Raw genomic sequence first — 140,793 nt, 5'->3', positions numbered from 1 at the left:
CCTACTGAATTAAATCAGCCTATATTCTTTAATGATGTGTTGACCTCAGAATGGAAACCAGGATATGTGTTACATTGGGGGAGAGGTTTTGCTTTTATTTCCATGGGCGAAAAAAAGCTAAGGATATCATCTTGAATAAGGAGAAGTGATAGTTCATTAAACGGTTTTGTCGTTCATTTTAAACTAATTTATAAGGCTAACAAATGCCTTTCATTTGATCAGGTATGAAAAAAAATAATACTTTTTCTGTTGCCAAGAAAACATTTTGTTTTTAACAAAGATATAACCTGACAAAAAAGGAACTCTCCAAAGTTAGAGTTGGGTTAGGGTTTTGGTTTTGTCTTTTCAGGGGAATAAAATCATCTAACTAAGGAATCTAAAGACCACTGGAAAATGTGACATCTGAAGAAGAGCAAGTCATTTAGAGAAAATGTCCCAAGAAAAGGAGCAAATTGGCCTAATGGTATAGTATACCTCCAATAAGGTATAAAAATTTTCATAAATCTTCCCAAATGTTTGTTTCTTCTGCTCTCTACAGACATCTAAGGTAAATGGTCTTTTGTGGTCTAAGTTCAATTAAAAATTTAAATGCAACACAATTAGTAAAAACCCAGAGACAGAAATTGGGGTTCAACCTGAAGGTCAGAAAAGCAAAACAGCCAGCCATTGGCTCTTACCTCTACCTCAGTCCAAAATGACTCTCCTGCCTCCAGGAATCTCAGAACAAGACTATGTCTGAGAGCTGTCTCCTCCTGTCTTATATTCCTTTCTAGGGCTGGGATTAAAGGCAAGCACCACTATCACCCAGTTTCTATGGCAAACTAGTGTAGCTATTGGGGTTAAAGATGTGTGTCACCACTGTCTTGTCTGGAAAGTAAGGCTATTTTACTCTCTGATCTTCAGGCAAGCTTTATTTATTAAAATACAAATGAAATATCACTACATTTCCCCTTTTGTCTAAAATAAAGGATTGTCATTTAAAATTGTAATTAAAAGTTCTAATAAGCTACTACAAACTGTTTAGGGTAATTAAGGTAACAAACTCCTATTATGGGTTTAGCTGTAGACAAAAGAAAGCTCTATTTAGCCTCCTATATTTTAAATAGATAAGTGATCTTAAAATACTTAAGAGATCTGCAGAATATGTCATTTAAGGTGTTTTAATAACATAAGGCTTTTCATGACAGTGAGACACATCTGCTCCTGGTAGCACCAATCTCCTTAAGAGAAGATGATGAGCATTGAAGAACCTTCATATGGAGTTTGCTTTCAATGTAGCAAAGTTGGTCATTGGGCAAGAAACTGCCATTGCCTCGACTGCTGACAGTATGGTATCCAAATGTACAAGCAGGATACAAAGGAAAGTGTCTGCCAAACTTTACCAGGACAGGGTAGAACAATCCTTCAAAAGTAGTGCTTCACAAGAAAGTCTGTCTGATATTCTAGGCTGGTAGGCCAAATATGGATGCTCTGACATTACAGAGGAACCTTGGGTGACTGTCCAGGCAGCTAGATATTTCTGTGTTAGAATTAAAACCTTCTCTCTTTTTTTTGGATAGGAAAGGGGGAAATGCTTCAGGATATTTGATCACACTATGACACCCTGAGACTGTGTTAATAAAATTAACCTGGAATCAGGGCAGAGCCAGTGACCAGTGGACAAGAATTGGTCATAGAGGATATAGAGGACCCAGGATATGGATAGAGAAACACAGAAAGGAGGAGGGAGAGACTGAAGATTCTTGGATTTTCGGTCCTTCCCGTTTGGTCTGGGAAGCGTGGAGAGAAGGTCAGCTGGTCACTCTTTCACATGTTCTTTGATCTATCTAGGTTTTTACCCCAAAATCTGACTCCCAAGTCTTTATTGGTACTAAAGCTTAGGTAAGCACAAGCTACAAGTGCTCTTAACTGCTAAGCCATCTTTCCAGGCCCTAGTTATAATTTCTTCAGCACTGGGATTGAACTCATGGCCTGTGTAGGCCAGACAAGCACTGTATCACTGAGCTCATGTCCTCTCTTGTTAAGTTCCTTTATTTAGACCTTGTTTCCACCCCCTCCCCCCACCCCGGGATCCATTCTAGATATTCACCAATTTTACCATCTCTCTCCTAAAATTTTGATGTAAAAAACAAACAAACAAAAACCCCAAACCTTTTCCCCACTAATTTCCATTTGACAACTGTCCGTCTCTTCTCTGGGTTCATCCTGCGGTTTTCCTGTCCTCCCAAACTCGGAACCCATTCCTTCCCTCTGGCCCTCAGGTCAGCATCCTTCTGTTCTCAGGACCGTTTCGCTGAGTGCAGGGTTCCCTGTGGTCTCCTCTCCATTGCTCAGGCCATAATTTCCATCCTCCTGTCTTCTTTGAAGAGAGGGTTATTTCAAAGGCTGCTTTTGACATTTCCGGGTGGATGGGGTTTCTTGCCATCCCGCAGAGCTCCAGGCTATTTGCATTGGAGGATGTGGTCAGGATGACATGATTTATTTCAGTTTTGTTGAAACTTGCTTCCACTTTCAAGACTGTCCCATGCCCTGCTCATGGCTGGCGCGGAGTCCCTCTGACGTTGACTGGGTCAGACTTTGCTAACTTTCTGTGTTCATCCAACCTTCTAGTGATAATTTCACTGTTTTGTTTTGTTTGTACATCCTGACTGTAGTTTCTCCTCCCACTTGCTGTGCTCCCCCATCCACTCCTCCTCCTTTCTCTTCAGGAAAGGGCAGGCCTCTTGTGGATTTCGACCAGCCATTGTATATCAAGTTGCAGTGGGACTAGGCACCTCCTCTCCTATTCATGCTGGACAAGGCAACCAGGTAGGAGGAAAGGGTCCGAAAAGCAGAAAACAGAGTCAGACACAGTCCCTGTGTCCACAGTTAAGAGTCCCACAAGAAGACCAAGTTATACAACTGTAACACATCAGTCCCATGCAGGCTCCCTGGTTCAGTCTCTGTGATCCCCTATGAGCCCAGGTTAGTTTATTCTTGGTGTTTTCTTGTGGTGTCCTTGACCCCTCTGACTCCTACCATCCTTCTTCACACACACACACACACACACACACACACACACACACAAACACACACCCCGTTTCATAGGATTCCCCGAACTTGGCCTAATGTTTGGCTGTGGGTCTCTACCTCTGTTTCCATTCATTGCTGGGTGAAGCCTCTCTGATGACAATTGGGCTAGACACCAATCTGTGAGTATAGAAGATCATTGAGAATCATTTCATGGACTTTTTTTGCCAATTGTATTTGGTTCTCTCCTGGGTCTCTGGGCTATCCAGCCTCTGGGTCCTGGCTCTGCAGTCAGTGTCAGGGGCGGACTCCCTTCTGTGGCATGGGTCTCAAGCTAGACCAGTCATTGGTTGACTATTCCCACAATTCCTACACCACCTTTAACCTAGCACATCTTGTAGGCAGAACAAATGGCAGGTGGAAAGTTGTGTGGCAGGACTGGTGTCCCAATCCCTCCACTGGAAGTCTTGCCTGGCTCAGGTTCTGTATCCCCCATTGCTAGGAGTCTTAGCTAAGGCCTACGCTCAGAGATTCCTGGGAGTTTGCATTGCACTGGGTTTCTAGCTCATCCCAGAGATGCCCCCCCATTCCGTTCTAGCTGTCTTTCCCAGTACTTTATCCCTCCCTTTCCCATACCTGATCCCCCCTGTTCCCCACCACCACCCAGAGAGCCCCTCCCCTGCCCACAAGCAATGTCTATTCTATTTTCCCTTTGCCCTTGAGCCCTCCTTGTTACTTAGCTTCTCTGGGCTTACGGAGTGTACTGCTCTGTTTTTGGAACCCTCTGTTTTTTATCTACTGAGACATGTGAACTACTATTTCCCCTGTTATTCTCACAAGAACTGGAATGATCAGTTTTAGTTTCATTTATTTATCTTTTTATTACATTTTTATTGTGTGTGTGTGTGCGTGCGCACACACCCTTGTCTCTTTGGAGAAATTAGCCCAATTCATTGAACTTGCCAAGTGTATGTTTGTGAGTTTTTTTGTGGAACTGAGAAGGACAGAAAGATTGGGGAAGCCAAGAGGATACAGGAAAGGATTCCTTTAATAAACCACTGGCTTGGGGGTGGAGGGATGCCTCAGTGACTAAGAGCACTGACTGCTCTTTCAGAGGTCCTGAGCTCACATTCCAGCACCTGCATGGTGGCTCACAGCCATCCATAACTGTAGTCCCAGGCTATCTAATGGACTTTTCAGGAATGCAGATGTACATACAGAAAAAAACACACACACACACATAAATAAATAAATAAATAAATAAATAAATAAATAAATAAATAAATAAATCTTTTTAAAAAGTCAATAAATAAACTATTGGCTTCTGGCTTCAAGACCACCAAGAACTGGGGATCTGAGTCTGGGCTCCCTGGGAGCTGGTTCTAGGTAGAACTCACTTTCCAGTAGACACCTTTTTTGGTTCCAGCCCTGGGAATGGTGTGGCCCACATTGATGATGTGTCTCCCTCCCTCTTTTAAACATCCCTCAAGCTTGTCTATTCCCATAGATGCCCCCTCCTAACCCCTCCCACACGGACCGTGGAAATTCTCACATCAGGGAGAAATGATGGTAAGAAAGGATCCTTACCATCGATTTGACAGGATTTGCAGTCACCTGGGAGACACACGTCTAGTCATTTCCAGAAAGGCTGTACTGAGGAGGGAAGACCTGCCCTGGCTTGGCGGCACCATCCCATAGGCTGGGGTCCCCAACTACGTAAAGGGAGAACGCGAGCTGAGCACCAGCATACGTGTCTCTCCGCTCCCTGACTACAGATTTGATGTGACGGGCCACATCAGGCTCTTGACACCATGACCTCCTCACTGTGATGGACTGTGGCCCTTAAACTGTGAGCCACAATAAATCCTCCCTTAAGTTGCTTCTGCCATAGCAACAAGGAAAGTAATTCACGCCAGAGAGGTCTCGCTCAGATCCCTCTTTCTCAGGTCCGAGCCATCCTCCCGTCTCAGGTGTAACTCCTGAAAGTGAAGCGCCACCATCTTGAGAGAAGGGACTCAGGGTGGCATGTCCACTTTAGAAACCAGTCTGACAGTTTCTTCTTAAGTTAAACAAAGGCTTCCCAGGCAACTCAGCAATCTCCCAAACTAGCTATTAACCTGAGCTCACCTGAGTGTGAACATTGGTACCGGTCTCACTCATCATAAAAGAACAGAGAGCATCTCCCCACATCCTTCAACAAGCACATAGATCACCCCACCATCCATCCACCCATTACCAATGCACACAAACACACACACAGCATGGAGGGGTGGCTGGTGCACTGAGGAGAACCAGGTTCCAAAGAGGGGAAGTTGTCTGGGTTCATCTGCATAAAACCCTAGAAAAGACAAACCAGGAAGGTAGAGTGGGTATCTGCCAAGGCTGGGGCTGAGAAGGGCAGGGGCTACAAACATATAGGAAACAGATTGGAGGGGATCTACCTTAGCTTCGGCAATGGGTAGTTCCGGTCAAAACTCAGAGGGAGGCTGAGGATGTAGCTCAGTTGCTAGAGTTCTTCCCTAGCACATACGAAGTCCTAGGTCCCATCCCCAGTATTACATAAACTGTTCATGGTGGTGCACACCTGTAATCCCAGAACTAGGGAGGTGGAGGCAGGAGAGTCCAGTACTAAAGGTCAGCCTGGGCTATGTAGGGAAGTTTAAACCAACCAGGACCATGAAGCCCTATCTCAAACAAATAATAAATAATAACAATAATAGATACAAATCTACTCTATGTAAACTGGCCATGTTTCTGTAAACAGCAAAGTTCTGGTTCACTGGAAGGAGGGGGAAGCTCTCTTGATTTGGACATGCATTCCTGTGTGTGCATGCAGGTACATGTGTGTGCACACATGCATATTGTGAACAGGCCTCTGCTCTCCTGCCTGCCTAGTCATACATTTTGAGACACTTTGTGCACTTTGTTTGAGATAGGTTCCAAGTCAACTAGGTAAATGCCATTCAGGAACCTCAAAGAGAAGACAGTGTGTAGAAAGGAGACCCCCCGTTTAGGCCTCCACACAGCTACTCCCCACTTCCTGATATGATCCTGAAGATCATATCCCTTTTCTCGGGCGACACTAATGGCCATAATTAGCTGGTATAAAAATGTGAGGCACAGAAGGCAGAGAGGTGGTAGGTACCCTGTGACTCACACATTTCTGGGGAGCAGCAGCTCTGGCCCAGGGGGCCTGTGGTTGGTCAGGCTCCTGAGAGAGCCCAGCAGATCTGAAGATGTTCCAGCAGCTTTAAGGCCAGAGCTTTGAGAAAGGACTTGACTCAGCCCTACTCAGCATCCACAGAGATTCAGCCCTACTCAGCATCCATGGGATTCAGGTCTACTCAGCATCCATGGGATTCAGGCCTATTCAGCATCCACAGAAACTCAGGCTTAGTCAGTATCCGCAAGGACTCAGGCTTATGCCAGAGAGCCAAATCCACAATGCCAGTTTCATCGGCAGCTGACGAGTTGGGGCACTCTTGAAGAACAGGATGGAACCAAACCCCTCAACCCCAGGACTGACCACAGAGACAGCTCCTGAGCCTCACCTGTCTCCTGGGGCAGTGGGAAGGTCCAATTAGCCACTGTAAAAGGCACTTAGCACCTGCCTGCCATTATCATTAGCCCACCCCCACCCATGTAACAGGTGAGGTAACCCGGTACTAATAAGGGACCTGTCCGGGGTCACACTGCTACTGGGTTGCAAAATGGGTATGCCGTGGTCTAAAACCTCACAGGACAGCCTGCCGGAAGCAAAACCTTGCTCTGGTAGAAGTTTCTAGACCTAGGTAGGAATAAAAGTATTAAAAGGATGTGGCTGTGACTTCCCTGGGCCCCTCCCACAGGTAAATTTGGCCGTGATTTTTAAACAGCAAGGTTCCAGTTCACAGGAAGGACAAAATTGCTGCCTGACCAGGGCTCTGAGCACCACTACCCCCTCCTCACTGCTACCCGCCCCCTCCTCACTGCTACCCCTCCCCTCCTCCTTGAGCCCTCCCCCACCTTCCTCATTTCAAGGCCTGAAGGCCTTGGTCGAGTAGCAGGGACAGGACCGGATCAGCCCTGTCCTCCTGCGGCTGATGTTCTAGTAGAGAGTGGGAGTGGTAAAATTTAAGACAGGAAACACAATTTCAAATTGCAATGCGGTCTATGAAAGAAATAAATAGAAAAGCGTGGAGAAAGCCTCCTGCGTAAACACGCATGGAAGCTGAAGGCTTGTGGGTAAGAAGCCCAGAACGGTGTCAGGAGCCGTGACCATGTGAGGAGAAGAGAGTGTACACAGAGGTCTTAGGGTGGAAACCCATCTTGAGGGCTTAGGGGATGCATGACACCCCAGGCAATGCCAGGTCACAAGTCTTCCCCTCCCTGCCCTCCCCCAGCTGAGCCCTGAAACACGTTCTCCAGGGAGTGGATACTGGGGGAGAGGGCAGAAAAGAGGGAGATGCAAGGTCCTGGTGACCTGACAGAAGCTGCCCCCAAGACCAAAGAACGAGGCACAGATCTGCCCCCAGGGTTCCCCTCTGGAAAGAGCTGGGTGAACGGGTGATGGTGGAAAGGGAGGGGTAGTGGTGGAGCTGGGATTGGTGAGGAGGGAGAGTGGGGATGTTGACAGCAATGAGAGGATCAGCCTTTGTGAGTGCTCACCACCATCCTAACAAGGTACTAATCCCTTGACACCAATCCCCATGCCAGCTGTATGAGGTAAGAGTAATTGCTTTAATAATGGGTAATATTTACTACTTAGTGCATAGCCGGCATTCTTGGAAGAGCTTACAAGTGTCAAGCCTTTCAAGGCAGGAACCATTATGCCCCTGGTTTAGAGATGAGGAAACAGGGACATTTAACAGCTCAGCTGAGCTCTTCCAGCCAGTTATTTGAGCTCATACGTCCTGGCTCTAGGAAGGAGTTGCCAGGACCCCTGCATAGACTGGGGAAGTCATCGTGGTGGAGGCTATGCCAGCCCAGCCGTAGGGATTCACAATTTTCCAGGTGGGGCATGAGGCAGCTTGGTGTTTAGGTGCTTTGAGTGGGTTCCGGGAAAACTTGGGGCATCGGGCAGAATGCTTGGCTTAAAAAGAGTGGGAAAGAGCCTGGTACCAAAGAGGCCCAGCCAGGTTGGAGGGCTTGAGCTGCATTCTGAGGTCTGTGTGGGGCTGGAAGCCCTGGCCTCTCCCCAACCTGTCGAGATCTAGCCTAGCCTAAGCAGGCGTGGGAACACTAAGGCTTCCTAAAATCAAGCCCTCAGCAGCCTCCCCAACCCCAAGAAAGGGTGGGCCTTGCCTCTCACCCAACTCCTGTCACACCCCAGGCCTCTCTCCCACCACCCCTCATGCTGTTCCCAGGCTTCCATACGGCTTCTTCCACCACCATGACGCCCGTTCCTCTCCCTACAGGCTCTGTTTTCTGTCAGCCTGTCCCCAGTTCACTCCTCTCCAGGAACCCCTCAGAACAGACACTGCCTAACACATCAGGCCCACCCAGGTGAGTTGCTGGCATAACCACTCCCTGCCTCCCTCTTTTGGGACCTGTATGGTAATGGGAGTGACAGACCCTGCTTCCCTTCCTGCTGGTCCAGCTCTCAGGTGTCCTGTGAGTTCCTTCAGGGCCAAAACCAAACCTAATAATTACATGTAGGGCTGGGCACTGTTGGACACTCCACAGGTGGGTCGGTGTCATGAACATGGGGTGATGTGACCCACTCTGGGGATGTTCTCTCACTCTATCTTCATGGACACCATGCTACTTGGGGAGAATAAGGCTCTAAGGTTAAAGATATTTCTCCATGGGCACCAAGCCTGGGGGTGATAGCAAGTATGGCAGGACTCTGGTCTATAAAGACAATCACCTCTCTCAGCCAACCTGAACCCCCTTCCAGGCAGCACTCAGCAGCCACTTAGTAGAAACTCAGACAGTGCCAGACACTGGGTCAGGCCCCAGAATTCACCCTGAGGGACAGTCCTGCGTAGCTCTGTCCCTTGGGGGTGGGGTCTTCTAGAAGGGGACACTCTCCATGACTGTGGTGGACACCGAATGACAGGTCTGGGGTCTGAGAGGCCCACAAGTCCTCAGGGAACTGGCAAGTCTGGACAAATGCTGGTCTGTACTCATTCCCAAGGCCAGATCTGAATCCAGGCCCACAGAGTCCAGTCAGACAAAAGCACGAGTTCCTGCCACTCTGCCCTGCCAGACGACAGTCAGTTCGGACAACAGCAGACAGGCAGAACTTGGTTCTGACCCACTGGTACATTTCCCCTCTCCTCCTCATGGTCCTCTGGATACATGAAGGTGCCCAAGGCATTACTTCCATCACGCAGGCACCTACAGGCCATCGATATTTACTGAAGACCTAGAACACGCCATGGTCTGGAACCCAGGACTAAAACCTGTGAGAGATACAATGCCAGATCCTTAGCACAGGGTCCCAGTGGCACCTAGCTGTGGGTCCTGTAGGTAGAGACATTCAAAGGCCTCACTCATGATGGAGTGTGGTCCAGACCTAAACAAGACAACCCACCACATCTGAGGGAATGCTCCGTCCCATATCCGGAGTGAGCTGAGGGGCGAAGCCCATGAGTGGCTGGAAGAGACAGCCGAGTTCAACCGAGTGTCCCCAGCCCTGTACCCTGCCATCATAAAGAGGCTGACTGGGCATAAGGATTGACTCTGGGAACCTAGAGCACCCACCACTAACCCAGGGAGGACACAGATCATGAGGTCAAAGCCTCTGTAAGGTCACAGAGGGTCTATGGCTTTGACAGCAAGGACATCCTCCAGAGGACTGAGGAGGAGTGGGCCTGGGACACCCAGCAAGAGGCATGGGGGTGGGGGGCCAGCTCCAGCAGCTGGTGACCCGACCCCCCACCCCCAGGCACAGTCCTGCTGGTAGTACTGAGTCACAAGTCACTCCCCCCAGGGGCCCCATGTGGCTTCCTTATGAGGCCCCATCACATCCTCGTGACCAGCCACTGAGCCACTAAGCAAGTTACTCACTGTCTAGAGACCAGAGCAGTGGAGGAGGGTGGGAGGACCTGACCTTGCCCCCTCTCCACTCACCCTCCCACCCACTCACCTCTCCCCCCCCACCCGTTGTTATTTCTTCTTTCCTCGCTAGAACAGGGTCCACTATCCAGGTTAGAGTGTCCACTCCCAGGCAGGGTTAGTTCCTTCCTCTATACCGGCACCCCAGAACTCTGCCCAGGCAGAAGTGAGATGACTCTCAGAGACGACCTGCCCCCAATAGCACCAGGAACCTTCTAGGCTCCTGCCCTGAGACACTAGATAAGCTTCTCCAGCTTGGAGTCACCACAGGGACCCGAGTATAGGTGTGGGGCACAAGCCACAGGCAAATTCTGACTCTCAGTTGTGGGACCCCAAGCAATCTGCTACTGCTGCCCCGCCCACACCCAGAGCCTGCAACCCCCACCTGCCTTGAGGGGCTGGCGAGGAATGCATGACACAATGTTTGCATAGTGTTTAATAGGGCTGCCCCCGGTGAGGAGCCTTCAAATGGGCGCTGTTATCTTCATTAAAGAGGAATCACGAGAGAGGACCACGCCTTGGTGCCCAGCACTCCAGTTTACAAAGTCTATGGTAGAGCATGGGAGCCTGGAGGAGGACTCTGAAGTGACAGGGATGGAGGCACTCTGCAGACTCCAGACACACATACACCTGGCCTGGCATAGCATCCTGCTCCTAATCCAGCAGGTGACCGCTCTTTGCTACACCAGATTCTTACAGGCCGGGTGCCTGGAAAACATTACCCCACCTCATCTGTGAAATGGGAGAACAGCAGCTCCCACACAGCAGGTGATGCATGGAGCCAGACCCATCCGCCTTCCATGTAGGTGCTCACAAGATCATTGTTTGTTGAGTGACTGGTCTGTGCTGCGTGTTTGGCTGAAAATGTCATGTTTCTGCCTGTGACGATATTGTCAGGTGGAGGGAGCTATGTGCCAACCTGGGACCCTGGGAAGGTGGTGAGAAGGGGATTAATTGGTAGGTGTATTCAGAATCATCACCGGGGGAGACAAGGGGAACAGCTTGGGTGGGTGGAGGAGGAAGCCAGCACTGGAGACTCCAGCAGAGGCCTCAGTCACACCTCAGAAGTCTCCACGGCTACCCTTCCCCTAGAGGCGATCTACACATGACTGTTCCATTGAGAATCCTTTTTTCCACATCTATGGCAATTGGCATAACCAGTGTATGTCCAAGTTGTTTGAGAGGAAGTGACAAGTACAGTTTCTCTGTTGTGTCCAAGAAAGGAAGAGAATAAAAAGAAAGAAGAGAGGAAAGAAGAAAGGAAGGAAGGAGAGAAGGAGGGAGGGCACTCACCTTTTCCCTTTTCTCCCTCATCATTAGCTAGAATACAGATGTGATCAAGGAACCTAGGCAGACACTTTAGATGGTGAGGTACCAGCCAAGTATAAGGTGGGTGGAGCAACAATAGAGAAGGAGCCTGGGACCCAAGCAATCAATCATCTCCCTCATAGACAACACACATCCTACTCTGTCAGCCCCTCTCTTATTAAAATCACTGCCTTTCTGATATTTGTGACAGCAATTACTGACAGCCAATTGAAAACCCATTTGGAAGGATTATTTGCTGTCTCTCCTTTTTTTAAAAAAAAATTAAGCTGGGCGGTGGTGGCGCACGCCTTTAATCCCAGCACTCGGGAGGCAGAGGAAGGCAGATCTTTGTGAGTTCGAGGCCAGCCTGATCTACAAGAACTAGTTCCATGACAGGCACCAAAGCTACAGAGAAACCCTGTCTCAAAATACCAGAAAAAAAATTATCTGTGCTGGACAAGTACAAGTTTGTGGGTTTTTTTTTCCCCTAAACAGTGCAGGGTAACTGCTCTTTGTACCCCTGTGCTTTGGTAGCCAAGAGATGAGTGCTAGCTAATGTCAACTTGACATAAACTATAGTCGTTGGAAAGGAGGACACCTCGATTGAGAAGATGCTCCCGTAAGATCAGGCTGTAGGCAAGCCTGAAGAGAATTGTCTTAATTCGTGATAGATGGGAGAGCCCAGCCCATTATGGGTGTGCCACCCCTGGGCTGGTGGTCCTATAAGAAAGCAGATTCTGGAGCAAGCCAGTAAGCAGCTCCCCTCCATGGCCTCTACATCAGCTCCTGCCTCCAGGTTCCTGCCCCGTTTGAGTGTCTGTCCTGACTTCCTTCCGTGATGGACTGTAGATGTGAAATCATAAGTCAAATAACCCTTTCCTCCCCCAACTAGTTTTTGGGTCATGGTGTTTCGTCCCAGCAGTAAAAACCCTAACTAGGACAAGATGTTTTATGGTCTTCAGTCTTGGAAGGGATGTTTGGGAATTAAACCCAAACACTACAGTGTTTCACAGAAAGAAAACAGGCCTGTTTGTGTTTTGGAGGAGAGGAGGCATGACTTCATCCGGGCACCCACATCAGTGCCCACCTATTTACTGAGGTACATGTTCTACATCACTTCCTGACAGACTTGTGTATGAAAAAATGCAGTGTTAGGCTGTTGTGTCCATGTGCAAACACATTAGAAGCAACAACACCATCAGGCAGTCTAGTCTGGGGGCATCGCCATCCTACATAGAGTCTCTCATTGACCAAAAATATCATTAGCACAGGCATATGACTGTGTTTAATGTGTGGTGGACTTGGGTCTCCCAGGACACAAGCTCCAGTTTGGGAGACCTGACAAGGGTATGGTGTGGCTAAGCCCTTGTTCCCTCATTGGTGCAACCCTCCACAGCCCATGACCTGCTCCATTTCAGATCTGCTTCAGCCAAGCAGGATGTGTTTGCCTTTGAGCAAATCAATGGGGTGGGAGGGAGTTTTCTCCTGCCCTAACTCTTTCTTTCTCTCATTGAAGCTTCTAGGTTAGTGATTTAGCACACCATCACTAAATCTCATGTGTAGGGTAAAAAGGGTCGTGAAAAAACACCCTCTCTGTGAGAACAGAACCAAGGAAACACACCCTGTCCCTAACCAAATCAGGAATTGAAATCCAACCAATCCCTGAGCATGAAAACCAACCAATCCCAGAGCCACAAAAGAACAACCAATCCCTGAGCACAAAATTTAACCAAACTCTGAGCTTGTCCTAAACTCAGGAATTAAAATCCTACCAATCCCCAAGCTGAAAATCTCTACGCTGGAAAGCTCTGCCCCTAAGAAAGCCTATATAAACCCTGAACCTGTTCAGTTTGGGGCTGCCCTTTTTCCACCCAGGCAGAGGCAGCCACTCTGCTGGATTCTTCCTTCTGAATAAATCTGTTGAGTGAGGTTTGTTGTGAAGACTTTCTTTCACCAGAGTAGAGCGGAGATGTAACAACCTTCAATGGAGCTGGGCAGGAGCAGAGCAGAACTAACTCTGGCTAGTGCAGAATTGTTACACTCCAGGGAAGTGGAGTAGGGCAGGGACAACCTCACTGGGGAAACCCTCTCATGCTGGAGCAGGCTGTTACACACTTGCTTTAGGGAAACCTTTCCCAGAGCAAGGACTGTAACACTTTACTGGGGAAACCATCCCCAACTGGACCAGAGCTATAACACTCTGTTGGGTATATGATACCTTTCCCTTCAGAGCTCTAGGTAATCCTTGGCTTCCGACTGCCAAGATAGTGTTCCCTTTAGAGCTGTAACACTTATATTATGTAGCCCAAGCTGGCCCAAATTTACTACATAGCCAAGGATGACCTCGAACAGCTGATCTTCCTGCTTCCACCCCTGAGTGTTGGAATCATAAGCATGGACCACCACCTGGAATTAAACTCCAGTTTTGGTGCACACTAGATAATCTAACACCTGAGCTGCAGCCCCAGCTGGCTTCGTGTAGTACTTAAAACAGTGTGGTGTCTGTGGACTGGTGGGTCTTAGACTTGATGGAATACTGCCTTTTCCGTCCTCACATTTTGCAAATGAGGAAACTAAGGGCGAGAGAGGCGAAATCCAAGCCATTGAAAGGTCTTGGGTGCAGATTGAAGAGGACACTGACGGCTGAGCATTGGTAGTGCATGCCTTTAGTAGGCAGATCTCTGCAAGTTCGAGACCAGCCTGGTCTACAGAGTGAGTTCTAGGATAGGCAAGACTATACAGAGAAACTTTGTCTCGAAAAACCAAATTGGGGGGGGGCACTGATGCAGGTTGTTGGGGTTACGGGGAGTTGTTAATGCCATGATAAAACAGCACAGCAGGGCTCTGAGAAGAGGAAATCAGGGTCCACACAGCAGAAGCAGGTGTGGGGTGGGAGGGTTTCTTCTGAGAATAGGGAAGGTTACACAGTACACACATGCACCCAGGCTCTCTGGTGCCCAGGTAGGAAGCAGGGAAGAGGTAGGAAGCCCAGTGTATGTCCCCCAATACCTACTTTGATGTAAACTCACCTCCAAGAAGCGAGACCCTGGCCTCTGGGAATCTGTTATATGGGGACCCACAGATGGAGTCTCAGTAGGTGCCTGCCAGTGTCTGAGAGAAGGGCTGCAGATGTGATCTGAGCCACAGCTGGATTCTCACACTTTTCTTAGAGTCATATGCCTTCAACTAGGGATAGGCAGCTGGAACCCAAACCTTGTGACCCTCTGCCCCCAGGGGCATCCCTTCCTTTCTTCAGTATTAGCAGACATCTTCCTCATAAGGAAGTCAAGGGATGGATGGAGCAAACAGCCCCCCATGCATAGGAAGGGAAACCAAGGCTCAGAAAGGAGGCTTAGACAGGTTGGGTTGGGGCACAGTGGAGTGAGGTCACAGACCCTCTCACACACACCTGCCCACATGGCATATCACAGAAGGAAAGAGCCACAGCCAAGCTGCCTTTGTCTTTCTTTGTGGCTTCATCCCAGAACGCAAAAATCATTACTTGGCCCTCATCCTCTGCCTGCTTCTCTGGAAGGCGCTCGGGGCAGCTGGCAGGGAAAGTAGAACCACAGAGCCCTGACTCACTCTCCGCCCCAATTACCAGGCGCAATTTGGGAAGGGCTTGTTTCTCCTGGAGCCAGGAAGAGCGACTTCAAACGAAAACAACAGGGAAGTTCAGCCCTTTAACCAGGAGGCAGCTACTGCACTACTGTGTGCGAAGGGAGAGGCTGTGGGATCCACCCAAGGGCCCTTGGGGCTTCTGGGCTCTTCAAGTTCCAGGCCCTCCACCTTTAAGCGTCTTTGGGAAAAGCCATCATCCATCTGTGGCGGTTGCAGATGCTCCTAGGACACAGGTATCTTTCAGTCACTGTGATAATCCCTTTAGGTCCCCAGATACAAGCACCTGAATCTTCCCGGCCCATCACTGGGTCTTCAGGATGGGGCCTGGCACACAGTAGGCACCTCAGGACCTGGCACACAGTAGGCAACTTAAGGAATGGTGTTGACTGATGCGCTGTTTGCTTCTGTTTTCTTTTACAAACCTCTCCTCTTGGTTTTACGCTCCAGAGATTTGAATTCTCGTTTTATAGATGAGGAAATCGGCTCAGTCAAGGCACGGCGCATGCGCTAGTTAACCACGAGCTGGCTCTCCCCAGTTTTATCCTCCTTACCTCCGCTGTCCCCTCCCCGATTTCCTTACTGTCTGAACTCATGTTCTGTTAGTCAAATCTCCTTGGAACCAAGAAGCTAAGAAAACCACTCATTTTCTTGAGGAAAATAAGGAAAGGAAAAGAAGTCTACCTAAGAAACCTAAGCGGCTTCAACACAGGGGTCTTACAGGGGTCTCAAGACTCCTCTTACTATCTGAGTAAAAGATAAAAGGACAGGCGGGGACCCCCCTTTCCCGCCAGCTCCATTTACACTGTTACCTCGCTCCACAGCTCAGAGCAACAACCTCACGGTCACACCTCAGATGCCAGTGTCCAAAGCCCTGGACAGTCAGGTAAGCCTGAGCAGACTGGCTGTGGGGGTGAGGTGTGAGGGTGGAGGTGAGCACCCCTCTGCCACCTGCGAAGGACCGCTTCTCTCTCACACAAAGGACCTCCTGCCTTTAGCTAACATGGTTAGGGTTAGGGTTAAGTAGAGACAGACTTTCCGTGGCTCTTCGGCAGCTGGGCTTCTCTCTGTCTTCAGCATGTCTGTCCTCTGATCTCCTATCTCCAGGACACCTTTGACGATGTCTAAGTTTAGTTGTCAAGTTAGAAGACTCCTCTGACTGCTTTCCTGTGAGCCCTGACCCAGTCTGTGGCTATCAGAACCAGAATGGAGGAACGTGGGGGAAGGGGCCGCTGGCTGCAGCTCTTCCACTCTGCGGTGGGCGGTGGGGTGGGACAGATTGCCTAACCTCTGTTCTAGGCAGAATAATGGTCCAAGAGGTTCACCCAAAGCTAAGTTGGTAGGCTCTACCTAGCATAAATGAAGCCCTGGGATGGATCCCTGGCAGCATGTCTACTGGACCTGGTAGCTCCTGCCACAAATGTCAGAGCTTGGGAAATGCCAGTGGGAGGATCAGAAGTTCAAAGCCAACCTGGGCTACTCAGGGTCCTGCTCTCCACCTCTCCTTATCCCACACACACAAAAGGGCTACCTCCTAATTCCTAGAATCTTTGAAACCTACAAAGGGGATTTTCTGATTGGGACTAAGACTCTAGTACGGTAGCCAGATGGTGGCAGTGCACGTTTTTAATACCAGCACTCAGGAGGCAGAGGCAGGTGGATCTCTGAGTTTACAGCCTGCCTTGTCTACAGAGTGAGTTTCAGGACAGCCAGAGCTACATAGAGAAGCCTTGTCTTGCCAAGAGGGCACAAACCTGACCACAGCAGGGACCTTTCCGGGTGTGGCAGAGCAGGGACTGCATGGCAGGAACCAGACTCAACTGTGTTCACTCTGAGGCTGGAGGGGGGGGGCTCCATACCAGGGGAGGTGAGGTCTCCAAGAGCAGAGGCCCCACTCAGAGGGAGATCGTCGAAGCCTAGAGACACCCCAGTTAGAATTCTGACCCCCAGAACTCCCACAGAGCTAGCAAATCTATAGCCATTTATTACAATAGTCATAGAAATGAACGCGGGTACCGGGACTCGCCTTCTCCCTTGGGAAAGAGGAGACCTTTACCAGTCACCATAGAATCCTTACAGAGTCCATGTGCGCTCAGCTCCAACTTCACCAAGCCTGAAGTTCAAACCCAGGCTTCCCAAAGGTGTTTGCTGCCGGCAGCCTAAGGGCGTGGCCTCCGCCTGCTCCCTGACCAGCCGTGGAGCCCAGCACCACCTCATTCCTCCTTTAGACCTTGATCTCAAGCCAGGCAGGTGCGGTGAGGATTAAGAGAGAGCTCTGACAGGGACTGGAAGAATGAGGGAAGGTGAGATGCCAGCTGCAGCCAGGCTTCTGGGATAACTGGAACTGTCGGGACCAGAGCCCAGCAGCCCTTACAAGGCAGGCTCAGCCATTTGTCCCCAGCATGCTAATTAAACATAGAAGCAGCAGAGCAGGGAAAGAGAGTTTATTCCATGCGCCACTTCGGGGAGAGGAAATAAGAAGTCTAGTGACCCCCACCCCCACCCCAACATCCAGTTCCAGTTCCTGACCATGAAGTGTACATAGGGATGGGGAGCCAGAGACGGCTCAGTAGGTACAGGGCTTTGCCACCAAGCTGAACAGCCTGAATCTGATCTCTGATAGAAGAGACCTGACCCCCACAACCTGTCCTCTGGCCCTCACATATGTTTTTGGGAGGTCTGAGTGTGTGTCATTTAAACAGAGGGACAGAGATACACACACTTAAGTCCTGGTCCAAGTGTGGCCTTACACTACTGACCATCCGTGCCTCAGTTTGTCTTTCCTGTAAGGTGGTCTGCCAGATTGTCAGAGAGTGTTGAATCTCTTCCTCGGAGGTGGATGCCTCCTCCTGCGTGCACCAGCCTTCGGCCTTTTTCTTCTCCCAGCGTAAACTGTCAGGGGACAGATAGGAGCTCTTTAAGGGGCAGTGCAGGGGGCAGGCCTGCTGTGGCACCCACGGAGGAGATGAAGTTCAGCCTCGGTCACCTGCAGTTGGGGAGAAGCCTCGCAGAGCCGTCTGCCATTAGAGATTGTTATGGCAGTATACTGCAGTATATATTCTCTCTCCCCCTCCTCCCCCTCCCCCTGCTTCCTCGCAGCTGAACGGGGGAGTAAGGAGAGAGCCTCATGCCTCCCAGGTGAACAGTCCCATAAAATAGTTATCGAGGGATGGGTGTGGGAGTGCGTGCCTTTAGTCCCAGCACTTGGGAGGCAGAGACAGGTAGCTATCTGAGAGTTTGAGGCCAGCCTGGTCTACAAGGCAAGTTCCAGCACAACTAAACTGCACAGAGAAACCACATCTCAAGAAAAGAAAAAGGAAAAAGAAGAAAAATAGTTATCGAGTGTTAGAAAGCTAAGAGTGTGCTAAGGACTCCAGGAAGGTTGTCATCAGCTCCTACAGCCCCACCCGCACGTTGTCATCACTGTGGTCACTTGGTACCCTGTAGAAGCCCTAGCACTCACCAGTCCTTTCTCTGTCACAGCTTGGCCATCAGGGAGAGGGGAGGGGAGGGAAGCCGAGGCACAGAGGGACAGGGGCCTACTTCCCAGGAAAGAAGGTTGAACAGGGTGACCAGGGACCTTTGGTCCCTTCTTTGAACCCAACACTGTTTATAGGTTTTCCATTTTTAGGTTGTATTAGCCCATCAGCTCACTGCTCTATGTGTGTGTGTGTGTGTGTGTGTGTGTGTGTACACTATTATTGGTCTCTACTTTCCAAAGGAGGAAACCACACCCAGGATAACCCAGACTGACCCAGCAGGAGTCAGAAGGCAGAGCCTGGGACTTGGGACTTCAGCACGCATGCTGTGCTCTCAGCCTTGGGAATCTGGTTAAGATGCGGTCTGGCTTTACAGGTCTTGCAGGACTCCTGAGGCTACACCTCCAGCCAGGTGACTCTGTGGGGATGCAGGATGCTGGTCCTCGGAGGACCACACTTGTTGGTGTGCCCAGGTTCTCCACTGAGCCTGTTCACAGCTCAGCATCCCTTCCTGGTGGGGCTGGGGAATCAACCCCAGGGCCTGGTGAATGAATGCCGGCAGGTGCTCAAACCCAGGGCCTGTGAATGCCTTAGCAGGTGCTCTGATACTCTACCCTGGCCCCATGACTGTTAGGCTGAAAGAGGAGATTTACTGGGATCTCAAGGAAGCTGAGGCTTGGAGAGCTCAATTTGTTGAGGCCAGGGGAGGGAAGTGATTGAAGCAGAGTCTGTGTGGGATGGCTGCACCACCTACCAGGGGTGTGTTTTGGGGCTGGGAAGCATGACCTTCCCTGGAGGACCACTGTCATGCAAGCCTTCGCTCCTACGGGTTCCCTCCCTGGACTAGAATGATGGCATTAGTCACTGCCAACCTCACAGCCAGCCTTGATCCACTTAATCCCCGCTAAGTACTACTGCCAGCTCATGCCACTAGCAACTGTCACGGTCACCAGAGGGGCAGGTGCACACGACTTGCCCCACGCACACCACATGAATCCCCCTCCCAAGTCCTACTACTTCAGAAGGGAGGTCCCACCCACACCCACACTATGCCACAGCAAGAATGACGTTATTCCCAGGTCACATGGGGAGAACTAAGGCCCAGTACAAAAAAGAACTTCCTCCATGGTTGGCAGAGCTGGTCTCCATACAGAAAGTCTGGAGAGCTGGCTGTCTCTTCTCCTTCTTCTGCTAAAAACTAAAATGGCATTCTAGGGACCAGACTCAAGCCTTATAATTTAGGCTTGTGCCTAGATTACAGCATTCACTGAGTGTCAAATAAATGAAGCTGGCCCTTTGAAAGATAGTACAAAAACCTGCTGTGAACTGGTAAAATAGGAAAGACTGTGGTCTAGACTTAAAAGAGAGGAGTAGAATATTCTGGAATTTGTTGAAGGCTCTATAGCCCTCGGTGTATATGGAACTCATTCTTCACTTTTAAAAAGATTTTATTTTTTTCCGTTTTTAATTGTGTCTGGGTATGTATCTGTGGGTATGCACACTTTGTGAGTGCAGTAACTGTGGTGACCAGAAGAGAGCGTTAGATAACCTGGAGCTGGAGTTACAGGGGGTTGTGAGCCTGCCTACCTGGGTGCTGGGAATTGAACTCAAGTCTTATGTAAGAGTAATTTGAATTCTTAACTGCTGAGCCATCTCTCCAGCCCCTTCATTCATCCCTTTGCTCTTACTTTGGGAAATGAAATCTCTGTGAGCCCTGGGCTGGCAATTTGTTTGTGTTTACTCCTATGAGATGCAGACATTGTCCTTGTTTCCTAGGTAAAGAGACTAGGTGGTACGACATCTACCCGAGACTGGACACAGGTAGTGCTGGGATTTGAACTAAGTCTGTGCTATGCTTCAGCCTAATTGAACTACATTTCTGGGGAGGGCTTTTGGTGCCACTGTCCTGATGCTACATGTAATATCACTGAATTGATCCTTCCCGTGTCTGGTCTGCTCCAAGCATATAGGTCGGGGTCCATACCAGAGCTGTCAGTGGAACTCACACTGCTGAGAGTTCCCTCTGAGCTAGCCATGCTGACGGCAGCGTCTCTCCTCCTCAGGAGTACCAGTCACTCTCTGTCTCTGTCTCTGTCTGTCTGTCTGTCTGTCTGTCTCTCTCTCTCTCTTTCTCTCTCTTCTCTCTCCCTTCGCTCTCTTTTTCTCTTCTGTCAGTCAAAAGAATGACTCACGGTGAGCAATGCCCTGGGGAACTGTGAGCATCTAAGAAAGAAGGCAGAGGGCCTTTTACCCCAGGTGCATTTTGTTCCTGAATTGTTCTGGGATGTGATTTTGTGCCTCCTGTGACAAACATTTACATTCGATTTACAAGGCATGTTTATTCTTGCTGGGTGTCAGAACATAGCTATAGAGCCCATCTGGTCAGTGTGCTCTGCTCTGGATATGACCTTCTGCCTTGCTCTCATGCCCTCCCCACATATAACCTATAGTCCGTGCCAGGCAATTCTGTTTAAATTGTTCTGTCCTGAGAATGTTCTGGGACAGGACTGCTCTGTTAATATTTGGTGTGTGCTTACTGGCATTTATTGACCTGTTCTTCTTCTGATCATATTTTTCTAAACTCAGACAACTTACCTTGGATCACGGCTTTCTTTGTTACATTCTTGTATAAAAGTAGGGTTGTCTACACTGGGCTGTAGGGCGCCCCATTCTTTAAGTTCCTCAGATCCCAGGTCTCCCAGACAGACCCGCATAGAGAGGCAAAAGTCAACACCTCCCTCCCACCTCTCCCTCCTCCTCCTCTTTGTTCTTTCTTTTAAGACAGAATCCTACTATGAGCTCAGATTAGCTTTGAACTCGTGATCCTCCTGCCTCAGCGTAAGCACTGGGATTGCCAGTGTGCACCATCACACACAGCTTAGAGTCCAGTAGGGTGCTCAGAGGGTGGGGAGACCATTTCTATGGATCGTAGGGTACTAGCACTATCCCTGGTCTCTTTACCTGCCAGATGCCAGTAGCACACACATGTGTACATACATGTGTACACACACACACAAATACACATGTACACACACTCCACAAGCAGTCAACCCAGTCTCTCTGGACCCTGCTATGTGGCCCCTGGGGAGGAACCTTCCAGATCTAGACCACTGCTGTATAAGAATTCTCTCAAAGGGGGCTAGAGAGATGGCTCAGTGGTTAAGAGCATTGCCTGCTCTTCCAAAGGTCCTGAGTTCAATTCCCAGCAACCACATGGTGGCTCACAACCATCTGTAATAAGGTCTGGTACCCTCTTCTGGCCTGTAGGCATACATGTAGACAGAATATTGTATACATAATAAATAAATAAATATTAAAAAAAGAATTCTCTCACAGAACGCTCGCAGCCGCTGAAAGGGGGTCCCTTTGATTGCCTCCATTGAATGCTCACAGCCACTGAAAGGGGGGTCCCTTTGATTGTCCCCATTGACCAGATGAGGAAGCTGAGACCTGTGCATAGCTATCCAAAGCTGTGAGGTCTAGTTGGGAGCAGGGGACAGTGGCCACTGGCAGGGTGATAGGGGACAGGCAGGCATATGAATGTGACAGGAGCTACTGTGGTGGGGTGCCTGGTGCTTAGACAGATTGTCACCATAGGACTGGCTGGGATTACCTAAGGAGAATATGACACTGCTCTCTTTTTTTACTATTGATTTTATTGAGCTATACATTTTTCTCCCCCCCCACCATTCCTCTCCCCTCCCCTCCCCCAAGGTCCCCATGCTTCCAATTTACTCAGAAGATCTTGTCTTTTTCTACTCCCCATGTAGATTAGATCCATGTATGTCTCTCTTAGGGTCTTCATTGTCTGGGATCTCTGGGATTTGTGAAATTGTAGAGTGGTTTTCTTTGTTTTATATTTAAAAGCCATTTATGAGTGAGTACATATGATATTTGTCTTTCTGGGTCTGGGTTACCTCACTCAGTATGATGTTTTCTAGCTCCATCCATTTGCCTGCAAATTTCAAGATGTCATTTTTTCCTGCTGTATAGTACTCCATTGTGTAAATGTACCATATTTTCCTTATCCATTCTTTGGTCAAGAGGTATTTAGGTTGTTTCTAGGTTCTGGCTATGACAAACAAAGCTGCTATGAACACAGTTGAGCACTTGTCCTTGTGGCACAATTGAGCATCCTTTGGATATATACCCAAAAGTGGTATTGCTGGGTCTTGAGGAAGGTTGTTTCCTAATTTTCTGAGAAATCGCCACACTGACATCCAAAGGGGCTGTACCAGCTTGCACTCCCACCAGCAATGCAGGAGTGTTCCCTTTACCCCACAACCTCTCTGCATAAGTTGTCATCAGTGTTTTTGATCTTGGCCATTCTGACAGGTAGGTGTAAGATGGAATCTCAGAGTTTTTTGATTTGCATTTCCTTGATGGCTAATGACAATGAGCATTTCCTTAAGTGTCTCTCAGTCATTTTAGATTCATCTGTTGAGAGTTTTCTGTTTAGGTCTGTATTCCATTTTTTTTATTGGATTATTTGTTCTTTTGATGACCAATTTCTTCAGTTCTTTGTATACTTTGGAGGTCAGACCTCTGTCCGATGTGGGGTTGGTGAAGATCTTTTCCCTTTCTGTAGGCTGTCGTTTTGTCTTGTTGACCATGTCTTTTGCCTTACAGAAGCTTTTCAGTTTCAGGAGGTCCATTTATTAATTGTTTCTCTCATTGTTTGTGCTACTGGGGTTATATTTAGGAAGTGGTCTCCTCTGCCAATGTGTTCAAGTGTACTGCCTACTTTCTCTTCTATGAGGTTCAGTGTGATTGGCTTTATGTTTTTTTTCTTTTTTTTCTTCTTTTGGTTTTTCGAGACAGGGTTTCTCTGCAGCTTTTTTAGAGCCTGTCCTGGAACTAGCTCTTGTAGACCAGGCTGGCCTCGAACTCACAGAGATCCGCCTGCCTCTGCCTCCCGAGTGCTGGGATTAAAGGCGTGAGCCACCACCGCCCGGCTGATTGGCTTTATGTTGAGGTCTTTGATCTGTTTGGACTTGGACGCTCCCTTTCTTGTCCCTACTCTCTCAGGCATCACCAGTTTTTCTTCTGAATCATCCCCACATTCAGACACACACAGATAAACAGACAGAGATACACACAGACACAGATACACAGATACACACAGACAGACATACACAGACACAGATACACACAGACACATAGATACATAGAGACACACACAGACATAAAAACACACAAATAACACACAGAGAGAGATATTCATAGATACACACAAAGATACACACAGACACACAGACACAAACACACAAAACACAGATACACCTAGGCAGACAGATAGACACATAGACACACAGAGATACATAGAGACACATAGGACACACAGACAGTCGATTGCTTCCCTGCTTGTCTGCAAATTTTCCAACTGAGTGGGAAGGTCTATGTCGTCCCAACATTCTCTCCCTTCATCGGTTCCACCTGCTTCTAGGGGCTCCAATGCCAGCATCTGCTAAAGCTGTGACCTGCCTGCTCCAGATCTCATCATCTGTCCTCACAATCCCTGTTGGAAGCTCTGGAAGGTGGGCCTCTCTTCTCCTTGAAGCCCTCTCTTTCATCAGCTACCCCAGCGAGGCACAGCAGGGATTCCCTCCCTGGAGAGCAGCTAAGAACAGTAGATTCCAGCACATCTGGCCCTGACCAACTTCACATCCCTGCTTACACAAAGGGAGAAATGCAGACCCAGTCTAGACCCTGGAGAAATGGCTCAGTGGCAGTGTTTGGGGGACTAGCTTAGTGGGATAGACCCTGGGGGAATGGCTCAATGGAACAGAATTGGGGATGGGGCACAGCACTTGGGGGCGTGGTTCAGTGGCATGCTGCCTGGGGGTGTGGTTCCATGGTCCAGCTCTTTCCTGGCTTGCTAAAGGTTCTTGGTTTGATCCCTAGCACCCACCACAAAATAGTAATGAGGTGGATGATGAAGTCATACTTTGTCATAAAGATTTTCCTGATGCAGTTTCAGATGTACCCCCAAAGTGCAAGAATTATACAGCAACTTCCCAGTTACCCCAACTCACATCTCCAGAATCCCCAGATTTTAACCTTAGAATTCTTCATCTCCTTTTCTCCCTATCCCTCTTTTTTCCTCTCTTTTTTTCTTCCTCCCTCTGCCTCTCTCCTTCTACTCTGTGTCTATGTTTATACTTACATTTTATATATTGTATGTTTTTAATAAATCATATATCTTTATTGTGATGGTTTGATAGAGAATGGTCCCATAGGCTCATGTGTTTAACTAGTTGATCTCCATTTGGTGAAACTATTTGGGAAGGATAAGGAGGTGTGGCTTTGTTAGCCATTCCTAGCCCCACCCCACCCCCTCTGTCTACTGACTGTGTCTCAAAAAGTGATCTCTGAACTACAGCCTGCCTGCCACCATGCTCCCTGTCACGGTGGTCATGGACTTACTCTCTGAAACCCTAAATAATCTCTTCTAGAAGTTTCCTTGGTCATGGCGTTTTATCACAGCAGTGGAAAGACGACTAAGACATTTACGTTTGGTGTCTTCTGTGTCTCAACCCAGACCACCTGCTAGTACAGCAGCCATGACAACCTTCACCAGGAAGGATTCTGTACTGGGCTTTTGCTTTTAGGCCACCAACCAGCTCCCAAGTCACAACACAGAGACTTCTCCTTTTTTTGTTTTTTGTTTTTTGTTTTGTTTTTCGAGACAGGGTTTCCCTGTAGTTTCTAGAGCCTGTCCTGGAACTAGCTCTTGTAGACCAGGCTGGCCTCGAACTCAGAGATCCTCATGCCTCTGCCTCCCGAGTGCTGGGATTAAAGGCATGCACCACCACCACCCGGCTACACAGAGACTTCTTATTCGTATCAGTGCTCAGCCTTATTTTATGCTTGATCCCACTAGCTCTTATAACTCAACCTGTTTCCCTTCGTCTACATTTTGCCTCCAGGCTTTTTATTTTCCTTTCTTTCTGTATATCTTATTTTCACTGCTTCTGTGTCTGGCTGGATGGCAGCCGCCTGGCTTTTGGCCCCAGGCATGTCCCTCTCTTTCTCCCTCATTCTCTCCTCTTTCCCTGGATTTCACCCCCTACTCATTCTCTCTAACCACCAGCCCTGCCTCTCCCTCTTCTGCCTAGCTATTGGCTGTTCAGCTTTTTATTAGACCAATCAGGTGCCGTAGGCAGGCAAGGTGAAACAAATGCAACACATCTTTACATAGTTAAACAAATGCGGTATGAACAAACGTAACACACCTTCACAGAGTTAAAGTAACATTCCGCAGCATAAGCACATGTAAGGCAGCTTTGCCCATTAATGTAATATTCCACAATGGGATTCCTTTGTGACTCCAGAGGAAGCTAAAGTGGGCACACTGTTCTATCCACCGACCTGCTTGGACAGTTCTCAGCATGATCTCACTGTAGCCAGACAGACCCAGGTCACCTGCAACATTCAGTAATGGCTTTTCTGCTGTACGTAACTTTGTAGCTGGACAGTTTCTCCACTTTGTATTTCAAGGCCTGGATGACAAGGTGAGTCCTGGTGAGTTGTATTATGGGATCCGCTTGGAGCCCACAAAATCTCATACACCAAGTCAATGCAGATGAGAAAATTTTATTGTAATCAAGCTGCTACTGATAAATCAGGGCCGAAGAACAGACTCGGGAGCTGAACTGTGAATCCCAAATGTCAGTAGAAGCAAGCATTTAAGCACAAAAGTCACAGCATCCGTGCCAAGCTACAGTTACAATTTTCCACCCATCAGAATTCAAAGATTAGGGGCTTTCTGCCAGTGCTCCGGCACTGTCAACTGCTGGTGGCCATGTCAGAGGAGCAGCAATTGAAGTTCGGGGGGGGGGGGGTGTCAGTCTGCCAGAGAGCAAAGCTCTGGTGGGTGAATCTCAGACAGGTAAGAAGGTCTCTTTGCTACTGCTGTACCTTTCTATGTCGGCCTCTGCCATTTGTATCTGGCATCTGACATGGTGTGAATGGGTGCCTGTAATGTAGTGTGATTATCTCATGGAAACATCCCATTCTACTGGGAGTTTTTACCTGTGGATTATTACAAAGATGATTTCCTCCTAAGCTGTACTGTTTATCTGAAGGGATGATTTTATACAATAATATTGTGAGTTTAAATAAGATTTTGATGATTGAGGGTCTTTAATGAATATAGTAAGGGATTATGATAGAGGTTAGCTTAGTGGGAAACTAATATAAGTAAAAGCAAGATACGGTGTTGCCCCTGTTTTATCAGGGGCCGCAGAGAGGATAGAAAATAAAAACAAGGAGCTGGGCAGTGGTGGAGCATGCCTTTAATCCCAGCACTTGGGTGGCAGAGGCGGGCAGATCTGGTGAGTTCAAGGCCAGCCTGGTCTACAAAGCAAGTTCCAGGACAGGCTCCAAAGCTCCAGAGAAACCCTGTCTCGGGGCGGGGTGGGGGCAGAGGGAGAGAAACAAGAAGAAAATAAGAACAAGGAAATGTCACACAGCTAGTTTCTTTTGAGGAGCCTTATAAATTGTGGTTTAGGTTAATGATTAAGAGAAACAATTGTGTCCCAGAAGCTAAGTCAGCTCAGGTTCTTTTAATCTTACTGTTGAGAGATGTGTTCGCGGGTTTCAGCATGCGTCATAGCTAGAACAAAGCTTTAAATATGACTTAAGGTTAGATTAAGATGTTTTCGTTAATAGCTTTGAGGTGAAAAAACACGAGGAAACAACCTAAAGTTTAGAAGGCGCATAGCTGAGCAAGGGACTCATTGAGATCAAGGGAAAGGAACAAAGAAGCTTGGTTATTATCAGCTGATGTCCCCTTCTTGTTAGACTTGGTCAGCAAAGATGATGATTAATTCCTTGTACCCATTTCTGCCCTCAGCTTCCGGATAGAAAAAACTGTTGATGAATGGGTATACACCCTGAGGACTTAAAGTAGAGATGGCTGATTGTTCCTCATGTATAAAAGTTTAGATTTGCCATTCTTCTAAGATTTCTTATAAGGTTACCTTTTGATATAAATAATAAAATGATCGGTCCTTTCTTTGTAACTGCAAAATGCAGCCTGCCAGCAAAAGACTGGTAGAGAAAAATACCTTGCTTGCTTACATTCTGTTCATCTAGAACAAGTTGCTTGAGCATGAACGTATGTGGGTTTTGGGGACTACTTGGTTTTCACCTGTGATATGTAATAGGTTTAGTCATGTAAGGGAGACGGAAACTTGCTTCTTTCTTGTATTGGTTGTCATGATCCACTTAAGAAAATAGAATGTAACCACGGTGTGATTTTCATATTGCTGAAAGGTTTTTCTGGGATAGGTAAGATGTAAGGGGAAAATAAAGTTAGTCAGAGGAAGACATCAGAGAGACAGAAGGGGTACATCTGGATACAAGAAAGTAAAGAAACAGAGATGAGAGAGGAGATGATGGAGAGATCCCTAAAAGTGTATGTGTTTGTTTTCCCTTTTTTGACAGCCCCACAGCAAACGTCCACAACACTGAATATAAGCTTCTTAGTTCAACCAATCAGACTCATTTGTTCTTTCTTTCTTTCTTTCTTGGTTTTTTGTTTGTTTGAGACAGGGTCTCTCTATGTAGCCTTGGCTATTCTGGAACTCACTCTGTAGATAGGGAGGGAAATGTGCCAGACACACCTGAACATAAATGTTTTAAATAACAACACACTTCAACTGTTTCAGGAGAAGCCTCTAGAATCTGCCCGAGACTCTCTGAAACTGACTTTTCAAGATCAGACATGTGGGACTGGGAAGCATCTCAATGCCAGCGCGCTTTTCCTAACATGCACAGGACCCTGCATGGATTCCCAGGATCATGAGGCGAGGGAAACTTCTGGGAGGTGTGGTGGCAGAGATCTGCAAGCCCAGCACACGGAGACAGGTCACAATCAGGCCTGGGTCACAAAGTGAAACTGTCTCCAAAGCAGAAAGAAAGAAGGAAAGGAAGGGAGGGAGAAGAAAGGAAGGAAGGAAGGAAGGAAGGAAGGAAGGAAGGAAGGAAGGAAGGAAGGAAGGAAGGAAAAGAAAAAGAAGGAGGAAGGAGTGAGGGAGAGAAAGAAGAGAAAGAAACACCATGGAGACTGGAAAGACAGTGCTCTGGTTAAGAGGACTTCAGTTCAGTTCCCAACACCGAAGTCAGGCAGAGACCCTGCCTTAAAACCATGGGTGACAGTAGCACAGACACTGAGAGAAACAGTAAATGGGACCTCCTGAAACTGAGAACCTTCTGTAAAGCAAAGGACACGGTCAACAAGACAAAATGGCAGCCTACAGAATGGGAAAAGATCTTCACTAACCCCACATCAGACAGAGGTCTGATCTCCAAAATATACAAAGAACTCAAGAAATTGGTCATCAAAAGAACAAATAATCCAATTTTAAAAATGGAGTACAGACCTAAACAGAGAACACTCATCAGATGAATCTAAAACGACTGAAAGACACTTAAGGAAATGCTCATTGTCATTAGCCATCAAGGAAATGCAAATCAAAACAACTCTGAGATTCCATCTTACACCTACCTGTCAGAATGGCCAAGATCAAAAACACTAATGACAACTTATGCTGAAGAGGATGTGGGGTAAAGGGAACTCTCCTCCACTGCTGGTGGGAGCGCAAGCTGGTACAGCCACTTTGGAGATCAGTATGGCGATTTCTCAGAAAATTATGAAACAACCTACCTCAAGATCCAGCAATATCACTTTTAGGTATATACCCAAAGGATGCTCAGTCATACCACAAAGACATGTGCTCAACTATGTTCATAGCAGCATTATTTGTCATAGTCAAAACCTGGAAACAACCTAAATGTCCCTCGACCGAAAAATGGATAAGGAAAATGTAGTACATTTACACACTGGAGTATAAATAGCAGAAAAACATATAAAACAGCAGAAAAAATGACATCTTGAAATTTGCAGGTAAATGGATATATCTAGAAAATATCATACTGAGTGAGGTAACCCAGACCCATACAAATGTAGTATGTATTTATAAGTGGCTTTTAGACATAAGAAAAAAAACCAGCCTATAATTTACAATCTCAGAGAATGTAGACATCAAAGAGGACCCTAAGAGAAACATACATGAATCTAATCTACATGGGAAGTAGAAGAAGACAAGATCTCCTAGGTAAATTGGGGATCATGGGAGAGAAGAGAAGGGGACTGGGAGGAAGGGAGTAGAGCAAAGAAAAATATATAGCTCAATAAAAACAATTGAAAAAATAAGTAACACACTGATGAACAAAGATGGAAAAAATTTAAAACATTATTATCCCCCCCTCAAAAAAACTCAAGGGTGAGGCCAACAAGGTGGGTAAAAGCCATTGCCACCAACCCAAAAGCCAGGCACATGAAAAATCGTATACCCTCAATGACAGAGAGGCAGAGACAGGAGGATCCCTGGGGCTTGCTGACCAGACAGACTGGCTAAATCAGTGAGCTCCAATTCATTTAAAAAAAAAAAACAAATTAATTAATTAAGGTGGCCGGGAGGTGGTGATGGTGCACGCCTTTAATCCCAGCACTTGGGAGGCAGAGGCAGGTGGATCTCTGAGCTCATGGCCAGCCTTGTCTACAGAGTGAGTTCCAGGAAAGCCAGGGCTACACAGAGAAACCCTGTCTTGAAAAACCAAAAAAAAAAAAAAAAAATGAGGAGGAGGAAGAGGCAGCAGCGAACTCTATCTTCACAGAGCACTGACTTCTTTACCCCTGACATTGTTATTCCTACATGCTCTCCATGAATCTGTTGTTTCTGTTTGATGTTTGAGGCAGGATTTCCTGTACCCAGACTTATTATGAACTTCTGAACCTCCTGCCTACACCTCCAGCATGCTGAGGTTACAGGCATACACCCAATTTTATGTAGTGGTACAGCTTAAACCCAGGGCATCATGCATGGCAGGCAAGCCCTGTAGCTACATTGCCAGCTCATGGTCTATGAATCTGGCAACTCTCAGTTCTGCGGAAAAACTGACATTTCCCTCTTTCTTTCAGACTTACTTCTCTAGCATAAAGTCAAGTTTCGCCTATACTGTAGCACGTGTCAAAATTACCTTTTATCTGTTAAGACAGAGTCTCAGTCTATAGCTCAGGCTAGCCTAGAACTCACTATGTAGCCCAGGCTGGCCTGAAACTTACAGTGTAGCCCAAGCTGGCCTCATACTCAATATCAATCTTCCTGCCTCAGCTCTTGAGAAGTTATAAGCTACTAAGTCCAGCTCCCTTTGTAAGGTTGAGGTAGACGGAAGTTTCTGTTCTGCCTGGTCCTGAAGCCATTCAGTCCCAAAGAAACACACAGAGGCTTATATTAATTATAAGCTGTTTGGCCTATTAGCTCAGGCTTAATACTAACTAGCTCTTACAACTTAAATTAACCCATAATTCTTGATTATGTTTAGTCACGTGGTTTGGTACCTTTTCTCAGTAAGGCATTCTCATTCTCATTTTACTTCTTCTGTGTCTGGCTGGTGACTGTGTCTCTGCCTTTCCTCTTCCCAGAATTCTCCTACTCTGGTTGCCCCACTTATACTTTCTGCCTGGCTACTGGCCAATTAGCTTTTCATTAAACCAATGCAAGTGACAAATCTTTACGGGGTACAAGAGCATTCTCCCACAGCAGGTCGAAGCATCTTCCATTCAGCAACCCACCTCCCACCTAGTTGCTGCGTCTGCAGGTTCATGTGGGCACCTGACCATGGCCTCTTCCCTTTGCCAACCCTGCCCTGGCCCAGAACACTCAGACCCCACCCCAGCCGAAACCACCCTGTCCTTTGTCTCCTGGGACAGCCTGACAGTTAATCATTTATGACTGGAGCCCTGGGAAATGATGCCTGAGTAGGGAGGCCCCAGGCTGTGCCCAGAGACCTGGTCCTGACTCACCCACCCAGGTGCTGGCTACCTCCCTGAATGTAATCACAGAATCTCCACATTCTAGCGCCTGAGACGGGACTCGGCCAGCACCTGTGAACTACAGAACTATGGAGAACCTTAGAGTAGAAGAAATGCTGGAACTGGGACCAGGGTGATGTCGAGAGGAGGGACCTCAGCATGACAAAGGGTCCAACAAAGCCACGAAAACATTTAAATGCTGTAAATGTTTAATCTGGGTCCTGAGGGACAATAGAATGTTGAAGGGCTGGGTGAGAGGTAACACCTGAACACCAGGGACACTCATTTTTTTAAGGTTTATTTTTATTAGTGTGAGCGTGTGTTGCATGCACGTGTGAGTAGGTATTCACAGGCCAGACAGGGAGTCAGGTCCCCTGAAACTGGAGCTAGAGGCAGTTGGGAGCCATCTGACGTGGTTGCTGGGAACTGAACTCATGTCCTTCTCAAGGGCAATAACTACTGGGCCTCTCCCCACACTCCATACCTGGGTCAGAAGTCCTTCCTGACCCCACTGCCTTCTCTCCCTGCCTAATCTTTAGGCGCACTAGCCGGCCCCACACACTGCCCGCTTCTTGGCAGCTGAACATGGTCCCCAGCTCTGGCTGAAGTCCAGGTGCCCCACAGGTTCCCATCATGCCCTTTGCCCATCTCAACTTGGAACCTGTCCCGCCTTCCAGAAGCACCACCATCAAGCGCTCCTTTATGCACCTGGAGCCTTCTCCCCTCACCATATTAAAGCCATTCAACAACCCCCCCATTCCTCCACACAACCAGGCTATGTCCTTCACCTCAGTAACACAAGGCCATCTCAAGCCTGCATGTCAGTTAATGTCTCAGAGCCTGTTTTAGCATCCAATAAATGGGGAGAATAAGCATCCCTTCAAGGGCAATCGTAGAATGGGGTAAGGCAGGACATACTTGGCCCAGAGCCAAGGGTACACAAGGGATGGGCAAGATGACACCTCAAGAGCCCCAGAACTGAGCCCTGGCTGGTCACAGCAGGTGTATGGTCTCCTATCAGCCAGTGGAAGGAGGGGCTTACCCTGAGCCCAGGAAAAAAGGATGAAGTGTAGCTGGCAGGGGTGCTCAGCAGGGGTGAGTCCCAGAAAGAGGACTGAGTGCTTCTGCTGTCAGGCAGCCCCTTTGTGTCATGAGGTCAGCCCCATGATTCCCACCCCTAAGTACTGGCATTACTGGGTGGGAATGTCCGTCACCCAGCCTGCTAGTGCTTAAGGCCTTTTCATGAAAAGAAACATCAGGGAAGCCTCTAAGGAGAGGCTTGTTGTGTTTAGTGAGCTCACTGCTAGCTTGGCACTGCGCTAAGCCCTTGATATTCCTTAGTCTGGTCCATACCAAGGTCCAGTATAAGCCTGAAAGTGAACTTGGGTCTGAGTCCAAACCCTCCTACTTGTTGGCTGTGTGCCCTTGGGCAGGTTACAACTCCTCTCTGAGCCTGCTTCCTCCTCAGTAACTCGGTGAAAATGATCGAAAAAAACAGGCATGGTGGTGTACATCTTTAGAGGCAGGAGGAGCTCTGTGAGTTCCAGGCCAGCCTGGCCTACGTAGCAAGTTCCGGTATAGCCAGGGCTACACAGAAAAACCCTATCTCAAAGAAACTTTTTTTTCCTTTAACTTTTTAGGTTCTCAATCTAAGGGGTCCCCTGCCTCAAAATACAAATTAACAAAAGAAAAGCATGGAAGTTGTAACACTAGAGTCTTCGTGAGTCCCAGAAAACCCAAAGAAACAACAACGCCTGGGCGTTTCCATGCAAAGTTTTGGGGAGACGAGATAGAAGAATAAGACTAACTGAGAGAGAGCTGGGAGTGCCAGAGTTGTTAAGGCCAGAGCCTGGTGTGCTCCCCCATGCCGGCACTGAGAAGAGAGACAGACGTCCAGGGACACACACACACAGACATAGACGCGCGTGTGCACTTCCCTGAAGTCCATCCTCTGGGTCCTGACCTCTGACTCGAGGTTCTGGTTTAAATGGAGGGTAAGAGGTGTGTATGACCAGGCAGTCCCTGTCAAGGTGTGGTCCTGCCCGGCACTGGCAGATCATTATCTCTGTTCCTGTCTCTCCCCAAAGGTGCTGCCAGAGCTGTGTGAATTAAGTTCCTCCTGTAGCTGGGACCAGGTTTCCAGCTTTTCCTTCTCCCAGCTTCCCAGGGACTTTGCAGTTCCTCCAGGGCGCCACTTCAGACTCCCATAGCCAAAGGGGGCCACTGGGCATCTCATCAGGAATCTCATCCCTGCCACCATCCCCCCGCCCCCCGCCCCGTCATGAATCTTACTCCTCTGGGTGCCTAATATACCTGGGAGAAGACTGTGGTTATAAAAGATGTTTAACCTGAACTCACAACTTAAAGCCGTGGTCCTCAACCTTCTTAAGCCTGCAACCCCTTAACACTGTTCCTCATGCTGTGGTGACCTCCCCCCACCCCAGCGTAAAACCATTCCGTTGCTGCTCATAACTGTAATTTTGCTAGTGTTCTGAATTGTAATGTAAATATTTGATACGCAGGATGTCTGATGTGCGACCCCTAGAGGGGTCGTGACCCACACAGTTGATAACCACTGACATGAAGGGTTTTGGTGGCTGTGTGGCTTTGATAGGCTAACTGTTCATTTTGAAAGACAAGGAAACTGACCATCGATTCTCAGCACGAAAGTCACAAGGGAACCAAAACTGCACCCCGATGTCCAGGAAACAACAGCTGTGGAAATTAAAGCAGAGTCACCCACTCCCACCCTCGTGCTGACTCAGGAAGGCGGTACCATATGATCCGGAGGGACCAGGCTGCATTGGGCCTGCGTGGGTTGCACTCAGCCTGTATATGCTCCTAGAACCCTGTAGACCAGGCTGGCCTCAAACTCAGAGATCCGCCTGCCTCTGCCTCCTGAGTGCTGGGACTAAAAGCATGCCCGCTCACTTCATTCTTGTAACAATTGTGTAAAGACCTTCCACCACCCTCCTTTATAAGTGGGGAAACTGAGGCACAGAAAGGCACATTCGGCCCAAGGATTCAAATCCAGGTTCTTGTGATTTTGAGATCCTAGGCAGTGTCATGCTGGATCTTAAGCTCTGCCCCCTGTCTCTGAGGAAGGAATCTGTGATTATCCTGCTCCTAGGAGCCCCCTCAATGTCCTCTTAAGGTTCCTTGGGTTCCTGGCGCCTCCTGCTGGCAGCAAGGTCCATAGCACTGGGCTCCAAAGTCTCCACAAACTGTTCCAGAAAGTTCTTTCATCTCCACGCTGCCTCTGTAAGCTCATCCGACTGGTCCACGCGGCCGCTGTCACCTGAAGCACTGCCCCCCACCTGTACATCGGGAGGTTGACCGTCACCTGTGATTCCAGCTCCAGAGGAACTGGACCCCTCTGGCCTCCATGGGCACCCAGAAACACGTGTATATCCACACGCAAACACAACATTTTAAAAAATTCAACTTTAAAAATGGATCAATACCCCAGGCTCACGGAACGAACAGATTAAAAGTAATAAGCTAGGTCTAGAGGATCTGCCTCTATTGCCCAAAGTGGGGTGCAATATCAGCTAGGTCACTGGAACCCTTATTTGGGTTCTCAGTTGTTCCTCTGACCAGACAGCCTGTCTCACGGCAGGGGGTGGGGGGGAAGGGGCACAGCTTTGACCTGGCCTGATGCAAATGGAGTTCCTAAATCCCAGTCCAAGTCTAAGGAGCAAGAGAGTCTTAGGTGCTAAAGGAAGGCGCTAGACAAGCTTGGACAGCATCAGGAGGCTTCTGGATAACCCAACCTCACTAAGAAACGCTGGTTCCCCGAGCCTAGAAAATGGGGACCTGGTGCCACCTTGTGGCCATTGTTTCTTCCAGCCTTCACCAGAATCCTCGGGTGTCTTGAGGCCATGGACACCTGGAGAACTGCAGAAGTTGGCTCACTTTACCACAAGTGTTGTGTCATTCTTCTTCCCCACCATCACCACCATCCCCCCAGCTGCTCCACCATCCCCAGCTGCTCCACCATCCCCCCAGCTGCTCCACCATCCCCAGCTACTCCACCATCCCCGACTGCTCCACCATCCCCCAGTTGCTTCACCATCCCCCAGCTGCTCCACCACCCTCTGCTGCTCCACCATCCCCAGCTGCTCCACCATCCCCAGCTGCTCCTCTTTCACCAGTCAGCCAGTTATCCCACCCCTAAGGAGGAGAAGCAGCAGGTCTCTTCTAGAGGAAGGGAGAATGTGAGGAGGTGAGGTAAGGCCAGGCCTGCAGGTCCTGTGGCACAGTCACAGAGAGGAGGACACCTGCCTCCATCTCAAGTCCACTCTGGTCTCCCGCCAAGATTCCTGTCTCCACAGGGAGTCTCCTCAAGGGAGGTCATGCCATCATCATATTCCAGAGCTTTCTGTGGTTTCCCATGACCTTAATATAGAGCCCAAGTCCCTTTCAGACGACTCACAAGGTGGAACCAGGTTGTCCCTTACACTGTGGACATTTCCAAGTGTCTGATAAAGTAGCACACAGATGCCCCTCTTGCAAAGCCTTCAGACAAGGGTCGTCTGCAGAGAGAATAACTATGAACTAGTGGGACTTGGCTCTTGCAGGCCACCATAGGCTGAACGATTTGCCACTCATCATTTTTACTGTCTGCACTCATGCAGGCTGGGTACTAGGAGTGTTTTCTTCACAGAGAAAGACACAGAAGTCCAGAGAGCGCCGCAGCAGACCCAAATCTGCCAAATCCAAAGGACTACATCTTTTCTACTGGAAGGATTGGGACTCTGTTCAAATGGGGGTAGGGGTGACAATACTGCCCACTGCACTGGATTGTTGTGGGCAGGGGTGGGGGCCGTGAAGTGAGCTCAAAGGTGGGAAAATGTTGAGCAGTTCCTGGCACAGCCTCAGGGCTCTGTGTGATGGCTGTTGCCTCTGGGCAGGACCTGCAGGATGAGACTCAAAACACAGCAAAGGACTTGCTTTACTCAAATGCATGGAGTGGGTGCCCTCGCTGCTCCCCTACTCTTGTTAAAATGCTGACCTCCAGGTTCAGAGAGAGACCCTGCCTCAAAAACAAAGGTGGGAGGGCTGGAGCAGAGAGACGATGATTCAGCTCCGTGGTTAAGAGAGTTACTGGTTAACTTAAGGGAGTTAAGAGTACTGGCTGTTCTTCCAGAGGACCAGCACCCACACCATAGCTCACAGCTGTCTGTGACTCCAGTTCCAGGGGATCCGATGCCTGGCCTCGGATATCTGGCGTCCCAGGGCACCAGGCACACACACAGGGCCTAGACTCACATGCAAACAAAACACCCATACACACAACATGTAAAATTTAAAAATTAAGGTGGAAGGTGTTACAGGGAGATACCTGACATTGACTTCTGACCTCTACACCCACACATACGTGTGAACACACCTAAAAGTGTGTATGTGTATGTGGGGGGGGTCCTACCAAAAAAATGTCCACATTGGTCTTTGCTGCTAGGCAGTGGGTAGTCATGATGTTTTTTATTTTTCCCCAATAACCAGCTTTTTTTCTTTTTTTTTTTAATTCTGCCCTTGGTGAACTGCTCATCTCAAAGCAGGCTCATGGATGTTTTAAGTCACCTTCCAGACAGGCTCCCCAAAGCCAGGCACAGAGCATTCCCACAACAGAGCAGGGCACCTGGCAGAGGAGACCCCTCCAGGCTCAGGTTCTCTGGCCTCGTGTTTGGCAGGGATTGTGTTGGAGGAGGGGTCCAGGACCGTCAGTGCTGGGAACTAGTCAGCTCTGAGCCTACCCTTGGCTGGCACTCTCCAAAAGGCCCCCAGAGATGCCATGTGGATTTTCTGGGCTCCATGGGGGCAGCAGGAGCAGCCGTAATGTGTGAGACCTCCGGCCCTCAATCCACCAACAGCTGTGACCACTTCAGCTATTTTAAACCCTTGGGCTCCAAAAGCTCCTACCCCATCAAACCAGGCACTGGGCCCAATGGGGTGAGCCAGAACCAGGTCAGAGGCTTGACTGTGGGTAACCAGACAGGGGTGGATTACATGCGGGGAGGGGGCTTTGTATCCTGAGCCTTGGACGAGACTCTGCCAGCATTTTCTAACTATTGTTTCATTTAATGTCATTTTGTATCCTCCATTGTACTGAGGGATTGCCTGTGAACTTACTAGAGGTAGGACGAGCCACTCGAGCCTGCTAAGCCCCTGCCTACACACCCTGTGTCTCCACCCAGGTTCCTTCTCCGCCGCTGCCAGGAGCTGTGCACCTCCAGGTTAAGTTTTCACCTTCTCTGGGCTCTCTTTCTTCATCTCCAAAGTGGCAGGGTTCCTGGAAAGATAAAATAATCCAATACATTGGAAAGCGCTGCCTGGAAGCAGCGTGGGTGGCGCAGAAACCGCACGGGCAATGAGTCCTCGCTGTTACTTCTGTTCAGCTGGGTAACCACGGCCTTTGCCGGATGCCATCGCAACCCTAGCTCTGTTGTGACCCACTTAGGACTTGGCTGCGAGGAGACGTGTCCTTACCCCACACTGGACCCCACTTACTTGGTGGGAGTGGGTGATACAAAAAAACTCATATTCTGCACCTCTTGGAGGTGAGATGCACCCCATCTGCCTTACATGCGGGTTGCTCAGACCCAAGATTGCCTCTGAAGGAGAGGGGTTCCATCAGCCTGTTGCCACCGGGATTCATTCCCACTTAGGCAGGTGGCCCTCCCTATGCTTCCTCCTGATTGGATGAAGCTCTGCCAGGGACCAATCAGAAGTTACTAGCCTCTCCCAGGATCTGAACAGGAAGCCTTTGGGGGGGGGGGGACAGTGAGTGACCCCTCTGGCAGGGACTCTGGCCCTCTCCCTTCTCCACCCACATTCCTCCTAGATCTCTGACACCCGGGAACAGCTGGGGTCCTTACCAACTCCTAATTTGGGCATCTGGAGGAGAAGATTGGAGTCCAGGGCTGGCTGGGTGTGCCTGGGCATTAGGTACCTATGAGCAGCCCCTGTTTAATTCAGGGGTCTCCCATCAGTCCACCTCCCTCCCCCGTATGCATCCCCTCCATCCACCCACCCTGCAGTTTCCAAGCCCGTGGCAAGAATCCACTTCCTCAAACGCTGCTGTTTACTGCATTGCCCCCAGGCTTGGGTTCAGAGAGAAAGAGCCTGGATGGAGTTCAGGGTGGTTCAGACACTCCCCCCCCCCCCCCCACACACACACACTAGGTGTCACATGCACCCTGGCCTTCCAGGACACACGCTGACCTCTACCTTGGCATACCTTTTGGTGTCCCAGACTGGGGCCCTAATCCTCTGCCTGGTCCCTGTCCCTTCAAACAGTCACACCCTCTCAGCCACGGGGAGCCACCCAAATCTCCATCCATAAACACTACTAGGACCAATCCTCCCCTCTCCCGTCCTCTCACGTTCCAGCCAGGGTCTTCGCTGCCCGCTCCAGCTCAGCCTGCTCACAGTGGTCTTGGGGCAGCCAGAATACACTCCCAGATCACTCCCGAGGAAGAGCCATTCCAGGCTCATGTAGCTCTTCTCATGCCCGGGCTTAGCATTCCGGTCCCTGCCAGGGGCAGGGTTCCCCCCACTCCACCCAACTCCCTATTTCCCACGGCAGTGTAGATCTGATGTGGGGTGCCCAACTTCCCGAAGATGTTTGGAAGACTACTCTCCTCCCCCTTGTATTGGCAAGATTTTCTTCAAGAAACCCCAGAGGTCTCCTCCCAGAAGCCTTCCCTGGCCCTAGACTGGGTCTGGTCGCCTCCTCTGTGTTCCCACCCACTCCTGCCCTGTCCCTTCGGTTGTTCCTGCTCGCATTGTCTGCCCCTCCGGGCTGTAGGTCCAGAAAGGAGAATTTAATGAATAAAAGAATGAACAAGCCAAATATGGAAAATAGGAATTGACAACTTGCGGTTAGGGGCTCTGGGAGGGCGGGGCCAGGCCTGATGAACGGGCCTCAGGCGCTCTCCAAGAGGAGTCCGGCGGACAGCCCCGCCCAGCCCCGCCCTCCGGCTTTGTTTTAAGGCCGCCCGCAGCTCAGCAGCCGGCGCAGGCGCAGCGGCGGGCTCACCTGTAGCAGGTGCACAGTCTCGGGAGCTGCGGGGACAGCAGCCGGCTCTGCAGGGGTGATAAGATGGTGCGGGAGCGGACAGTGCGGCTGCTGTACGGGAGCCGCGTGGAGGCGGTGTACGTGCTGGGCACGCAGCTCTGGACCGATGTCTACAGGTGAGCCGCGTGGGCGAGTCACCCCCTCCGACTCACCCACCCTTCACAAACCCCGAGACTCTGAGACTCTGTACTAGGACAGCCTGGCTCCACTATCCCAGCTGTCCTTCAGTTCGAGATCCTTAGAAATCCCGAGAACTCCCAGAAACCTGATAATGCCCAGGCCAGTGTCCACTTCCACGCAATCTTGAGGGCCTCCAAGACACCCAGTCACAGTTCCCTCCTCACCCCTCTCCGAGACTTTCTCATGCCTGGTCTCTTCAGCCCCTCTCCCCAGTGACCTCAGCACTCATGGGCTCCCTATAACACGCCCCTCTCACTTCCCCCAGGCCCTCCTGGTTCACCTTTCACCCCAGCCTCCTCCACCAGCGGACTTCCTACTCCCAGCAAGCAGAAACTCCCCGGGATGTGCTGGGGACTGGCTTGCTCAAAGGGGAGCTACCCAGGTGGAATCTGGCCTGGGACTTATCCGATTTCACCCTCCCGGGGGCTGCTGGTAGTTGTCTGTCCCGAGGCACTGGCTGTGTCACCAAATGCCTTTCCTGACTTCACCCTGAGATTAGAGAGGGGTCACTTTCCACCCGCCGATGCCCTGGGAGCCAGGATCTGTTCTCCTCTCCCGTCGTCTCTGTCTGCACCCTTGATGGGGTTTGGGGTACAGAAGACTCGGAGACTCCGGGTGAAGGAATGATGCTGCCACTGTCCTATGTTCCGAGAAAATGAGTAGAGTGTGGTGTGGGACAGGAGAAAGGGGTTGGGTGAGCAGCCTGAGAGACCACATTGAGGTCTGATGTGCTGTTCTCTGCTCCAAACATTCTAAATGCTCCCGTTGCTAGAGTGGGAGGGCTTCATGCTGGAAGGAGGGGCATGCAGCACACTCTGAGATGAGACCCTGTGCTGGTGACCGCCATAGGTACCTCCTCTGTGTGCCTTGTTTCCAAATCATTCTGACACTAAAGCACCAGCTCTCCCAAGCCCTTGCAAGCCCACCTGAGTGTCTCCTGTTAAACTCTCCCTTCCCACTCTCCGGTTCCCTCCCACTGCCTGATCACTTCTCCAGGAGGCACTGGCCCTGCTGATCCAAGCAAGCCTGCCACCAGGACCCCTCTCTGCTCCTTTACTCCTAAGCCTGTCCCAGCTTCCATGTCACCTGGACCTCGACCTCACTGGTCCAGCATACAGACCCTAAAAGAGGACTGGATGGGCCCTGCAGATTGTAACGCAGTGGCGGAATACAGACTAGGCGCCAGCGGCGTGGCAGAGTGCCCATCTCTCCCCCTTCCCAGCTCTGAATTGGGCACTGTCAAGGGGTAAGCCAGGATCCAGGGCGCTCAGGTCCTAAGCCACAGCTGTCACCCTGCCCGTCTGTTTGCTGGGACACTGTGGGCACTGTCTGAAAACCTGGCACAGGGCCTCTGCTGGGGGCTAGGGAGCAAAAGGGGCCCATACCCAAGTCCTTGCCCTTGCTTCTCTTAGCAGAGAGACACCAGCTTGGCAGGGGACAAGAGGGCAGGTGCCAGTTCTTGTTAGCTCCACCAGGAACTACTACAGGACTCCCAGTTTACAGCATTGAAAGTTCAACACCAAGGGTCAGCACAGCCTAGACCAGCACCTGCCCAGAAGAGGCAGAATGCAGGCCACAGTCATCACTTTAAATGTAGTGGTCTGTGTTTTAAAGTAAGTTAACTGGAAATGGATATGGGGTTGGTGGCTCACACCTGTAATCCCAACACCAGAGGACTTGAGTCCACGGCTCCTTTAGACTACATAGCGAGTTCCAGGTCAGCTTGGGCTACCAGCATGACCCGTTCTCAGCCTTCCCTCAACACATGCATGCACACCTCAGAAAATAAGAAAATGGCCTTTAGTCCCAGCACTTGGGAGGCAGAGGCAAGTATGGACCTCTGTGAGTCTGAGATCACCTGGTCTACATGGCAACTTCTAGGCCAGTCAAGGCTACATATTAAGACCCTGTCTCAAAACCACAGAAATAAAAGGACTGAAGAAATAGCTCTGAGACTCTGTTGCTTCTCGTTCATGAGGGTCTCAGTCTCAGTTTGAATCCTCAGGTCCCACATAAAAAGCCAGGTGCGGCTGTATGCTCCTGGGCTCTGTGGAGGGCAGAGACATCAAGGACACTGGGAGCTTACCGCTCACCAGCCTAGTCAGTGAGAGACCCAGGCAGAGAGTGTCAGCAGGAAGACAACACCCTCCTCTGGCATGTTCACCCCCCACATCCCCTGACATATGTTACGTGCACAACACACACACACAAATTGGAGAAACATAATGCTCATGCTATATTTTGTTAAGCCCAACATATCTAAAATGTTATCATTGGAATACATGATCATGGAAAGATGGTTCATGAGAAAGATGACATTGTTTCCCCTGCGAGATTTTGTTACACTCAAAGTTCGTTTGCAGTGGGGCAGCTGGCCACCCTGCAGGGGCCCCATGGTCACCTATGCTGACCATCACCATCCTGGATAGCATGTGTCCGGAGCAGAGACCCACAAGCTCTCCGGGTAATTCTTTGCAGAGGGGACTGTCTGTATGGTGTAGCATGATGAGCGATATTCCTGCCTCATCTTACACAATGTCAGTAGCAATCTTCCCCCCACCCCACCCTGTCTACAATATGACAACCAAAAATGCCTCCAGACAATGTCAGTGGTCCTCAGGGAAGCAAAGTCACTGTCAGCTGGGATCACATGTCGGGCAGAAAGGAGCCTTCTCCATCGGGTCATGTCCAGTACTCCAGGGACCAGACTCCTCTCAGGCAGACAGAAACAGGAGGGGTCAATGGCCACTTAACACTAGGAAGTGATGCACCACCCCCTTTGTTCTGTGTGAGACCTGGAAGATGCTCTTTGAGCATCCTGATTCGCCCATGAAGAAAATGAGGCTCAGAAAGAGGAAGCCAGTTACCTGGTGACAACCAGGACCCCCGTAAAGTCTGTCCAGCTCAGAAGTCATGCTTTTTCCTCCACCCCACCCTGTGTGACCCCTGGCCACCCTCCACCCTGGATGGGAGTCCTCTGCCCCGAAACATCACCACCCTCACCCAGCCTTCTACGTCTTAACAAGTCCTTCCTGGCTGAGAAACAGGTTCTGGCTCAGGATCCCAAGTGATGCTGTCACCCCCAGGGCCTCTGAATAGATTCCACACAGCAAGGCCTGTGGGTAGTGCACCCAGTTATGTAGGAGGAAAGGTGGGGGCCCCTTGTTCTCGCATCAGGTCACAAAGGTGAATGAACAAGCCCCACTCCCCTGTCAAGGACTGAGGGTGAAGGTGATTCTCTTCCTTCCAGACCTTGTGGCCCTGGTAGGAACTGCCTTGCCAGTCCGATGCCAGGCCCCACCATTCTTTCACGTGGGGTAAGTGGTCTCTGGGTGGAGGCTGTTTTGAGGAACTTAGAATCTGTTGGCACAATAGAAATAGTCAATTTTGTGTTAATTTTGTTTTAGTTTTCAAAGACCTTATTGTCAGCCTGGAGAGATGGTTCAGTGGGTGGGACCTGAGTTTAAATGCCAGCACCCACATAAACATCACAGTAACCCCAGTGCTGAGAGAACAGTCAGGAGGCTCACTGGGGCTAACTGGCTAGCAGCCTAGCTCCAAGGTCAATGAGAGATCCTTACTCAAAAAAATTATGCAGAGCTCATGTCTATAATCCCTGGTCCTTGGAAGGCAGAGGCAGGTGAATATCTATGAGTTCCAGGAGAGCCAGTGATGCACAGTAAGGCTGTCTCAAAGAGAGAGAGAGAGAGAGACAGAGACAGAGACAGAGACAGAGAGAAAGACACAGAGAGAGACACACAGAGAGAAATACAGACAGAGACAGACAGAGAGACAGAGACACAGACACAGAGAGACACAGATAGAGACAGAAAGACACAGAGAGAGACACACAGAGAAACACACACACACAGAGAAAGCCAGAGACATACACACACACACACACACACACACACAGAGAGAGAGAGAGAGAGAGAGAGAGAGAGAGAGAGAGAGAGAGAGAGAGAGAGAGAGAGAGAGATTAAGGCAGATAGATCAGGTCACCCAGTATTGTCCTCTTGCCTCTGTGAGTTTTCACAGTTGCACATATAAGCACATGCACCCCTGCATACACATGTGAGTATACACCACACAAACACATACACGCACGCACACACAGAGACACACACACAGACATACACACACACACAAACACGAGAAAGAGAGATCTTGCCATTATTCACTTAATATCACCCCTAACACTTTTTGGACACCCAGCAGCCTTCCTAACATTTACATGCTCATTTCATATGCATAGCCATTTGCATACACTCCGCCCTCATACTGACTTCATGACCTAGGTACTAGGTCCCTATCACCCTTGGAGACCTAAAGTCAGACCACAGGGCCAAGGAGTACTTTAGGAGCAAGGCCCAGGCTGCCAGGGGTTCTCTCAATCTGTCCTCCTGAGACTCATGTTTGGGGCATGGCTCCTCCCTGCTCATTTCCTTAGAGAGCATTGTGGGCTATGGGGTGGGTGGCTGGCTGGCTGGGTGGCTGGGTGGGTGGGTGGGTGGGTGGGTGAGTGAGCATGACCACTGATGGCTGCAGACTAGCTAGCAAGGGGCTGCACTTCCCACCTCCAATCTCAATAGACAGACCTGGTTGGATGGGTCCATGGAAGGTCAAGGGTATGTGGCAAAGCTTGGCAGAGCAGCAATGCCTGCTGCCGAGAGAATGACGAAGGAAGACATCAGGCCAGGTCCCGTGGCCCCATAAATTAGAGCAACACCTAGAGCCCTCGGCCTTGGACAGGAGGCTCTGCCAGGAGCTGCTTAGGACTCAGGTTTCAGGCTAGTGCCCAGGGGTGGGAGGGCTGAGGAAGGACCTGGCACCCTGTATGCCAAGTCCACAGTCCCTTCCTGTAGTGGGGACCCATAATGCTCTTCCCTACTGACCACAGATCCCTGATTTAGGATGATAATGTATCTGCAGGATCTCCACCCTCAAGCCACCCTTAGTCAAGGGCGTCTGAGTCTCTGACTCCGATCTGCAGATAAATGTGTTTATCAGGGGGAATGGGGGATCTTGAGGTCCTAAGAATCCTCTTCTCTGGGTCCTTGCCTAGAGGACTCTGGTGAGGACTGGTGGGCTCCCCCAGGCCTGGGACTCATGGGGCATAGTTCACCCACACCCTCCTCCGAGGGTCTGGAGACCTATTTGGAGTGAGGTCTCACTCTGTATGGATCTTGGTGTGCTCATCTGTGAAATGGGATGGTTCAGGCAGGCCTCATTGGGTTGTGTGAAGTATGGACTGAGAGCCTATGATTTGGAGGATGGCACCTGGTAAATGCTCCCTAAGACACTGTTGTGAATCGGATTGGATTTATTATTGTATCACCCATCACGATGAACCGTGGTTACTGCCCTCAAAGTGTTCATGAGACTCACGGGAGAGACATATATTAAAGAAAAGTTAGTATTTGAGGTCCTGGCTAAGGGAGAGAGAAAGGTGATCTGGCTGGTGGGTTGGGGAAAGACTTCCTAGAAGAGGGGGCAAGTGAACTGGGTCTCATAAGACAGACAAAGGTTCACCATGCAACTTAGGATAACTGCCGTGGGAGCAAACCTACCTGGAAAATGGGACCCATGGAGGCAGAAAGGGAGTCATTTCAGTGGCCTGGAGTATAAGGGTATGGGCCAGAGAACAAGAATTGGGGCTTTGAAACCTTTGCTCAGGGGCTGGATGTTGTTCTGTAGGCAGGAGGAGGTCCTCAAAGGCTTCTGAGGAAGGAAGTTAGCAGGGATTAGATTGTTTCTTCCCTGTAGAGGGGCCTCGGGCTGCCAGAGGCACATCACCCTGGGATGGAGGCTGCTTGGGCTGCCATGTAGAGAAGGAGGCCAGCTATACACACATGCCAAGGTTTGCCTCAATCAGCCCTGCCTAGGCTAGTGCCAGCCCTCGGGACTCTGGCCACTGCCATAGTGAGCATCAGGTGTGAGGCCTAAGATCCTCCTCCCTCCCCTCATCTCTGTCCCTGAGGGTGCTCACCAGTCTAGCAGCCACAACTGCCCCTTCCAACTCCTCCAAAGACCTAAGGGCAGGATGTCACACCCCAGCTGCCAGGAGCTGGGGTCACTCCAAGGATGAACCCCGGCTGGCATTAATGAGGTCCAAGCCAGATGGACAAGCTGAGAGCCAGGGGCCAGCAAAGATGAGGCACATCACACCCTCAAGTGTGAGTCTGTGTGGGCCTCCCCATGCCTGCAAGGCTATTCCCAAGACCTTTCCTCAATGTCTGAAAGAAGATCTGACAGGCAGGAGGCCAGAGGCCACACAGCATTTGAGAAGCTGGGCACAGGTCTGCCTAGCCATTTCTCTCCATTTCCAAGGCCACTATTCAGCCCCAAGGACCATCACCACACACATGGCAGCTACCATCACCTCTATCGCCTGCTCACTTACTATCCCCCCACCACACACACACACACACACACACACACACACACACACACACTTCCATTACTTTTCTTCTGAAATCCCTCCTTGCTGGTAAGCCCTTGGTAATGTCCCTCCCTCAGTAGAAAGGCCAGCTCCACCATGTCTGGGACCTGTCCCACAATCATGATCATCCTCTCCCCATGTGCGTGTATGCACAGCCACCCACCTACTTACCTACACACACACACACACACAGAGAGAGAGAGAGAGAGAGAGAGAGAGAGAGAGAGAGAGAGAGAGAGAGAGATCCAGCCACACTCACCTCCTCTTTTTTCAGTGTCAGGTCTCCCTGGTCCCACAGCACCAGGGCAGCTTTGAGCTTGAAAGAAATCCTCTTGAGGCAGTAGTGTGTCGCCCTGTCACTGATGCTGGAGTTCCAGACTTAACTGATTCTTCTGAGAATAAACTTTAGACTCTTAGCTCAAATGTCACTTCCTCAGAGAATCTGTCACTTCCACAGATATTGTGCGCCCATCTAGAACCCAAGACCTTGCACATGTTAGGAAAATGCACTACTGCCAAGCTCCACCCCCAACCAGGTAGCCCAGATCTCTCTGTCACAGTCAACACAGTTAATTGCATAATCTATAGAAAACCTTTCTCTTTCACTAGAATATAAGCTCCAAGACTCAAAAGATGCATTATTTTCTTAGCCAGTCTTTCCCCAGCCCCCAGAACTCTGTCTGATACATAGTAACCGCTCAGGGGATACGTGTTGAGTGAATACAATGGCTGTAGAAGCAAGCCCTTCTCCTCCAGCCCCATCTCCAGCAAATCTTTCTCTTTTTTTGTTGTTTTTGTTTGTTTGTTTGTTTTTTCCGAGACAGGGTTTCTCTGTAGCTTTGGAGCCTGTCTTGGAACTAGCTCTTGTAGACCAGGCTGGCTTCAAACTCTCAGAGATTTGCCTGCCTCTGCCTCCTGAGTGCTGGGATTAAAGGCATGTGCCACCACCGCCCGGCCTCCAGCAAATCTTTCTACTTTGTGCCAGGTCTGGAATGAAATAAGGAGTAAGATGCAGCTCACTGTGGAGAATAAACACAGGCACAAATCCATTTATCGAGATGTGGGCATCGGGCAGGTAGAGAATCAGGGAGCAGCCCTATGGGTATTAGAAGAAATGGTGACAGTGAGGGTCTGGGAGGCAGCTCAGGGGGTAAAGCGCTTGTGTGCAAACTTGAGGACATGGGTTCAAGTCCCCAGCACCAACCTAAAGCCGGGTGTAGCAGCATAGGTCTGTGACCCCAGGGGCTCACTGGCCAGCCAGTCTAACCAGAACGATTAGATCTAGGCTCAGTGAAACACCCTGCCACAAAAACTAAGGTGGAAATCAATACAGGAAGACATCCGGCATCAACCTTTGGTCTTCAGCTGTGTGCGCGCGCATACACACACTAAATTAATAAACATAAAAAAATGCTCTGATACCAGCCTGCAAAGCCAGACAGGAAGCATTCTTTCATCCATTTACTGTTACATCTTGGGTGCTGGGACACTGGGGACATGTCCTTAGGACCGGCCTCCTGTCCCATACATGCACTCTTTAGACTCTTCCCAGTAAGCCAGGAGGTCAGAGCCACCCCGCCCTATTCCTTTCTCTCCCTCTGTTCTGACCCACAGCCTCTAGGGACCCCAGGCCATCTGTAACCCTAGGCTCTTGGGTTTCTGCAGGGGATTCTAAAAGGATCTTCCCCCCGGGAAGGAGGCGGCCAACAGGATCCACATGAGACAAAGGCGTCTTTGTGGCCTCTGCCAGAGCCGCTCCAAGAATAGCTGTTTGCTCAGCCTTAAACAGGCCTGGTGTAGGGCTGTGGGAGGCTTGGGGCCAGGGAGCGCTGATGTGGCCCAGTGTTAACCCACTACATACTTTTGCTTTGGTTTCTTGCTGGCTCAGAGGGATGGAGGCAGGTGCCGGCACCGAGACTAACCGCATCCTGGGGGTCATGCTTTGGATGTGGTTTGGGAAGCATCCTTATCTCAGAACTGCGTGCAGAAGCTTGACGACCTATAAAGTTGGATGGAGTGGTCTTCGTTCAAGGAGGGCGGGGCTCTAGCGCCCTCCACTTTATTTTAGCCAAAAGACCAAGAATGAATCGCTTGGCAGCCTCTATAGACTCCCTGTAATTCCTTCCCAAGCTATAACTACCAGACCACATTGATGAAGTTTAGTTATAGCAGTGATTCTCAAACCGTGGCCTTGAGAGTTTCTACAATGTACACTCTGAGGACCCAGAAGTCTCTGTTTGGACCAAAACTCTAGCTGTCTTTGTTGCTGCTGCTAAATTTGAGAGTCACAAACTTAAGCCTCTTCTTCAGCTGGCCCCCTGCTTCATTGCCAGCTACCCCTGTCTCACCTGGCCCAGAAGACAACCTCTCAGCGGATGGAACCCCTAAGTCTGTAGACATAGGAGGGAAGGGGGAGAGAGGGAGAGAGGAGGAGGAAGAGGAGGGAGAAAGAAGAAGAAGAAGAAGAAGAAGAAGAAGAAGAAGAAGAAGAAGAAGAAGAAGAAGAAGAAGAAGAAGAAGAAAAAGAAGAAGAAGATTATTTAAATCTAGGCATGGTAGCATAAGCTTCTGATCCCAATCCCAGCAGAGACAAGAAGGTTTTGCAGGTTCAAAGCCAGCCTGGTCTACATAATGAATTTCAGGCAAAGCTACCTATGGAGACCCTGTGTCTAAAAGAAAAACAAACAAACAAACAAAAACCGAAGAAAAGGAAAATGCCCTGAAAATGTAAACAGCGCCCCAATGTTTCTGAGGTTCCCCAGAGCAGTAGCTGTGCCCTTGGGACATACTCAGGCCTCCACTGCCATCATCTCAAATCCCACAAGCATCCTTCCAGAGCTCCTTAATCCACTGTGGTCTTATGAACCTTCAAACCTGGGTTTGCCCAGACTGCCAGCCCTGGCATCTCCCTCCGCTGGCTTCCCTGTCACCTACTGTTGTATACTCATTCTTTTGTCTTCTCTCTCACCCTTTTTTACTTATTTACTTATTTTGGTGGGTTTTTTTTTTCCAAAACAGGATTTTACTGTGTAACAATTCTGGCTGTCCTGGAACTCATTTCGTAGACCCGGCTGGCCTCGAACTCACAGAAATCCACCTGCCTCTGCCTCCCAAGTGCTGGGATTAAAGGTGTGTGCCACCACTACCCAGCTTCTCTCTCACTTCTTAAAAGGTCACCGTTTATATTTGTTTAGAACCCCTGATGCCCCGATCTCCTAAAGGTCTCCAGATGCCACCTTCCTGAAGTTAGAACATCAGTATATGAATCTGAGGGAACATAAATACCCAGCAACCAGTGCAAGCCGGTGTCCTCCCCTGCCCTAAGTCTTGGTGAAGTCTCACAATTTCCAAACCATTTCCCCCTCATCAGGAAGCCATGCATGAGTCCCAAGAGATGACCTTCAGGAATTCCAGGCCTGGGGATCTTCTAGACAGAATCCTCTTTCCTATAGAGCCTGATTCCATCCTGTTAAGTTCTCAGTGACAGTAGGCAGGGATATTTGGGGTTCCTGGTCTCCAACTCAGCAGGTGAAAGATTGGCCAGGACTCTGTGCCATTCACAGTCTCCTGCCCTGCCACCAGCAGGTCACTGCATTATAGCTAGGTTGCCTGGATCCCCCAGGCCACACCGTCTGGGAGCCCTACCCCTCTGGGACTCTTTTGCTAAGGCCCCTGTCCCATCTAGCCGAGACTGCTCCTGACCTTCTGTCTTTTCTCCCTACAGTGCAGCCCCCGCAGGGGCCAAAACCTTCAGCCTGAAGCACTCAGAAGGTGTGAAGGTGGAGGTGGTGCGTGATGGGGAGGCCGAGGAGGTGGTCACCAACGGCAAGCAGCGCTGGGCCCTCTCGCCCAGCACCACATTGCGGCTCAGCATGGCCCAGGCCAGCACAGAGGCCAGCAGCGACAAGGTACCATGGCCAGGAAATCAATATCCAGGACTGAGGGAGCCCAGGGCCATGCTGGAGTCCTGGGGGGCGGGGCATACTAGCCTGAGTCATAGAAACTGTGGGAGCCATAGAGTCCTTCCTAGTGAAAATAAAGGGAAGAAAATGACCAGGCGTGGAGCCACACACCTGTAACCCCAGCACTTAGGAGCTGGAGGCAGGAGGATCAAGACCTGCTTTGGGAAGCATGGAACATATGCTCAAAAAGTGAAAACTAGAGGCCAGAGAGGTGGCTCAGCAGTTAAGAGCCCTGTCTGCTCTCCCAGAGGACCCTGGTTCAATTCCCAGCACCCACATGGTGGCTCACAACCCTCTGTCATCCAGTTTGGGGGGATCTGACACCCTCTTCTGGCCTCCAAAGGCACCAGGCCTGCGTGTGGTGCACACAGAAACACATACAGGCAAAACCCCGTCCACATAAAATAATCCTTTAATAGACATGGGTACTCAGTGATTGTGTAATTGAGCATGTGTGAAGCCCTGAGTTCAGGTCCTAGTACAGGAAGAAAGGAAGGACGACCCAGATAGCTGAAGGAAGCATAAGCTGAGCCAGAGAGATTTCCACCAGCTTGAATCCAGCCTCAGCTACTTAGTACCAGGCTAGCCCAAGCTACATGGTAAAAGAGTTTCAAAATGCACATATGTTAAAGAGAAGCCAGGACTTGGGGTTCACATTTGTAATCTCAGATCTTAAGAGTCAGCAGCATCACTGTGTTGAAGTTAGCCCGGGGCATATAGCGAGTCCTGGTTTTTTGTTTTGTTTTGGGTTTTAGGGGGAGGGATAACGATAACAAAAATAATAACTCCTCAGAGTCATATCGTGATTGGAGATTGTAGCCATAGCAACCCAGACCTGTCTGTAAAGTGGAGTGCAGAGCAATCAGGGCAAAGTGCTTGGCCCAGGTGGTGTAACCAAAGCCGGATGATCTCCACACTGGGCTCTCTCATGAACATTGCTCTAGCCTGTTGCTGTGTTGGCACCAGGCACCATCCAAAGGAACAATGGAGCCCGTGGGGCTTAGCTGAGGCTGGGCACACACCATAGTAGGTTCAGGAAGCAGAGAGGGGGAGGTGCCAGAGCACAGGTCAGGTGGGGAGAGGAACCCCTTGTCCTGTTAGATTATCTGTGAGAGGCACCTCAGCAGCCCAAGAGTGCTTCCTGGAGGACGGGGCCCTGCATTTAGAGACAACTAGGAGGCAGGGTGTTATTTCTGGGTTTTGTTTTGTTTGTCTCATTTTGTTTTTCACTATAACTTGTGAGCTTCTGCTCTTATCTCTTGTCCCCTCGTATGACTCCCCACCAAGGTCACAGTCAGCTACTATGAGGAGGAGGGCAGCGCCCCCATTGACCAGGCTGGGCTCTTCCTCACAGCCATTGGTGAGTTGGTGTTGGGGTGTGGGTGCCTTCACCTTGGAGGGCCTGGGAAAATTCACTGGGCGGGTTTCAGTGTGGGAGGCCTGCTGCTGGGGCCACTTCCAAGTAATGCCAAGTTTGGAGCAGTGCTTGGGCGCACTGGGACTTTCAGAGGAGATGGAATCTGTAGAGGGGTGATGCCCTGCAATCCCCTTCACAGACTCTGTGAGCTACAGAGAGAAAGAGAAAAGCCTGCCCTGCCCTCACACACACCCTCCAGCCTGGAGACTCCAGGAGCTCCCACTGTCCCTGACAGTCTTAACTACCATCGCGGATGCCCTGGGCATAGAGCTGTAGTATGGGCTTCTTATCCAGTCCATGCTCTTCATTCGGTCCACAAAGGATGGTGTGGTATGGCCCAGAGAGGCTAAGAAACTCATTCACAGTCACACAGGAACAGTGTGGCAGGTGGAAGCCCAGACTGGAAGCAATTCCCTGGCTTCTTCCCCCGCAGGGCCCTGCCCTGGGTGTCAAGGACACGGCAGTCTGAGCAGAGCAGAGGGAGGTGACCCTCTGAACACTCAGTCCCTGCTGCAGACGCGATTTCCTTCTATTTTATGTTGCTGGTGTCTTCATGCAAGAAGGAATCCAGGCCGGGCGGTGGTGGCGCACGCCTTTAATCCCAGCACTCGGGAGGCAGAGGCAGGCGGATCTCTGTGAGTTCGAGACCAGCCTAGTCTACAAGAGCTAGTTCCAGGACAGGCTCCAAAGCTACAGAGAAACCCTGTCTCGAAAAACCAAAAAAAAAAAAAAAAAAAAGAAGGAATCCAGAAGCTCATTCTGTCCAGGCGGCTGTGGTTGAACATGGACAGGGTGGGAACCAGCATCCTAGTGGTGTCTCCACTCACTACACACCAAGCTGTGTCTAGGTCTACGCTCAGGGCTTTGATGAGAAGGAGCTAGAAGAGGAAGAGGAGGAGGGTAAACACGGGACACTAGAGTAGCCACAGTATACCAGGCTCCAAACCTGGATGCCTGCCCACCATGACTTCGATCTGTCCTTTCAGCTATTACAAGGAGAGACACCAGTACTGTGCCCATTAAACAGATGGGGAAATTGAGGCTCAGAAAAGGCAAAACACAGTTGCCTGGGTTACACCTAGAAATGGTTATTAGGGCACCAAGTCACATCAGTTATCTCATTCTCTGTGAGGACCCTCCCTTCCTTTCAGTCTCATGTGACCCTTCAGGGACTGGTGGACTCTCAGTGGCAATGTTATTGCTCGCTTCTCAGCCAATCTCCCCAGGGCCTGGGTGCTGTCACCCTGTCTCTCCCTCTGCACCAGGAGTGAGAGGGCCTTGGAATGACGGGGGAAGAGGGTGGACTTGGGAGATGGTAGCCTGGCTCCCGCCAAGCTAAGCATGTGACTGAGCAGTGTGTGCAAACACACAGCCCCCACCTGTCTCAGATGACTGCCCCCAGGAAACCCAATCCCACAGAGCCAGGGATACCTGAAGACAAAGGCAGGGAGGGCAGCGGCCAGGGACCTGTCAAAGAAGGTGACCCATGCTGGAGCACCCTCAGGGTATGCACTCAGCACTAGGGAGGCAGAGGCAGGGGGATCTCTGTGAGTTCGAGGCCAGCCTGGTCTACAGAGTGAATCCCAGGATTCCCAAAGCTGCAGAGAAACCCTGTCTTGTAAAACCAAAAAAAGAAAAAGGGGAGGGCAGACAGAGAGAAGGTAAATGGAGGAGGTGGGTCAGACTTGTCTGCCACCTGAGACTCAAGGCTGAGCTCAGGGCTCAGGATAGCTCAGGTTTGCCCTAATGACACCTAAATGCCTGAGGCAAAGAAGCAGCGGGTCCTCCACTGCGTGTGCCAGCAGCTACTTAACTGCCAGGAGGGGTTAGGTTCCTGGGACAGTAAAATGTCCCTAGGCCCCACAGAGACAATGAGGAGATAAGAGCTTGTCTGCAGGAGAGGGGAACCCCCATCATTAAGTTAGCTGTTTGCCCTCAGCTATCACCATCCACCTTGACATTAAAGCAGGCAGCAAGTGAGCAAGATGGCTCAGCGGGTAACCTTGACAACCTGAGTGTGATCCCTAGCACCACAGTGGAAGAGAGGACCAGCGCCCCAGAGTTGTCTCCTAGCCTCCCCACACCCCACCTCCAGACACATAAGCAGGAAGGGCTGGTGTGGGAGCACACGCAGCAGGTGCAGAAGGATCAGGATTTTAGGGCCAGCCTTGGTTACGTAGCAAATTCGAGGCCAGCCTGGACTTCATAAGACCCTATCTCAAATAAATATACATAAATGAATTACATAAAAAAGTAGAAAGGGAGGCTAGGTGGTGGTGGCACACACCTTTAATCCCAGCACTCGGGAGGCAGACGAAGGCGGATCTCTGTGAGTTCAAGGCCAGCCTGGACAGAGAGCGGTCCTGGACAGCCAGGGCTGTTACACAGAGAAACCCAATCTTGAAAAGCACAAACAAACCAAGCAGAAAGGGAAGTAGGGCCTAGTGACACGTACCTGTAATCCCTCCTGCTCTGAGGCGAAGGCAGGAGACCATCTGGGCTAAGAAGAGAGTTCAAGGCCAGCCTAGACGGCCTAGGGTGACCCTGTCTCCAAACTAAAGGAAAAGGAGGAGGGACTGAGCTATAGCTCTGTGGCAAAGCCCCCAGAGAGGGGATCCTTTCAGAATAAAAGGCAGCCATTCACATTTTAAATACCAGGCACTGTGAAGTCCCATTGTTCCGTTAGCAGGAACCAGTGGCGAACTCGTGGCCCTCCTGTGGCCCTCCCGTGGTCCTCCCGTGGCCCTCCCGTGGTCCTCCTGTGGCCCTCCCATGGTCCTCCCATAGCCCATGTCCCCCCTGACTTTCTCCTCCCTCAGCACCTCCACTGTGAGTGATGAGAAGTAGCACCTAAGAGGGGAGAACACCTGAACACCCCTAGACCTGACCCCACAGAAGCAGTTCTGACTGTACCTCACTCGGACTGTCCCAAGCCCACACTGAACAGCAGGAGCCTCAGGACAGGCAAGAATAGGCTGTGGCTTTGCCTCCTCTGTCCACCTCATGGTGATCTTGCACCAGCTCCATCACCCTCGGGCTCAGTTTCTCCATCTGCAAAAGGGGCCTTTTCTAGCACGGTGCCTCCAGGGAGTCAGGGAGTGGCATGTGCAAAGGGCCTGTGCCAAGGCACAGCAGGTGCTGGGCGGAGGCTCCCTTCCCCTTTCTCTTACTCTCTGCCTGGAGGGACTTCATCCTGCACCATGGGAACAAACCTAAGGAGCCCCTGGACAAATCAGATCTGTCTGACCCTGCTGTGTGGCCCTGGCCAGTAGATCTCCCTCTCTGGACTCCACTTTTCCCCAGCTATAGAATGAGGATTTGAGTTAATTTCTAAGAACCTTTGAGACTCCAGTTAGGACCTTTCAGAGGATAATGAAGATGGGGGATAGAAAAGAGGGAGGGGACAGTCATCTCTCCTGCTGAGGTCCTAGCCCAGGGGCCTCAGCGCTTTTCTCCCATCAGGACCTTGGGTAAATTCTCCATGTACCCTGAGCTCCCCCACAGGCCCAGCTCTGGAGCCCTCAGCATCCACGGCAGGTTCTCATTTCTCTGCCTGCCCCCAAAGCCCTTCCTCGCACTGTATCCCAAGCTCCTGGAACAAGTCAGAAGGCCAGGCCAGCATAGCCACAGTCCACAGGGCTGGCAGCCAGCCAAAATGCAGCCACAGCCTCTGTGTCTAGGTTCCCAAGGCAAAGGCTTCAAACTCAATCCTAGTGACATTTCCCATGAATCTGCCCCACACCCCGGCACTGGCACCGGGGCGCCACCTGACACCTTGGGGCTATTCTGGGTAGCTGAGGCAGGACCCAGAGCCTCTGGGAAATGTCTGGAGTTCAGAGGCTGTGAAACAGGTGTGTTCCCCTCCCCCGGGGGAGGGCAGAGCGTGGAAGGGGCTGCTCCAGCCTCTCCTTTTTGGCCTGTGGACAGCACCCTATCAGAGCCAGGGAGCAGGTCCAGGGGAGGCTGGAGGGCAGCGGAGAAGTCAGTGGACTGTGGGGGCAGTGACAGGTCCTGAGAGAACTGAGAAGTCCTGTAGAAGATGGAGAGGAGGTGGCCAAGAGTGAGACCGCGAAAGCACAAATTTCATAATGGGAAGGTGGCGGAGCCTTCAGAGAGTAATAAATCAGGAGACAGGCTGGGTGCGGTGGCGCACGCCTTTAATCCCAGCACTCAGGAGGCAGAGGCAGGCGGATCTCTGTGATTCTTAGGGCAGCCTGGTCTACAGAGTGAGTTCCAGGACAGCCAAAGATACTTAGGGGGAAAAAAGGAAAAGAGAAAAAAGAGGGAGGGAGGGAGGGAGGGAGGGAGGGAGGGAAGCAGGGAGGCAGGGAGGCAGGGAGGGAGGGAGGGAGAGAGGGAGGGAGGGAGGGAGGCAGGGAGGCAGGGAGGGAGGGAGGGAGGGAGGGAGAGAGGGAGGGAGGGAGAGAGGGAGGGAGGGAGGGAGGAAGAGAGGGAGGGAGGGAGGGAGGGAGGGAGGGAGGGAGGGAGGGAGGGAGGGAGGAAAGCAGGGAGGCAGGGAGGCAGGGAGGCAGGGAGGCAGGGAGGCAGGGAGGGAGGGAGGGAGAGAGGGAGGGAGGGAGGCAGGGAGGGAGGGAGGCAGGGAGGCAGGGAGGCAGGGAGGCAGGGAGGGAGGGAGAGAAAGGGAAGGAGAGGGGGGTCGGGAAGCAACAAGAAACCTGGTGTGGCCTTAGGGAGGTGAGGAGAGTGTAGGGAGGGGATTGCGGCTGCCCCTAAAGGATTCATGGCTGTTTGATTTATCTCTTTGTGCCAAGTTAAGCACCACTCTGATAAAGATCTAAATGCTGGGGACAGAGTCGCGGGGGAGGTGTGCTCTCTGCCAGGGAGGTGTGTGCAGCACTTGCCCTGCGCTTGTGAGCCTAGGGCTCAAAGGGGCTGGAAAGGTGGCTCAGCAGGCAAGGGCGCTTGCCACCAAGCGATAACCTAACTTTGGTCCCTGGAACCCACCTGTTAGGAGAGGCTCCAAACTCCTGAAAGTTGTCCTCTGGCTTCTGTCGTGTGTGTGTGTGTGTGTGTGTGTGTGTGTGTGTGTGTGTGTGCACGCACGCACGTGTTAATTTAAAATGATTTAGACGGGCTTAATGGGACACATCTGCAATCCCAGTACTCAGAAGTACTGAGACAGGAGGATGGAAGGTCTGGGCAACATAGCCAGACCCTATCAGAAAGGGAAATACGGGCTGGGAAGATGGCTCAGCAGTTTAGAGCACTGGCTGTTCTTTCAGAGGCTCCTGGTTTGATTCCCAGCACCCACATGATGGTCCACAACCATCTGTAACTCCGGATTCAGGAGATCCAGGAGATCCAGGAGATCCAATGCCTCCCCAGGCACCAGGCACAGACATACATTAAGCCCAAACACCCGTACACATAACTTTAAACCTAGAAAAAGAAAGAGGTGGGCGTGGTGGTGCACACCTTCAATTGCTGCTCTAGGAAACCAGAGAAACAGGCAAGGGGGTCTGAGCATGAATCCAGCCTGGTCTACATAGTGAGTTTCAGGCCAGCCAGGGCACAAAAACAAGTAAAAAGAAAGAGGGAGGGAAGGAGGGACGAAGGGAGGGAGGGACGTAGGGAGGGATGGAGGGAGTTAGAGAGGAAGAGCCTTCCTTCAGTAGAAAGAAAGAGGGAGGGAGGGAGGAAGAAAGGGAGGAAGGGAGGGAGAGAGGGAGGGAGGGAAGGAGGGAGGGACGGAGGGAGGGAGGGAGGGAGGGAGGGAGGGAGGGAGGGAGGGAGGGAGGGAGGGAAAAGAGCCTTCCTTCAGTATGGCTTGAAGTGCCTCATTATCTCCCACGATGCCCTGCATGGGAGACACAGGAGACCCACCATAAGGAACTTCAATGTTCCCTTGTGGCCTAGAAATGAAGCCACGGGGCTCCACTGTGAGGATGTGGCCAGTGACCTTCAGGGGAGCCCATGTTGGGACTTTAAAGATGAGATTGGCTTTTGGAAACTGTCCAGGTATTATGTCAGCCTGGATCAGTGAGGGGCGTAACACAGAGCGGATGTCTGGAGTCAGAGGACCCCCCCCTCCCCCGGCACTCTAAGAACTTGGGTATGTGCGGTGTCACCATCCTGCTGGGTGGCCTCAGACTCCTTTTTTGTGTGGCAATGTGGGTCTCTTTCCTGGAGTTCTCAGAGGGAGAATAGCCCTGGAGAGCGTCAGCAGTTGGCAGAGCGCTGTGTTCATGGAGTGGGGCGTGGCAGGCTGGAAAGTTGGTGAAGTTGGGAGCCAAAGTCAACATTGTCCCTGCACCTCGGCCTCTCACTGCCTCTCACTGCAGTTAGAGGGCCTCTCTCTGCTTTGGGATCATCTGCCAGCTCCAGGCTCACTCAAGAGCCACGTTGCTGACTGCTGAGTGGCTCTTCAAAGCCTGAGTTTGTTCCTTTCTGAAATGGGTGTGATTGTATTTCTCTCCGGAGCCACAGGCTCCTAGTGATGTCTACTGTGTATCGCTCGCTCAGGGCTGAGTTACAGCAGGTACTCTGGTGGGGCACCTTACATAGCCATCATCAGTGGGATGCCTTATAGTGCAGGGCTTATGGAAGGTCCAGGAGGATGGGACACCAGAAAGTGCCTCTTCCCAGTACCTCATGGTCTTCCCATTTCCTTCTGCACCCACAAAAGCCATCGTTGGGCCAGTGGGACTAGAACTGTGGATAAAAGAAGCCCTGAATGTGACTCTGGACCCTGTTGGGGTAATGTAACCAGGGGTGGGTACCATCAGCACCCTCCCTGTGTCAGGACCCTCCTTCCACCCAAAGAAGGTATGCCCGCCAAAGTACTGACTTGGGTGCATTCCTTCCCACACAGCTTCCAACATAGTTGAAGTCATAGTTATCATGAGACAAGCTCACTGGAGCAGCTCAAGGCCTGGAAGCATCACATCTCATGCTGGGAGTCCTCCCATACCTCCCCAGCAACACCTCACCCTCCTCCCTCCATCCGCTAACTCGGGGAGATTTTACCTCCCCAGACTGTAAGACCGCAACTGGAGGCATGGGAAATGTTACCAGCATCTTGCAGGTGGTGGCCAGAATGCCACTAAACACCCACACCCAGAACAGTCCCACTCATGGATTCGTATGGCTCAGAAAGTGCCAGCTGTTTCCATTGGCACAATTGCTAAACCAGAACCCCATGCTGGAGGTGAGGGGATAGGAGCTGAGAGAAGTTGTGGAATCTGCCCAAAGTCAAACAGCTCATAACTGGAGAACCAGAGTTCCGATCTGTAGGCAGAGTTTTCCTATCCTGACCGCCTGTTCTCAAATAACTGACACGGAGTCTTAATATTATTTAGAAATGCTTGGCCAATAGCTTAACCTTGTTACTAGCTAGCTCTTACGCTTAAATTAACCCACATTTCTTATCTATGCTTCTCCACATGGCTTATTACCTTATTTTCAATACATCCTGCTTCCTCAGCAGCTGGCTGGCATCTCCCTGACTCCACCCTTCTTCATCCCCGTGTCCTCAGTTTGATTGTCCCACCTAACTTTATCCTGCCTTGCTATAGGCCAATCTGCTCCTTTATTAACCAATGAGAGTAATACATATTCACAGTGTACAGAAGGGTTGTTCCACGGCACCAACCTAAGACCATCTCATGTTGAACCTCCTCTCTGCCCCAAAGGCTCCACAGAGCCTTCCCATGAGAGCTTCTGGAATGCTGAAGTTTCCCCCAAGAGAAAGGGTCTGCAGAGACCCTGCCCTGGTTGGCCTGTCTGAAGCTGGCATCACAGGCTCCCTTAGGTAGACGAGGACTAAAGACATGACTTCTTCTCAACAACAAAAATAAAATGAGGGGAGAGGGAAAAGAGAGAAAGCCAGAGACAGAAACACAGACAGACAGACAGACAGACAGACAGACAGGCAGGCAGGCAGGCAGGCAGGCAGGCAGGCAGACAGACAGACAGACAGACAGACGTGTGTGTTTGTACAGATGCTCCTGAGAAAAGCCCAAAAAAGGAATTCGAAACACTGTGACCCCCTGACTCTATTAATACCACTGTGACCTTGGGCAGGTGACCTGAGTCTCTCACACATGTACAGTGAGGATTAGCCTACCACCCTACCAGGGTTTGCAGAGGACACCCCCCCCCCTTCCAAAGCTTTATGTGTCTGCTGAGGTTCCCTGGAGGCGGTAGCATGTAAGCAGGAGATGATGACCTCGGCAAGGCCCTCTCCCAGCAGCCAAGTGAACGGTGGGGGGTGGGGGGACTGCCCCATTTCCCACTGGGCTCCTCCAACCTCACACTATCTGACTGGCTCTTCAGCTCACACTGGTCTCTTGCCTGCAGAGATCTCGCTAGACGTGGATGCAGACCGGGATGGCGAGGTGGAGAAGAACAACCCTAAGAAGGTTACTGGCCTGCAGCGGGGGCAGCTGTCCCGACCCTGACATGGGAGGACCTCCAGGGCATTGCAGGGACTGCACGGTGCATTCAGGCAGAGCTGTGTACCAGAGCGGTCAGCTACCATCTCACAAGGCGGGAGGCTGAGGGCCAAAGCTGGATGCAGATGCCGCACAACAGGGAGAGGCCTCAGACAAGCTGGGCTCGCTGTAGGATCAGCTTCCCTGGCATGGGTCACAGAGCAGTCTGAAGAATCAATGCATCAGAGACAGAGGCTGCCCAGGGAAGGCATTTGTACCTCTTAGGCCTCTTCTCTTAAAATTAGAGGGGCAGGAAGTTGTGGTAGCACACACCCTTAATCCCAGCACTGAGGAGGCAGAGGCGGGCCTGGTCTATATAGAGAGCTCTAGGCCAGCCAGGGCTATTTAGTGAGACCCTGTATAAATAAAGCTAAAGGAGGCTGAGAGAGGTGGCACATACCTGTCATCTCACCGCTCGGGGGCAGAGCCAAGAGGAACAAGAGTTCTTAGCCAACATGAACAGACCCTGTCTTTTAAAAAGTAAAGCACTTTCTGGAGAGAGCTCTTAAATACAGATTGTAGGTCTTGCCAATCCCACACAAAATCCTCAGAAGGCCGAGAATGTAGTTCAGTTGCTGAGAGTGCTTGCCTTGAATGCAGGAAACGCTGGATCTGATTCCCAGCATCAATCCCAGTGCGATCATGGCAAAATCATCCAGTCCCTGTAGACCTAAATTAGTGAGAATTCCCATACCTGTGCCAGTGAATTTGTCACAGTGTCTTTGCCCACCCTACAAATACCGTTTTATGTTTTTGAGTAGGGGTGGTGCATGCCAGGATCCCAGATCTCAGGAGGTAGAGGCAGGAAGGTCAAGGTTTCAAGGCCATCCTCTGCTACATGGTGAATCAGAGGCCAGCCTGAGCTCTGTAAGACCCTGTCTCAAAACAAGAAATTTATCTTGTATATTCTAGGACCATGGCAGGCCCAGGGAACAGCAAAAACCTAGAGAGGCCAAAGTTCAAGGAATAATGCTGTAGGTGACTGTGTTGTCTATGACCTCAGTGCTCCTGAGAGAACACAGAAAGAAAGGACCATGTACAGAGCAGGGCAGCTGCCCTGGAGATCAGAAAGGCTCCTGCAAGGAGGGTCAGGTGCGCTGAGTCTAGGAAGAGTGGTGGGGTTGACTGGGGGAGGAGGGACCAGCATGGCAAAGGTCTGGGAACTCCTGGAGTGCAGAGGACGTTCGTGTGGCTGGGGCAGAGTGGATGAAGAGACCAGATGCAAAGGCCATGCGTCTCACCAGCCTCTGGAAGACCAGAGAATCCAGGCTTTATCTGAGTTGACGGTGAGGGCTTCAAACAGGGAAGCGGTGTGATCCAGTTGGAGTCTGCTCTGGGCCCTGTGGCTGCAGGACAGAAAGCAGGGCAAGGTGGCGGCCCCCTTGGGAGCACTCAGAGCGTGTCTGGAATCAGTCACCTCAAGCCTGTCCTAGAATGCCAGTTCCTGCCACCATCTCTGCCAGGCATGGTCACCTCACACCAGAGCTGAGGCCCACATGCCCTATTCAGTCTTCCTGTCTCTCTGATCTTGAACTTGGGTGATCATATGGGTCCCTTCTGGGCCCTTCAAGCCTTCCAGGTCCCAGCGGCTGTCCCAGTGGGCAGGAACTACTCCTAACCATGTCTGCCCCTCAGAAAAGTGCCCTTGGATTGAACCAGGGAAGGCACTGACCTGTGTCCCTGCTGTTGCAGGCGTCCTGGACCTGGGGTCCTGACGGCCAGGGGGCCATCCTGCTGGTGAACTGTGACCGAGACACACCCTGGCTGCCCACGGAGGACTGTAGTGATGAAAAGGTCTACAGCAAGGAAGGTACCTGTGGGGCCACATTGCGGGGTGATGGGAACATTGTGTCCTTTCCTGAGCAGGGCAGGGGGTGAGGCAGGAAATAATGATTCAAATGGTTAGCGCTCAAAAATGTAAATACAATCCAGCTGTACCTTTACATGCATGGATAGAGGAAAACCTGGAAGGGCCGGCAAGATGGCTCAGAAGGTAAAGGCACTTTGTCACCAAGCTAGATGGCTTGAATTCAATTCCTGGAACCCACGTGATAAAGAGAGAGAATAGACTCCTGCAAGCTGTTCCCTGACCTACACACACGTGCGCGCACGCGCGCGTGCACACACACACTCTCTCTCTCTCTCTCTCTCACACACACACACACACACACACATACCATGGCATGCATACATACAGGCAGACAGACACACACACACATACACACACATAAATGAGGCAGGCAGATCTCTGTAAGGGCAAGGCCAGCCTGGTCTACATAGTGAGTTTCAGGCCAGCCTAGTCAACATATGAGAAAAAAAGACTAGAGAGAAGGAAATTCCCAAAGGGTTGACCAGTTCTCCCAGGTGGGAGATAAGCTTCTTTCCCTTAGTTTCTGGGTAGTTCCCATGATGCATGTATGCAGGAGGGGCCTTGCCCTGGTGGGAAAGGTAAGAGCCGTAGTGAGACCAGCTCCCTCAGGCCTTCCTCTGAATCCCCTTTTTCTACCCATAGACCTCAAGGACATGTCTCAGATGATCCTGAGGACCAAAGGTCCTGACCGCCTGCCCGCTGGGTACGAGATAGTCCTGTATATTTCCATGTCAGACTCGGACAAAGTGGGCGTGTTCTACGTGGAGAGTGAGTGATCGTCATGTCCCCTACCCTCCCAAAGCCCTTGCGGCCCTGCCTTCTCTCTGCACAGGTGCCCCAGGCTGTGGAGCCCACAGAGTGAGCTACAGATACACATCTTTCCTCCCGCAAGGAGATTCAATGACCTGTGTCCACACACTTCTCTCCAGTGGTCAGGGGAGGAAGGGCCTTTGAAGTCAGAGTCCTGTTGCCTTCATGATACCTGAGGCCAGATATACACTTCCTCCAGGTATTGTCTGGCACTTCTGACTTTCAAAGGTCCCTGGAGATGATGCCACAGCCGCCCTTCTTCCTCCTGGTGGTGACAGGGTGTCCTGGATGCCACTATGTTGCTTCTGCCATAGAGCCACCTGGGTACCAATACAGTAAACATATCTGTCCCCTTACCCACTCTGCCCAGGAGGAGCCGCCCCTGAGTGAGGAAGACATGTCAGAAGAAAGGTCCCAGGGAGCTTTAGCACAGAGACTGAGCTGGCTACTTGGTCCTGAGAGGCCTCTCTTGGGAGTGACTTTAGAGATGAGACTCTAAGGAAACGATAAGAAGGAGCTGGGGAGGAGCTGGGGAGGAGGGAGGGGCTGGGGAGGAGCTGGGGAAGAGCAGGGGAGGGGCTGGGGAGGGGCTGGGGAGGAACAAGCTAAGGCGTGGGCACAGTGTATAGCAGGCTTGGAAGAGGGGACTGGGTCAGTGCTTTAGAGAAGCAGAAAGACTAGGCCTGGGAGGGGGCCCGTGCTTAGAGAGTCAGCCAACAAAGCTGGGAGGGTCAGAGCAAAGATAGGGTTGGTGTTTTATTCTTAGCACAGTGGAGAGTCACCCCAGGGGTTTTGTTTTTGTTTGTTTGTTGAGACAGGGTTTCACGGTCTCTAACTCCATCTGTAGGGAAGGGAGGGTGACCTTGACCATGTGACCCTTCTGCAGCCACTGCCCAAGTGCTGGGATTACAGCCACCCACCACTCTTGTGCTCTAGAATGTGGTGCTGAGGATCAAACCAGAGCCTGGTACATGCTGGGCAGGCACTCTACACCTGAGCCACATCCCCAGCCCCAGAGGGTTTGGGGCAGAACTGTCAAGGTCTTCTACCCACGCGAAGAGTTTCTCTGTGAAGCATCTTGCAGTTTGTCAGGTGTTATGGAACCTTCTGTCTGGAGCCTGAGCCTCGGGCCTCACTGTGGGACACATTCTGGATAGATTCACTAGAGACAGGCAGTCACTATGCAGGACCCTAACCTCAAGGAGGGACTCAGCTGGGAAACTAGTGGACAGGCCTATGATGCTCCTCTCTGGGCTCTGACAGATGGTTGAAGTCAGGCTGGCTCCACTGCACCAGGGGGCTGAGAAACTGATGTTTGCAGGGTCCAGTTGAGAGTCACCATGTGACAGAAGGGGACCAGGAGGACCCAATTGGGGCTTTGACCCAACCTGGGCATTGACTTGGGGCATTCTCTAGATGCTTCTTTGGTTTGCTAACTGGAGTATACCCAGGCTTGGGTCCACTCCCACTTCTCCACTTCACTGGGTCCTGAGCAGGCAAGAAAAAGCTCCTGCTGAGAGCTGATGGAGAGTGTCCCCCTAGATGTCTTAGCTGGGCCATCATCCCACAGGGAGGATAGGGCTCCTGGGTCTGCCTCCCTAGTCAGTTTCCCTTAGATATGGACTCCAGGTGTCTTAGTTGCATGTCCTGCTTATTCTAATAAGGTACTCTGGCAAAAAAACAACTTAGAAGAAAAAGGGCCTTACTTGATCTCACAGCTCCAGGTTCCTGTCCATCATGGCAGGAAAGCCACCTTGGCAGCTTAGCTCTCTTTTTATTTCATTCAGTGCAGGGTCCAGTCCATGAAATGGTACCACCCACATTAACTCACCTCAGTTAACCAGTTAAGAATAACTTTTACAGGCATACTCACAGGCCAACCTGATCTGGACAGTTCCTCATTGAGACTTCCCCTTCTCAAGTGAGTCTGCATTGTATCAAACAGACAGTGGCACAGGAGAATACTGAGTCACAAGGGCCCAGCAGAAGGGACAATTAATCTTACTCTTTGGTCCAATATCCTTTTCTTCCATATAAGCCTATGGGGAATTCTGTCGGAATCTGAGTACCTTGTGTGTAATGTGTCATGTTACTTCAGTGTCCTGACCTGTGTTCTAGGAGAGACAGTCCAGTTCCCCACAAGGTCAGGAGCCAGGCTCTGGGATCCCTGGGGGCCTCCTCTGTGGGGTGGCATGGACCGCAGTGGGGTCCCCACTGTCACACTGGCCCATGGAAAGCTCTGTACAACAGTAGCTATTTCTTGATTGGAATTATATGAACTGGTGATTATTAGTATGATAGAAATCTCCAGTGCTCCCTGGAGGACCTAGAAACTTGCTCCTCCAGTCTCAAGTCTCCCTAGAACCCCCCAAACTGGGGACTCACCTTTTCCTCCAAGGACACAGTAAACAACGTGTCCCCATTTGTCCGGAACCTCCCTGATTTTCAGCACAGAAGGTCTGTTATGCCAAGACACCCTTCCATCACAGGCAAGCCAAGACAGACAGTCACACTATCCGTCTCTTTGCAACTGGAAAGGTTGTGCCAAATCAGGCCATGTGCTGGGCATCCAGGGCAGATGACCGAAGCTCAGGAGAGGCCAGGGGTGGCTAGCAGGTCCAGCTCAGGGCTGGAGAGCCACTCAATAGATATGCATCATTGGTACCTGCAGGGACAGTCAGCCATTCCAAGGGTGGCAGGCTCTGCACCAAGCTGGGGACCGTGAACAGCGATGGGGGCTCTTTGAAACAAGGGCTGTGTTGTTTCCACGTGAGATTCAATCTGCCTGGCGCTGGCACTAACTGCCAGAAAGCAGCCCCAAATAGAGACACATTGTGAATCACAAGGCATAGGCTTCAAGAGGAGGAGAAAGCCACCAGCTGCCAGCAACTGAGCAGAATGCATCCTCCCACCAGACCCACCTATGTCTCCCACATCCCCTCTGTCCCCAAGTTAGCAATTGAGTGACCTGTTTGAGAGATCAACAGGGTTCACAGAAAGTTTGTAACTTGCCAAGTCTGGAGGATGCTTGGCCTGAGGTCCCTCTGACTTGGGAAGACAAAAAGGTCACCTGTTCATGGTGCTATTCATAATCAGGGTCCAGGTGAGCACCCTGTCCTAAAGCAGATGTTGTCTCAAGCATACATTTTGGGGTACATTGGACTTGACAGATTTTAGCCCTGTGGACTGGGAATGGTCCCGATTCATGTTCTAACCCTTGGGCAGCCCATCATTAGCTGATGGACTGTCATTGAAAGCGCTAAGCTGAGCCTGATTTGCCCTTCCAGCTTTGCAGGGCCTAAAGAAGCTGCTTGTGGAACTGTGTAGGGTCCTATCTCCAGGCCTTTGCCAATGCAAGTATCTCTTTCCTGCCACATCCTCGCAGGCACCCTGCTACCCCACAAGAGCATCTCAGTCACTTCCCTCTGCTCAGAAGTCTCCCCTGCCTCCCTGCCCTTCCCCTCCCAGAGTAATGGACAAGCTCTCCGCCGTGACACTGCCGTTAGATGCTCCCCACATCCGCTGTCTTATCACCACTGAGCATCACTTAGACACAGAGGCTGCCTCATGGCCTTTGGCTTCCTGAAGGTCTTTGCTCATGCTGGCCCAAGTAATTCAGTTCATGAACTCTGAACCAGCCCTGAAATCCCCCATGGGCCTCTCCTGTAGGTACTGATGGAAGCCATTGCTTCATTCAACAAACGTTTATTAAACATGACCATGTGCCAGACAGGCAGATGGCCTGGCAGGGCCGTCTCTCACCCTGACAGCATGTATTCTCAGGCTGCGATGCGAAATGGACCCTGGCTTGCTCTCTAGGAATCTACAAAGGAGTCCCAGAAGGGTTGAGGACACCGGTCTTCCAGGCAGAGGGGAGATCACTGTAAAGGGCTGGCGGTTTTATGGGGCAGGAACGACTTCCTTCCCACCCAAGATCTACACGGCAGAGCTTCCCCAAAACAGAAGAAACCTTCTCAAACAAATGGCACACTCGTGTCTTATCCATACCAAAAAAATAGGAACTTGGCATTTGGAATTAGACGTGAATTGTTGGCCCTGCCCAGCCATTTCTGCTTTCTGAGTTCGTTTCCTCCTCTGTAAAATGGGACTAACACCTCCCTACTGCTATGCTAACCATGCCATCCCATCTGCCCTCATTCCCCAGGCAGCTCGTTTTCCAGATGAGGAAGCCAGAAACCAGCTGGCACACGTGTGCCCAGACTATGACAATGACCAGTTTGCACCGTCCTGTGCTGTTTCTCACTGTGCATCTCTCTGTGTCTAAAGGACCAGTCCCTCTGCCCCTTGCCCCCAGCCCCCTGACCTCCTGATGGGAGAGGGTCCTAACGTGGGTCCATCCCCTACAGACCCCTTCTTCGGCCAACGCTACATTCACATCCTGGGCCGGCAGAAGCTCTTCCACGTGGTGAAGTACACGGGTGGCTCGGCGGAGCTGCTGTTCTTTGTGGAAGGCCTCCGCTTCCCCGATGAGAGCTTCTCAGGCCTGGTTTCCATCCACGTCAGCCTGCTGGAGTATATGGCCGAGGTGAGAGCCACATGCCTCCCCTGTGTAACGATACCCCTGGCTGGGATCTGGTAACTACGATGGGACAAAGTGTGCGTGCAGGATAGGTGCAAGGCCTCTACAGTTCCTAGTTCCAGTCACCTCCCAGATGCTACGATTGCATGATTACATAAGCATGTGCTACCCTGCTCAGTATATGTAGCCCTAGGGCTCAAACCCAGGACTTGGTGATGTACGTTAGCCAAGCACTCTACCACCTGGGTTTTAGCCCCAGCCCCTTGTGCTTGAGTATTTTAAACCAAGATCTCAATATGTAGCCCAGGCTGACCTCATCTGAAAAGTAAGGATTACAGTAGCATCTATCCCCTGGGAATGAATTGGTACAGGCAAAAATACTTGGTAAATGGAACTGGAGAGATGGCTCGGCTGCTCTTCCAGAAGTGTGGATTTTGTTCCCCAGCAATCACATGATTGGCACTGGGCTGCTCACACCTGCATGTAACTCTGGCTCTAGGGGAATCCGATGCCCTCTTCTAGCCATCATGGGCATCTCTCTCTCTCTCTCTCTCTCTCTCTCTCTCTCTCTCTCTCTGTCTCTCTCTTTCTCTCTCTCTCGCTCTCTCTCTTTCTCTCTCTCGCTCTCTCTCTTTCTCTCTCTCACACACACGCACGCACGCACAGAGAGAGAGAGAGAGAGAGAGAGAGAGAGAGAGAGAGACATAGACCTGTGCATGCACATAGAAACAATACTTGGCACCATTCTCAGCATACAGTAAGTGCTCAGTAAATGCATTGTTGTCGGTCTCACCCATTGAGAGGGAAGCAGGGACCACAGGTACCCCGATGTGGCTCACTGGTGCTCCTCTTCTCTCCCACACCCAGGGCATCCCACTGACACCCATCTTCACAGACACTGTGACATTCCGGATTGCACCGTGGATTATGACCCCCAACATCCTGCCTCCCGTCACAGTGTTTGTGTGCTGGTAAGGGGCAGGCATGGTCTGGTCTACAAGGCAGTGTGGCAGAGTGGCCAAGAGCTGGGCTTCAGGGTCTGACTGACTTAAATCCAATTCTGTCTCTGCCGCTTAGCAGCTATTTAACCTGCAGCAGCTCATGTGGTCTCTCTGTGCCTCCGTTTCCCTGAAATGCACAAACCACAGGCTTGCTGTGAGGGCTGAGATGATGCCCCTGCATCTATACACTTATCCTGGCTCCAGCTGTATGTCACAAAGGCCGTGTTTCTCCTTCCTCTTCCCACTTGGAGCCCTGACTGTGTGTGGCTAGGTTCCTGGCTCATCTTGCTCACTCATTCAGCAGTTTTTTACTAAGTGTTTACTATGTGCTTGGTTAGCACATCAAGATGAGCAGGAAGGGCAAAAAGGATCCACGTGTGTATGGCTGACAGCTCCAGAGGGGCCCTCTGCCCACCATGCTCTTCATGCCAGGATTTCCCATACCCCAGACACAGCACTTTCTAAATTCTGGGGAGCCAGAGAGCATGTCGGGGTCATAGGTCCCTTCCTTGTCTTATCTATCCATGTGACCTTGACAAAAACTGTGGAAGCGGGTGGGCTTATGTGGACCACGGCCCCAGTGGCCTTTACAAAGTAGCTATGGGCACAGGCGGGGCTTCATCACCACAACTCAGTCCAGAGTGACAGCAGCTGCGACCACCCAAGATGGGTGGCACTTGTGTGTGTCCCCGCCCCCCACTCTTCCTTTTGGTCTCTTCCTATACTCCTCAGCATGAAGGACAATTACCTGTTCCTGAAAGAGGTGAAGAACCTGGTGGAGAAAACCAACTGCGAACTGAAAGTTTGTTTTCAGTATATGAACCGTGGAGACCGCTGGATCCAGGTGAGAGGGGCCTGGCTGGGCGCAGGGGAAGGACGCAGAAAGGGCTCTGGCTCAAAGAGGCTTGCTGTGAACACCCTGGTACCCAGCTACCTATGTGTGTGTGTGGATCCCGCTGTTTGCTCGTGTGCATAGAGACTTGGGAGAACAAGTGTGCCTTCTAGTGGCTGCCTAGACTAAATTAATTTGTATCCATCCTTGGGGGCTGGTGATGACCTCACGGGGAGTACTCTGTGGCAGATAAAAAGAAAAAGGTCAGCCTGTGACTGAAGACACAGAATACGCTTGAGCTGTTTCTTGGAATGAAATATATTTAAGATATAGCTATTTGTGTGTTTTAAATGAGGTCAGTATCACTAAGAGATCATTGCGTGCCTTTTGCTATGGGCAGAGGCAATCTGTGGAAAGATGCCTGCCATCATTTGCTTCTTAGCAGGAGAGTTGGGGCCAGAGGCAGACTGTGAATGAGACACACTTCCCACGCCAAGCTCTTTTGTGTTCATTTTGTGGTAGGTCTTCTTATTGTGTTGATTTGTTGGGGTGGTGCACACACCACAGCCCACGTACAGAGGCGGTCAGAGGGCAGCTTGGAGCGGTTGGTTCTCTCCTTCTCTCATGTGAGTCCCAGGAATCAAACTCGGGTCGTCAGGTTTGCCAGGAAGTTGCTTTACCCGCTGAGCCATCTCACTGGCTCTGCTTTTGTTTGGATTTTGGAGTCAGGTTCTCACTTCGCAGCCCAGGCTGGGCCTTCTCAAGCTGCTAGCCTCTGCTTTCTGAGTGCTGATTACAGGCACACACAGCCACGCCTAGTTTGCTTGTGTTTTTTATGTTTGTTGGTTCTGTACCAAGATCTCCCACATCCCAGACTGTCATAGAGAATGACCTTGAAATTCTTATCCTCCTCCTCCTCCTCCTCCAGTCACCTCCCAGGTGCTGCGATTACATGAATACACAAGCATGTGCCACCCGTGCTCAGTGTATGTAGCCCCGGGGCTCGAACCCAGAACTTGGTGATGTACATTAGCCAAGCACTCTACCACCTGGGTTATAGCCCCAGCCCCTTGTGCTTGAGTCTTTTAAACCAGGGTCTCAATATGTAGCCCAGGCTGACCTCATATTCTCTAGCCCCCTCTTCTGCCCCCACATCCAGCTGGGATTACCGCCTCATCCATGCTGCTCCAGACACCCCTGGGTACCACTACAGCTGAAAGCCCTCCTTGTTCTCCTCCACAGGATGAAATTGAGTTTGGGTACATTGAGGCTCCCCACAAAGGCTTCCCCGTGGTGCTAGATTCCCCTCGAGATGGAAACCTGAAGGACTTCCCCATTAAGCAGCTCCTGGTAAGATTATGGGGGCCATCTGGGGGGGATGGTGACAGTGGGGACTCTTAGAGGACAACACAGTCAAAAAATATGGGGCACCCAAAAATAACTATAGTCTTCCATGCAGAGCCTCTGTTTTCTCATCTGTAAGATGGGTCCTTGGGCCCTGAGGTCCAATGCAGCCTCTAAACTAGGAGAGTTGCCTTGTGGGAAATGAGAACCATGGGAGGCAGAGCAAGGCCCAGGCCCAGAGGCCTTGACCCCTGCTGCTTCCCCAACCTTCCAACTTGTAGTTATGGGGGTCTCAAGGAGACAAAACAGAAGCCTACAGATGTCAACTCACCAGGACTTTGTGGATGTGAATCTCAGTGACTCCTCCCCATCCCGGAGGCCATTGTCACCCCTACTTTGTGGCTTGGAGCCATGTGGAGGACTGAAATTTGCCTCTCTGCATCCTTGCCCTTCACACTGAGCCAGAAGCCCGTGTGGGGCACGTTACAGAGACACCAGCTGATTTGGCTTTCCCATGGTCACATGAAGGACAGATCCTGCTATGGATGTCAGGTCATTCAGAGGTGACCCTGCCCAAATCCCCTCTGTAGAGGTGTCAGAAGCAGCATGCAAGCCCCATTCTGGGATGAGAGAGAAACCTGACGTTGACCAGCACCCGGTATCAAAGAGGGGACCTCGGGCAGGCTTTTGAACGTACATAAACCTCAGTGTGTGCTTCTAGAAGACGGGGTTTCACCCAAGATTGTTACTCAATCAAGGCATTGTCACGAGGCCTCGTCAGTGGCCGTTGTGGTCTGGAGGCCGCCCTCAGAGGCCCGCCATGTGGGTACTGTTCATTTTCCCTGACACTAGAGGAGAGGGCCATCAAATTGACCACCCCAGGGCTACCACAGGCAGCAGGAACAAGAACCAAGTGCCCAGCCCTGTCCTTTCTCTTCCCCTGGGCTCCAGCTGTCTTCAGGGCTCCAGCCTGGCCTGGTGCCAAGGCCCGACTGCATTGTTCCCAGAGGCTGGGCCAGGCCCGGCTTTGTGCTACGTGCCTGCCGGCCTGTGTGATACTGTAAAGCTCCAGCTGCCACCTGTGGCCAGCTCACACATGGCCAACAAGGGCCCCCAGGCGAGAAAGTGCTAAGCTGCTGCCATCCACCCCACCAGGCGTGCCTGTCCCTTGAGCCTCTCAGCTGAGGCAGTCAGTGTAAGCCTTATCTGCCTACCACAAGGGTCTTTTTGTTGGTTGGTTTGGCTTTTTGGGTCACAAAAGTTACTCCCTGCTCTAATACAAATTCCCAAAGAAGATCACTACTTTTTTTTATCAAAAAAGAATGAATGGAGAATATATGTGTATATATACATATATATACATATATGCATATATACATATATACATACATACATATACATATATATGGCAGGGACAGGTAGAATCTTCCTTCTTGTGTAAGATCCAGTTTGCTGAAGCACTAAGGACCACGAGGCTTGATGGGCAGGTGCCACTGTTGGGCTGGGTAGGAGTGACTATCAGTCAGCTGTCACTAGGTAAGACTGCAGTGACAAACCAGCCCCCAAACCTAGTAACCGACAGCAACCAGTCCCTCCTGCTGCTCACCGCCTGAACTGATGCCTGACTGTGTCTCTTTGCCCTCATTCTGGAGCTACAGCCAGGCCCACAACTGCCATTCCCCTCCTGTGGGAAGAAGAGAAAGTGGGCCTGCCAGCCTCCTATCTTGCTCATATTCCATTGGCCAGAGCAAGTCATGTGACCCTGAGTGCCTTGCAGGGAGATGCCCGAAGGCATTTGCAGTGGGACTGGATGAGCCATCCTCTTTCTGGGCAGGTCTAGAAAAGCCCCTGGATGATCAGTTCACCACTTTGCCTGGGGCCTCCTGGTTGAAGATGCTTCTCACAGAAATGGAAACCCAGGGCCAGAGAGATTCTGAGATGGCCAGGAAGGTCACCAGAACCTGTGAGGCCAGATCTTGATATCACATTGTGTGCCTGTGCCTAGGGGCCAGGGCCCAGGCAGAGATGGGGTGCACACCCTCACATGGCACCCACACTTACTCCCTCGCTGTGTCAGACCTCTCACAGACTCCCTAATGGCAATAAGCTAGCCTCAGGTAACAGCTATCCTTGAGGCAGAGAATCCAGAGCTCCAGGCTGCGGGGCGTCACCAGCTGTCACCACAGAATGACTGCTGGGGAAGAGGGCTCCTGGCTGCAGGAGGCTAAAGGCAGATGTATACCCTCTCTGTGCCTAGGGCCCGGATTTCGGCTATGTGACCCGGGAGCCCCTCTTTGAGAAAGTCACCAGCCTCGACTCCTTTGGGAATCTGGAGGTCAGTCCCCCAGTGACAGTGAATGGCAAGGCGTACCCTCTTGGCCGGATCCTCATCGGGAGCAGTTTCCCTCTGTAAGATAACCCAGGGCGGGCGTGGGGGTGGCAGGCACAGGAGCATGGCTGTCTCTTTGGGGGTGGTCTGGGGTGTATGTACCTGGAGTAAATCTAAAGAGGGAATAGCCCCTGTCGAGATGTGCTGCAAATCAATAGACACTCATAGAAAGAAAGCCACATTAGCTTTTACACCTAAGTATAAATTAAGATCTAATATGCAACCCAGTAATCTCCTTCCATAAATGGGAGGGTGTGTGGTAAGATGTAGGGCCAGGAGGGGAAGGGGCATGGGAACCTGGCGAAGGCACCTGGCAGAGGACAGTGGGAGAGTGGGGGCTCCCTGGCAGAGGACAGTGGGAGAGTGGGGGCTCCCTGTAAATGAAAAGAGCAAGGCATGGCCCCACCTCACAGGCGTGAGTCCCTGACTCCTTCGGCTGTCCATGGTAACCGTACTCTCTGCCCAGTCAATGAAAGGCAGATTCTACCCTGATCCAAACAGTTGCTGGGAGAAAGTAAGCAGGCTGGGTCCTCACTTCTCAAGACCTGCCTGAAACCTGAGGTCACCCAGGATCTGAGTCCCTTTGACCCACCTAGAATGTTCTACTCTCTACGGGGACATGGATAGTGACCATTAGCCCACCCTGCCCTAACTCAGAGGTCATTCATCCGCTCAGCAGCTACTTCCTGCACCTTAGTGGAGCACCAAGCCCTTGCCCTGCCTCAGAGGAGATGGTGAAAGTCATAGACATGTCAATTCCATGCTGAGAACGGGAGCCGACCTCAGCTGCTCACTGGCAAACCCCAGGGCAAAGGCTGAGCTCTGTCAATTCCATGCTGAGAACGGGAGCCGACCTCAGCTGCTCACTGGCAAACCCCAGGGCAAAGGCTGAGCTCTAAGCCGTCTAAGACTGTGGCCAGCGCACCATCTTCCCGGCTGAGACTCCAGTACCTTCAGCCGCCCGCACCAGGGTCTCAGCTCAGGCTCCCACCTGCGCACACCCAGATCGCGCCTGGGTTCCAGATGCTGAACGTCTCATCCTGGGGGTGCTCTGGTGCAGGGGCACAGGGATAACCTGCGAAAACACTCCTCTTCTCCAACCCTGCCCTAGGTCTGGAGGCCGGAGGATGACCAAGGTGGTGCGTGACTTTCTGCAGGCCCAGCAGGTGCAGGCGCCCGTGGAGCTCTACTCTGATTGGCTGACTGTAGGCCACGTAGACGAGTTTATGACCTTCGTCCCCATCCCAGGCACGAAGGTGAGCCGGTCCCCAAGACTAGGGTGCATTGAGGCAGGGGATATTTCCCCTTAGATTCACTCCAAGCACATACACCCCAAGCCACCCGTAAAGAGACAGTCATGCTCCTGTGCCCCCTATGAGGGCTCATTTTTCTTCAAACCACCACACTTCCCAGCACCCCACACCCAACCCATCACTGAGATTGTACTACGGTGCCTGGCTTTCTTTTCCCCCCATAGTGAATCCTGGGGACCCAAACTCAGGTCCTCATACTCACGGGGCAAGCACTTTGCCTACCATGCCAGCCCCGTGCAAAAATTATTATTTTCTATCTTTTTTTCAAAAGAGTAGATCTTCCTAGTCTACTCTTAGGCCCATCTCCATTTGGACTAGCCATTCATGTGCTCAGCAGTCACACCTAGATAAAGGCTCATTGGTCAGAACACCCTAGGGAACAGGGTTGGGCCAAAGGCTCTGGGCAAGCTTGTTCTTTTTTGAAATGAAAGGATTGTCTGCTGCTGTGTGTCCCTGGGTTCTCTGTGAATTGCCTAGTCCTCTGGAGACATCCTTTCCTGCCATCTCAGGTCACTTTGGGATCTGTACTATGACCTGATGTTGTTGTCCAGGGTGGAAGAAAAGTGAGACACAGTCCTAAGAGAGACAGGAAGCCGGTGACACCCAGCATGGGAGGCATGCATTGCTTTGCAGCCAGGGCCCTAGTCCCCCGCATATCCTGGCCACCTTCCCTCCCTGACAGTGTCACCCACCAGGTCATCTCTTGCAGGAGTTTCGACTGCTCATGGCCAGCACCTCAGCCTGCTACCAGCTCTTCCGAGAGAAGCAGAAGGAAGGCCACGGGGAGGCCATTATGTTCAAGGGTGAGTGTCTTAGTTTAGGTTTTTGTTGCTATGAAGAGACACCATGACCATGACAACTCTCATAAATGAAGACATTTAATTGAGGGGGCTGGCTTACAGTTTCAGAAGTTCAGTCCATTATCATCATGGCAGGGAGTATGGTGCATGCAGGCCGACATGGTGCTGGAGGAACAGCTGAAAGTCCTACATCTTGCATGCAACAGGAAGTTGACTGATACACTGGGCAGTATCTTGAGCATAGGAAACCTCAAAGCGCGACCCCACAGTGACACACTTCTGCCAACAGGTCATACCCACTCCAACAAAGCCGCATCTCCTAATAGTGCCACTCCCTCTGAGATTATGGGGGCCAGTTACATTCAAACTGCCACAGTGAAAGCCCAGAAAGCCCTCAAGAGGACCTTGTCTCCGAACACCGAGCTCTACCACCAAACCAAAATTCACACGTGGCTAAGGATGCAGAGGTAGTAGAGCACTTGCCTAGTGTGCACAAAGTCCTGGGTTCAAGCCCCAGCACCTACATAACCCAATGTGGTGGTGCTCACCTGTAATCCTAGCACTCCAGGGGTGGGGGCAGGAGGGTCCTTACTTCCAGGACATCCAAAAGGGAGAAGGGTAAAGTATGTCTTCAGAACTAGTACTTGAAAGGGTACCAAACGTAGAGAAGGACTAAAGGAGCCCAGACTGCCATGTGATCTGCATCCAGGAGCTTGTGTTTTCAAACCAGTGGGATGGAAGCCAAGACCTCCCTCATTGTCATGAACTCTACTGCCAAGCCACACCCCCTTCTGCTCCACCTCTACCTCCCAGAAATATAAAGAGGGGGAGAGACACAGTGCTGAGGCTGGAGGTTTCAGCTGGCAGGGCCTGCAGGGCCTAGAGTGAGACTCCATCTCCCTCTCAAGTAGGGCAGACCTGGAGATGAGCTTTGCCCTTGAATTAATCATGAGAAAGAGGATCCTGCCAGCCAACAGGGTGAGAGAGAACCTGAGAGAGCCACAGCAGCTCTGCACGCTCTTACTGTGGTAAAATAGATGCAGCCTATTCGTCATTCTCACCGCTTAGAATCCAACGTATTACAGCATTGGACAATAACCTCTATTGTCTCTGGCCCGTTCAGCATTTTTTTTTCTTAAATTACTTTTTGCCACATCTTGGGCTAGTATCTGACACTCAAAGTCCACTGGTTAATGCTTATGCTACCGTCCTCCTTGTCCAAGAAGTACGGCTGAGTGTTGCCGGTGTCAAGGACAGACCCACTTGAGACTGCCATCCTTTTGTGCTAGCGACCTGATGGCGGGTTTTTCCTGGGTTGCCAGACATGAGGCTTGGTCCCATAGCCCTGATCTCTTTGATGCTGTGGTGCCACAAGTCTGGGATGTGCAAAGAACTGCCAGGCTCTTCGTAGATCAAACAAAAATCAAATATACCAGGTCTTGGCACTTGGGAGGCTGAAGATTGTGGGTTCAAGGCCAACCCACACCACATAGAGACCCTATAAAAACTTAAAAGGGAAAAATTTTAATCAAATATATGAAGCAGTGGTGGTGCACAGCTTTATAACCCCAGCACTCCAGAGGCAGAGGCAGGGGGATCTCTCTGAGTTCAAGGCCTGGTCCACAGAGCGAGTTCCAGGACAGCCAGGGCTACACAGAGAAACCCTGTCTCGAAAAGCCAATATACATAGCTCACAGTCCTGCAGCCAGGCTGCTGTGTGGCCACTTGTAGTATGGTTAGAACTTTCAAGAATCATGGACCTCTATGCCTCAGTTTCCTCACCTTTAACAGTAGCAGCTACCTCACAGGGACACCGTGGGGTCGCTGCTAAGTTAATCCACATTAAACATTCAAAAGAATGCTTTCTTGGCTGGGAGATGTGGTTCTATGGCAGAATGCTTATCTAGTGTGTCTGAGGACCTGGGTTCCATCCCTAGCAGCGGGACCAAAGAACAGATCACAGGCACTTGGGTAGCACTGAGGCCTCTGGGCTGTGGAGCCCGAGTCAAAGGCGGGCTCTCTCTAGGATAGGGTATTGGATCAGCTAACAGTCTAATGGGGCACCTAGGTGTCTGCTCCTCCTGCCAGAGAGAACGAGATGCCCACACCTGCTTCCTGGCTCAGGGACATGGTGGGTGTAGAGAGAGGACTGTATAGTGCTTCCCTGGGTAGGAGACCACTCCCACCCCAGTCCACCCCATCCCTGCCAACAGGTAGCCAGGCAGCTAAGATTTCCTGTCGTTCTCTGATCCCCACAGGCCTGGGGGGCATGAGCGGCAAACGCATCACCATCAACAAGATCCTGTCCAACGAGAGCCTCTCGCAGGAAAACCAGTACTTCCAGGTGTGAGAACAGAACTGGAGGGGCTGGGCACAAGGCTGCCTCTGTCTGTGTGCGTGTGCGCGTGCGCATGCGCGCGTGCGTGGCGGTGGGGCAGGCGTGCTGGTTTGATAGAGAAAGGTCAGGGGCTTGGGGTTCGTGGCTCAGAGGGGCCTCCACATGCACCTGACGGATTTGCTTGCTGTACTCTTCCTCCACCTTGCTGACAGAGGCAGAAGCCTCAAGGCGCTGAGAGCCCAGCGGGAGACTTGGGAAACTTGAAAAAGCAGCATGCGCTATGCTGATTTCATTCTCTGTCTTACGCCCTGTTCCTTTTATAGTTTGTCAGGAACATGACTGTCATGCCTGCCAGTTGTCAGGAAAGCTTGCCTGCTAGCAGTTTTCAACTGTAAAGTTTAAGTTTGGGGGACTGGGCTAATAGAGCTTTGGGGGTTAGCTAGACAAGCAGGCTTTAACAGGAGTCTAGCATTTTCTGTTCATTTGTAGCTGGTCCTCAGGTTGCTTTTGAAAATGAACCATAAAGGGGACAAGTACAGAGCCCCCATGTTCTATTAGAAAAGTGTTCACAGGAGACCTCCCCACCCCCACGCTTGCCGTCCGGGGCAATGCTGGCCAGAGTGCACCCCTCCCTTTGGAGCTTCAGGAGCTCACACCCTTGAAGGGTTGGATCCAGGCACCACACTCTGAGTGCCTGAGTCTTAAAGTTGTACCAGAAATAATACCCAGGGCCTGAGACATAGCTCTGTTGGTAGAGCGCTTGCTTGCCTTGCACAGAAAGCCTTGGATTCAATCCCTAGCACTGCTTAAACTGAGTAAACCAGAAGTGGGTGGACCTCTGTGAGTTCAAGGCCAGGCTGGTCTACAGAGCCAACGACAGAGTAGCCCTGCCTTGAAAAAACAAACAAAAGAAGAGCACAAGGCGCTAGATTTCTGAGGCAGTTAAAGAGACAGAAGAGAGACTGAAACTGGCCTCCACAGCCTGGACTGTTTGTTCAAATGGTGGGGGACAGACACAACAGGGAAAGGGGTGTCTGTGAAGGGGATGCTTGGAGTTTATACAGGAAGTTCGGGGAGTGGGGAGTTAGTGCAACTTCTGAGGTCACATGCAAACCCAGACAAGGCGGTTTTTTATTTAGACTCTATCTCGCCCTTGCTATCAGGATTTAGGTCACAGTGGGCAACTGAGTTGGGCAATGGCAGTGAGGAGAAGGGGCTGGAGTTCAACACAGGGCCTTTGTCAGGGTCGGGCAGGGTTTGTTTAAGGTTTATTCCAGCACAAAATCCTGCTGTTGTGTGGATCTCAGGCACAGGCTGCTCAGGGCTCCCTGTTCTAGCTCAGTGTTCGTTGGTATGTGCAGGTGCCCTCATGGCTGTAGAAGTTCAAAGCTTTGTGTAAATACTGCACGCCATCCACGAAGACTTAGCTGCCCCACGGCATTTGAACAAGAGCTTAATCTCAGTCTGACGTGGGTCAACCTGAACTGACCACTGTGGACGGGGAGTTTCTGAGCACCCGTTTGATTAGTCCTGAGTCACTGTTCACCCCTGGCCTTATTGCTGGGGTGAGAGGAAGTGGCAAGGGCCCTGAAGGTCAGAGAATCTGGTGCAACCCAGCCATGCTCTGCAGGACGCATGGCAGGGCAATGGAGTCCCAGGGGAGCTACACAGGACCAGCAGGAGCCAACGCCTCCCTGGCTACTTGGGTCCCGACCTCTGATTATCCCTCCATGACCCCTGTGAGAAACAGAGACGCCCCCCCACCACAGTGACCCCTGTGAGAAACAGAGACACACACACACCTCATACTCTGTAACAAGAGCTCTGGAGCCACAGGCTAGCGGAAGCCAGGCAGTTTATCTCACAGCTTTGCCAAGGCCAGAAGCCCAGGCAGCAGGTGCAGTGATTGACAGCAGAGAAAGTGTTTAAGTCCTGAGGCCAGCACCACCCCACAACACACCCTTTCCTCATTAGCTGGGTAATCAAGGGGGACAACCTTATGAGGCCACCTGAGTCTTTGCCACTTATGTTTGTGTTTTCAGCAAGGACTGGGCTGACTTCAGTCTCTGTTTATTTTATGGTTTGTCAGGTGCATGACTGTCATGCCTGCTGGTTGTTAGGCAAGCTCGGGTGCTAGCAATTTTCTACTGTAAAGTTTAAGTTGTGTGGGGGGGTCTAGGCTAATAGAGCCTTTGGGGGGTAGCTAGGTTAGCAGGCATTAGCAAGAGTCTCTAGCATTTTCTGTTCATTGGTAGCTGGGCCTCAAAAGTCATTTTTGAAAAGGAACCATTGGGGCCAGCATAATGGTGCATGCCTTTAATCCATGTGCCAGAAGAGGCAGTATCTGTAAGTTCAAGGGCAGCCTGATCTACAAAGAGAGTTTCAGGAGAGCCCAGCCAGGCTACATAGAGAGAACACATCATTCACATACATGTGTGTGTGCATGCACACACACACCACCACCACCACCAACAACAACAACAGACAAAAAAAAAATAACTAAAAACTACTGTCCCTTAGCTCTGTCCCAGAGTCTCCCAGAGACTCTGGAGAGGTAACAGGGACACCAACTAAGTGGGAGTCTCTCTGGAATGCAGGCAGAGTGACAGGTGTGTGCTCCCTCCTTCCCTCTCCCCCAGCGCTGCCTGGATTGGAACCGTGACATCCTCAAGAAGGAGCTGGCACTGACTGAGAGGGACATCATTGACCTGCCGGCTCTGTTCAAGATGGATGAAGACCGCCAGGCCAGGGCTTTCTTCCCTAACATGGTGAGACCCTCCAGCCCCAGCCCCTCATGCTACACCCAGCCCAGCCGGACACATCCAGTCCAGAAAGGCCCAGTTGAGTTGCTGTGTGACCCCACCTCTGCCACTTGTCCTCTCTGAGGCCCTCCCTTCCCTGCTAGGGGTGGTAGGCTTAACCTTGCTTTCTCGCTAGTCTCCCCAGACCCCTTTACTTTAGCAGATAGGCAAGTTCTCTGCGAAAGGTCACAGCACAAATGAGGCTTAGCTCAATCTGAGCCTCAGTTTCCCACTTCTAAAGGAGGATCCTGATAACACTTCCTACATACGACACTAACAGGGATCTGGGATCTTGACCCCTGCAGGCAAACAGTGGTTGCCCCCTAAACACTCCCTCCCTCCCAGGTGAACATGATCGTGCTGGACAAGGACCTGGGCATCCCCAAACCTTTCGGGCCCCAGGTGGAGGAGGAGTGCTGCTTGGAGACACATGTTCGAAGCTTGCTGGAGCCCCTGGGCCTTGCCTGCACTTTCATTGACGACATCTCTGCCTACCACAAGTTCCTGGGGGAGGTGCACTGTGGCACTAACGTCCGCAGGAAGCCCTTCACCTTTAAGTGGTGGCACATGGTGCCTTGACTGGCAGGGGCCCTGGCCTATCCTCCTCCCCTGTAATCTCCAGGTCCTTCCTATGCCCCCAAGTCCTTCCCTTTCAAGAAGTGGGTGGGATTGGGGGTATTTGTGCCTTGCTGTCCCTGGAAAGGGCCTCCGTGTCCACTGGAGTTAACCCCAGTAAGTCCAACCATCCCCCCTGAAAATTGCTGGATACATGGCTGGTGTGCAGAGCTCTGGCAGGGAAAACCAGATTTCAGCAAATCGTGTAGGCAGACCGTTCCTCAAGAATCCTCAGCCTCTATTCTAGATCAGAATGAAGGGAGAGAGAAAGGAAGCTCTGGGGTGATTGGCTCTCCCAGCACCTGCTCTTATGTCCAAGGCAGACCCCAAGGACGGGACCAGGGTCCTGGTATACTTTGAATGACACCATCACTTCACATTCGCCTCCCTCGGGGCCTCGTGGTGGTTCTCTCCAACCACTCATTCCTTACGTCTCCCATCTTCCTGCACACGCAGAGTCCCCGCTGCCTGAGGGTCCAATCGTTCTGCTTAGATTCTGGAAATAAGTCTTAGCTGAAGAGAGTTCTTCACTCACTGTGGATGCAGGCTGCCCAAATTTGGGGGGCTCTCTCCCCAGACTAGCATCCGTGGTCCAAAGTTCAGTATGTAAAGATGCCCTCCCCTGGTCCTCAATTTTCTGACCAGTCCATGGGCCCCTCTTCCCACCTTTCTGCCTATTCTGGACCCTGTCCCCTCCCAACAGCTACATAGTTTCTTCGCCACCAGCCAGATGTGGGCCTCCCAAAAGCCTAAGAAATAACCTATCCCTCCTCTCAAAGGTTGGCCTCAATGTCCAAGGATGCTGGTCAGGCTCCAGCCTCAGCCATGGGTTCTCAGCCAGCTACTGCTCTGGAGGTAGAATTCCCCAGCACACTTTCCAAAGTCCTCCCATCCAGACACAGGCAAATGTATCCCCTCTGCTTCAATTAGAAAAGCCCCGGGGAGCTGGAGAGGTCCGAAATTAAGAGTGCTTGCTGCTCTTGAAAAGAACCCAAGTTCGGTTCCCAGCACCCATAACTGTCTGTGACTCCAGATCCAATGGACACAGCAGCCTTTCTGGCCCCTGAGGGGCACCGCACACCTGTGCACATACTCATATACATAATAAAAATAAGATTTGTAGGGTCTGGAGAGATGGCCCACTGGTTAAGAGCACTTGGTGCTCTTGCAGAGGACCTGGGTTCAGTTCCCAGCACCCACAATGGTGCCTCTCAACCACCTCTTAACTCTGTGTTTCCAGGGGATCTAATGGTCTCTTCTGACCTCCACGTGCTTCTGCACACTCAGGCGCACACTTATACGAGTAAAATAAATAATATTTAAAAAATGAAAAATAAATTATTTAAATAAAGAAGGTCCTTTAGGGCCAGGAATATAAGAAATATCAATTCTAGTTTGAAGGGTTAAACAGCCCCATTTTATAACCGAAGAAAGGGTACCGTCTTGCGTTTTTAGGAGAACAGGATTTTTACCTTGGATTATTCCTCAGCTATGCAATCAACATGAGTTGCATGCTACTGACCATCGGGCACAGACTTGGGCTCCAACAGCAGGCGTGTCCCCTTCAGGCAAAACCCACATTTAAACCCTTTGCCCTTGCTGTGGTGTGCTCTTTAGAAACGGTTCCCCGTGTATTGAAGAAGCACCCAGGACACCAGTCACTGCCTTGAAGAAATAAGGGTGTCTTCTGTAAACAGAGCCCCTTTTCCGTCCAGCTGGGCCTACAGCACCATGTCAGGTCAGGCCCCAGAGCCGCCAAAGCTGTCGTCCTCTGCCCCTGGGGTCAGTGGTCCCTGCCCTTGAGGGTAAAGCCCCAAATCTCTCCAGCCCCAGAGTGGAAAGCACATGCCCCTCTGAGGGAGTTGATCTGGTGATGTGGAGTTTGTCTGTGTGTGGTGTTCGGTTAGAAGGCTTTGTAGCTTTTATTTTTATCTATGGTAAGGGGAAGTGAGCGCCTCCCTCATGGAGGCCACTTCTCTTTGTAGATTGTGCTATGATTTTCCCTGGCAGCCATGGCTGTTTCAGAACTTTCTGGAACTCCTGGACTGAGACACTTACCCACCCGGTGTGACTCCCCTGGTGTGACTCCCCCCAGTGTGACTCCCCCAGTGTGATGCTCCCTTGTGGACCCCTTGCTCTTCCCCACCCCCACTTTAACACAGGCCTAGATGCCTCTGGGCTGTACCAGTTCCTGTTTCAGGGTTGATTTTGAAATATTCTGTGGGGGGCAGAGGGATGGCATGAAGGTGGCAAGAACCAGGCAGTTTCAACTTCCTGGAAAAGAAGCAAAGATGGAAGCTGCAAAGTGTTTGGGAAGGAGCCAAAATAAAGAGCAATAAAATGATCCATCCATGACTCTGGGTGTGGTGCACTTTTCGACTTCCTAGGCATGGTCACAAATGAGCCGGATCGCAGGCCTCCCCTCACGGTCATGAAACTCCTACTGTACAGGTCTGTGAGTCACAGAGCTACTACCCAAGGTCATGACCAATATCCACAGTGATATAACCATGTTTTAAAGGTGAGTTTAAAGATGCAGATGTAAGATGAGCATTTGGGAGCCAACAATTTGATAGGAAGATGCCTCCAGGAGAAACGGGTCCAGGAACTGGGGGAACAGAGCATTGGAAGGGAAGAAGCCAGCAAGGATGTAATTTCAGGGGCTAGTTCACCCCAGTACCCCCCCCAGCTGTGAGCTCTAGCCCCTAGAAGCTGATCCCCATGGAGCCCAAGTCCCTCTGCATCTGACACACAGGGCACTAACTCTGATACCTTTGGTACCTGATGAGCAAAGCCACCAGCAGCCCACAGAAATATCTGAAGAAGGTTGTATCTGCGGCATTAAGAACAGTGGGGGAGGAGATGGCTGGAAAGATGGCTCAGTAGTTAAAGTACTTGCTATTCTTCCAGAAGACCCGGGTTCGGTTCTTAGCACCCACATAAGGTGGCTCACTACCACTTTTAACCTCTGTAGGCACCTATGTGCACACATGTACGTGCAAATATAATATAACATATAATATAATATAATATAATATAATATAATATAATATAATATAATATATTCGCGTTTAAAAAGAGCAAAGTGAGACCAGTGAGATAGCTCACCAGGTAAAGGTGCTTATTGCAAGCCTGGCAACCTGAATTTTGTCTCTGAAACTACCGTAAAGATGGAAGGAAGGAACTTAGTATACAAAGTTGTCCTCTGACCTCCACATGCATGCTGTGGCACCTGAGTCTACATGCACAGTAATAATAATAATAATAATAATAATAATAATAATAATAATAATAAATAATAATAATAATAATAAAGACTTGGCTGGGTAGTGGTGGTACATGCCATTAATCCCAGCACTTGGGAAGCAGAGACAGGCAGATCTTGTGAGTTCAAGGCCAGCCTAGTCTGTGTCACAAATTAGTTCCAAACCAACCAGGGCTAAACAGCGAGCCTCTATCTTGAATAAAAATAAATAAATAAATAATGCATCAATGAACAAAGTCCCCACACTTAAGGGCTCATTGGCTATAAGTGTCTATATTGGAAGGCATCGTTCTAGAATCTTCTCTGCCAGGTTTAGCTCCAATTATGGAAAAACATACTTTTAATCGAATCCCTAGAGTCCATGGCTATAGCACAGAAAAGAGAAGCACAGAATGAACATCAGCCCCTTTCCTTTAAAAAGTCCTCTTGCCCTAAACCCTGGCCATCACCGTGCCAGCAGGGCCAGCTTCGCTCTCAGAAAGGCTGGGGGAGGGATGTGTGCCTTCGGTTACGTCACTGTTGCCCTCTGTCAGGATGGAACCCCCACCATCTTGTGGAAAGACAATCATGACCCTCACCTCTGCCCTCTTTCTCCTCGTATGCCCAGAATATAACTTGATTCTGTGTTTTAACATCAAAGGTTGTCTTGCAGGGAAGAGGAGATACTTGTTCTCAGTCTTCTTTCTCATCATCGTTGGCATGGGTGTTTTGTCTGCATGTATGTCTGTGCACCACATGCATGCGCGGTGCCTGCAGAGGCAAGAAGAGGGAGCTGGTCCCCTGGAACTGAGTTACAGTGATGAGCTGCCATGTGCGTGCTGGGAATCTAACCCAGGTCCTCTGGAAGAGCAGCCATCTCTCCGGCCCCAAGGCCATCTTTATTTTATTACAACCCTGGTCATGACCCAAGATCCTCAACAGTCTCAGTCCACACGTCAAGACCCACCCCTCCCACAGGCTACTGCTCAGGAAAGGAGGATTGGATGCCTCTGCCTTTCTGTTTCCTATGGGTGGCTATTCCAGGCATTTGGTCTGTGCTCACAAAATACATCTGAACGAAACTGAAGCATCTGTTCAGATGCCCAGGGGAGAGGGAAGATCAGTCAGTTTCTTCCCTTTCTAGTGTTTATCTCAAAGATGCAAGGAGAAAGACCACCGACCCAACTAATCATGGCCAAATTAGCTGAAGCAAGCAATTAATTGAAGCAAGCTTTTTTTTTTTTTTTTTTTTTTTAAAAATGTGTATACATGGGCTGTTTCCCCCTAAGGTGGGGTTCAAGAGGTAGTCACTGGACATGAGGAAGACAGAGTTTTTATAGCTCAGGAGTAAGGGTTTCCAAATGGGAGAAATAGGCTGGGTTACAGGAGCAGGACATAGCATAATAAGTTGTTGATCACAACAACCTCTGAAACAAAGACATGACCACAAGGAGGTCGTAACAAGGTGATCCTAAAAAGGTAGTCATGACAGAAAGTAGTCATAATAACTTTTTGAACACACATAGTTTTGCAAGATGGTCATTACAGCTTTTTGAAACATAGGCAGAGCCGCTCCCTGGAACAGGCAGCCCAGTACCTTTCGTAGTTAAGGTTACAGGTGAGGCACAGCCCAGTCCTTGAGAAACAGGGGTTTAATCACAAACAGGAATGAACCTAGTTTGTCTTTACCATAGGATGATTTTTAACCCTAATATGTAGGCAGGATGGTTTTCATCACTTATTTTCTGCTTTTTTTTAGCTATATATATTATTTATTTTTACAGGCCAAGCACGGATTTATCAGAGAAAGTGAAAAAGAACCTCCCCAAAGTGGGAGGAGTTCTAAGTGAGAAATATGCTTTATTGTCTTCCTTTCCTTTTTGGTACTGGAGATCGAAACTTAGGTTTCAACATTCTAGGCAAGGGCTCTACTCTACCACTAAATGACACCCCCTCCAACTAACTTCCCCTTTTTTCTTCTTTTTCTTTTCTTATCTTTTGCTTCTAAGATAGGATCTCTGACCCAGACTAGGCTTAAGCTCCCTATGCAGCCAAGAATGATCTTGAACTTCTGATCCTCCTGCCTCCAGCTCTCAGAAACTGAAATTACAGACATGTACCACCATGCCCAGCTTATGCAATGCTGAGACCTGAACCCCAGATTTTATGCATGCGAGTCACATCCCCAACCCCAAACACTTCTTAGACATGTTTTCTTCTTGAGTCAGGGTCTCACTATGTAACCCAGGCTGGCCTCAAACTTTCAGTTCTCTTCTCTCAGCCTCCCACTACATACATACATACATACATACATACATATATACATATATACATATAAACATATGTAACTCCACCCCAAAATGGGTTCCCAATAAACACTGACAACAGTGAAATTGGTATTAGTATTACTGGGGGCTTCCACACTGACTATGTGTCTACATCTGTCTCAAGTTTTAGGGGATTCCCTGTGCTTGGATCCTGGGATGAACCGCATGGCTGCAGTTTATATTGTAGGAGCAAAGGATGGCTTCCTGTTGATAAACAGAGTGTCTCCTATAAATCCTCCCACTGAAATTATAGGCTTGCACTACCCTGTTTTAGCGTGGCAAGTGCCCTATTAGAATGTTGCTTGCAAACAAGATGCCTTTGAGATCTTGGAAGGCAGTGGAGCCAGATGCAAGGCAGCTCCACATAGCTCAGCATGTTCCCAGAGGAAGATGGCATCTCTTGGCTATGAGAGACGTTCCTATTCCATCATTCTTTCTTCTTCTGCACTTGCTACACATCGTTTGTGTATGCAACCAGAACACTGATAGAATTTTTCTTCCAAAGCAAGACCTGGATCAGAGTTCACTTCCCACAGGAACCAAGATGTCTGTTCTCCAGTGCATGAGACTTGAACTCGTTCTTAAAGGATCCCAATAGACAGGAGCAGCAAGGCAGACTGGTGGTGAAGGTGCTTGGCAAGTTTGACCAAAACAAGAATGAATGGGGCAGGGAGGGCTGTGGGATTGCACACACTACACACACCTGTACATAAGTTCACATGCACACACACACACACACACACACACACACACACACACACAAGTTAGACTAGCTAGTTGGTAATCACTGTGTGATTGCCTCTGTGCAATTAATCAACTTATCAGCCTTTTCTCCAGACCCCCTGTCTTTGTCTGTTTATCAGCAGGAAGCCATCCTTTGCTCCTACAATATACACTGCAGCCATGCGTGCCATCCCAGGATCCAAGCACAGGGAATCCCCCTAAAACCTGAGGCGACTGTAGTTCAACACAGTCAGTGTGGAAGAGGCCACAGTGATACCAACTTCACTGTTGCCAGTGTTTATAGAGAACCCATTTGGGGGTGGGATTACATATGTTTATATGTATGTATGTGCTCCTGTATGTGCAGGTGCCTGTGCACGTGTGCACATAAAGGTGAGAAGTCAACCTCAGTGTTGCTTCCTAGCAAGTGCCCACCAACGTTTTGAATGAAGCAGGGTCTCTCACCAGGCCCTGGGATCAAGTAGGCTAGGCTGGCTGGCCAATGAGCCCCAGATATCTGCCCGTTTCTGCCTCCGCTGAGTGCTAGGATTCTAAGCATGTGCCACCACGTGCTGGGGGTCCAACTCGGGTCCTCATGCTTACACGGCACGTACATTTTTGACTGGGTCATTGTGGGCATTGATAAGAAACCCATTTTTAGGAAACCATCTGTGGAATGATCAAACCATGGTATGTACTGCTTAGTTATTTTGAAGTACATACAATGAGGTCAATCTATGTATGATGACATCACAAAGCCCCAAGGCCCAGCAAGGAACAGAAAGGTGACAGGCTGCCCAGTGTGCAAACTGCCATGGCTTCTGTAGAAACATACATATGCATTGCACACTGGTGACAGCAGCTACCTCTGGAAAAAAGAAATGTGACCAAGGGGAATGTCTATATTGCGTGAATTTCCTTACACATCAGGAACTGAATGACGTGGTGTTTTCGGGTTTGTATGCATTTTTGTGCCGGTGTCCTTACCCATCATAGATGGTGCGTTGCAGGTCAGAGGTTGATGGTCAGGTCTTCCTCAATCAGTTCTTGACCTTCTTTAATTGCATTATTTATTGATTTCATGTGTTGTAGGGTGTGGTGGTTGTGAGGGTCAGAGGACAATCTCTGCTGAACTCAGGCCTTCAGACTTGGCACCAAGCACCTTTATACTCTGAACCATCTTGCTGATCTTCCAATTTACTTTTGAGGGTCTCTCACTGACCCGGGAGGGGCTGCTTCTGCTGGACTGTCTGCCCAGCACCCCAAGGTCTGCCTGCCTCAGTCCTCCCCAGTGCTAGGATTACAGGTGAGCGAGCACAACCAGTCCTTGCTTCTAAATGAGTACTGGGGATCCGAACTCAAGTCCTTATGTTTACATACGTTGCCCACTGATCAACCGCCCCCCGCTGCTATATGTACTGCTGATTGCTACAACTGGCCTGAATTCCATGGCGTATTATTTCCATTCAAATCTCCCTCATTAGCTCATCCCACTTCTCCTAATGATACGTACGTCTCTTTTTTTCCCCCTCTGCTCAGCCGGCTTTCCCAACCACCACTGCAAATGGAGAATTCCTTTAGGAGTCTAACCCTCCTCCTTGGCCGGGGACTGACGATCACCACTCATTTCACGCACGCTCAGAGAGAGTCAGTGGCTTACTCGAGGGCACAGAGTTGGTGGTGGGTGGAACAGCTTGCGCTCCCAGACCTACACTCCTAGTCTCCCTAAAAGGCAGATTTGTCCTTGACACTCTCAGAGGCTTGTTCTGCTTCTGACATCCAGCCACCGTGGGAATACTCACCATCGTTCATGTTTACATTTCATTTGCAGGGCTCCGTCTCTGATTTTTTAAGACCATTTGAAACTTCAGGCTCAAACTGAAGGTGGATGCAACGCAGCGTGCGGTGTCCACAGTGCGAAAGTTTGCGTTTATCTGGAAGATCAAATAAACTGCTGAAAGGAGAGTCTGCTGCATGGGCGGCAGGCAGGTGGGAGGGCCTGCAGGGGCGGCAGGCAGGTGGGAGGGGCTGCAGGGGCGGCAGGCAGGTGAGAGGGGCTGCAAGGGCGGCAGGCAAGTGGGAGGGGCTGGAGAGGCGGCAGGCAAGTGGGAGGGGCGGGAAGACACGGGGTGGATGGGTTCTAAATGTATGTGTATACTTGGTGCTTGGCGGGGGGGGGGGGGGCAGTCCCCCCAGAAGGCCCTGGGCCACTTGCTAAGCTGAGCTGACCTAAGCTGTGTGAATTGCAGGTCCAGCTGGAGCAGGGGTGGCTCGTGACACTTTGCTCCGGGAAATTAATTCCATAGAGACAGCTCGTGAAATGGGAGACGCTTGTAGCCCTATTGCCTCACTCCCACTCGAAGAGCATATTTTGAGAAGTCTAATTATACGGTGGGGTTTGTACAGGATAAAAGAACGGGGTTTAGATAAAGCCTTTTCTAAGGGCAAGTTGGCAACAGCTGTTAGAGTGCTGGGAGTGCCGTGGGCCAAGGGTGCCCCCTGGAGGTGGATCACAGTGACTGCAGCCATCTCTGCCTCCATGAACCCTGAGCCCACAGTCCAGCTATAGAGACACAGATGATGCTGCCCATCCAAGCTGTGTGACCTGGGTGAGTAATTGACCTTTTTTGAGGCTCAGTAGCCTCAGAAACAAATGAAGACCCGTCACTCTCACATTGCGGGTTTGTCATATGTTTATGAAGCAAACAGAGACGAAGCGTTTGTTTAGAGATCAGCACCCAGGAAATCCTGCAAGTGTGGATGCTGTCAGTAGATGCAGCCTCCCACACCAGCATCGTGAGCCTGGCAGCGACGCCATCCAGTGGCTAGGAGAAGGGAAAGGGCTTCTCTGAGAACCTGGCAAAGGAGGGAAAGGATCAGGACAGGAGGTGGGGGAGTTGACATTTGCTCTGCTGTGTCAACTCTGGTTCTGGAATTGCCAACTATTGTCTCAGCTTGTGTGAGTGCGCCCTAGAAGTAAAATAGCCCAGACAGAGAGCAGACATGTTCCTGAAAGAGTCAGCCTCTTGCCAAGCTCAGAAGCCACAGGCCTGCTTGGATAATTGAGCCAGAGAAAGAGCTCCTCCTGCTGTAGCCAGAGGGAGGCTCAGAGCTGAGGGGACTCAGCCTCTCCACAAGAGGTACCCTGCTTAATGGGGTGTGGGAGCAGGGCATGGACTGAATCAGATGGAGAGCTGCGTGTTGGCTGGCTGATCACACAGACTTCCTTTTTCTCCATCCCTGACCCATCCAGGCTCTCCTTCCTTCTATTCTGTTTCCCAAAGAAGCTCCTGATGCCCTGATGTATCATGAAATTCCTCATGTTGACTCTTCATGTTGACTCTTAGAAAGCCAACAAGAGCTAAGCAGCTAAGATGCAAAGGAGTCAGGGAGAGGCTTGGGTTGTCGCTCACTATAGAACCTGGCCTGCCACAGGTCCCTGTGTTCAGCTTCCAGCAGTCCTAGAGAATGGCATCTCTGCTTAAAACATTCCTGTTTTACTTATCATGAACTTTTAAAGAAAACTGTTTAGATTTATTTACTTTATTTTTATGTGTGTGAATGTTGTGCCTGCATATATGTATCTACATCACATGCATGCCTATTTCCTTGACATATTTATTTATTGACAAAGTCTCTTTATTAGCTCAGGCTGGCCCAGAATTCTCATGCCTCCCAAGTACTGGGGTTACAGGTGTGGGCCACCTGCCTGTTCCTTCCTCCTTCACAGACACGGGAAAAATTCAGAACCAACTTGCTCCTTCCTTAGATAACTCCTTGACCATTCCCAACAAAATATCCTCTCAACAGACCACCAGTCCAGCTTGTACCTGCTTTGATAATGTCCTACTTCTGTATCTGTATGCCCAACTGGGGACATTGTAAAGGCCTGGCCACTTCATTTTATTTTATTTTCTTCACCAAATTTGTTGCTGTCTCCAAGTCTGTTTTGAGTTTGTTCTTGGTTTTGTCTGGGGTCAGGTATAAGCTGGCGTCAAACTTAGGATCCCCTACTTTGTTAGCAAAGGATCATAGTATCTGTTTTAGATTCTCTTTGGCTTTTGAATTCTTTATGACTATGCTGACTGCAAGAAGCTTTCAGGCCAGGTGAACAAGGTGTCTCTTGTTCACGGTCACGTCTAGAGCCTGGCTCGGTGGCCTGCACGGCAGCAGTTGGCTAACAAACAACGAATGAACAAATTCATCTTCATTTCCAAAGTGCCTGGCTGGGGATGCGGAACACAGTAAGTGTGCAGCCAAGTGGGTTGGCTGAACGAAGGGATGAGAAATAAGGGAGATGAGCTGCTTCCTTGTAGCAGTGAGCAGAAAGACTGAGGGGCAGGTTGGGTGTTCAGGAGAAGCAGGAAGCCATATGGAGACTTGGGCACCAGAGTTTGCAGTGCCATGACTAGGGTGGGGACCAGGGTAAATGATGGTTCCAAAGTTCATTATAACCAGGTGGTGGTGGTGCACACCTTTAATCCCAGAGCTCGGGAGGCAGAGGCAGGCGGATCTCTGTGAGTTGGAGGCCAGCCTGCGCTATAGAGTGAGTTCCAGGACAATCAGGGCTACACAGAGAAACTCGGTCTCAAACAAAACAAAACAAGTTCATTATGAAGGGGCTGGAGTGAGAGCTCAGCAGTTAGGAACACTTGCTGTCTTTTCAGAGGACCTGGGTTTAGCTCTCAGCACCTACTTGGTGGCTCACAATCATCTATAATTCCAGGTCCAGGAGATCTGATGCCTTCTGATCTCCAGGGGCACCAAGCTAAGGAACTTCACAGAGAAACAGAGGTGACTAGTGAGGAGGGATGGACAGATGTGACTAAAGGGGTCACAGGGGCCGGGAGGCTGTGGTGGCAATGGGTGACTACTGGGATGTGAAGGAAAAGTGGGACCGAGGACGATGCCAGCTTTTCCACCACAGATGTTGACAGATGATGGTACTGCTAAGAGTGGGATTGTGGGCATCTCGGGCAACAGGGGGACGAATCATTTGATGCTGAGCTTAAAGGGAATGGGACCCCCTTCTTCTTCTTTTCTTTGTTTGTTTTGTTTTTTCAAGACAGTTTCTCTGTGTAGCCCTGGCTGTCCCAGAACTCGCTCTGTAAACCAGGCTGGCCTCAAACACAGAGATCCACCTGCCTTTCCCGCACAACTGCTGGGATTAAAGACATGCACCACTACCACCTGGCCGCCTTTTTTTTTTTTTTTTTTTTTTTTTTTTTTTTTTTTTTTTTTTTTTGGAGGGTTGGGGAACAGGTTCTCACCATGTAGCCCAGGCTGATCTAGAACTAGCAATCCTCCTGCCTCTGCCTCTTGAGTACTTAGAATGCAATCTTGAGCTATCAAAACCCAGCTTGGCATTCATGTTTGCTTCTGGACTCAATTTCTAGACCTGGAGGAGGAAAGAGTTCCTCAAACAGAAGTTTCTCCCTAGGCTGCCCCCATTTCCTCTGTCTGAAATGGGGGCAGTTATTCTCACCCCACTGGGTTGTCAGGAGAACCAGAGGAGACTGTTGATGTAAACACATTTGTAAGCGATGAGGTGAGGTTCTGTGTAAGCACAGGGCGCCCATCGGATTGACTGATGAAAAGCAATAGATCACCCTCCAAATGGATGGCAACCAACCAGCCCCCAAACCCTATGCTCTTGTGGCAAGGACAACTTGGGAACATAAATCAGAAGTGGACCACAAAGACCTTTAAGTCCTATGGCACATGTGCCTTTCCGGAAGCCCAAAGCTCGGGGCGGAGGCAGAGCCGCCCAGGAATTTATTATCCCTCCATAACACTGAGCTTCCCAAATCCCCGTGAAGCCCAGGAATGATGTGCCTGCAGAGTGTGTGGGCACACTGGCACCAAGAGCCCCTCCATAAATCAAGGTCTCACATTTGTTGGCCCCAGACTGCTTTTTCCAAGGTGACCTGGGCAAAGTTAAAGGATAGCCACTCATGTATGGGTGGTGTCTGTCTTTGACATGATGGCTGAAAATGGCTAAGGGGGGGCAGTTCTCTAGAAACACCACCTTTGACTCTCTGGAGGACTTGCAAAGAAAGGGACAGGTTTTCTACAACCTCAGCCAATTTGGGTGACCCAAAGGTCCTCTGGGGTAGCCTATCCCAGTGCTGAGCCAGCTCCCTGGATAGTCAAGGTGACCTCCACCTTGCCGTCTATTGCACAAGACACCCACATCAATCATGGAACCTTAAATCAGCTGATTCAGGCCAGGACAGAGGTGGAAAAAGACTTGTCCAAGGTCACATGGGCTTAAGGGAAGCAGTTAAGACAACCTCCTGGGGCTCAGACCTCATCACACCCCCTTTGACGAGGCCACCTGGCAGAGAAGCCAGGTTCAGGTAAAGGTCTCAGAAACTTGGCCCCATCTAGTCATTCCTTCTGCCATCTTAATTTCTCCAGTGGCATCTAAATGAGCTGGAGTGGGGAAACCAAAGACTATAAACGGCACTCTTCCTGTGCCAAAAGTGAGCGGGGAGAAATGAAATCATTCCTTCTGGAAACAGGGGACCAGCAAAGTCACTGGGTGGCTGAAGAGATCAAGTGACTTGGGACACCAAGATCACACCTGCCCAAGGAAGTCAAATCCCAAGTCAGAGTGACTCTGAAAGAATCCATAGAAGATGCTCGATAAAACAGTTCAGAGGAGTAAAGGAAACTTCGAAAACAAACTCCGGGACAGCTCAGTGGGCAGTGCTCGGCGAGCAGGTGCAAACAGGCAGGATGGCACACGTCTGGAGTTCAAGGTCATTCTCCTGAGCGAACCCACTTGCCCTTCTCCACTGCTACCCAGGAATTAGGTGAGTGCCTGGCTCATGCACCATGACATCCTAGAGCCAGGCCCCAGCCACATAGCAGGTGCCCCTTACTTACTTACTTTTTGGTTTTTGTTTGTTTGTTTTGCTTTTTGATACAGGGTTTCTCTGTGTAACCAGGTCGGCTGTCCTGGAACTCCCTTTGTAGAGCAGGCTGACTTCAAACTCACTCTGCCTCTACCTCCAAAGTGCTGGGATTACCACTACCAGGTGCCCCTTACTTTCTGATTGCTTTGGTTCTGTTTTTGTGTGTTTTGAGGCATGGTCCCATGTATCCCAGGCTGGCCTCGACCTCACTACGGCAGCCAAAGACAATCCGGATGCTCCTCCTGCTTCCACTTGCCAATTGCTAGGATTCCAGTCATGCGGGTTATGTACATATTTATGGATAAATGGATGAGTGACACCTTTGTTAGTCATCTTTGTGATCTCCTCAATCACTCACCAACTGTCCCAATCAGCCAGGGGATGAGGGGCTCTCTAGACTCAGCAAAAAACAAACAAACAAACACCCTGATCAGACAAGAGCCAGAGATGATTGACAGATACTCTTGCAAGTGGAATGGGACTGAATTTTTTTTTTTTTTTGCTTTTTGTTTGTTTATTTGTTTGTTTTTCGAGACAGGGTTTCTCTGTAGCTTTGGAGCCTGTCCTGGAACTAGCTCGTGTTGACCAGGCTGGCCTTGAACTCACAGAAATCCGCCTGCCTCTGCCTCCCTACTGCTGGGACTAAAGGCGTGCGCCACCTTCGCCCGGTTGAAATCACCGCCTTGAACAAAATTGGAAGTCTCCGCCCCATCCAGGTCACCCTCCCTCCAGCCCCTTAGACTGCTAAGGTCATCCTAGGATCAGGAGGCCCAGCGGACGAGCTACCCGCTGACCGCTACTGCGCACGCGCGCTTTTCGTCGGCTCGCCCGGGACACCGGAAGCCGCCTCCCATTCGTCGGCTCTTCGGCGGCTAGCGGGCCTCGGGGTGAGATGCCGGCTTCCTCCGCGGTGTTCGACGGGATGCCGGAGGCTAAGGGGTGGGGCTGACGTCAGGAGCAAAGATGGCGGCGGCGGCGGTCGGGGTCTCCTTGAAGCGCGGCTTCCCGGCTACGGCTCTCGGCCGAGTCGGCCTGCAGGTGATCCCCGGGGCCGTGGTTCAGTGGGGAGCCGTGCCCATCACCGAGGCTGCCCAGAATGGAGAGGCCTCGGGGAGGCAGAGGGAGCCCGGGGCCGGGCCTCAGGGGAGGGCGGCTCACGTACGCTCTGCCCCGGAGCATCCTGTCAGATCGCCCTCCGGCGCCTCGCCGCAGCCGGAGGGTCGCGGCCAGGCAGAGGGTGGAAAAGGTCGGCGGAAAGATAGAGGTCAGGGAGGGCATCTCAAGGTCATATGACCAGCGCCCGGTTGTTGGCGCCCAGCTTCAAATCCTGAAATTAGGACACTCTCAGCCCTGTGTGTAAGGGGGGCCTGGGGTGGCACCCGGGAGACCAGGTCGCGCGGCCAGGGTAGGCTGGTCTAGGTTGGTAAGGCTGGGGAGCCACGCTTCTGACCCTCAGGGGACAGGAGAGGTGGAAGAAACGACCCATCCCTGGAAAGGCACGGAGCCCGGCCTGTGGAAGCCTGCAGGCGAGACCCCGTTCCATAAAGCGTGTGTAGCGGCTCTGATGTCACACTGTTGGCACGGGGTGACACAGGCAGAGCCCGGGGCTGCTTCTGTTTATGCTACCGTAGTAGCTGTCACAGGTTGTCCATCCCGCACGCCCTGTATCTTCGGGGAACTGCACCCTGCAGGCGTGCTTTCTCAGTGGGAGCGTTTAGAAGGGCCAGCTAAGCGGCCTCTGCTTCCTGAAGGGGCTAAAGATTGGCTAATCCCATCCAGTCTGTTGGCTCCTCTGGGCTCCCGGACAGAGCCCGGTAACAGTGGGCAGCCGGAACTCTGAGCTTCTTAGAGATTTGAAAACTGAGGCTCCCCATCAGCTTATCCACGGCAGTTTTTGTTTTGTTTTGTTTTTAAGTTTGGTGTGTGGGTGTTTGCTTGCACGTATGTAGGGGCACCATATGCCTATCTGGTATCCAGGGAGATCAGGAACTAAGTTACAGATGGTTATGAGCCACCATGTGAGCAGGACCCCTGCTTCTCTCTCCCAGCCGCTGAGACACATCTCCAGCCTTGTTGGTTTGGTTTGGTTTTGGACAGGGTCTCTAAGCAGCCCTGGCCGCCCTACAACTCCTAGAACTTAGAAATCCCTTTGCCTCAGCCTCCCACATGCTGGGATTCAAGGTGTATGCCACCACACCTGGCCCTGCAACAGAACCCTGACATGTGGTCAGCATATAGGAGTATTAGTTCCTTCTCTTGACTTTGCTGATCTCTCTCTGTCTTCTTAAGTGCCTGCTGTGGCAGCAGGACACTGCCCATACTCCACCCTCTTGGAAGCCCGGCTCTCTGCAACCTACTGGATGTGACCCTAACAAAGCGTTCATTCTGCATTTCTCTTTCTTGTTTGTTTGGAGACAGTTTCTCTGTGTAGCCCTGGCTGCCCTAGGACTGGCCTTGAACTCAGAGATCCCCCTGCCTCTGCCTGCCAAGTGCTGGGAATCAAGGCGTGCACCCCCACTGCCCACCTCTTCATCTCTTCCTGAGTAGGAAGGGTCCAGAGTCAGGTGCACTGGCACACACCTGCCATCCCAGCACTCAGGAGCCTGAGGCAGCTAGAGCAGGAGCTTAAGGACATCTGCGGCTGCATGTGGAATGCAAGGCTAACCTGGGCTACTTTGGACCCTGTCTCAAAGAACAGTAAAACAGTGCCTGCCAGAGCCTCAGGCTGATGTCCTGGGGATTCAGTTAATGATTCTGTGACTGTGGTTGAGAATCTCATACATGAGTACTGTATTTACATCATTTCCACCCCTCCCTCTCTTCCCATGCTCTCCGCTCCCTCTCACATGCATGGCTTTAATTGCCGTTGCTAAGTATATACAGAGACACATACATAATCTCTTGAGTCCGTGTAGTGTTCCTTATATATACGTGTTTAGTGTTGACAACATGGGATTGGACAGTACCAGTTCACATGCCAGCATAAATAGGGGAAATTTCACAAGGCCTCTACTCTAGTTGAAGAGCTATAGGCAATCCGTGTCTGCTGAGAAGGGGTGCATCAGTTTTCTCAAGGAAAGAGGGCTCCTGATGGGTTTTCCAGTTAATGATTCCCGGTGATCTTGTTCACCAGCCTCTTTCCGAGTTGCTGAGGCAGCAGTTAAGTTGTGAGAGCCCCACCACTAGGAGCGAGTTCTAAGAGGGGCTTCCTAGAATGAACTGTAGAAAACGGTCGGTGTTAGGGTTTCAGGAGAGGCCTTTTCCCACCTTCCCCAGGACAGTGTGAGAGAGAGGCGTCCTCCCTGTGGGAAGGTGTATTTATTCTTGAGGACCCCACTGAGCTTGCTGTGTTGCTGTGGGCTCGGGTTCTGAACCTCTGTGTGTGGCCTGCACCCCTGGACTGCAGTTCTGCCTGCAAGTGTTTAACTGCAATGGGTTAACTGTTAATAGCGCTCCTATTTCTTCATCTGGACTGTGGACTCCAGGAGGGCAAAGCCACCGTTTACAGCTCTGCTTCTTTGCTCCTGGGATCGGTAAGGTTTAGAATGCCCCTCTGCTAGTCAGAATAATCCGAGGCCTGAAATGCTGCCAGTGTTGAAAGGCAGAGGACCATCTCCTGAGCTCTGCCAGGAGTTTGACTTGCCCCTTGTGAAGTAGGTATCAGTCCCATCCTCCCCTTTGCGAAGGAGGAATGGGGTGGATTGGCTAAGTAATTCCCTAAAGAGCACACAGCTCAAAGGTGACAGGGCACATTTCAGATACAAGCCTGCACCTTCAGTCTGTGCGGACCTGGTATCCTTCCTAGCCTCACCCACCTTCCCTCCTGTAGCTGTGTAATTCGTCTAGTTTCAAGCTTGCCCCTGAGGAAGCTAGAAGAATAGCAACAGCCCTTCCATGTAGCTGCAATTCTCCCTTCTCTTCTGTGTCTGTCCGGTCACTCATTACCTTGCTGCAGTCATGGGCCGTGAAGTTCATCTCCAGGATTGTCTAGAACATTCTTCCTGTGTTGCACACCCACTAGAGGCAAAGACCGAGTTGCAGATGTGTCCACAGTCACTACTCCCATGGGAGACTGACTTGGTGCTTTGGCCCACCTCCCTGTCCACTCAGTCCTCTTTAAAAGCAACGGCGGAGTTTATTAGGAAGAGCTAGCTCTAAGAACTGAGGAGAAGGTTTGCTGCGTGAAAATGCTCATTATTCAGGCCTAATGACCTGAGTTCGTCCCCAGAACTCACATGAAGGTGGAAAGAGGGAACTTACTACACAGAGCATTCCTGACCACCACACGAGAGAGAGCACATCCTCACCACCAACTTTACGCACACAACCATAATAAAGGGTTTTTTTTTTAAAAAAAAAGTTATTAATAGATTTAGATATCCACATTAGGGGAGAAAAAGGCTAAAAAACAAACAAACAAACACCTTTGAGTGAACACAGGCTTCTCGAGAGAGTCACCGTCTTTACTATTTCTGGGGATTCGGGGTGGGGCTAATGAGACACCACATGTGCTGATGTCCATCCTGTTCTTTCTCACTTGTTCACCAGACCCTCTGCTAATTCTCCCCTCATTGATACACAGTTGATTTGTCCTCTGCCAACATCATTGTGCTCAGTGCACGAGCATGTGTAATTTATCCTATCTTTCTGAAAACCACAACTCCAGGACTAGAGGTGGCTCAGCTGTCAAAAACACTTGCAGTTCAGTTCCCAGCTTGCATGTTCTGTCACTCAGAGCCACCTGTCACTCACAGATACCTACCTGTAATTTCAGCTTTCGCAGGTCCAGTGCCCTCTTCTGGCCCCCACAGGCACCATGTGGCATATACTCAGACACATGCGCTGCATACACATGAATAAAAATGAAATAGACTAGCATGGTGGTGCACACCTTTAATCCCAGCACTCAGAGGGCAGAGGCAGGCGGGTCTCTGTGAGTTCAAAGCCAGCCTAGTCTACTAGCAAGTTCCAGGACAGCCAGGTCTAGATGTGAGACCCTTTCTCAAAACAACAGGATTTTTGCTGGCTCATAGCCATGGGTGGTGTCCCACTGGAATGTGGAGACTGGAAGATCAGGGGTTTAAGGTCCTTGTCTACATAGTAAATTTGAGGCATGTCTGGGCTATGTGAAGCCTTATCTAAAGAAAAAAAAAGGCTAAATTAAAAATCCTATATCAATTTCAGTCTAAACCTTGTCCCTTTTGAAAAGTGTACCTGATCCAATGTCTTTGTAGAAACAAGTATTTAAATAGGAGAAAGGTGTTGTGAAGCTCCATTTCAGGTAGGCCTGGAGGGAATCAGCTGAGCATGGGGGCTCTTACCACCCTCTGAGGGTACTGGAGAATTCGCCTTCCATACTGTGGGACCATAACTCAGTGTGTAGTATTGTCTTAGCACTCAGGAGCAAAAACAAGAGGCTTGCCACATGTTCAAGGCCAGCTTGGGCTGCACTGGAGCATGTTATCTCAAAAAGATACACACACACACATACATAAAAACCAACAACAACAAAAAGCAACCAAAGCCAGGCATGGTAATGCCCACCTGTAATCCCGTAACTTGGGAGGTGAATGCAGGAGAGTAGGAACACTAGGTCATTCTCAGCTGTATAGTGAGTGTGGGCCAGTCTAAGTGTAAAACAAAAGCAGCCGGCCCCTGCATTGGGCAGTTAAATTTCTATAATGCCAACGTTTACCTCGAACTGACAGTGGGGCCAGCAGATGGTGGTTCCTGGGTGCTACAGAGTGAGGATGGCGAAGTGGCTGTGGTAGAACGGGCATCCAGGTATTTCCATCGGGGAAGAAGCTCAGTGCTGTTACAGATGCACGTGGTCTATAATTTTTCGAAACTAAAAAATCGTCATGTGTTCTCTATTTTGTGTACACATGTGCCTAGGTGTGCATGTGGGGATCAGAGGACAACCTGTAGGAGTCAGTTCTCTCCACCGCTATGTGGATTCTAGGCATATAACTCAGGTTGTCAGGCTGGTGATAAGTGCAATCTTCCTGACCTGTTTTTCTTTGTATTTTTAGTTATGTATATATGTGTGTGAGTGTAGTTGCCTGTGGAGTCCAGAAGAGGGCGTAGAAGTCCCTAGTGATGGAATTACAGGTTGTGAGCAGTTTAACTGATGAGCCGTCTCTCCAGTCCCCATGGGTGTGTAGGGGTGTGTGTGTGTGTGTGTGTGTGTGTGTGTACCACCACTTCCTGGCAACGCCAAAAGTCTTTACTTTGAGTGAAAAAGTGGACATGGGATGATGAAAAAGAGACCATTTTGGATGGGCAAGAATACTCTAATTATGGTAATACTACTTTGTTAAAACTCATAAAATTATGTCCTCACCCAGTAACTATGTTGTGATGACTTCTGTCCTACCTAACGAAAACAAAACAAAGAACAAGGTTATTGAGTGAGCTAAGATGGTTGGAGCCCACACTTTCAGTTACCTCCCCTTTCACTTCCTCTGAAATAGCATAGGAGAGTTGGAGATGAAGCACATGCCTGGAGTCCCAGTGCTGGGGATGCAAGAGGATTTAGAATTCAAGACTGGCCTACACAGGAAGCCTGTCTCAAATGAACAAAGGACATTAGTCAATGGGGTGGAATGGGCTGCAGCGAATGGGGTGGAATGGGCTGGGGTTTCTTCCCAGGAGAAAAATTTCCTTGGTGCTTATGCAGATTGATAGGGAAGTAAGATGTAATTTTCATGTTTACTTTCCTTTTTAAAAAAAGATTTTTATTTTTTTATATTTTTTAATTTAAAAAAATTACTTTTCATTTTATATATTAACCCACTTCCCCTCCCCTCACTTTCTTTTTCTTAGGGGTGGTGGTGTTGAAACAGTATCGTGTAGCCCAGGTTGGCCCTGAACTCCTGATCTTTCTGCCTCCACCTCCTAAGCTTCAGGCCCCTAAATGTATTTTAAGCCTCGGGTAGGGGAGCGTTTTTTAACCTGCTAACCATAAATGCCCTAGCCACCTTGAGAAATGTCTTGTATTGTTCTGTAGACAAATTGAGACTTGGTTTATACTTGATATTGGCTCCATCAAAGTCCTCGTCCCCTCCCAGTAGCAGGACCACAGAAAGCTTGTGGACTCTGCCTCATTTCACCTGCTGATAGGGGACAGGGCTTCAGGGAGTGTGATCAGTGTCTCGGGTGATTGGCACAGCCTGCCCTGCAGCAGGCCATGTGACTAAATAACACCGTTTAATGAGCCAGCTTGGGTATCAGTGTACTGTTCAGCGTTTGCTTCAGTCCTTGCTAAGCCTGTGTCAGAAGCTGTGCACAGAGGCCTGCACAAGGCGTGCTGAGAGGTGTAAATGTAACTGCCCACCTCCAAGGGTGTGTCACGTGAGGAGAGGACAAGGCTAGGGATGGAGCTCAGTTCTTACCAAGCATGAGGTTCTGAGTTCTTTTCCCAACTCCTCAGACAATCACAAAGGCCTGTAGTATGGAGCTGCGGGCAGGCCTGCTTTTCGTCCCGGCCGCCTAGCTAGTTTATGCCCCAAAATAACAACACACAAACTGTATTCATTTAAACACTGCCTGGCCCATTAGTTCCAGCCTCTTATTGTCTAATTCTCACATCTTGATTAACCCATTTCTAATAATCTGTGTAGCACCACGGAGTGGTGTCTTACCGGGAAAGATTCAGCATGTCTGACCTGGTGGCTGGCTTCATAGTGACTGTCCCAGAGAGGAGAGGCAGGGCAATTGCCCGAGGCATCTGCCTCACTCCCAGCATCCTGTTCTGTCTACTCCACCCACCTATGTTCTAACTTATCAGGCCAAGCAGTTTCTTTATTAATTAACCAATGAAACAGCAGATAGATAGAAACACTCCTACATCATTTCCCCTTTTTCTGTTTAAAAAAAGAAGGCTTTAACTTTAACATAGCAAAATTACATATAACAAAACAGTTATCAAGTAAGAATTACAATTACAATATTTATATCTATTTTATCTTTTATCATAACAAAGGAAAACAACTATATCTATTATTCAACTCTATCAAAGACTCCAGAAGGATATAATATTATCTAAGTAAATGAGAAGTAAGCAACTTACAAAACTCTAGAAATCACAGAGACATCTCGCTGCCTGGACAGTCACCCAAAGTTCCTCTGTGCCGTTGGGGCATCCATAGTATCCAGAGACATTTTCATGAAACTGGAAATTTCGAAGGCAGTTCAGTCACTATCTGCTGTGTCCTTCAGAATGTCTCACAGACTCTTTCATGAGTCAGGAACCCCGAAAAACCATCTCACCTTTAGGCAAGTTCAGCAGTCCTCTCTCTGAGGGTTCTCTGTGTCCAGTTTATGCAACAGTCCAGGCAAGAGCAGTTTCTTGCCCAAATGGCTATCAAACTCCATAAGGAGCCTCTTCAATGCCCATCTTCCTCTTGAAGTAGATTGGTGCTGCCAGGGGCAGATGTGTCTCATTGTCATGAAAAACCCTAAGTTATTAAAACATTTAAAATGCCATATTCTGTAGTCTTTTAAAGATATGAAGAATGCCTATTAACTAAAATATATCTCTACATGTCTAGAAAATCTAACATGACCACAAGCTTGACTATTATCGATGATTATTCATTAACAACCTATATACATTACATTTTTAGATGAACTACATAATCACAATACCTTAGTCAAGATCAGAAATACATATACTTATAACAAAATTGACCTTAAAATCTATACCAGTGCAAATTATTCATATCTATATCATATCCCCCTTTAAATGTAAAAGAACATTTATAAACAATATTTGGGAACATGGGCGCAGTTATTTCTCTCCAAACTGCTTCCTGCTGAATGGGGGCGCTGTTAATCAGATCTTTCATGGTGTAACCTGTGTGCTAGGTTCCTCTCAGTTGGCAGTTGAGCAAAGTAATTTTTTGAGGGTGTTCACAGCAACCTTTCAGGAGGGCATGGTCTATCATACCATATTGGAATAGAAGCAATCCACAGGGGCTCATCCTCTGTGAAAACAAAAGAAGAATCTCTTTTCCAAAGTATCGTATCCTTAGATCCAAATTCTGAAGTAAAGGTATTTTCAAAATATCTATCTTGGATTAGTTCAACAGCATTTATAAACAAATATCTTTTAGCAGCTGTTGCTCCTTCCTCAGCATTCAAACACTTCAAAGAGAGCATAATAGCATACAGTATCAAGATTTTCTGTGTATTTTCCATCTTTATGTGGCTTTATTTTAACCTCTATTTCGTTTATTTTTTTTTTTTTTTTTGAGACAGGTTCTCTGTATATCTTTGTCCTGGAATAACTCTGTAGACCAGGTTGTCCTTGAACTCACAGACATCTACTTGCTTCTGCTTCCCAAGTGCTGGGATTAAAGGTGTATGCTACCACACCTTGAACTCACAGAGATCTGTCTGTCTCTGCCTCCCAGGCATTGGGTTTAAAGGTGTGTGCTGCCACACCTTGAAGTCACAGAGGTCAATTTACCTCTGCCTCACAAGTGTTGGGATTAAAGGTGTGTACTACCTCAAAGGCCTGCACCTACAGTTCCAGCATTAAGAAGTTCAAGGTTATCCTCAGCTGCGTAGTGTGTTCAGGGCCCCTTGAAAAACCCTTTCTAAAACTAAAGGGGTCAGGGAGATGGCTCATTGGTAAGAACACTTTATAAGCCTTATGACCTGAATTTGGTTCCCCAGAAGCCACGTAAAAGCTGGGTGTAATGACGTGTGTCTGTCAGTCCACAGCACCACATGAACCAGGCATTGTGGGGCATGCCTGCACTCCCAACAAGGGGAGTAGATCCAAGGCCCTGTGTTGTCAGCTAGCAAGGGAGGCAAGAGGCGCAGTCTCGAGTGGCAGAGATTTCATTTTGCTGAGGTGTAGTAGGGCCATCATGGGGCAGAACTTGTTTGTTCCCTAAGTTTATTATGTGTTCAGGCATTCTTTATCTTGTTCTCCTTACCAAGTTTTTTTTTCCAGTATGCGTTTACCCTGGGTTTTGGAGGGGTGCTTTCTTTTCTGCTTCTTTCTTATTTATTTATTGGTTTTTCAGACTGGGTCACTCTGCACTATTTGAGACACGTTTTTGTCTCACTGTCACCATAAAATAAGTTCCTTGGAAACAAGGCTTTGTTTTACTAAATTCTGTGTCTCTATGCCCTGAGCCATGGCTGACATAGCAGCGTGCTTCACCCAGTAACACATTTATCATGCCAGCTAGGTGGAAAGAAGAAGTACCTTGCATTATTTAATGTTTTTCTTTCATCTTTTTCTGGACTTTTTCAAGTTTCAGGCCTGCCGAGGGGCACAGACAGCTGCTGCTGCAGCTCCCCGAGTCAAAAAATTTGCCATTTACCGATGGGACCCAGACAAGACTGGAGATAAACCCCGAATGCAGACTTACGAAGTTGATCTGAATAAGTAAGTATCTGTGCCAGCCAGGTGCTTGGTAAGGAGCAGGCCGGGAGGGTATGCTTGGTTCATGGTTAGGTCTGGTTTGTGCTGCCAGAACTGAACCCAGGACCTCATGTATGTTACGTTTTACCACCGAGCTATTCCCCCTCTCTAAAGGGGAGGGGAGGGGAAGGGAGGGGAGGAGTTGAGTTAGTTTCCTTTCAGGAATATTAGAATAGGCTTTCATCAGACTGACCCCAGGGAGCAGATAGGAATGACCTGAAGGACTGGGCAGTGTGACCAGCAGTAAACACAAATATTGGGAGAATGTGGACTCCACTGTGAGCTGCAGTTTTCCTCCGTGAGGTCAGGCCCCAGCCTGCGGAGCAACAGAGAGATTAAAACTAGGGAAGCAGCGGATATGGAAAGAAGTGAAGAGGAATCCCAAATTCTGTGTGCAGCCTCTTTCCAGTGCTTGGACCTGGTGGGATCCAGGATTGCTAATGATATTAAAAAAAAAAAAAAAATGAAGGAAGCAGACTGGCTAGGTATGGTAACCCAGACCCATAATCCCATCACTTGGTCAGCAGAGGCAGACCAGGAATTCAAGGTTATCCTCAGCTACATCGAAAATTCAAGGCCAGCCAGGACTAAGTGAGACGTTGTCTCCAATGAACAAATAAAAACAGACTTAGGGGCTTTGAAGATGGAGACTCACAGATCGGTGCTGTCAGGGAGACTCATGCAGGGCCGGGGATGTTAGATTCCCTGGAGCTGAGTCACAGGCAGTTAGGAGCTACCCAACATGGGCCCTGGGAACTGAACTCAGGTCCTCTGCAAGAACGGCATGTGCTCTTAACTGCTCAGCCATCTCTCTAGTCTGTCTATTTTCTTTTATTATCTTTACCATATTTCTTGTGGTGGTTCTGTATTTTTTTTTTAAAAAAAAAAAATATTTATTTATTTATTTATTTATTTATTTATTTATTATGTATACAATATTCTGTCTGTGTGTATGCCTGCACGCCAGAAGAGAGCACCAGACCCCATTAGAGATGGTTGTGAGCCACCATGTGGTTGCTGGGAATCGAACTCAGGACCTTTGGAAGAGCAGGCAATGCTCTTAACCTCTGAGCCATCTCTCCAGCCCCCTGTATTTTTTTTTTTAACTACCAAATCAGGATCTTGATTTCAAGGCCAGCCTGTACTACCTCATGAGACACCATCTCAAAAAAAAAAAGAAAAAAACAGAACAAGAGAAAAACAGGCTGAGGAGATGGCTGAATGGGTGAGTGCTAGCTATGCAAGCATGAGTCTGGACCCCAGCACCCATGGAGAAAGCCAGGCCATGCTTTCCTGTGGTTCCTGGGGGAGCAGACCCAGGCAGGTCCAGCTCTGGGGATTGCTGACCATCAGCCTAGCTGAAAAGCAGCCGCTCCAGGTTCAGTGAAAGGCCCTGTCTCAAGGGAATAAAGCAGAGCATTAGAGGGAGACTCTAAACAGCATCCTCTGGCTTCCACATGCATATACTACACACACACAAAAGAATAAAAAAATAACTGTAGTAATTAAACCTTTAAGCAAGTAAAAAAATAAAACTGTAGGAAAAAAATCTGGTGCAGATGTGGTACTGAATGGGTCGTGCATCTAGGTGTTCTGATCATTATACAGTAGCAAAGCAAGGATGCTATCTTTGTGAATGCAGCCGAGGCCTTTTCTCTATCAGGTGTGGACCTATGGTATTGGATGCTCTAATCAAGATTAAGAATGAAATAGATTCCACTCTGACCTTCCGAAGATCATGTAGAGAAGGTGAGCATGACTTTTGTTATCGCTAGATCTTGGCTGGGATTCTGACTCTGGAGAGTCATGGCTGCCACTGGTGGGGACACCCTGGAGAGCAATTGCAGCACTGCGAGATAACCTTGCTGCTGAGACTAGTACAGCTTTAGGGGCTGCCCAAGTGGGCAGCAAGGGAATAGAGGATATGTACAGAGACACTGCACATCACCTTCTTTTTCCTGGGAAATGGCTTCCAAAGTTTGAACTGTGATGCAAGTTCTGATTTCCCCTTGAGATCTTTGTCTCGAGGTTCCTCTGTCTTGTGGTTCCTGTTAGCTGCCATGAGCTCACTGGCACCAGTGAAGACAGGCTAGCTGGCATTTTCACTATGAGCTCTTTGTTTAGCAAGAGGTGCGATTTTCTTGCTGAGGCTCCTCGACTCACACTTGTCACGGGGTGACGTGCTGGTGCTGATGTTGAGACTGAAAAGACAACTTCCGGCTCTAACAGCTCTGCATTAGTCTGTGTAGCTGAAAATATGTAGCTGAGGGTGTGGAGCCCTGGACTGGCAGAGGCAGGAAAATCTCTGAGTCTTTGAGATCAGGTTCGGGGCTAGCCAAGGTTACATAGTGAGAACCTGTCTCAGAAGAGGGAAAGAGAAAAGCCAGTCAGTGGTGGACACACCTTTATTCCCAGCACTCAGGAGGCAGAGAGAGGCAGATCTGTGAGTTCCAGGCCAGCCTGGTCTACAAGAACTAGTTCCAGGACAGCCAAAGCTAAAGCTACACAGAAATCCTGTCATGGAAAAAGAGAGGGAGGGAGGGAGGGAGGAGTAATTGCTAGTGATAATGCAACAAAAGTAAAAATGTTTTAAAATATGATTTTAGGCAAAAATAAAAATAATTTAATAACAATAATTAAAAAGAAAAAACTCAAAAGGCAAAAATCACATGGTGCTTTGTGGCCCTTGTGGCTGTGAAGCCCGTCTATGAGCCAGAGCTGTTGTGTCTTCATGTGAGGTGGGTAGGTGACTACGTGAACTTAATATACAAGGGAGGGGGAAATGGGCCTGTGGAGTTACGGGACTCTGCAAGGACCTGTAGTGGGATGGATACCAGAAGTCAGCCACAGAAGCAGTCTCCGTGTCTGTGCTGTGCTGCTCACTAGCCGTGGAAACCTGGGATAATCAAAGATGGAAGAAGCCAGCTGGGGCTTCAAGGAACTGAGGGTTTAGCTTAGTGGGTAGAGCGCATGGCCTGGTTCAAGTTTGAGGTCCAGGCAGGAAAGAAAAAGGAGAAAAGACATCCTGTTAGCGCAGCTACTAATGGTGGTCAGCGTTGCCCAGAAGAAAGGATTGGAGCCTGAGGTCACCTGGTGTCTCTCTCAGGGATCTGTGGCTCTTGTGCCATGAACATCAACGGAGGCAACACTCTGGCGTGCACTCGTAGGATCGACACGGACCTCAACAAAGTCTCAAAAATTTACCCTCTTCCGCATATGTATGTGATCAAGGATCTAGTCCCTGTGAGTGTCTGTGGCTCTCCCACCTGTTGGGGGCGGTGCAAGTGTGTCCTGCAGGGGTGGTGCTAGCATGGCCTGCCCTCTGTTCTCCAGAGCAGGCTAGGTCCGGGTGTCCACAGCTACTGTGGTATACGTTACAATCAGACACTCCCTGTGTTCATGGCAAGGGGAATTCCACAGTATCCCCAGAGACATTAGGAACCCCCTTCCCAGGTCCACACCAGTGTGGCCTATGTGTGTTTGAAGAATCTAAATGAGAGGTGACATGCCTGGAAATCAGTCCTTCTGAAGCTCAGAGTGCGGGGCTTGTTTGGAGATAGAGGTTTAGAACTCCAGAACTGAACTAGCCCCAGAAATGGAGGACTTGGCTTTAACTGCAGAGACTTTGTGTGGAAGATCAGCAGGAAAGCAGCAGTAGTTGGCTTTGCGCTGAGCTCCTCTCCCTCTGCTGGCTTCCCTGACTTGGGGCAGTAGGAGAAAGGACTGCAGTTGCCATGTCTTCAGCTGGTGTGGCTAACACTGACCATGTCCCCTCTAGAACCTTGATTTATCTCAGCCTCTGAGAGTTTGGTTTCTGACTATCATGGAGAGGAAAAGTGCAGTGTCTGAACTGACAGCAAGCTGAAGGCCCTCCCTGGTAGAAGCTGACCTCTCTCCTACTGCCCTCTCCTTTTCCTCAGGATCTGAGTAACTTCTACGCACAGTACAAATCCATTGAGCCCTATCTGAAGAAGAAGGATGAGTCCCAGGAGGGCAAGCAGCAGTATCTGCAGTCCATCGAGGATCGGGAGAAGCTGGTCATTACTTAAACCTACTGTCATGGTTGGCGAGGGTGCTTTCTGTATGGCAGTAGAGCAGTAGGGTGGAGGGCAGCGTAGGATACTACTGAGGCCCCAGTGGAAACTTGAGGCCTGCTCAGCAGTCTTCTCTGAGACACCAGGGCAGACTGCCAAGGAACTTCAGTGACCTCTATGCTGCAGACTGCATGCTGTTGGGAACCTGAGCTTGTTGGTGACTCTTAGGTCTGTGAGGGGTTATTGATTATCAAATGTACATGCACTGTTGTTGGATGCAAGGGCCCTGAACTCTGTTCTAGCAGAGGTTTGCATTTCATTACAAGGTATTTTTTTATGAATCTATTACACCACCACAAACCACCCTTTCACCAGAAAGCACACCGCAGGCTGGCACTTTGTCATGTGTTGGTCCCTGGTCTCTGACTTCCTTTCTCTCCACACAGGATGGATTGTATGAATGCATCCTGTGCGCCTGCTGCAGTACCAGCTGCCCCAGCTACTGGTGGAACGGAGACAAGTACCTGGGACCTGCAGTTCTCATGCAGGTGCAGTGCTCTCTAACTCAAGCAGCCACAAGTCCTTGAGGATGGTGGCCTGCTGCAGGCAGCTGTCTGCAGAGGGATGGTGTCCAGTGACATGCAGTACATCCAGTGCCTTGCTCAGATGGCTCTCAGCAAATCTGAGGTTTCATCTTGCTGCACATTTGTAGCTAGGAGGACCATCCCAAAGGGAGGGACCCACTGGACAACCCGTGTGAACTGGATCCCTGGGCTGGGGCTGTGTGGCTAGGAGAAGCATCTTGAGGGGCAGCTGCTCATCAGAAGGCAGGAAGGAAGCCTGCCTTTCAGATTTGTGGTCAGTGCTTTCAGAGACTGAAGCAAGTCGAAAAAACAACATCATGTTTCTCATTTTCCCCTTAAAAAGGAAGTTAAAGGCTCTGTGACTACAGAATAGTGTTGACCATGCCATGTGCAGTCAGGTACACTCAACTGTGCCACTCGCTGTCCAGGATCTGAGTGTTGGAAAGCACACAGATCTCAGTAACACAGCTGGAACAGGTCCAGGCCCTGTGGTAAACCATTGTGAGTGTGCTGGATCTCAGGGATGTATTGATTGATGGAAAATGACAAGCTGTCCATGATGGCTATGATAGCTCATTATGCCTGTGAGCCAAAGCCCTTGAGAGGTTGAAGCAGAAAGATGAAGAGTTCAAGGCCAGGCTGGGAGCCTTAAAATAACAAACAAGCCAGGCCTTGTGATGAATCCCTGTAAATCCAGCACTCAGGAGGCAGAGGCAGACAGATTTCTGAGTTCTCCAGGCCAGCTAGGGCTATACAGTGAGACCCTTGTCCCAAACAAAGCATCCATTTATTCGGTGGCAGGTTCTAGCACAGGCAGGTGCTGTAAGGAGAGGGAAAAGTGTTTAACACAGCCTACCCTCACTAATTAGAACCTGGGACATTATGAAATGAGCCAATGCCGGTACCATGTCATTAAACACTAAGGTACCAAGCACAGGGTGGATCAAAGGCTCATGACGATCATGAACACACCGAGTTAGGAAAGAGCTCAGAGCCTTCCTGCATGGTGGGCAAGAACTACAGGGCAGTGGCAAGGCTCCTACACTCCTGAGCCAAGCCCATCCAGGCCAGCAGCTGACTCAGCTACCATCCCCTCGCCATGCTTTCCCAGGCCTATCGCTGGATGATCGACTCCAGAGACGACTTCACAGAGGAGCGCCTGGCCAAACTGCAGGATCCCTTCTCTCTCTACCGCTGCCACACCATCATGAACTGTACCCGGACCTGCCCCAAGGTATGGGCGGGAGTAGCAGTCACTGGAGGTGGAGAGGGACTGGAATCCCTGTTTTCTCAGTTGGGGCTTGAATGGCTCTTAGTCACAGACTCTACCAGGTCCCAAGAGGGGCAGCAGGCCTTACTTGTAGATGACAGAGATGTAGGGGGACAAGAATGCTGACAAAAGCCAATGTTGTGAGAAACAGAACCAGGGTCCCTCAGCTGTATCACACCTCTGGCCACTGATCTGCTTGAGCCAGCGTGACAGGTCTATCTCTTCTGCAGAGCTGCTTTGGGACTCATGGGACTCTGAGCTTTGGCCTCCTGGTCACCCTCTCTCCTCATATGCTGTGCTTTCAGCCTCCCCAGCTTAGACCCCAGCACCTTCAGATCTCACATTTCTTTTGTTGTTTTGTCTTGTTTTGAGACAGGGTATCTCTGGCTGTCCTTAAACTCGCTTTGTAGACTAGGCTGGCCTCCAACTCACAGAGATCTGCTCGCCTTTGCCTCCTGAGTGCTGGGATTAAAGGTGTGCATCACTACCCTGGCTCTTATTTTTGAGAGGGAACTTTTGGTACGGCTCTGCCTCACATAGCCCACTACAGTGGGAGTGTCCAGTTTTTGTTGTTGTTGTTGTTGGGTTTGGTTTTTTTTGTTTGTTTTTGTCCTTTTTTTTTTTCCCGAGACAGGGTTTCTTGTTTTTTGTTTGTTTGTTTGTTTTTTTTTGTCTTTTTTTTCCCAGAGACAGGGTTTCTCTGTGGCTTTGGAGCTGTCCTGGAACTCAGTTCTTGTAGACCGGGCTGGCCTAAGAACTCACAGAAGCCATCCTCTGTTGGGATTAAAGGCGTGTGCCAACCACTGCCCAGCTGGGAGTGTCCAGTTTTAAATTGGCTGCCTTCTAATCTGGTATTTATCATGGATTTAAGAGGTGGTGACCTGTCTGCCTTCCAAACGGACTAGGCAGCTAGCTCTATTGGAAACCTCTGCTCCAATGGCCCAACCTCTCAGCAGGGTCTTCAAGTCCTATACAGGACAGGTTATGGCAGAGTAGGAGAGCATGGTCTGTCCTGGGAACCTGACATTGACTCCAGCTGTGCAGTGTGCATGTGTGTGCCACACCATCTGTGCCCTTTTCACCTGGAAGACTCCAAAGTCACTTTGGAGACAGCTCTGTCTTGTATAAAGAACCTCTCCTGTCTCGGGTTATTTTCATCTTTTTCCCTTTCTTCAGCGCTTTAGTTTCTGGGTTCTTATAACGTGAGAGGGCCCTTTCCCAACCTCAGATAAGTCTAATAGTGCCATGTACCTACCATTTCCTCCAGCTTTTGCAAGGCTGGGACTTTACTAGGGTACTCATCAGTCCTGCAAAAACAGATGTTACAGCTGTGAGGCCATGCTGCCAGCCAGGGCTGCTGGCATTGGCCAGTCAGACTCAAGATACAAGGTGTTCCCATTTTGAGAGTATGTAGTCTGCAGTTGCTGACTTAGTAATAGTGATACTGACCTTAGCCTGTGGTCCTAGAGGAGATACCACCCTGGGGGCCTAGGGCAGTCAGGGAATGCTGTCTGCCATGGACGTGTTTGCCTGCTGGAGTGAGCCATGCCAGGAGTCAGTGTAACAGACCCTGTAAACCTCAGAAGTGGGGGCAGGGCTGCCCTTGTGGGCTTGCTGGCTTTCGAGGGCCGGATCTGCACGCCACCCCTCCTGAGAAGGGACTTGGCCAGCTCTGTTCCCTCCGGCACACCTTACTGATAGTCTTCTCTTCCCTCCAGGGTCTGAATCCAGGGAAAGCCATTGCTGAGATCAAGAAGATGATGGCAACCTACAAGGAGAAGAGGGCCCTGGCTTAACCCTCTCCGTGCTGAACGTGCCGTCAGCTGCGACTTCAGACACCTGGGTTCTCCAGGAAAACAGCATGTATAATAAACATTTTAAGAAATAAGTAGGTGTTACTCTACATCATTAGCAAAAGCAATCCTGTTCCTTTACCTTGTGCCAGGGGCATCTTTGTCCTTACAGAGATAAGCAGGACTCCAGACCTGAGCTCTGGTGAGGATAAGGGACCAGGGCTGGGGCATTGCACTCACGCTGCCCTTCTGTGAGATGGGACTATTAACTGCCCGCCTCGCCTGCTGTGGCATGTGCAGCACCCATATACAGTCTTCAGGACTACCTGCTGGTCGGTTTCTGCTTGCCATGGAGGCAAGGTTTGAGGTTCTTCCAGCACACACCAGTGACTCTGACCAGCTTCAAGCTGACTGGTTCCACAAATAACCTTGAGAGATCTTGAGCTGCAAACCTGAGTTCCACACAGCAGTTGCCCTGGCCCTGCTGTTTACCACACAGGTCTTAGCATACATCCAATACAAAATGGATGGAAAGTACATCAGTAAAGGCAGGATTATAAGTTTGAGGCCAACCTGGGCTACACAGCAAGTTCCAGGCCAGAGCTTCTTAGTGAGATCAAGGGAAAAAAAGAAGGAAAAGTAAAAAGCCTTTAAATTCCCCTTGTCTTGTGTTCTCCTGAGCTTGTTTCCTCATGTGCACTCTCTAAAACCCCTTTAAGCCAGGTATGTTGGCGTTCTTACCCTATGACAGGTGATGGTAATTCCATCCGGCGTGTGTCGGTGAGCACATGTGTGTGGCATTACCTTCCAGCATTCACAGCCACGGAATAACAGATGTAACCATTTTCGTGTTAAAAGTTACAGGACCCCATTACTTTCTGACTACATTTCTGCACTGAGCCCCAGCAGACCAGACTAGAAATCAAAATGGAGTAGCTGGTGCCAGAGTTCCACGACACCTACCAGACAGGCCAGAGAAACAGTGGTTCATTTCCCAGGCAGGCCAGTTTCAAGTGACAGAGTCAGTGGTAATCCTGACTCGTGACTGCCTGGTGGTCTCCAGGCAGCCCCTTTCCATTGCTCTGTCTCCTGATCCCACCTTACAAGAATAGTAGCCCTGACTGATCCAACAGAGGAGAGGTCTTCAACTCCAAAAGGAACTCCTGCTCGGCCCAGTGGTGCATTACTCCCCATGGAGTGAAGCAGCACTCGGTTGTAGAATCTAAGAGCTACCAGGCATGGTGGCCTGTGCCTATGAGTCCCGCTCATAGGAGGAAGAGGCAGGAAGATCTTGAGGTCTAGGCCAGCCTGGATGAGACCCTGACCCAAAACAAAAAAGGGCTGGAGTGCAATTAATTCATTGGTGGTACACTTCCAGGTTTCAGGTCCTGCCCTAACAGTAAAAGGGAGGGTTTTTTGTTTTGGTTTGGTTTTGGTTTTTGGTTTTTGGTTTTTCGAGACAGGGTTTCCCTGTAGTTTCTAGAGCCTGTCCTGGAACTAGCTCTTGTAGACCAGGCTGGCCTCGAACTCAGAGATCCGCCTGCCTCTGCCTCCCGAGTGCTGGGATTAAAGGCGCAGCCGCCACCACCACCCGGCCCTAACAGTAAAAGGGAAAGGATACTCCAGAGCTGCATTTTAAGCAGTAGCTGGAGACTCAGACCAGCCCAGAAACAAAGGCTTTTTTATATCATGAGGCAGGCAGCTAAGAAAATGTCTGACACTCCAGAGAAAGAGCCTTAGAGTATTTCTAAGCTGGGTGTGGGGCATGCGTCTGTAATCCTAGCCATTGGAGGCAGAGGCTGGAGGATTCTGAATTCCATGAGTTTTGTACTAGCCTGGGCTACATAATTCTAGGCCAGCCTGAGCAACCAGAGACCTTGCTTTAAAAAAAAAAAAAAAAAAAAAAAAAAAAAGAGCAAGTGCTAATAATCCCAGCACATGGGGGAGTTTCAGGCCACCCTGGGCTCCATGAGATCTTGTCTCAAAAAAACAAAAGGTATTTACAAAATGGGGGTGGGGACAAGAACCAAGCTTGGTAGTGGCACACGCCACCTGCTGAGGCAGGAGGTCAAGGCCAGCCTGGGTTACTTAGTTCTAGGTCAGCTCCAGCTACACAATGAGACCCTGTCTTTAAGAGAAAGGGATAGCCCAGTTGGTGGTAGTGCACACTTTTAAAATTCCAGCACTCTGGAGGCCAAGGCAAGCAGGTCCTTGTGAGTTCAAGGTCAGCCTGGTCTATCTAGTGAGTTCAGGACAGCCAAAGATACACAGAGAAACCCTGTCTTGAAAAATATCTAATAATAATCTCAAACAAGAGAAAGGGAGTGTGGGCATGTACTCACCAGGTATATGGGAGGTAAGGTAAAACACACGTGTGTTTCCAGCCACCCAAAAGCCAAGGCCACAAATTAAAGAGGAACGTCAATTATTAGACATTTAGAACATGTGCAAAGCCCTGATCTGATTCCCTAGCACTACAAAAAATAAAAAATAAATTTAGAGAAAAGAGTTCCCGACTTCTGGACATAGACAAGCTGAACACTTAGCACTCCAAGTGACAATTAAGATGTGAGGCCACTCCAAGGCCAGCACTTGGGAGGTGGCAGGGTAAACCCACTTGCCCTGTCTGTGGACAGAGATCAGTTCAACCCCTAATGGCCCTCTAACCGAGCAAGGAAGGTCACATTCCGGAGATCATGGGGATGTCTGATCTGCAGGGAAGTGGTGCGGGAGGGTGAGCTCTGTAGCCTGGCTGCTGCTAATGAGAGTTGAATCCCAAGGTGAGGCGGCTAGAAGGTGAAGATGTTTGAGAAAATGCTGTTTAGTCTGCCACTAGGTCGGAGGGAAATTTACATTTCACTGGTTGTGAAGGCTTTGAGCTGGTGGGGGCTGTGGTGGTGGTTGTGGCAGTGGCTATAGTGGCTGTGGCTGTGGTGGTGGTTGGTAGCTGTGGCGGCGGCTGTGGCCGTGGTGGTTTGAGACAGGGCCTGAGACTGTGCAACTCAGACTGACCTGGAATTCACTCTGCAGCCTCTGCTTTTTACTTCCCAAGTCACAGGATTACAAGCATGCACCACCATGCCAAAGCAGACTTTTCCTTGGTGCCTGTCCTGGAACTAGCTCTGGCCTCAAACTCACAAAGATCCACCTGCCTCTGCCTCCCGAGTGCTGGGATTAAAAGCGTGTGCCACCACCGCCCGGCCCAGTCTTTTCTTTAGTGTATTTTTTAATGTGTGTGTATTTGTACACACATGTCTATTTGTGTCTTTGCACATGTATGCACAGTGCCTGGGGAGGTCAGAAATTAGGCAGATTCCCCTGCAGCTGGACTTACAAGAGTGTAAGCTGAGACCTGTGTGCAGCCCAGAGCAGATGCCGGGAACCACACTCCAGCATTCTCCAAGAGCAGCAAACTGCTGAGCTATCTATCTTTCTAAGCCCTTCTCTTTGATATTTTGAGATGAGTCTGGCTGTGTAGCTCGGGATGGCCATGAAAGCACAGTCCTCTAGCCTCCTAAGAGTTGAGATTATGCCCGGCCACAAGGACTTTCTTGTTTGTTTGTTGTTGGCTTTTTGAGACAGGGTTTCTCTGTGTAGCAGCTCTGACTGTCCTGGAACTTGCTTTGTAGACCAGGCTGGTCTCGAACTCACAGAGATCCGCCTGCCTTCAAAGTGCTGGGACTAAAAGCATGCACAGCCACCACCACCACCATCTCCCAGCAAGACTTTTAATTAAACTTAAGTCCCAAGCAGTATTTTGGGGTGTGTGTGTGTGTGTGTGTGTGTGAAATTTACAAAGCAATAGTGTGGAAAGCTGCACGTTTCCTTGGCACCCACCTAGCCCTTCTCAGCTTATCTTTGGGCAGTTGTTAACCAACTGTGCCTCTGTTTTGCTATCTGTAAAATGGGAATGGATGGTATTCAGAATGTGACTGGGGTCTAAAAATAAACAACAGGCATCTTGCTTTCCAGTAGCACAAACACGCCATACTCAGTGTAGCTGACTGGTCTGAAATATCCAGTCTGAACCATATATGGAACCCTGTAAGCTCTGCAGCCATATTTCTCATAGGATTGCTCACCTTAGAGCTTTTTGTCTCTGAGTTACTTTTTTTTGCGATAGAGCCTTCTAGCCCAAGCTGACTTCAAACTCATGACAGCTGAGAATAACCTTGAACTCCTGATCCTCTTGCCTATCTCAAGTGGCAGGCGTGTTCTACCACACCTGGTTTCTGCTGTGCTAAAGATCAAACTACCTGCTTAAGTGTGCTAAGCAAGCACTGTACCACCAAGCTGCATCCCCAGCCTAGTTTTTTTTTTTTGCAACAGGATCTCACAGTGTAGCCCAAGCTGGACTCAATTCTCCCACTTCAGCCTCCTGAGTGCTAATTACTGGGCTTGAGGCACCTGGGCTTGGCTTCAAATTTCTGTCTTTGTTTGCAAAGCTAAGAATGTCTTCCTCCCCCTTCACTGACTGCTGAGGGTCCCAGGGACTCCTTTGTTCATCTCACTTCAGGGATGTCACTAGTTGAGAGAACGCCTCTTTGTTGCAAAGAAAAAAAAAATCGAAACTAAAGAAATTGAGAAGTGAGGCTGTGCTCTGGGGTAAACTGGAAGTGTCACTGGTTTCTCGGACTTCTGCAATGTGAACCAGGCATGGACATCCCCCATGAGGGCCCCTGAAGAACAGTGGCCCCGGATGGAAGCTGTTGAATCAGGCCTGGCCCATGTGACTGGAAACTTAGCTGTGGTTATCTGGGAGGAGAGCCCTGCCCACAGGCCACCAGAGAGGCCACACAGTGAGAGCCACTTCCCAACAAGGTGACTGGCAGGTGAGCAGGGACTGCCATAGCCTCCGTGGTTTAGAGAAGTGCATTCCCTGGCACCTACCCTATCAAGGATAAGGCTAAGCTGCCACCAGCTTGACTTTTTCCCAGACAGTTTGGGATGGAGCTGTGTAGTGTCAAGTGACTTCTCATGGTGTGTGACAGACAACCTGCAAAGGCCTGTCTGTCCCCACAGCCCCTAAATCTTCAAAGCTTCTAACCCAACTTGAGGATCTCATAAATGTACCTGTGCTCTCAGGAGAGTCTCAGAGAGGGAAAATGACTTTTATCCCAGCGCTTGGAAAGACAGGGCAGACACATCTCTAGCAGTCCAAGGCCAATCAAGGCTACAATCTTGTCTCCATAAATAAGAAATGTTCACACAGCTAGACAGCAACTGATGCACCAGGTCATTCTCTGGCCCCAGGCCAGCCACTTTTATCACATGGCCACTCTCTGCAAGGGCATCTGGGCCAGCCAGGTCCAAACCTATACCACTACCCAGGCTACCCAGGCGTCTAGGTTCCCTGGAAATGTTACCTGCTGGGCATCAGGGGGCTGGGGTGAGGGACACACAGGCTCTGCATGATCACACAGCTGGTCCCTACTGGCAGCATCATCTGTTAATAAAGTCTCACCTGACCTAGTAAAGCCAGTCCCATGCCCCACATGGCCAATAGGAATGCCCCCCAACCTGCTCCACCAGCAGCCTGCCCTCAGCTCAGTAAATGACATCACTGTCCCCCAGCTGTTGAAGCCATACCTCTGGGCAGGTTTGAGTCTCACATTTCCACACCCACATATCTGGCCAACAAGTCCCGCCCACACAGCCAGTGTTCACTGTCATAGCTCCCTACTGTCCCCACAAAAGTCCCTCCCCCATCATAGCGTTGTACTCTTCTAGCACGTTCTGCAGTCACTTGTTTTGCTTGGCTGCCCTCCGGTTGATTTCTAGAAGTCCTCAGTGGACAGGGCCTGTTCCAGCTCCTAGGGCTCCTTGGCTCTCCATGAGTTCACAGGAGCAAGTGGCTGATGCTGCAGGTCCAGGACTATTCTGGCCCCAACTTTCCCTGGCCTCTGACACACCCTCTACCTCTGTGACTCCTGTTTAGAGGTCATTGACCCCAGGGCCAGGGCACACTTTAGCTGTGTCTGTTACTCTGGAACACTGTGGTAAATGCTGTAGACAAGTCTCTCATCTGTCCCACCTGTGCAGGGGTGCATGCAGGTCATGCTTCCAGGCTCTTGGGCTGGGCCCTACAATCTCTTTGGCTTTCCTAAGGCCTGCTGTGCCTCATCACTGCCAGCCTGTGTGTGGCACCTGTGTGGCCATACCTGGTCACGGGAGTCTTAGTGTGTCTGTCCTGTCCTGACATTTCTCCCGGAGGATCAGGCTCTGTCTGAAGGGCTTCAGATGAGTGTTCTCATGCACTACTAACAAGCAATTATTGCTGCTATTGGTCATTTTACAGGTCAGAAGAAGCGGTCTAAGCCCAGTGAGATGGCTCAGGGGGTAAAAGCACTTGCTTTTCTTCACATGGGTACTGTAGCACAAACATGACCCCTCCCAAAATGCATACACAAGAAGCACATTAATAAATGTGATGTTTTTAAGAAAAGAAAAAGAGACCCACGAAGGTTAACTGATAAATCCACTTTCACACAGCCTAGAAGAGGAGGCAAGCTTGAATCTTCTTCATGAGTAAGGCTTAATTAACTACTATGGTGTGCACCTGGGGCTGCGTGTTTGCGGATGACTTCCCCTCTGTCTAGTCTCTTTCTGCTTGTCCGTTTTCCATTTATCTGCTTTGTCTGGGGTCTATTCCACCTGTGTCTCCCAGCATGCCCCTCTGCCTGCCCACCTGCCTGTCTGTCTTTTAATCTATTTTGTTTCCCAGAATATTGGTTTTCTGTTTATCTATTCTGTCTGGGTACCGTCCCACCTGTGTCTCCTAGCTTCTGTCCACCTGCCTGTTTTACTGTATGGTTGTTCTATCTAGGGGCTCTGCCTCTGTCTGTTGTCTGCCTGCCTGCCTGCGCATCTCCCAGCCTGTCTTATTTCTCTCTATTTGTTATATCTAGGGACTGTCGGTCCCACCTGTGTTTCCCAGCGCCTCCTCCCCCATCCCTCGTTTCCCTGCGAGTCTACATGCCTATCTCCTAGCCTGTCCGTTTCCGTCCATCTGTTGTGACTAAAGACTGCGTCCTCTACTTTTCCCACCTCTCTCCCTCCCCCAACCCCGTTCCCCATCCCCCTACACCCGCCTCCACCCACGCTGTTCCCAACATCCGGCTCTCAGGCGAGCTCCCGGCCGAGGCCAGACTGGGAACTACAGGTCCCGGCAGCCTGCGCGGCTGTGGCGGACGTGGGCGCCGTTGGGGGGCGGGGCTTGACGGCCGCAGGCTGACTGCGGTACAGTGCGAGCCTTCGTCGCGTCGTGCAGGTGCTGCCCAGCTCAGCCCTTCTGCAACCCGCCGCAGCGGGCGCCCCCGACAGTGCCCCGGGGCCTCGCACGCCGAGCCCAGGCCGCGGGCCGTAGCGGCCGGCGATGAGCGCGAGGAGCCGAAATGAGCGCAGGTGAGCGGCGGCCCGGCCCTCCATTCGGGTCTCGTCCCCAGGCCCCCAGAGAGCCAGGTTGAGGATGCCGCTGCGCACACCCTGGGCCAGAGGGTCTTTAGGACCTGGGGGCCTGCCCTCCCCACCCCCTTTGAATGCATTCGACCCTGAGTAATAGGTCCAGGTGAGGGACGCGATGCACCGCCCTGGGGCCTCTGAGCAGTCACTCATGTGTGCTGCATGAACAGCGTTAGGGAAGCAAGCTCTTTGCAGGGCCTGGATGGGAAACCTAAGACACAAGAGGCATTCCTGACCCCCCAACCTCAGGCTCCCAGAGAAAGCTTGTCGGTGGCCAGGTCCAAGGACCACACCCTGCATGGTCCCCATGCCAGGCTGAGTGAGAAGGCTTGAACCAAAATCCCACCTGATGCAGTTAAGGCATCTAGACCCCTGCTACCCGCTAGGTGCTAGCTAGCGTGCCCAGCCCCCAATCTCTGTCTTTCCCAGCACTGCCCAGTGCACAGCCCCCCATCCTACAGTGAGGGAGAATGGGGGGGGGTGGCGAGAGGGCAGCGTGTGATAAGAACGCCTGCCCATCATGCACCAGTGTCTGCATCTGAGCGAAGTCTCTCTAGATTCCAGACGCTAGCCAAAGATCTCTCAGGTGCACACCCTCCCAGCCTGATGGAGGCCAGGAGCTCCTAGCCATGGGGGAGCCACCAAAAGTAGATGCTGGTGCCCTGGGTCACTGGTAGATTCGCAGCAGGAAGCTGAGTCTTCCGCAGGAAATAAGAGGTTCCCAGATGGCTTTGACTCTGGCCCCTCTGCCCTATAGTGCCGGTGTGGGTGCTGGTGTGACTTTGTATATGCTGTCTGTCGGTAGGTCTCTCTTGGGCTGCCTAAACTTGGGCTTTGTGGTTTGGTGCTGGGTATCAAACCCAGGCTTGTGCTCTACTCTTGAACTAAATTGCAGTCTTTGGGTCTTACTTTATTTTTTTTTTTATCCTTCAAAGATTTATTTTTAAAAATTTTAATAGTGCGGGGGAGTAGTGGTTACAGAAGGTTGTGAGCAGGCTATACTCTTAACTGCTGAGACACCTCATCAGCCCCTCTTTTGAGATTGGGGTCTCATGTAGCCCAGACTGGCCTTAGCTGCGAAACATAGTCAAGGATGACCTTGAACTCCTGATCCTTCTGCCTCCACCTGTCTCTTCAGTGCTGGGATTACAATCATGGACTACTAAATGTAGCTCTTGTTTTAAATACTTTATAAATTTTATTATTATTCTTTGTATATGTTCACCCACATGTGCTACATACAGCCCGTGTGCGTGGCCAGGGGACTTTTCCGCCATGGATTCCAGGCCGTCAGGCTGCCTTTACCTGCTGAACCTTCGCCACCACCGCCCCTCCCCCATTTTAAATGAGACTCCTAATATATGCTTTTCTTGCCGCAGCTGGCAATGAGTGTGAATTAAAGGCCCTGTTCGTCACAGCCAGTCATTCCTGCGTCCTCATTTGAGGCCATGTAATTCTAAGCCTGAATCTCAACAGCTGTGTTCCTCGGTTTCCCCATCTTTGAGGGGAGCATTTCAACAGTCCCTCCCCCAGAGGGCTGAGGTGAACTGCAATGTTGCCATTGCTGCCAGGAGGCCCTCTGGCTGCCTTGGCTGGTGTGACAGCAGCCTAAGGACAGTTTAGAGAACTCACAGCCTGCGCAAACCAGCTTGAGGCTGCCTGACTGGTGAGCTCTGGGACACCTTACAGGGGAGCTGTGCCTAAGCCTGGCCAAGTGCTTTGAAGCTGTCCTGTGTTCCTGCCAGACAGTGCACTGGGCGTGGCCCTCTCGGGCACTCTGGGGCTTTCTTCAGATGTGACTTCCTCCTTTGGCAAGTTGCTTTCCCTCTTTCCCGAGCATCCTTGTGAAATCGTGTGTGTGTGTGTGTGTGTGTGTGTGTGTGTGTGTGTGTGTGTGTGTGTATGATAGACACTAGAAAGGAACTTTCCAGATTAGATCCTGGGGACCAATGGTAAGGGCTCTCTCTAAGGAAGAGGCTGGGGTGGGGGCGGGGTGGGGTGGGGGAGGGTTCTAGGGGACTGACCCATCTCCCTGCTCTGTAGTGCGTGGGCGGAGTCCATCCATCCATTCATTCTCTCAGTCTCTTTGAGTGTTGGCCGCAGCACCGTCTGCACAGCAGTGTCTGTGCGCAGTTCAGAAACCACTGGGGGGGGGGGGGGGGGTGATCGTGGGGACGTAGGAAGACAGGCCCATTTCTTCTCCTGACAAGCCCTTGGCAGAGGGCATGTGGGAGGCCCTGCACTTCCATTTGTGAACCGCATCAGAGGCCATCCCTCAGCACTCGGTGGGTGGATTCGGGTCAGATGATCTGCTCAGTGTTGGCTCTATGACTTCTTTATCAGTCTGAGCCCTGTGCAGCTGCTGCCCCAAGGGCTCAAGTCTCAGGAAGGAGCTGATGTTCTGGGGCCAGGTTTCTGGCTTGGTGATGGGGGTCAGAGGAGACCACACCCTGGTGGGAAGCTTCCTGCCTACACCAGCCTCCTGGTCTTCAGGCGTCTTGTATGGCTGAGCCTCACTCCTTGATCTCCCTCTGTGGCCAGCTGCACAGTGCGTCACTGCACACGCTATCACTTTAGAGACTGGAAATGGAAGCCCAGAGAGGCTGGGGCACCTGCTTTATGAGTCACAGCTTGGCAGAGTGCAGTTGATAATAGAGACGGTAAATATGGCTTTTGGGCAGCGTGCCTCTATACACCTGTTTCCCAGCCGTCGCATAGAGATGAAAGTTGTGCTTGTTTGATGGTGTGGGGGGGGAATAAGCAGGTGATTGTACCCTTGATAGGCCCTGTAGCTACTGTGGCTGAGGACCTGAGAGCCTCTTGCTGACTCTCCTGTCCTTAGTTCAGGTCCCCTCCGTGAGAGCCGGGCTGCACCTTGGGGCCAAGGGGCAGAAATGATGTTCTTCTTGGCTGGCTCCACCCTTATGCCAGGGTCTGTCTGTCAGTCCCTTGCTGGAGCACACCGTACGTCATCCATTGGTTTTCTGTGGAAGGTGGGAAAGGGCCCACTGGTGAGCCTCTGATGTAGTTGTTTTCTGCATCCTCAGTTCAAAAAGGCCTTAGGTGGCACAGCACACATTGGTTCCTAGCTGTTCCTTCTTGTTGTGAGAAAGCCCAGGACTCAGGCCTCCTGACCCAACCGGCCTTTGTGCCCTGTCCCCATTCCTACGGTCCTGAGTGGGTATCCATCCAGAAGGATCCAGACCAGCTCTGGCACACAGGAATGAACTCTTCCTTCAGCCCTGGTTGCCTCACCAAGATCTGTCTTTGTATGAGACCAATACATCCATTGTTCAATTATAAAAACAAACAATTCCACTCTGAAGCCAGTCTGCCTGGGCATGCCTCCTGGCGCTCCCAGGTTCTTGCTGTGTGATCTTGGGTGAGTTACTTCACCTCTCCCTTTCCTTTAACATGGAGAGAGGAGGCCAGGAAAATGGTAAATGCTGCTCCGTAAGCATGAGGATCACACAGCTGGAATTCCAGTGCTGTGGGGACACAGACCGCTGGGTCCTGGAGGTGCCCTCTGGCCAGCCGGCCTAGACTAATTGGAGAGCTCTAGGTTCATCTCAGGGAGAGACCCTGTCTCAAATGAAGTCAGAGGAAGAATAATGAAGTAAGATTCCCAGTGTCAACTTCTGGAGAGTGTGTGTGTGTGTGTGTGTGTGTGTGTGCATGAGAGAAAGAGTAAGAGAAAGAGTACAGCTGAGCATGTATGTGCACACACAACACACCTACACACAAATAATGAAAAATAGAATGGAGCTACACCTGCCAGAATTATTATATGATAGCCATGGGAAAATGGCTGGGAGCAGAGGCCCACATGTGATTAGCCACCAAGCCTCAAGCACAGGACGCCTGCTGCCTGCCTCTGAACCACAAACCCAGCCTGATGGGTCAGATTTTTTTGTATTGTTTTGTTTTGTTTGGTTTTGTTTTTTGTTTTTTTTTTTTTTTTTTTTTTTGTTTTTTTTTTTTTGAGACAGGATTTCTCTCTGTAGCATTGGAGTTCGCCCTGGAACTCACTCTGTAAACCTGCCTGCCTGGCCTTGAACTACTCACAGAGATCCGCCTGCCTCTGCCTCCCTAGTGCTGGGATTAAAGGCGTGTGCCACCACCGCCCAGCCAGGTCAGGATTCTTTTAACAGTCTGGGAGAAACTGCAGAAGCCTCAGCCTACAGGGACCAAGCTACCAAGAGACTATAGCTGTGGCTATAGCTGTTAGGAGAGGAAAAGGTGGACTGGTTTGGGTAGAAACATCTAGAAAGACTCCTGCCTTGCTGGGACCACAGCCCCACAGGTAGGGAGGTAGACAGGAAGGAGGCTTCACCCCAGCAGCCTGGTGCCAGCCCCTGTGTCTAACACAACGTGGACTTGATTCTATAGGGTCTCTGGACTCTAGGCCTGAGGTGGGCACAGGAATGAATGAGAACCCAGTCCCTGCCCACAGGTGGCAGTGGGGAAGGGAATGTAGGTGAAATGTCATGCCCGACCGAGTAGCAGCAGGACACGGGCTTGCAGGGTAACTACGTGCCTCTCTCCAGCTCTGACTGGACACACGAGGGAGCGAGACACTCTTAAGAACCAACGGGCCAGCCGGGCGGTGGTGGCGCACGCCTTTAATCCCAGCACTCAGGAGGCAGAGGCAGGTGGATCTCTGAGTTCGAGGCCAGCCTGGTCTACAAGAGCTAGATCCAGAACAGGCTCTAGAAACTACAGGGAAACCCTGTCTCGAAAAACCAAAAGCAAAAAACAACAACAACGCACCAGTGGGTTCACAGGGTACAGAGGTACTGAGTGACCAGGCTTGCCAGGCTTCAGAAGGAAGAGGAGTCCTGGGGGTGTGGCCTGGTGCTGGAGTGGCTCACCTAGCCCTGGGAGGGCCAGGTTCCATTGCCAGCACTAAAAACCAGGAAAAGCAAAGCGCCGTCACTTCTGTTACTTTTCTCCTTCCTGTCCACAGACAGCAGCCCGCTCATGGGCAGCACGCCCCCCGGCTATGGGACCCTGATGACAGGGACGTCAATCGATCCCCTCAGCTCCTCAGTTTCATCCGTGGTAGGTAGTGGTGGTGGAGGAGGGGTACTCCAGCCTCCCGCCCGTGCCCTGGCTTCTGTTCTACCCCCGCCTGCACCCTGCTTCATCGGCCCTGCCACCCTCATTCACAGAGGCTCAGCGGCTACTGTGGCAGTCCATGGAGGGCCATCGGCTATCACGCCGCGGTCTGGATGCTGGCCGGGATCCCTTGGCTGGTATTCCGCTGGAAGCCCTTGTGGGGCGTGCGCCTGCGCCTGAGGCCGTGCAGCCTGGCCCACGCCGAAACACTCGTTATAGAAATAAGAGACAAAGAGGTGAGCGGAACCAAGACAGGGTAGCACGATGCTGGGGTGCTCGGCCCTTGGAGCGGGTGGGCGGGGGTGGGGGGTGCAAGCCTTCATCTTCCTGTTTGTACCTCTGCACCCCGATGTGGACAGTGGACAGAGGCAAGGCAGGTGTGGTTCCCTGGGTCCCCTTGTGATCCTGTAGCTTTTTTTTTTCCCCCTCTAGAAAATACTTTGATAGTTTCCATAATCAACCCCACAAAAACAAGGCCTTACCTAGAGCTGGAGAAGGCTCTAAATGGGAGCTTTAGTCAGGGTTTCTCCTGCTGTGAAAAATACCATGACCCAAAAGCAACATGGGGAGGACAAGGTTTATCTTCCTTTCTCTTCCACATCACAGTCCACTATCAAAGGTCAGAGACTTCAGGGAAGGAACCTGGAGCCAGGGACTGGAGCCAGAGCCCTGGAGGAACCCGGCTTGCCGGCTTGCTCCCCCGGCTTGCTCCGCTCAGTCTGTTCTCTAATACCATCAAGGACCACAGGCCCAGGGAGGCCGTTCCCTCATTTTGCTGGGCCCTCCCATGCAGTCATCAGTCCGTGAATCAGGAAAATGTTCCACAGGTTTGCCCACAAACCAGGCTCATAGGGGCATTTTTTTCCCATCTCAAGTGACTCTAGCTCACGTCAAGTTGACAGAAAACTAACTGGAACAGTGGATAAGGGCAATTCCTGTCCAAGCATGAGGACCTGAGTTCGAATCTCTAGCCCTCATGTAAAAAGCTGGGTATGGGGGCCCAAGTGATTTTTACCTTCGTGTCAGGGGTGAGGGAGCAAAGACAGCAAGATCTCTGGGGCTTGCTGACCTCCAGGGTCCAGGAGTGACCCTGTCTTAAGGAAGTGAGACAGAAAGCAGCAGAGCAAGGTACCTGATAGGCTACTCTGGTGTCTGAGCGCACAGGTGCACTGCCACGCATGTGTATCTATGCTGCGCTCGGGTGCGGAAAGACCATTGGATATGATGTGCTGTCTCTCTGAATGGCGAGCCCTGTGTCTTTGGCCTTCCACAAGGACTGCCCCGAAGGGTCGGGGTGGGCTTTCTCAAGGCTGAAGTCACACCTCTGTGTTCCAGGGTAGCTCCAGGCAACTCTTCACAGTCCAGGTGCACACCGAGGCTGTTGACGAGGGCAGGTGAGAATGCAGGGGTCCCATCCCTTCCTGGGGAGGGGAGGTTTGGGCAACCCTTGGAGCCGCAGAGTAATTCCCAACCCTCCCCAGCCTGGAGCTGCCCCGACAGGCCCAGGCAGAAGATGGCCGGAGTCAGACAGCTGTGGGAGTGGTACCCGAGGACACATGGGAGGACACCACCCAGCTCCATGGGCAGAAAGAGGCAGTGAGTGGCCAGCCGGGCTTGACCCGGCCTTGCCCTTCTCTGGGCATCTGGGTCACACTGTGTGGGAGGACTGGGCTCAGGGTTCTCTGTGTCCCTCTGGCTCTCTGTGGTCCCAAAGGTCTGGGATGCTATCAGACTCCCAAGTTCTCTCTCCCGTGATGCTGTCCCTGTACCCTCCCCACCTGCCTGTGGATGCTCCTCGATGCCGGGTCACCTCCCACTGGCCTCTCCTCTCCCACCCAGAAACAGGTACTGCGCTATTACCTGCTCCAAGGCCAACGTTACGTCTGGATAGAGACCCAGCAAGCCTTCTGCCAAGTCAGGTAGAAGTCCCAGGGCATGATAGGGCTGGTCTAGCCCAGGCTACTCTTGTCTGCCCTGAAACCTTGGGCAGTTCACTAAGCCCATCTCAGCTGGGAACTGCTTCCTGTAAATGGGGGGTGAGGGTACTTGTCATCTCAGGGTCATTTTGGAGGGTCCACACCCCAGGCTCTGACTCCCACGGTGTGCTGAGGTTGAACCCTTAGAAGCAAGCTCCAGATAAGGGTGAGGGAGGCACTGATCTAGAAGGTAATCCCGGACATCCCTGGGGAAGTGACAGTGGAGGGTACCAGACCTTGTTACTACCAGGAATACCAGGGATACCCTTGAGCAGTGTGGAGCACGCACCTCAGGGGTGACAGACACGACCCTTCAGCTCCCAGCTGGGAAGGGTGTGAACTGCTTCTGGGGAGGTGGATTCAGCCACACTTGGGTCTTTTTGCCCCATACACCCTGTGCTCACACAGCCAGGACAATCCTTGGGTAAACTCAGGTGTTTGCAGGGGAAAACAGGCTCGACCAGCCTCTTTTGTAAGGTAGTGACAGGAACAGAACTCACTGGCATGTTCAGCATTAATGTCTCAGCCACCCACAGCCTGAGGAGGTGGCTGTGTCTACTGTCCCCGCTTTGCAGAAGAGGAAAGAGCACAGAAAGATTAAGTGACTTGCCTGAGGGTGTCCTTGACGTCAAGAATGGTTTTGTTACTGACCATAGAACACCCATCCCATTGCTAGTCTTCCTCAAGGAAGTGGTTTGTGGCCCAGTCACAGGACTTCAAGGGTGAGCTGAGCTCTCCTCAGGGTTTAGGGTGACTGACAGGCCCTAACAGCCCTGGAGCCCCAAGTTCTCAGCCTACAGAGGACGAGGTCCAGAGCTCAGGCCCTGTCACCCATAGTGTCCCCTCCCCACCCTCACCAGCCTACTGGACCATGGCCGCACCTGTGACGACATTCACCGTTCCCGCTCCGGCCTCAGCCTCCAGGACCAAGCTGTGAGGTGTGTGCTGCCCTGGCCCTGGGGCCCCACCTGTTCCCCCTTCCCACACTGCTGTCTTTCAGTTGGACCTTCTTGGGACCTTGGCTTCCCCTGTGGAAAATGGGGTCGTCGACACCCTGGGACAGCTCGGTGGCTTCTTTCCTTACAGAAAAACTATTTACGGCCCCAATGTGATCGGCATTCCTGTCAAGTCCTACCTGCAGCTGCTGGTGGATGAGGTAAAGGACCTGGTGTCCACTTATCCTTATCCACGTAGGGGTCAGTGACAGCCTGGTCCCAGACTCTAGTCTGCTCAGCCTGAGAGCCCAGGTTGAGGCTGGGGAGGGCCATAGCACAGCCACAGAGTCGAGCACAAAGTCAGGCCAGGAGGCTAGTGATAGAGCTGGTCCTGCCCCAGGGCCCAGTTCCAGTCTGTCGTCTTGCTTTCTGTCAGCCCTGTGAATAAGGATGAAGATTATACAGTATGTCCTCCCAGAAGGAACCCAGGCCTCAGGACAGGACAAGACAGGACACAGACATGGTCACACATAGCCGAAAGGACCACCTCTTCTTGGAAGTCATGTCCTAGTCTTCTAAACTGCAGCCTGATGCTCATGTGCTGTGTGGCTTTAGGCCACTGACTTAAAACCCTTAGTGTCTGTCTCTGCTTCCGATGGTGGCTCCACCTTGTGGATTGTCCTCGCCCTTATGTGGCACCTAGAAAGCCTAGCAGGGGTCTGACATGTCTGGGGACAAATGCCCGTGTCTTCTTCGCTGCAGCTTGGGGAAGGTCATCTAGGAGCTGGGAGTGGGTCTCAGCAGGGGACTGGCTGAGTGCTACTTGGGGCGGCTGCCCAGGGAAACAGTGTTTGTGCCTCTCTGCCCTCCTCCAGGCACTGAACCCCTACTACGGATTCCAAGCCTTCAGCATCGCGCTTTGGCTGGCCGACCACTACTACTGGTACGCCCTCTGCATCTTCCTCATCTCCGCCGTCTCCATCTGCCTGGCTCTGTACAAAACCCGAAAGGTGAGAGTGAGCGGCCCGGCAGGACCGAGCAGGGTAGCCCCAAGGGGCTGCCATGCACTTGACTCTTCCCATCCCTCTGTCCTACAGCAAAGTGTGACTCTGCGGGACATGGTCAGGCTGTCTGTGAGGGTGCAAGTGTGCCGGCCTGGAGGAGGTGAGGAGCAGGCAGGAGGGCGGCTGGGCCTAGGGGGCAGCAGGGCAGCTGACTCTTACTGAACCCCGTCTCCCCACAGAGGAGTGGGTGGACTCCAGCGAGCTGGTGCCCGGAGACTGCCTGGTGCTGCCCCAGGAAGGCGGGGTGATGCCATGCGATGCCGCTCTGGTGGCTGGCGAGTGTGTGGTCAACGAGAGCTCCTTGACAGGTGAGCCCAGCTTCTCCCAGCCCAGAGCCCTTCCCTCCCATCCAGCCCTCCACGTCTCACCAGCCTTAGATGAATATTTCTTTTTCTTCCAAGTAACAGTCCTGGCTTCAGCACTTGCTAACCATATGCCTTTAAACACTCAGTGCCTCAGTTTTCCTACCTGAAAAATGTGGTTGCCAGTCACTTTGGGATAGGGTGTGCGTAAACTCTCTGTATCAGTGTCTGCTAGATGGCTGAGACTCTAAACCCTGCAGGAGAGTGGCACATGAGCCAGGGTCCCTGCTTGTGCCCGTGTCTCTTCCACACGCTCATACCACCACCGCAGTACCTTCAGCTGTGTACGCAGGCTCGTGATCCTGTTTAGTTGCTTTTTTCATTTTTCGAGACAGAATTTCTCTATAGCTTTGGAGCCTGTCCTGAACTAGCTCTTGTAGACCAGGCTGGCCTCGAACTCACAAAAGATCCTCCTGCCTCTGCCTCCCAAGTGCTGGGATTAAAGGCATGTGCCACCACTGCCCGGTGTTCCTGTTCAGTTTTGTTCCATGTACCCTGGGTGATTGTCCACATATATGTAGCGCTCCGCACGCTGCCTAGGAAGGATGGTACAAGCGGATGGTGACTGATGTGCCCTGAGATGCCAACCAGTGCAGATGGCACTGCCAAGAGCAGCCTTACCTGTCTTTCAGTCTCTATGAGATTCATGCAAGAGCCTGTCACAGGGGTTCGTTCACACTGTGATCCCAGCACTCAAGAGGTTGAGGCAGGAGGATGACTAGGTCCAGACCAGCCTGAGTTAAAAGTATGAGAGTGGATGGTGGTTTCCAAGAAAAGCTCTGGCCTGAGGTTTCTTATCATTCCTGTTTTTGTTGGTGGTATATGGTGCCAACTGTTGAGTCCAGGACCTTACTTTGCCCTGTATCTTAATCTTAGTTGCTTTTCTTTGTTTTGGTTTTTGGTTTTGTTTCGTTCTATTTTTTGTTTGTTTGTTTGTTTTGTTTTGGCTTGGTTTTTGCTTTTTGAGATGGGTTTTTTTTTGTGTGGCATTGGCTGCCCTAGAACTCTCTCTGTAGACCATGCTGGCCTCGAACTTAGAGATCTACCTGCCTCTGCATCCCGAGTGTTGGGATTTAGGGCTTCTGCCCCTTCACCTTACTCTTTTAGCTATGTCTCTAGCATTGTGACAAAACACCATGACCAAGCCAATAGAACCTTGCTGAAGGAAGAAGTGTGCAATTGAGCCTATGGTTCCAGAGGGTCGGAGTCTATCAGTCTATGGAAATGGAACAAAGGCATAGCAGCAGAACACATGAGTGCTTTTTGTTTTGTTTTTGCAAAGATTTATTATGTGTACAGTGCTCTGCCTGCATGCATGCACACCAGAAGAGGGCACCAGATCTCATTACAGATGAGACAGAAAGAGGGAAGGAGGGAGGGAGGGAGCGCAAGCGAGCAAGCGTGAGTGTGCACTGGCAATGGCTGGAGGCTTTTGAAGCCTCAAAGCCTACCTTCAGTGACACGCCTCCTCCAACAAGGCTACATCCCCTAAACATGAGCCAGTGGAGGCCATTCTCATTAAGGTTTGGCTGTGGTCTACCCCTGAGCCACACTCCCCCTCCTTTATTATACTTTGTTTTTTAAGTCAGAGCATCACCAACTTGCCCAGGCTGGCTTTGAATTCACTCTGTAGTCCCAGCAGGCTCAAAACTTGTAATCCTCCTGCCTCAGTCTCCTGAAAAGCTAGTATTACAGCACTGCACCCCAGGCCCAGCTTTGGACTTTATCTGTATAATAAACCAATGAAAGCAAACACAGTTGTAATCCCAGCACTCGGGGCACAGAAGCAGGATCACCCCAAGTTAGAGTCCAGCCAGAGCTACACAGTGAGACTCCATCTCAAAACAATGACAACGACTACAAAATCCTCAACAAACTAACAAAAAAACCAAAAGGTGCCCGGCAGTGGTGGTGCACACCTTTAATTCCAGCACTGGGGAGGCAGAGGCAGGCAGATCTCTGCGAGTTCCAGGCCAGCCTGATCTACAGAGCGAGTTCTAGGACAGCTCAGGCTACACAGAGAAACCCTGTCTCAAAATAAAGAGCAAAAGGGCAAGGCAAGGTGGCACACAGCAGTGACCCCAGCACTGGGGAGATCAGGAGTTCAGAGTCATTGACTACATAGTAAGTTTGAAGCTAGCCTGGGCTACATGAGAACCTGTGTGGTGGTGCACGCCTTTAATCCAGCACTCGGGAGGCAGAGGCAGGCGGATCTCTGAGTTCGAGGCCAGCCTGGTCTACAAGAGCTAGTTCCAGGACAGGCTCTAGAAACTACAGGGAAACCCTGTCTCAAAAAAGCAAAAAAAAAATAAAATAAAATAAAACTGACCCTCCGTAGACTATCCCACACCTGCCTCATCTTAGGGACACACAGTGAGCCTGGGCTACTCTTGAGTTCCCCTAGAAATATGCCTGCTGTAGACAGTGATAATCCTGTCCTCACAGGAGCTCAGCCATGGAGTCTCCTTTGTCAGGCAGCCTGCCCAGAGCTTTGTAGAGGTGAGATGCCCCCATGCAAATATCCTTAATAGTTACATGTGAACTGGGTGTGACGGTGCTTACCTTAAATGCCAGCGTTCAGAAAGCAGAGGCAGGTGGATCTCTCTGAGTTCGAGGCCAGCCTGGTCTATGTGGGGAGACCTTGTCTCAAATCAAAACAACACAAAAAGTAAGCTATGACCAGCTGTGGTGGCTCACACCAGTAATTCCCAGGACTCATAAAAGCTGAATCAGGAAGATCACAGGTTTGAGGCCAGCCTCATTATATAGCAAGATCTCTCTAAAATCCACAAAAATAATATGTGGTAAACTAACTCCACACAGTCTTCCCAAACCCTGGCCCCCAACATGCATACATGCTGGCACTGGCTGGCCCAGCCCCCCAAAGCAGGCTACCGATAGCTGACTGCCTTCCCTCGGGATCACCTCATGCCTCTCTGTCCCAAGTCCTCCTGTCTGGCCTGCTTCCCTCTTGTTCCTCACCCAGTTACAGAGTTAAGTGTGGCTTCTGAGGAGTTGCAGGCAGCTCTTAAAGCTGTCGGTGGGAGGGAGCACCCCGAGGGCCCCTAATGGACCTCACACCATGTCCCCCCCAGGGGAAAGCATCCCAGTGCTGAAGACAGCCCTGCCAGAGGGGCCCAAGCCCTACTGCCCAGAGACCCATCGGCGGCACACACTCTTCTGTGGGACCCTCATTCTGCAGGCCCGGGCCTACCTGGGACCCCGTGTCCTAGCAGTGGTGACCCGGACAGGTACATATCTGGAGGTGGGGAGGAATGCTGAGCTCAGCACACAGAGGAGCAGTGACACAGGACAGGACAGGACCTGGAGCCCTGGACCCCACCACCACCTCTGCCACTGATTCTGACTAGCCCGCCCAGTCGGGCCTTTTGTCCCATCTTTGTCTTTGTTTTAATTCTTAATTTTACATGTGTGGGTGTTTTGCTGTATGTTTGTCTGTACATATGCATGCCTGGTGCCTGCAGAGGCCAGAAGAGGGCATCGGAGCCCCTGGAACTGGAGTTACAGATGGTTGTGAGCTGCCATGTGGGTGCTAGGAAATGAACTTGGGTCCTTTGGAAGATCAGCAAGTGCTCTTAACCACTGAGCCATCTCTCCAGCCCTCAGTCCTTAACAGAAGTTGTGGCAGACTGTAAGCAAGCTTTGCCGTGTTTGTAGGAGACGGCAGGGGTCTTCCTGTGGGAGGGGAAGGGACTTGGTCCCCTCAGCACTGCTGGAGTGAAACCACCCACTTGAGAGGCTGTCCATTAATGCCACTTTTAAAACCCCTATGGGGACCTAGTGGCTTGATGGCTCCCTGTTAATCCCAGCATTGTAATGGCAGAGGCAGGTGGATCTCTGGGAGTTTGAGGCCAACCTGGTCTGCCGAGCAATTTCCAGGCCAGCAGGGGCTAAATGGTGAAACCCTGACTAAAATAAACTCCTGTGGAGGCTGCGTACTTAAAATCCCAGCCAGTGGGGAGGTGGAGGCTGAAGAATCATAAGTTGGGGTCTAGCCTGGACAATTTAGTGAGCCCCTCAGTCAGAATAAAATAAGAGGGCTGCAGAAAAGTTAAAAAGGTATGCAGAGCCTCGTGGATGAGGGTTCGATTCCCGGAACCACAGGAAGAAGATAATTAAGCAAAAAACAGTGGGGGTTGGGCAAGCCTTGTGAGTTGTCATCTGTGACCCCAATCCAGATGATGGCTGGCCCTGTGACTGTCATCACCCCAGGGTGCAGGAGGGGTGGGAGGAGCGTGCCTTGACCCTTCTCCCTCCCTTGACTTCCTGCCCCCAGGGTTCTGCACAGCCAAAGGGGGCCTGGTGAGCTCCATCCTACACCCGAGGCCCATCAGCTTCAAGTTCTACAAACACAGCATGAAGTTTGTGGCCGCGCTCTCTGTCCTGGGTGAGTGGGCTGCATACCTCACTCTGCTGAGAGCCTCAGCCTGGGTCTGGAATCCCGCTTACCCCTTGCTGTCTCCCCAGCTCTGCTTGGCACAGTCTACAGCATCTTCATACTCTACCGCAACCGGGTAAGCCAGGGGCCGGGTAGAGCTGTCCGCGTGCAGGGCCCAGTCAGCTGGGCTCTGTGTTCACAGTGCCTCCTGCCAGGTGCCCGTGAACGAGATCGTGATCCGTGCTCTGGACTTGGTGACAGTGGTGGTACCACCTGCCCTGCCAGCCGCCATGACTGTGTGCACACTTTATGCCCAGAGTCGGCTGCGCACACAGGGCATCTTCTGCATCCACCCGCTGCGCATCAACTTGGGGGGCAAGCTGCGGCTCGTGTGCTTTGACAAGGTGGGGGCCTGGCTGGCAAGATCTGGGGAACTGGGCGCTCCAGCAGACAGCCTGCAGAATCTAAACCTGATTCACACATGGGAGCATTTAGGGACCTCCCTCCACAACCATCTCCTCATTCCATCTCATGCCTGACAGAAATCATAATTTAATTCTTTAAGAACCATTTTGGCTCTGCTGTGCTGGGCAAGTACACAGCCCTGGAGGTCAGTAGGGACCAGCACAGAGGCACTGTCGTGAGTCCACCGGCAGCACCCGGTGCACAGTGGGTATCGGGAGCCCAGAGCCACCTTGATGAGGCATGACCGGTTTCTCCCTCTGAGCACCCCCGTGGCGAGGGCGGGCAGATAGGATGGGAGGAACAAGCGCATGGACACTGAGGAGTGGTGATCACGGGAAAGAACCGGGGGGGGGGGGGGGGGGCAGCGGGTGTTGACCCACCAGGGCCATGACCTGAGGGGAGGGACAATGGTCAGACTCAGTAGGGGTATAGAGCAGGGGCACAGGGTCTGGTTCCAGTGGGACTCACCCGGCTAGGGTGTGGGGACCAGTTCAGCAAGTCCTGACTCACCCGAGCACTCGGCACTGTCCCCCTGCAGACAGGCACCCTCACGGAGGACGGCTTGGACGTAATGGGGGTGGTGCCCCTAAAGGGACAGATGTTGCTACCACTGGTCCCAGAGCCCCGCCACCTGCCCCTGGGGCCCCTTCTCCGAGCACTGGCCACCTGCCATGCCCTCAGCCAGCTACGTGACACCCCAGTGGGCGACCCTATGGATCTCAAGATGGTGGAGTCTACAGGCTGGGTGAGGAGGCCAAGCAGGCCAGGCCCCTGCCGCAGGGCAGTTGAGCCTAAGGAATGCTATTTTGTACTCCCTGGTGGTCTCTGTCACACCTGTGTCACTATCGGTCCTGGGAGAACTTTGTGCAGAGCCAGTGCTACGTCCCGGCACCCCACTGCGTCCACCCTTTCTTGTTCACTGTCGCCCTAGCTTAAACTTGATTCACGGAGATTTTACTAACTCCCAGGATCTCCCAGCAGCTCACCGGTGGGACAGCCAGAGTGTGGAGTGGAGCCTGCACAGCTCCAAAGGCCATGTTAACTTTTCCCTCTCCAGTCATGAAGTCCTCCCTCAGTCTAGTCCTGCTGCCCCGCCCCTCGTTGAGGCCCTGGTTCCCAACCTCCTCTGTTTGCTCCCTAACCAGGTCCTGGAGGAGGGTCCGGCTGCAGACTCAGCACCTGGGACCCAGGTCTTGGCAGTAATGAGACCCCCACCCGGGGGACCCCAGCAACAGGGAACGGTAAGCTGCAGAGTGAGGTGAGGCTTGGAGCCTCAGGAGTGAGCCCTACAGCCAGCCCCTCAGCTCTTCCCCCACCCACAGGAAGAGCCCCTGGAGCCGATCAGCATCCTCTGCCGCTTCCCCTTCTCGTCTGCCCTGCAGCGTATGGACGTGGTAGTGGCCTGGCCAGGGGCCACCCAGCCTGAGGCCTATGTCAAAGGCTCCCCAGAGCTTGTGGCCAGCCTCTGCAGCCCTGAGACAGGTGAAAGGGGGCAGGCCCAGCATCCACTCTGGGGGTGGGTTCCAGCCTCTGATGGACCCCCATGCCCTGATAACACTCCCTATCCCCACAGTACCCAGCGACTTTACCCAGGTGCTGCAGAGCTACACAGCTGCTGGCTACCGAGTTGTGGCCCTGGCTGGCAAGCCACTGCCCATTGCACCCAGCCTTGAGGCCGCTCAGCAGCTGACAAGGTGAACCCATCCCTGGGCTGTGTGGAGGGAGGAGCTAAGCCCAGACAGTGCCCCATCCAGACACTGGGAGGGGGCATTGATTCCTGCCTGACCTCTGACCCAGGACTCCTAATCCTGTAGGGACACTGTGGAGCAGGAGCTGAGCCTCCTGGGGCTGCTGGTCATGCGGAACCTGCTGAAGCCACAGACAACCCCAGTTATACAGACTCTGAGGAAGACAGGCATCCGTACCATTATGGTGACAGGTATTGTGGCCTAGGGGACCTGTCCTGGGCAAAAAGGTTTCCCAGTATCCCCTGCTGCAGCATCTTTTTGGAGCCAGGCCCTTTCCCATCTCTTCATAGTATCTATCCCATGTCATTGTCACCCATGTTTGACAGATGAAGAAGACAAATGAGTTCCTAAAAGCGAGGTGGGGTGTCAGCTTGGGTTATAGCCCAGCCTGTCACCTATTGGATCACCAGGAGATCACCACTCTGGGTGCCAGGTCTCTTCTCTGTATGGGATAATGGTGTCAGGCTAGAAGGCTGTGACAGCCTCACAAAGCAAGTAGGATTCCCATTGGAGTAACAGAGTCTTGGCTGGCGGTCTGTCTGTCTCACACAGCCCAGCCCTGCGCTCCCCGCAAGCATGCATGTGCCGTGTCCCAGTCTTGCAGTAACTCCTCTGACTGACACTAAAGAAGCAGGTCTGGGGACGTGGCCAGATTGTCCAGCACAGCCAAGGTCGACGGATCCACCTGTAAGGATCAGGATGACAAGGCCCCTGGACAGTTTTAGACTCTGACCCTGCCTCACACTCCTAGGGGACAACCTGCAGACAGCAGTCACTGTGGCCCGAGGCTGTGGCATGGTGGGCGCCCAGGAGCACCTGGTTATCATCCATGCCACTCACCCTGAGCAGGGCCAGCCTGCCTCCCTTGAGTTCCTGCCACCCGAGTTCTCTGCAGTCATGAACGGGGCTAAGGTGAGGCAGACGACCAACTCTGGCTGTACTGTACCCATTCCATGTCACCTGACTGGGCCCAGCTTTCTGAGGAGGGAAAGCCTTACTGAGTTTCCTGATCCCTAGGACCCCGTCCAGGCCACAGGATACCCCGTGGAGCTGGCACCCCAGTCTCGTCACTTGGCCCTCAGCGGGCCCACTTTTACCGTTCTTCAGAAACACTTCCCCAAGCTGCTGCCCAAGGTAGAGCTGCCCAGGGAGGGGCTCTGTGCTGCCCGCCTCTGCATGCCAGGCGATGCTTCAGTCCTTCCCTCTCGCACCCCAGGTCCTGGTGCAGGCCACCGTCTTTGCACGCATGGCCCCGGAGCAGAAGACAGAGCTCGTGTGTGAGCTGCAGAAGCTTCAGTGAGTATCGTGAGGTTTGCGCCAAAGGGCCAGCGGGCGTGAGCACGTCCATCTGTCCTGCATTAGCAACCCTTCACCTTCCAGAAGCACGCAGGAGCCGGGCATGCTGGCATTTGCTGTAATCCCAGCACTTGGAAAGCAGAGGCAGGAGGATTGCTACTAGTTCAAGGCCATTGTGGAATATGTAGGGAGACTGTCTCAAGCAAGTAAAAACACCAGGGCTGATGTAGTTTAGTGAGTTCCAGGCCAGCCAGGGGTACCCAGCAAGGCCCTGTCTCAATAATAAACAAGTAAATAGCACCTAGGTTGGGCTAGAAGTGTGGTAGAGTGCCCACCTGACATTTAAGAGACACTGGGATATATCCCAAACATGGTAAAAAACAGAGGTACCCAAACAGGTTCTCTCTGCCATGCCAAAAATAATTAACGTCTGTTTACCAAACACCAGTTGGTTACTAGGCTGGACTCCCCGGGACGTGGGGTAGTTACACCAGCTCGATCTGCTCACCTCTTTCTCTCAGGTACTGTGTGGGCATGTGCGGGGACGGAGCCAATGACTGTGGGGCCCTGAAGGCAGCTGACGTGGGCATCTCGTTATCCCAAGCAGAGGCTTCAGTGGTCTCTCCCTTCACCTCCAGCATGGCCAGTATCGAGTGTGTGCCCACTGTCATCAGGTAAGGCAGGCAGGGCTGTGGGTGAAGGGGAGGCGGGGTCTGCCAGCAGCCTGAGCCCCGATGTCTCTTTGCCTCCTAGGGAGGGCCGCTGTTCTCTGGACACTTCTTTCAGCGTCTTCAAGTACATGGCCCTGTACAGCCTGACCCAGTTCATCTCAGTCCTGATTCTCTATACAGTGAGCAAGCATCAGCAGAGCCCCAGAACCCAGGCCTGCACTCCACCTGTGTCAGGGAGAAGTCAGGGCGGTGTGGCTGTCATCTGCCTGCCATGGCTTAGGCAGTGTAGCTCATGCAGTTGGAAAGCACTGGATTCCCAGTCTGCAGGGGAGAATAAGGCAGAGCGCAGGCAGGAGTGACACAGAGCCAAGACTCGCCCCTCCCCTGCTCAGAACATGCCCTGTATGCCCCCGCTGACTACAGAGGTGCAATGGGCCAGATCCAGGTCACCTCAGTTTCTCTAGAGCAGAGACAGTGTGGCCCCACAGGGCAGCCCCTCTGCTCCACCAGGCTGGGGTTTTGCTGTATGTAAAAATTCCACAGAACTTTAGACCCCAATGTCTAAAGGGGGCAGGACAGCTTGTTGTATATCAGACTGGGCCGGAGATCGTTGGGAGCATCTTGGCCTGAGGTCCACCAGTGTCAGCTAAGGATGCTAGGTCAGACGGTGGGCAAGAAGGACGGGACACCCTGGGGCTCATCCTCAGCGTCTTTGCCCTCTTGCCTGCCACAGGTCAACACCAATCTGGGAGACCTACAGTTCTTGGCCATCGACCTTGTCATCACCACCACGATTGCTGTGCTCATGAGCCGCACAGGCCCTGCCCTGACATTAGTGCGAGCACGGCCACCGGGGGCGCTGCTGAGCGTGCCTGTCCTTGGCAGTTTGCTGTTGCAGGTGGCCTTGGTGGCTGGCATCCAGCTGGGGGGCTACTTTTTGGTCGTAACCCAGCCTTGGTAAGGAGCAGAATCCCTTGCAGCAGCACGGCCCCTGCCTCTGACACCCCTCCCGCTTAACCTAACCCCACCACCCTGGTCCCTAGGTTCGTGCCTCTGAACAGAACAGTGCCCGCACCCGAAAACCTGCCCAACTACGAGAACACAGTGGTCTTCTCTTTATCTAGCTTCCAGTACCTCATCCTGGCTGCAGCCGTGTCGAAGGGGGCACCCTTCCGCCAGCCGCTCTACACCAACGGTGCTGCCGCGTGGTGGGGTGGGGGCGTTGGGTTGAGGGGTGGCAGTTGGAATGCAGAAGGGACCCTGAGTAGAGTGTGCATTTGTGTGCGTGCGTGCGTGCATGTGTCCCAGGGCGCAGCGCCATTGCTGACAGACTCCCCCACCCCCAGTGCCCTTCCTGGTGGCCCTGGCGCTCTTGGGCTCTGTCCTGGTGGGCCTCATCCTGGTCCCCGGCCTCCTGCAGGGGCCACTAGGACTGAGGAACATTGCGGACAGCTCCTTCAAGTTGCTGCTGCTGGGCCTGGTCGCCTTCAACTTTGTGGGAGCCTTCATGCTGGAGGTAGGGCCCACACGGATGGATGCTAGAGAAGGATGTGGAGGACCCAGGTCCAGCTGTCCCTCCACACCATTCCCTTGCCCTCTGCAGAGCGTGCTGGACCAGTGCCTCCCGGCCTGCCTGCGGTGGTTCCGGCCTAAAGAGGCCTCCAAGAAGCAATTCAAGCAGCTAGAACGGGAACTTGCTGAACAGCCCTGGCCCACACTGCCCATCAGCTCTGTGAGGTAGTGAAGGCCTGGAGGTCATGCTGGACACTGGATCCCCTGCCCCTGAGCTGTAACTGGACCCATCATCACCTCCCACAGCTCCCGAGTTGGCTGTTGTTCCTGCCCGGACACTGCCTGGGGAAGTGTTCATTGTAGCCCCCACTTTAGCCCACGCTGTGTAGAGATAGCAGTCACCAACTCCATCTAGAGGCTGCTGTCAGTGTAGCAAATAAAGTGATTTTCCTGCCTTGACTCCGCTGGTCTTCGATTTGGGCACTGTGGTATGTCCCACTGTCCAAGTCCCATGCTCACCCTTCTGGTCACACTGGATACCTGAGTGTCCGTCTCATCTGACAATCTGTTTCCCAAGATAGGTGGGATATATGTTGCATACAGACAGCTTAGCCTCTTATTCGTGCCATCTTGTGCCCCACAACTGCAGGGCCCAACCGCATGTTATAGATGGTGATGGATAAACTGAGGCTTGAGGTCACAGTAGTGGTCACAACTGAGTCTGACTTCAAGTTCACTATTTCTCACCCTCCTACCCCTGCAGAAGGGAGGAGCCACAGGCTTGCCTCAAGTTGGGGCCTGTCTTCTCTGCCTGCCACTCCCACATCCTCGGATGTGTTTGTGATCTGGTTCCTCAGATAAAGCCAGGCTCTAAGCCCAGGTCTCCCAGCCAGAACCAAAAGCCCTGTCCCCTGGGAAGGGCGGATGCATCTGACCTCACCCCACCAATGGGCTTCTGGCCAGGCTGCTCTGCTCTGGATATGCAAGTTGGCTTGACTCATGGACAGGAAGACAGGAAAGAAGGGCTGGTTCCTCTTCCTAAGCCTCCTCCAGCCTCGTTACTGGGAACCTGGTGCTACCCACAGGCCACTTGAAGCTCAAGGCATGTTGGGTCAGGCAGCGGCAAAAAGATTGTCAGGCATATACTGGCACCTGGATGTGGCCGGACAGAGTGCTGTGACAGTGGGCAGAGCCAGTGTCTTGGTGTTCTGTGGTTGTGAAGAGACACCGTGACCATGGCAAATTGGGGCTGGCTTACAGTTCAGAGATGTAGTCCGTTATGGCCAGAAGCAGGCAGGCAGACATGGTGCTGGGAGGAGGAGCTGAGAGTTCGTTCGGTATCTGGATTGATGGCAGGCAGCAGGAAGAACACCTCTGGGCCTGGTTTGAGCTTCGGAAACCTCAAAAGCCCATGCTCAGTGATTCCAACAAGGTCACACCTCCTTATACTGCCACTCCCTTTGGGCCTATGGGGACCATTTTCATTCAAACCACCGCAGTCAGGATGGCAAGGTTGGATAGTTTACTGATGCTCCGTGGATCTACTGGGCAGGCAAATGCTAGGCCTAAGGGCCAAGCAGAGGAAGGGTGAAGTCAGCCTCACCCGCATCCTCAGGCCAGGGGAAGAGAGGAGCAGCCACAGATCCTGGCCGGAACTTTGGAGTAGCTTGTCTGTGGGGCCTCTGTTTCCCCTTTTGTCAAGTATAGCGGCAGCATTTCTGCCAGATGGGTTCCCTTCCTACCCAAGTGGGATTAAGCCTGACAGTAAGGGACAGCTGGCCGACCACAGGGTTCCCTGGTTCATGGGTGACAAAAATCCCTGCTACCCTGCAATAGACACACACAGCAAGGCAATGCAGTTTTCTCAGACCAGGTTAGACCAGGCAGAAGAAATACACAGCAAAGACTTAGTCCCAAGGGAGCTG

General features: G+C 51.0%; 3 protein-coding genes across 6 annotated transcripts; all 3 read left to right on the top strand.

The window, feature by feature from the left end:
* Positions 1-39,409: 39,409 nt before the first annotated feature.
* Padi2 (peptidyl arginine deiminase 2) lies at positions 39,410-82,711 on the top strand. The gene is made up of 16 exons (XM_038333793.1): positions 39,410-39,534; positions 49,765-49,948; positions 51,290-51,362; positions 59,739-59,800; positions 61,565-61,682; positions 62,385-62,510; positions 66,920-67,098; positions 67,960-68,063; positions 68,826-68,937; positions 70,168-70,275; positions 72,527-72,678; positions 73,770-73,914; positions 74,681-74,774; positions 77,030-77,115; positions 79,749-79,877; positions 80,256-82,711. Exons 1-16 carry the CDS (start codon positions 39,443-39,445, stop codon positions 80,487-80,489), a joined length of 1,998 nt encoding a protein of 665 aa, XP_038189721.1. The 5' UTR covers positions 39,410-39,442; the 3' UTR covers positions 80,490-82,711.
* Positions 82,712-94,619: 11,908 nt separating this feature from the next.
* On the top strand, positions 94,620-111,956 carry Sdhb (succinate dehydrogenase complex iron sulfur subunit B). 2 transcript variants are annotated; one of them, XM_038333743.1, is made up of 8 exons: positions 94,620-94,777; positions 104,011-104,144; positions 105,844-105,929; positions 107,287-107,423; positions 108,101-108,217; positions 108,661-108,762; positions 109,910-110,032; positions 111,787-111,956. In XM_038333743.1, the coding sequence occupies exons 1-8, from the start codon at positions 94,703-94,705 to the stop codon at positions 111,862-111,864; spliced, it is 852 nt and encodes a 283-aa protein (XP_038189671.1). In that variant the 5' UTR covers positions 94,620-94,702; the 3' UTR covers positions 111,865-111,956. The 2 variants fall into 2 exon arrangements, with proteins under 2 accessions (XP_038189671.1, XP_038189672.1); XM_038333744.1 differs by having other exon boundaries at positions 94,633-94,777; positions 104,017-104,144.
* A 7,121-nt stretch (positions 111,957-119,077) lies between these two features.
* Atp13a2 (ATPase cation transporting 13A2) lies at positions 119,078-139,327 on the top strand. Of its 3 annotated transcripts, none has more exons than XM_038334639.1 (29): positions 119,078-119,265; positions 124,289-124,383; positions 124,494-124,676; positions 125,776-125,834; positions 125,922-126,036; positions 126,280-126,359; positions 127,277-127,354; positions 127,503-127,572; positions 128,227-128,361; positions 128,449-128,515; positions 128,595-128,723; positions 131,873-132,028; positions 133,075-133,185; positions 133,266-133,312; positions 133,392-133,580; positions 134,180-134,386; positions 134,787-134,882; positions 134,964-135,123; positions 135,215-135,335; positions 135,456-135,580; positions 136,141-136,301; positions 136,407-136,523; positions 136,606-136,685; positions 137,207-137,359; positions 137,439-137,535; positions 138,090-138,313; positions 138,400-138,551; positions 138,777-138,872; positions 138,960-139,327. In XM_038334639.1, exons 1-29 carry the CDS (start codon positions 119,256-119,258, stop codon positions 139,007-139,009), a joined length of 3,363 nt encoding a protein of 1,120 aa, XP_038190567.1. In that variant the 5' UTR covers positions 119,078-119,255; the 3' UTR covers positions 139,010-139,327. The 3 variants fall into 3 exon arrangements, with proteins under 3 accessions (XP_038190567.1, XP_038190565.1, XP_038190566.1); XM_038334637.1 differs by having other exon boundaries at positions 138,703-138,872; XM_038334638.1 differs by lacking the exon at positions 131,873-132,028 and having other exon boundaries at positions 138,703-138,872.
* The last annotated feature ends 1,466 nt before the right edge of the window (positions 139,328-140,793 follow it).

This window comes from Arvicola amphibius, chromosome 6, assembly GCF_903992535.2.
Source record: "Arvicola amphibius chromosome 6, mArvAmp1.2, whole genome shotgun sequence".
NCBI lineage: Eukaryota > Metazoa > Chordata > Mammalia > Rodentia > Cricetidae > Arvicola > Arvicola amphibius.
Note: the sequence above shows the minus strand (reverse complement) of the source record. Positions and strands in the feature narration are given on the sequence as shown.

What these genes read in the sequence shown, in the direction of transcription:
- Sdhb (XM_038333743.1), top strand. Translation starts at nt 94,703, where the DNA reads ATGGCGGCGGCGGCGGTCGGGGTCTCCTTGAAGCGCGGCTTCCCGGCT. An exon ending in TACGAAGTTGATCTGAATAA is followed by an intron (nt 104,145 to 105,843) that starts GTAAGTATCTGT and finishes TTTCTCTATCAG; the next exon opens with GTGTGGACCTATGGTATTGG. An exon ending in GTACCCGGACCTGCCCCAAG is followed by an intron (nt 110,033 to 111,786) that starts GTATGGGCGGGA and finishes TCTTCCCTCCAG; the next exon opens with GGTCTGAATCCAGGGAAAGC.
- Padi2 (XM_038333793.1), top strand. Translation starts at nt 39,443, where the DNA reads ATGGTGCGGGAGCGGACAGTGCGGCTGCTGTACGGGAGCCGCGTGGAG. An exon ending in CAGAGGCCAGCAGCGACAAG is followed by an intron (nt 49,949 to 51,289) that starts GTACCATGGCCA and finishes CTCCCCACCAAG; the next exon opens with GTCACAGTCAGCTACTATGA. An exon ending in GGGCTTTCTTCCCTAACATG is followed by an intron (nt 79,878 to 80,255) that starts GTGAGACCCTCC and finishes CCTCCCTCCCAG; the next exon opens with GTGAACATGATCGTGCTGGA.
- Atp13a2 (XM_038334637.1), top strand. An exon ending in TGCAGCTGCTGGTGGATGAG is followed by an intron (nt 127,573 to 128,226) that starts GTAAAGGACCTG and finishes GCCCTCCTCCAG; the next exon opens with GCACTGAACCCCTACTACGG. An exon ending in GGCTCGTGTGCTTTGACAAG is followed by an intron (nt 133,581 to 134,179) that starts GTGGGGGCCTGG and finishes GTCCCCCTGCAG; the next exon opens with ACAGGCACCCTCACGGAGGA.